Genomic DNA, 144,179 nt, shown 5'->3' on the forward strand with positions numbered 1-144,179 from the left:
GAAAGGTCTTTGGACCAGACAATATCTGAACAATACAAAATTGTCACCAAGTAAAAGAAAGGAAACAACGACCTAAAGTGGTCCTCTCCCTTTGATTGCCAACCTAAATCCCGTGCGTCGGTGACTTGTTCACCTCACACTAAACAAAAACAAAAAAGGAAAAAGTCAAAAACACTCAAAGCCAAAGTTCCCACCGAATAAACACCATTCCCAAGAAAAATTCCTATTGATCCATGATCACGCATGTAATCTTTCATTTGATAGGAAATGATTTGCAAGATCAAGTCATGGCATATCTATGGTTCGGAATTAGGACGAAACACTTACCTGTGTGAGATTAATACACTTTGAGTGATTTTCTTCTATTTTTGTTGAACCCAGTGTTTCCTCTAAATGGTCATTTAGAAACGAAATGCTAACATCCAAAATCTCATTTGTGGTTATGAGAAGATTTCATCAGCATACTCCCCTTCCCTGGTAGACACATTGTTTTTCATCCGAAAAGCATATGTTGCTCTGATTAGTTGGAAGTTTTCTCTCTTTACTAAAGCATGTTCACATTTTAGTGAAGAAAACACCGAGACTATTTTTAGTCTCACAAGTTATCCACAACTACGTAGGTCTGAGTTCCTCATTGAGGATACGTAGGAGCAAGAGCCTCGCTTTTGTCGGCCGCCCCACAATCTCTGTCATACTGACCTTGGAGTCATGCGACAAGCAGAAATACCCTAGCAGTTATCCGTATAAACTTTTTGCTATCTATAAGACTCAAAGCATGATAGCACGCAGAGACTAACGTCGTCTTCTGCGCCTTTTGTCATCCAGAGGCGACGGGCTCGATGACATGCGGGAACCATTTGGTCCCGCACTTCTTTTGCTGTCTATAAGACTCAAAGCATGATAGCACACAGAGACTAACGTCGTCTTCTACGCCTTTTGTCATCCAGAGGCGGCGGGCCCGATGACATGCAGGAACCATTTGGTCCCGCACTTTCTTTTGCTATCTATAAGACTCAAAGCATGATAGCACGCAGAGACTAACATCGTCTTCTGCGCCTTTTGTCATCCAGAGGCGGCGGGCCCAATGACATGCGGGAACTATTTGGTCCCGCACTTTTAAAAATACTTTTGCTATCTATAAGACTCAAAGCATGATAGCACGCAGAGACTAACGTCATCTTCTGCGCCTTTTTTCATCCAGAGGCGGCGGGCCCGATGACATGCGATTATCCGCACGCTCGATGACTGATAAACGCGCAGGGACAAATTCTGTGCCCTTTATCATTTAGGAGCAGCGAGTCGAGTGGTAAACACGCATAGACGAATTCTACGCCCTTTATCATTCAGGAACAACAAATTGGGTGGTAAACGCGCATAGACGAATTCTGCGCCCTTTGCCATTCAGATTTTGCAAATTGGGTGATAAACACGCATAGACGAATTCTATGCCCTTTATCATTCAGGAACAACAAGTTGGGTGGTAAACACGCAGAGACAGATTCTGCGCCCTTTATCATTCAGGAGCAGCGAGTCGAGTGGCAAACAAGCATAGACGAATTCTGCGTCCTTTGCCATTCAGAGGCGATCGTGTCCGGTGGCACACAGAGACAAATTATGGTCATTCTGTGTCTCGCCGCCCAGGCTCGATCGTGTCCAACAAAATGCAGAGACAAATTATGGTCATTCTGCGTCTTCTATCAACCAAGAGGAACAAATTCGACAGTATCAGGATGATGTGTCGGTACTGATCATTTTCAAATTTTTGCAGGTTCTGCTGGCAGGGAGGTTCACTGGCCGAATGGTGTTTCGCTCGAACGAAATTAGTGTCTTATCTTTACTTCCCTTTTATCTCCAATAAAAGACAAGTAAAGATGGGCAACTGTCATACCCTAATTTCGTCTGGGGACCATCCGTTTTTGGGATGCGACCCTCGTTTGACCACTTCGAGGTATTTGGCACCCATCATTAGGCAATTTGTGAAGTTTCGAGACATGCCGGAAGCCAAAAGAAAAGCGTTGTAGCACAATCCGTGAAGTTCCGTGACATGCCGAAAATTAAAAGGAAGTGTTAGTGCGCAATCCGTAAAGTTCTGTAACATTCCGGAAGGCAAAAAGGGATGATTACATAATCTGTAAGGTTCCGCAACAAACAAGTATCGTTACGAAATTCGTAAGTTTTCGTAACTTTACGGAAAAAGAATCACCAAAAAAAAGGCAGGGGGTGTATTTAGTAAAAATGGGGGTTCAAATAGCAACCAGGCCCACTTGGGCCATCCAGGATGTTCCTCCAGAAGGCGGTTGCTTCTAGAGGAAGCAACCTAGCTCGCCTAGGCGAGCTGGGTGGCAAGCATCTCCTTCCGTTTCCTATAAATAGGGGAAGGAGGGAAGAACAAAAATGTTCAACCCTCCTGGTATCTGAGATTCACTTAAAATTAGTGAGAAAAATTGTTTCCGTGAAGAAAATCCAAGCCGAGGTGCTTCCGTAACGTTTGCGTGGGTGATTTCGTGAAGATTTTCAACCGTTCTTCGACATTCTTCGTCGTTCTTCGGTCTTCAACCGGTAGGTTCCCGAAATCAAACTTTTCAATTCATTCCATGTACCCTTAGTGGTCCTCATTTGTTTCACGTGCTTTTATTTTCATTTCATTTACTTTTCGTAGCCCCTTTGACGTGCTTTAGTCATTTACTTAAGCCATTTTCTCCCCTAATCAAAAATAAAATAAATTTCCACCGATCATTTGAATTGTAACATCCGTTAATTTCTGTTAAAATGAAATCCGACCGTTCGATCATGCCGTAACCACGTTGGAAACCAAAAAGAGGTAAAATAATAATATAATAATCAAAACTATCTTTTAGTAAAATAAATCAAAAAAATCAATCGGACGTTTTTCTTTGGGATTTCTCTTTCTTTATCGAATCGACTAATAACCAAAGTGAAACTAAGGCTAAAATCAATTCATAAACCAAACTTTTGTCATCGCCTAAAAAAGCCATTTTCAAAGGTCCAACGCCTTGATATGGTCTTTTCCGCTTTTATTGGTTAAGTGTAGATTTCTAAAAAGCCTAAAATCAATATGTAACTTTGTTACCTCTTTCAAAAAAAAAGAAATCATTAATGATCCAATGCCTTAATGTTTTCTCACTTTTTAGAATCGAATGATTGTCTAATGGTCCAACGCCTTAAATGACCATTCATTAAAAAAAACATATCTTGCAAAAAAGGATAAAAAATAACCAAAACGCTTTGTTCACAAAAGAACTACGTAGGTCTGATTTCCTCATCACAATTGAGGAATACGTAGGAGCAAAGGGAAACACCCTTGTCGACCACAAAAAGATAAAAATATAAAAAGGCATAAAAAAGACATAAGTACGTAAAAAGGGAAAATAACATAAATTGAAGTCATATTTGCACATTTGATTAAAGGTTGTCGTCTCTTGTGACAGACGTGTGTGGTGCTAATACCTTCCCCGTGTGTAAATACAACTCCTGAACCTTTCACTTAAAGTTCGTAGATCACGTCTTTTCCGGTTTTTCCAACGTTTTCCTTAAATAAACGTTGGTGGCGACTCCGCACGTATTCCTTTCTTGGAGCACGCACCCGCGAGTCACGCGTCGCTCGCCCGCAAAAGGGTAAGTTGCGACAGAGTCATAGCAAAAATAACCAACAAAAAATTTGATAATGAGGCTCACTTGGCATAGGATGATGATTTGGGTTCAAATCCAGTTGTGTTTATGGTGACAACAAATTCTGATTTGGGAGAATTCTGAAACTTGGTACCTTGACTCAAGTTGCTCTAACCATATGATTAGTCATAGAGAATGGTTAACTGGCTTTGATGGTAATAAGAAGAGCAAGGTTAGATTCATAGACAACAGAACATTACCTGCTGAAGGAGTGAAGATCAGAAATTTGTAGTGATTTCTAATGTTCTATATGTGCCAAATATGAAGAGTAATCAGCTTAACATGGGACAGCTACTAGAAAAAGGCTTTACTATGCATATGCAGGATGATCTCTTGGAGGCACTTGACTCCAATCAAAGGAAGATCTTAAGGGTTTCCTTGGCAAAAAATAAGACCTTTCTTATTCAAATTAATGTTTTTGAAAATCAGTGTTTATCTACAAAAGTGGTTAATGAATCATGGCTATGGCACTTGAGATTTGGTCACTTGAATTTTAAGAGCCTAAGCTTGTTGAAGTCTAAATAGATGGTGACTAGACATTTTGTGATTCAAACTCCATAGAAGGTATATAGCAACTATTTAATTAAAAAACAACCTAAGAATTCATTTAGTTCATATATTTCGAGGAGAGCTACTGGTTTGTTTGGAGTAGTGCATTCAGATGTGTGTGGACCATTTATGGTTCCTTCTCTTGGTGGGAACAATATTTTGTTTCCTTTGTAGATGAATTTAGCAGAATGTTGTGGATCTTTCTTATCAAGTCCAAGTCAAAAAAATTTTCAATCTTTAAGAATTTTAGGTTACTTGTTGAAAAGCAATCTGAAAAAACATATTAAGATACTTAGGACTGATGGTGGAGTTGAGTTGAGTATACCTTTAAAGAGTTTGAAGATTATTGCAAAGGATTTGGCATTCAACATGAAGTGATATTAATATGTTTGGTGGCAGGACCCCCCGAATTAGGAAGTTCTTGTAGGGGGTCATCTAGTTTGGTTCCTCCTCTTCTCCGGCCATAATTTCATCAGCATCTATGGTGGGAGTTTGGAGCATCTCCTGGATGATTGTCTTGAGGTGCCTGACCTTCTTGGTGCTAGCCAGCTTGGAGAGCAAGTCTTCTTGGGTATTGCTTTCCCTTGGGATATAGTATATTTTGAAACATTTGAAACTATCAATGAGAGACTTTGCTATGTGATAGTACTTGAGCAGCACTGTTTCCTTAGTTTGGTATGTGTTGGCAACTTGTCCTTGGACAAGCTGTGAGTCTGTGTAGCATCGTAGTCTCTTGGCTCCAACTTCCCTTGCTAGCTTCAGACCTACAATGAGCGCCTCGTACTTTGCCTGATTGTTTGAGGCTCTGAAGTTGAGCTTGAAGGCTTGCTCCATAGTGATATTGTTAGGGCCTTTGAGGATGATCCTTGCCTTGCTTCCTTTTACATTAGACACACCATCAACGTAAAGGGTCCACCAGTCTAGGGTGATTGTATCATTTCCAGCAAATTCTTCCAGAAAGTCAACCATGAATTGGGTCTTCGTAAGGCCATGTGGTTCATAATTAATGTCGAACTCTGATAATTCGACAGATCAGGCTACCATCCTTCTTGCAAGTTCAGGCTTTCTCAAGACCTGCTTGATAGGGTAGTTCGTCTTGACTACCACTTGATGATTCTGGAAGTAGGGCCTAAGTCGTCGTGCCGAGGTGATGAGTGCTAGCGCTTCTCAGTGTCTGGAGCATGTGACTGGTAAAGTAGATATAAAGCTAGTGCTTCCCTTCCTCTTGTACGAGGGCTAAGCTGATAGCTTCGTCGGCTACTAAGAGATATAGGAGCAGGGGTGCTACTGGCCTGGGTCGACTCAAAATTGGCGGTGTGACTATGGTTTTCTTGAAAGCCAAGAAGGCTTGTTCATAAGTCTCGTCCCATGAAAAAGGGCTCAATTTTCTTGAGCAGTTTGTGAAATGGCTTTGCTTTTTCGGCGAGCTTTAGAAAGAACCTGGATAGGGATGCTAGCCTACCATTGAGCTTCTAGACTTCTCGAATGTTGATGGGGTTGTGCATCTCCAGTATAGTAGTGCATTTGTTGAGGTTGGCTTCAATCCCCTGGTGTGTGATCATGAAGTCGAGGAACTTGTCGCCGCCTACCCTGAAAGTACATTTTTTAGGGTTGAGGCGCATGTTGTATTTGCGTAGTTCCCCGAATACTTCTTTCAGGTTTGTCACAAATTGGGGTATGCTTTGAGACTTAACAACCATGTCATCCATATATACCTTGACATTTCGTCCGATCTGTTGTTTGAAGACTCGGTCCATTGGTCATTGGAATGTCGCGCTTGCATTTTTTAGGCCGAATGGTATGACCTTGTAACAAAAGTTGACATTTTTAGTTATGAATTTCATTTTCTCCTCATCTAGAGGATGCATTCTAATCTAGTTGTATCCGAAGTAGGCATCCAAGAAGGTTAGCACCTGGAATTCGGACGCTTCATCGACCAACCTATTGATGCTGGGGAGAGGGTACACGTCTTTGGGGTATGCCCTGTTCAGATTAGTGTAGTCGGTGCACATTCGCCATTTGCCGTTGGCCTTTTTGACCATGACGGCATTGGCAAGCCAAGTACAAAACCTGACCTCTCTAATGAAGTTTGCATGGAGAAGCTTGTCGACTTCTTCTTTGACGGCTTTACGTCGCTCTTCTCCTATCTTCATTTTCTTCTGTGATATAGGTTTGGCCTGGGGGAAGATGCATATTATGCCAAGAAGGATCCCCGGCATGTCAGATGGCTGCCAAGCAAATAAATCTGTGTTTCTGCGTAGCACGTCGGCGATGCACCGATGCTCATGACTAGTAAGGTCCCTACTAAGCCGCATGCACTGCCCCGATTTAGGTATGAGTTGCATCTAGACAAGCTCTTCGATAGGTTTTGAGCCTCTTTCAGAGGTATCGTCTTGCGAAACTATGTCAAATTCACTACCCAGGTTGGATTCATAGATGGTCAGGGTTTGGATTTGAGACCCTTCTTCCTCTGTCATGACTTGAGTGCCTTCAACTGTTGTGGGGTGAGGCATGGCAGGCTCCCGGATAGGAGAATGTGGTGCAACCTTTAGACTTTCCACATAGCACTATTGTGCTTGCTTTTGGTTAACCTTAACGGTTACAATCTCCCCTGTCAGTATAAGGAATTTCATTGTTATATGGGACGTGGAGACTATGGCTCCAAGCTCGTTGAGTATCTTCCTACTGATTAAGGAAAAGTATAATGTGTTTGCGTCAACCAATAGATATCTGATGGTGAATCTCCTGGAGAGCTTGCCCTGACCGAAGGTGGTCATCAAGTCCACATATCCTTTGGTCTCTACTCTCTCGCTTGCAAAGTCGAGAAGTGAACCAGCATGGAGGTGGACTGTATTGGGTGAGACCTTAAATCTCTGGAAGGTTTTCCAGTATAGGACATCAGCGGAACTGCCCCGGTAGATGAGGACCTTGGACACCCTAAAGTTCGTTATGCTGATGGAGAAAACCACGAGGTCATCTTGGTTGACGAGGTTGATGCCCTTGAAGTCCCTGTCCGTAAAGGTGATAGGAGGTAGACTTCGTTATTGGGGTGCATCGACAAAATTAATGTTGATGTCTCGGATGGCGTGTAGGTGCCATTTTTGGGACTAGCTGGACTATCCTCCATAGGAAAAGCCGCCAACGATGGTGTTTATTACACCTCTAATATGCTCGACAGGTTCCAGATCTGGTGGAGGTTGTTGCTCATGCCATTGTTGTTGGTGTCTTTGTCTGCCTCAGTCTTCTGCTCTTCTTCTGTCTGCTTACTGGTTCCTATGTTGCTCCTCTTGATGTCCTCTGGGTCTTGGTCCTGCTTGGTGGTTGTCTAGTCTCTTAACAAACTAGGCTAAGTACCCAAACTGTATAAGTTTTTCTATCTTGTCCTTTAGGACCCAACAGTCTTCGGTGTTGTGACCAATACCGCGGTGATATGTACAATATTTGGTTGCATCTAACCCCGGCCTGGGAGGTTTTGTCTAGGGTAGCCGGATGGATACCTCTAGGTTGAATGCTTCTTCGAGAATCATAGTGCGATTAGTCGTTACAGGTGTGTAACGCTCATATCTAGACTCTATGGAGAGAGGCTTGAAAAAAGATGATGGAACTCAATAAACCAAGAGGGGGGTGAATTGGTTTTCGAAAACACAATGTACTTTTAAAAATAGAGTTGCAGCAAAAAAAAAAAAACCTTTCTATGTGGATCGTATCACAAAACAAATATGAATCAAACGTAATCAATACTTAATCAATCCATCTTACACATGATCCTTCATTAACTTCTTTTCTTTCACAATCATAAAACTTGAATCTTTAAACCTTGATTAAAACTTGAATGAGTTGATTAAACCTTGAAAGAGAGAAAGATATGAGCAAGAGAAAAAGACACAATCTTTTATATTGATTCACTCTCTATTTCTAGATAAGTTAATCCAGTTATCTAAACCACAACCTGAATTAGATTTCTACTATGCATCAAGAATTCTTACAAGCAATCACAATCAATCTACAATTCCCACCCCAGAAAAAGAGACTAAGGCATCCAAGACTAGGACCTGTGAATATAAGTCTAAGAGAACCCTACTCTTAGCCTAAACTACAAAACCATATTCTAGCATAATGTAAGAAATTCATGCATAAACACAAGACCGTGTAAAAACCATACACATGAAAAAATCAAGTATGAGAGATACAACTTGACCAATCTTTCCACAAAAACCTTGTTGGATTAAGAAGTTAATCTTCTTCTACTCAAAAGGCACAACTCACTTTCAAGAAAAGATCTTCCAAATCAAAAGATTAAGAATTTGTGATTTACTATAAAGCTTTTTTTGTCTCTTCTCTTATTCACTAATGCTAGCATGAAATCTTTCTCATTCTGAGGCTAAGTAATTTTCAAGATGTATTGAGTATTCTCTAATGATCTCTTGATTTGTAGATGCGAACACAAGTTGGTTATTTATAGAGAAAATAGTTATAATCGCTTGCAATCAATTAAATCTAGAAGGTAATCGATTAAATTATCCAAGTAATCGATTAAAGTGTCCATCCAACATCTAGAAAAATACTCAAGAATAATGTAATTGATTAAAGTGTTCTTATTCACCTTTGAACACTTGAACGAGAAAGAAGTAATCAATTAATCTACTTGGTAATCGATTAAAGCACAGACTCCTGAAAAATTAGTCATTGTCTCAAACAAAAATGTAATCAATTAAAATACCACTATAATCGATTAAACTGATATGAGACTTAACTCTTTAAGCTTCAAATAACTCATTGTAATCGATTAAAACAGAGAATTTTTGTCTCTAAAGAAATTTTTCTCAGATAGAAAATTTTCTTCACTCAGACTATGAGGATGCACAATGCAACACAAATATCAAATGTACTAAAATGCAACAATCAAGTTAACAACCAATACAAATGCCACTCAAAGGAGTTGGGCATGTAAAAGCCAAAACTTCTTCTAAAACTTCTTCAAATTTTTCTTTGAGCTTCAAGTTTTAGCCTTAGGTTGTTCCAAGTTGGTGCTTCCATTATCTTTAACAAGGTTGGCGATTATCAGGCTTGTGCCTCTTATCCGAGATGCGTAAGTTGGCCTTGGTGTGTGCTTCTCGCTTCTGTCTAGCTTGACAAACTTCATTCCAGAATCGGGACATTCTTCCATCTGGATATAGCCCTTAACTTGCTCGCGTAGCTCGTCCATGCTATTGGGTGGTTTTTGGATCTGGATGATGGTGCACCCAAATCTATCCATGAATTTTCTAAGGGTCTCGTCGTCTACTTGTCGTAGACTAGCTAAGGCAACCGAGGTCATGCGATGAGACCTGCTAGTGGTGTACTGCGCACTGAATTGTTTGACGAGGGTGTCAAAGCTGTCTATGAACCTAAGTGAAAGTCCATCATGCCAGGTCAATGCTTCCCCCTTAAGGGATGTAGGGAAGACATGATATAAGATCGCATCATTATTGGTGTAGAGGTTCCCCTATGTCGCAACCTACCCTTCGGCGGGAGGACGACGCGGGGCTCACGGGTGCGTCTTCCAAGGGAGGAAGGCCCACGGAGTCGCCACCAACATTTATTTGAGGGAAACGTTGGAAAAAACCAAATGTGTGGTCTACAAACTTTAAGTATGAAAGGTTCGGGAGTTGTTTTTATGCACGGGGAAGGTATCAGTACCCCACGCGTCTGTCACAAGGGACGACAACCTTTAATCAATGTGCAATATCATGTCTTGAATTTGTTTTATTTTCCCTTTTTATGTTTTTATGGTTTTCTATGGATCTTTTTTGTATTTTTTATCTTTTTGTGATCGACAAGGGTATTTCCCTTGCTCCTACATAAAATGATCTATGGATCTTTTTATATTTTAACCAAACAAAATTCGTTTAAGGCGTTGGACCATTAAATGATCTTTTGATTTTTGGAAAGGATAGAAACGTTAAGACGTTGGACCATTAACGATCTCTTGGTTTTTGAAAGGAGAAAAATATAAGGTGTTGAACCATTAACGATCTCTTGGTTTTTGAAAGGAGAGAAACGTTAAGACGTTGGACTATTAAGGATCTCTCGGGGTGGTCGACAAAAGCGGGGCTTTTGCTCCTACGTATCCTCAATTGTGATGAGAAACTCAGACCTACGTAGCTCTTGCAAAAGCGGTATAAAGTTAATTTTATGCTTTGAATGGTCCATTTTAACCAATAAAAGCAAAGAGGTCCGTTTTAAGGTGTTGGACCTTAAAACGTTTTTGAGTGACTTTTGCGGACAAAGCTTGGTTTGTGAGTTGATTTTAGTCTTAGTTTCACTTTGATTATTAATCAATTCATTCAAGAAAACTATCTAAGAAAAACGTCTGATTGATTTTTTTGATTATTTTATTATTATTATTTTTCAAGATATTTTGATTATTTTATTATTATTTTTCCTTTTTTTATTTAACCAAGGTTACAGTGTGAACAATCAGTTAGTTTTTGCTTTAACAGTGATTAAATGACATTACAACACAAATGATCGGTTGAAATTCATTTTATCATTTATTAGGCGAGATAACGACTTAAACGATCGGTTAAAGCTCGTTAAAAATGGAAGAAAAGAAAACCGAAAGTGAACGAAATGAAGATGAAAGCCAATAAAACAAGAAATGAATTGAAAGTTCTGGATTCGAAAACTTACCGGTTGAAGACCGAAGAACACACGAAGAATGGATGAAGAACGGTGAAAAATCTTCACGGATTGGCTCGCAGAAACGTCTCGAAAGCGTTACGGAAGCACCTCGGCTTGGATTTTTCTCCTTCTCTCTCTTCTCTCACTAATTTTAAGTGAATTACAATGCATAAAAATGCTGAACGAAATTCCTCAACCCCTCTTCCCCTATTTATTAGAGAAAAAAGGGAGGTGGTTGCCGCCCAACTTGCCCAGGCAAGCCCAGCTCGCCCAGGCGAGCAGGGTTGCTTCCACCTGAAGCAATCCCCTTTTCTCCAGAACAATCAAGAAGGGCCCAAGTGGGCCATATTTTTATTTACACCCCCAATTTACTAAATACACCCCATTTTCATGTTTTTGGGTTACGCAATGATACTTGCTTTCCTTTTGAAACATTGTGAAACTTCATGAATTACTCAACGATGCTTGCCTTCCCCTTCCGGAATGTTGCAAAACTTTATGGATTACGCAACAAAGCTTGTTTGGACTTCCAGAATGTTGCGAAACTTTACGGATTACGCAACAATGTTTGCTTTGACTTCCGGAGTGTTGCGAAACTTTATGGATTATGAAACAAAGCTCACTTTGACTTCCGGAGTGTTGTGAAACTTTATGGATTACGCAACAAATCTACTTTCGACTTCAAGAGAGACCACACAAAGTTCGCAAGCCGACCGCCAGTGTCCCTGGACGAAATTAGGGTATGACAGTTGTCCCTCTTTACTTATCTTTTATTGGAGATAAAAGGGAAGTAAAGATAAGACACTAATTTCGTTCGAGCCGAACCTCACCTGACCGACCACTAGCCCAACCCGCGAAACCTATCAATCAGAAAGAGCAAAAAGGTAGCAGGAACATTAGTACAAACCTCAGTGTCGTGGAAGCAGTAAAACCGGATGGCCAAGACGTCCCCGCATGCTATCGAACTTAATCATCTCTGGTTAACAGAGAAGAGCCTCGCACGTCATCGGACCTGAACGTCTCTGGATGACCAAGGTAAATCTGCAAAAATCTTCAAAATGATTAGAAATGAGCAACCATCATCATCCTAGATATCATCGGACTTGTTCGTCTTCGGATGATAAAAGGGACTTCGACAGTCTTTAGACAGGAAGGGTGCGAGCGACTGTAACGACCCACCTCGTCGCTACGGTATCCACACTCTAATATTCGATAATTTCAATTTTTATAAAAAGAACTCCCTTAATTTTTGCTTATGAAAATAAAAGTGATTTTGTCACAACATAAATTCATCCAACAACACGCCATTACTTAAGTGAATATGCATAATTACATAGAAACAATAATTCGGTACATGTCATACACATAACGAAAATTAAATCGGTTCATAGATATAATTAAAACCCTAGTTTTACATCTTTAACTCAACAAAATAAAACTTAAAAACCAACTACGGAGGAGTTGATTACAAAACACAACTCTCTCCCAAAATAACGCCAACGTCATCACGTCGGCTCGGCGGCTCCTAACCAGGATCTTACTCCCTGCACCCTGCCACTGTCATTCTGCTCCCACGAACAAGGTTCGTGATCATCACAGGTATCAACCACACGATACAAAATTGCAAAGGTGAGTTCATTATAAAAAGAACCAATACCAATTCCAAATAACCAAAATTAGCAAGGAACATAGGCAAACATGATGAGCATACACAACAATCATTATTCATCACTCATATCCAACAAGTATCCATCATCCACATCCAACAATTACTCATCATCCATCCATGGACCCAATCAAGACTACACAGAATGATGCATGCACCTGACTCAACACTCAGATGCAATGTAGTATGTACCAACAACAACCAAATCTCAGGAAATAGCCTAAGCGAGTCCAAATGGCACTCTCACTTAGGGAATTGTGCTGAGTTTGTCGAGACTACCCAATTGTGCACGTAGCAACCCCCCTTCCATAGGTGATCAGCCTGGGAGCCCAAAGGTGTTCCCTACTAGGTGACAGCCCCCTAGTACAAAGTACACTTGGCCACAGTTACTCTATTTCCTGTATCGTATGAGCTATGATCACAGCCAAAAGTAAGTGCCAAAGACCATGGACCAATTAAAGCACCTAAGCATCCCCTATGAAATGCTTAGATTCTCTAACCACGCTAGTTACCCACGTCTGGGCCATCCGAAAAGGTCAGTGCACTCTACCCCCCATGACATACACTCCATACGACGTATGATCGTGGCCAAAAGCTAGTGCCAAAGACCCTGGAAGGTCAGTGCACAGTGCCCCCCATGAACATACACAACATCCAATGTATGAGCGTGGCCAAAGACCCTGGAAGGTCAGTGCACAGTGCCCCCCACGAACATACACAACATGCACATGCCAATGCATTTCCAACATCAATCAACATTCCATTTCCATGTCATTCACAACATAAATATCATCTCGTCTCAACGACGTTCTCAACAACAACAACAACCTCATTTCATATTCACATATTCATCAATAATAACAATTCATGTTGACATGGTCTTTATTAACAGCGTCATCTCAAATCAATATCATCATAATTATGATTATCATCACATATCAATTAAAATCCTCAATAGCAACATCAACAACAAATCGCATTTCGCACACACACACACACACACACACACACACACACACACACACACACACACACACACACATATATATATATCTTTCATGCCTGAGATTCACACTCACGGTCTTCAAACAACATAATTCAAACAAACCAGCATGCATATCAATAACAATTTTATCGCATCCCATTAGTTAAAAACATAATTTTCTTGAAAGAAAAATCAGCATGCCACAGGGATAGGCAGTTATCCTCATAGCTAGGTTCCTTGACCCTAACTATGGTGTTAAAATGGTAAATTTTATAATAAACTCCCCTCACCTATTGTCAGCTACCCGCAGTTTCCTCGTCACATCACTTGGAGATGTCTTTTTCTTTTCCGCTCGTCGATTCCACGCAATCCTCTACCATACCAAAACGAAGGAGACTTAATATGGATTTTAGAAAACAAAGCTAATAACAGTGCTCTGGGTCAAACACCCACATCACTACATGAAAGAGCTGAGAGCATTTCGGGTTTTACAAAGGAACATCATTTGGAAATTCCGACCACGCCAATGTGACCAGGGTTCAGTGTAGGTTACGAAAATAACATGAATTTCATGAAAAAATAACGTTTACAAAGTCTCTTTCTCTAGGGTTTTTTAGAGGAAACGTAAAACATGCAATGGTGGTTCCAAAGTCAGAAAAGATGCAAAGACAAGCTGAAACTAACAAGAAACAAGCGTAGAACCATGGTTACCTCGAAAGAAAATGAAAGGTTAGATTAGGGTTTCGTTCTCTACCGAAACCGCAAGCCAAGTTGGAAGATTTCGCTTCAGTTGAAGGGTTCCTCTCGGTGTGGGTCTCAACAGATAACAATGGCGGTTTGCGGTGGCTAATGATGGCTATGGGTGATGGAGAAAGTGCTTGGGACGTTAGAAATGACATTGGAAGAAAGAAAGGAGAAGAAATGGCATTTTTCCTAAACTACACGAAAGCAAAGGCTGAAATGCTTAAATGAGAAATGTTCTCGGGAACGGAAGCTTCGCGCACACTCCAGACATCTTCTCAAAGATCCCAACGGTCAGATCATGGACAAGTATCTTTTGAAGCTGCAGACCAAATTTCGAGAAGATCTAACGGTTAAAGAAGGCTGTACAACGTTTTTACTGAGGAAGCTCATGTAGCTTCCTCAAGAAGCTTCATTAAGAGGCTTCCTCAAGAAGCTTCCTCGTGGCTTCTTTGAGAAGCTTTCTCAAGAGGCTTCTTTGAGAAGCTAGATCCTTATCTACCCACACCCCTCTATTAACTAAATTAACCTCCTGGAAAATAATTACGGATAAAAATAACGCAACAAATAATCAAACATCAAACATAATTACAAATAATATATAGATATATATATATCAGGGTGTTACAGCAACCATATGTTGCCTCCGTGTGCCATCGAACTTGTTGTCTCTGGATGACAAAGGTGCAGATAACCATGAGGTATCTCCATATGCTATCAGACCCTCAAGCCACAACAGCAGAAGTGAGACTTTTTCACCGTCTCGGCCGGAATACGCTGACATCTTCGGGAAGGGTGCAAATGATCACACTAGTCTCTGCGTGTCAACGGGCTCGTTGGCCTCTAGTTGACGAAAGGTGCGAATAAGCATAAGGTATCTCCGCATGCTATCGGACCCTCGAGTCGTGATAGCAGAAGTGAGACCTTTTTTGCAGTCTCGACCAGAAGACGCTGACATTTTCGGGAAGGGTGCAAATGACCACATTGTTCTCTACGTGTCAACGGACTCACTTGCCTCTAGTTGATGAATACAGACAACCGTATGTTGCCTCCGCGTGCTACCGAACTTGAATGCCCTCGGATAGCTAAGGCAAGACCTTTTGGCGGTCTCGGTCGATAGACATTGAGCCTTCGACGAAGGAAAGCAGATGACCATATTGGTCTCCGCGTGCCATCTGGCTCTCTTGGCCTTAGCTGACGAAAGGTGCGAGTAACCATAAGGTATCTCCGCATGTCAACAGACTTGACGTCTCTGGATGACAAAGGTGAAACTAAATTAGTCTCGGTGTCCCTTCACTAAAATGCGGACATGCTTTAGCAAAGAGAACAAACTTCCAACCGATCAGAGCAACATACATTTCGAAGAAAAACAATGTGTCTATTGGGGAAGGAAGCACACTGATAGAATTTTCTCATAACCGCAAATGAGATTTAGGGTGTTTGTGTTTCACTCATAAGTGATCATTTGGAGGAAACACTAGGTCCAACAAAAAATAGAAGAAAATCACTCAAAGTGCATAAACCTCACACAGGCAAGTGTTTCATCCTAATTCCGAACCATGGATATGTCATGAATTGATTTTGCAAATCATTTCCTATCAAATCAAAGATTACATGCGTGATCATGGAATAATAGGACCTTTGTAGGGAAACTGTGTTTAGTGGGAAACTTAGCTTTGAGCATTTTGGCCTTTTCTTTTTTCTGTTTCTGTTTAGCGCAGGGCGAGAAAGTCGCCAGCGCATAGTATTTTGTGTTGGCAATCAAAGGGAGAGGGCCACTTTAAGTCGTGGTTTCCTTTCTTTTGTCATTTGTTCGTAACAATTCCATATTGTTCGAATATTGCCTGGTTTGAAAACCTTTATGTATATCTCTTTTCTCTTATTTTGATCTTTGATCGGAGATTTCCTTTTTTCTTTTGTTTTTCTTCCGATCTTTGATCGGGAACATTTTCTTTTGTTTTTCTTCTGATCTTTGACCGAGAACTTTTTTTTTGCAGCACACTGGTAGCTTAACATTGAACGGATCTTCTCTCTTGGGGACATCCTTTCATTCCTCCTCCTCGGGGGCCAGGGCAAAAGTTCCCATCTCGGGTCAAAGCTGGTCGACGGGTTCTGGGACTTTGGCTTTATGGAATAGCCGAACATGACGTATGTCAGGGTATGGGCTTGGCCAGCGGTTTAGGGATAAGGGGATGTCCCATATCATCTCCATGACACGCACGCAACAATGACGATTTAGAATTTCATGCAAAACTGGTCATGCATGCACCCATGTGGACACTCAAGCATCAAATTTTGTGGTCATGTGACACTAGGGCTCATGATTCATATTTCCTATTCACTTCAACCCATTGTCTCCAAAATATGCTCCATTATGAATTCATGCATTTACCCAAGTCCGTTTTGGGTTTTGAGGAAAAACACACAGTATCCACCCTTCGGGTGTACACATTTTTTTCATCAAAATCTGCTCATATTCTAAATGGCAAGTTTACTTCCTTTTAAAAGCGTGTTGGCTTTTTAATTAACCAATTTTATTTTTCTTTTTATCCATTTTTTTTAACAAAAGAGTAAAAACAACATGCACCCCAGACATAGTTGATATTCGCAATCACATATTTTGAAAAGTCGTGCGAACAAGGGTACGCAAGGCCTACCTACGTCAAATCACAATGTTAAAGTAACTAAAAAAACAAAACCGCAATGATAAGTCACAATGAAAAAATGACAAAACAAATGACAACAGCAATATCAGATCACAATGGAAATAAACACAATAACTGAAAGCAGTAATGTCAGATGAGTAGAAATCACAAATCTGGCGACCTCAATCGTGTGGCTCTGCTCCCTCCTAGGAAATCGAGCAGGTCGATCATATCCTCGTCCATATGGGGTTCATCTGCATCATCGAGGATCCTGTAGGCCCCTCCCCTGTCTGGGCATCGGGCCAATCTCCGGGCCATGCGACCTCAGTCCCGAACTGCTCCGGGGTAGGGCATACAAAAGGGGTGGAACCCTGCCCCTGTTGGCTGAGGCTGAACCGGTAGAGACACTCATGTAACTGCACCTGTCCATGGTGGTTGGCTACCTGCTGGCGAACCACATGTTGTAGATACTGCTCCACGCTCAGTGGTCCAGCCGAATCGGCCTGCCGAGGTGGTGGCGGTGCACCCGTGGCCTGCTGTGCGTCACCTTGCACCTGCCTAGGTGTGCAGTACTTCTCGATGAAGGATCAGGTGATCGGCAGCCGGATTACCTTGTTGGGGGTGACATGCACTCCGTAGAGCTGGTAGAGGCCCGTGATCAAAGCCTGAAACCCCAGGGCCCTATTGAACTTCTTCGGGTCCAAAGGGTGCCTAGTAGGCGCCATCCCTGCAAACAAATAAATGGCGTCAGCAATTACCTGGGCCACGTGAACGCTCATCCGTCTTAGGATGGCATACACCAACTAGCACTTAGGCAGAGGGAGATCGGAGTTGTGGTCGCTAGGCAAGACGTTGTTGAACAGCAGCATCATCCATATATGGGTCAAGGTAGTCATGCTGGTGCGCATGATCCTCACCTGCCTCCCAGCAGCGGTCCGGGTGAAATCCTACCCTGGTATCCACAGCAGCTAGGCGATGACCTCCTCATCGAAGTCGTCTACCTGGTTCCTCCTCTGGCTGAACTCACACTGCTGGTCTTTCTCCAAAATCAGTGGGTTGCCCAAGAACTGGCTGAGGGCATCTGCATCAAAGGGAATCCAGTGACCACTCACCCACGAGCGCATGTCCCGAACTCCCTCCTCATTGGGCCAGGCATTGGCATAGAATTCTATGACTATCTTCGGGTCAAATTTAGCCATATGGGTCACTAGTGGTTCCCAACGCCTGCGAGCTATCTCTTCCTGGAAGTCAGGGTACTCATCCTCCCTGAGTTGGACATGCCTCTCCCTATGGAACGACCATCCCTTGATGGCCTCAAAGCGCTGCTGGTGCTCAGCACTCCAGAATCGACGACTGTCAAACTCTATGATGGCGCTAGAGCCTTCTCCAGGGGCGTCCCTCCTAGAAAACAAACATTCGGGAAGTTAGCTTACAAAGAATTGCCCTCTTATAAGCAAGACCAAGCACGAATGGCATACAACTTCTCTGAACATGCAAACGTCAATGTAAATTTGGGCAAACTCACACTTGCATATTTAAGCATCTTGGCTACCTAAAAAATGCGTACGTGCTTATTCAAGTATTTTGCTTATTTAAGTATTTTCGCTACCTAACATGCAATATATACATCTCATGAGGCCTTCTCGCTACCTAACAAGCAATATATACACATTCAATTATAAGAAAATATTTTACTATCCACATGATTAACAAAGGCATTTTTGTCACCTACATTAACTGAATCAACGAGGCATTTTGCCTACTTATCAAGCAATATATATACATTCAATTATTTTCAAAGAAGGTATTTTTGGCTACCCACATAAATTAGTAAATTAACAAAGGCATTTGCTACCTAAATTAATTAGGGAATTAACAAAGGCATTTTTGCTGCCTAAGTTAAGTGAGGCACTTTGCTACCTAACGTACTTTGAGGCATTTTTGCTACCTAAGGTACCTTGAGGCATTTTTGCTACCTAAACCTGCATCTACGAGTGCATGGCGGACAAAATTTTCCAACTTCTGGGTGCAAGCCCAACACCATGGTGCTGCCTAAGGCTAATTGTTTTGGCCAAACGGTAAGCCTCTCCTAATGAGCACCCACTTTGCGTTCTCTTGAGTCCAAAAACAAGCTTTGGTCCTTAGGCCTAAGTGTATCACTCTAGTCGTTATGGGAACTACCTACATGCTCCAACATGGCCCTCATTCACGTACCAAGTGGTTTCATAGGCCATTTCTCACCAAATCATGCGCAAATGCCATTGAGGCATTTCACCGAGCACTTGGTGGGCGCATGTTTAGGCACAAATAGCAGGGGGGTAAGGGCAATGTGGCATGCCCGATCATTTCAGAATACATCTTAGGCCTAAGGCCATTGCCTATAACCCTTCAACTCAACAAAAACAAACAAATATTCAAAGATAACTTGCTCATATTTTTTACCAAATACATGTAACTTGGAGCACCAAAAAAGCATCAATGGAAAGCTAGAGAGCCCAAGAATGGGGTACTTACTTGTTGGGGATGAATAATAATGCAAAATGTAATAAAAAATGAGGAGAAATGGTGACCTAAGGCTGGAAATCCAAGGAATCCCGTGAGCCTACGTTTTTTTTAATGAGGGGAGGAAGTTTTGGGTGAAAAACTCACCCTTTCCCTCTCCTTTTAACCTTTCTCGAGCAGGGGGTGCTCGCCCAGGCGAGCTAACCCACCCCCCCCCCCCCCCCTGTTTTTTTTGCAAGATTCCTTGCAAATAAAATTGTGTTCCCTATGGGTTGGTGAGCTCTGGGGAAAAGAAAACAAATATGTAGCAATTCTCCTAAATACCCCAAGTGTTTAGGCATAGTATCGCTTGACGACATTGGGGTTTACGGGTGAAGGCAATTCCTCGTCATCCATGTTGGTGAGCACAAAGGCTCCTCCGGAGAAGGCTTTCTTTACGATGAAAGGCCCTTCATAGTTTGGGGCCCACTTTCCCCTATTGTCTCTTAGGGCTTGGGAGACTTTCTTCAGCACCAGGTCCCCTTCGCTGAATTTGCGCGGGTATACCTTCTTGTTGGCTCATAGCGGCCAGACACTTGTCTTCTATGAGATTGAGCTGATCGAAACGCGCTTGGGCCCACTCCGATTTTTTTAATCTAGACTCCGCCAAGATTCTCAATGAAGGGACTTCCACCTCAAATGGTAGCACGACCTCCATTCCGTAAACCAACAAAAACAGTGTTGCCCCAGTTGACGTTCGCACCGAGGTTCGGTAGCCATGCAGCGCAAAATGGAGCACTTCATGCCAATCTTTGTATGACACGGTCATTTTCTAAATGACCTTCTTGATATTTTTGTTGACTGCCTCTACCGCTCCATTCATCTTGGGTCTGTAAGGCGTGGAATTGTGGTGTTAGATCTTGAATTCCTCGCGCATTTCCTCCATCATTTTGTTATTCAAATTGGTGTCGTTGTTTGTGATAATCTTCCTTAGGAACCCATATCGGCAGATTAGCTCCCTTTTGATGAACCTGACCACTACACTCCTCGTGACACTAGCATATGAGGCAGCTTTGACCCACTTGGTAAAGAAGTCGATCGCAACCAAGATGAAGTGATGTCCATTTGCAGCTTTGGGCTCAATGGCCCTGATCACATTTATCCCCCACATGGAGAAGGACCATGGCACTGCCAATACATTCAATGGCAGGGGCAAAGCATTGACATTGTCTGCAAATGTCTGACATTTGTGACACTTCCTTACATGGAGGCAACAATTGTTCTCCATGGTGAGCCAATAATAGCCCGCCCTCAGGATCTTCCTAGCCATGGCATGCCTGCTAGCATGCGTCCCGAAGGAACCCTCGTGGACCTCCACCAGCATGCCTTCATCTTCCTTAGCATCCACGCATCGGAGTAAAACCATGTCATGGTTTCTCTTGTATAGTATACTTCCGCTTAAGAAGAAACCGGCCGCCAATCTCCTTAACGTTCTCGTCATTGTTGGAAACCTCCGGTGGGTATTCGTTGCTTTCGACGTATCGCTTGATGTCGAAATTCCAAGGCTTGTCGTCCTGCTCCTCTTCTATCAAACAGTAATGTGCAGGCTTGCCGCGACATCTAAACTTAATGTACGGCAAGTCTATGTGCGATGTCAGCTGGAACATGTATGCTAAAGTGGAAAGCGCATCGGCCATTTGATTTTCCTCTCGGGGGACATGGTGGAAAGAGACCTCATCAAAGAACTCAACCAACTTCTTGATATAAGCCTGGTAGGGTACCAACTTATGGTCCCTAGTTTCCCACTCTCCTCTCAGCTAGTGAATAACCAGTGTCGAGTCTCCGTACACCTTGAGCAACTTGACGTTGAAGTCAATTGTTGCCTGGATACCAAGGGCGCACGCTTCGTATCCAGCCATGTTGTTGGTACAGTCGAAACCAATTCTGGCCGTGAAAGGTATGCATTGATTGTTCGGAGAGACCAACGCCGCCCCAACGCCATTTGTCCATGTCCTTGTCTAGCTTTTCTTCAAATAAGGTCATGATGTCTTCATCCGGGAACTCGGGATGCATGGGCTGATAATCATTGAGAGGTTGCTCAGCCAAATAGTTCGTCAAGGCACTTCCCTTTATCGCCTTTTGGGTGACGTAGACTATGTAGAATTCGGATAGTAAAACCTACCACCGAGCGATCTGCCCTATGAGAGCGGGCTTCTCGAAGATGTACTTGACTGGGTCCATCTTGGATACCAACTAGGTGGTATGGCTCAGCATGTACTATCTTAAATAGTGGGACGGCCACACCAAGGCGCAGCATGTCCTTTCCAGCAAGGAGTAGTTCATTTCACAGGTCGTGAACTTCTTACTTAAGTAGTAGACGACCCGCTCTCTTTTTTCAGACTCGTCATGCTGCCCCAGCATGCACCCCATCGACTCATCCAAAACTGTCATGTACAGGATGAGAGGTCTCCCGGGCACCGGGGGCATAAGTACTGGAGGGTTCATAAGGCGTTGTTTGATCCTTCCAAATGCCTCTTGGCAGTCATAGTTCCAATGATATGAAGAGCGGTTTTTGCGTAAGAGCTTGAAGAGCGGCTCACAGGTAGCTGTGAGCTGCGATATGAACCTTGCAATGTAGTTCAAACGCCCCAGGAAACCTCAGACTTGCTTCTCGGTACGGGGCTCTGGCATCTCGAGGATGGCTTTTACCTTTTCGGTGTCAACCTCTATTCCTTTCTGACTTACGACGAAGCCCAACAGTTTCCCCGACTTGACCCCGAAGGTGCACTTAGCGGGGTTTATCCTCAATTGATACTTCCTGAGACTCTCGAACAACCTCTGCAAGTTGACAAGGTGTTCTTCCTCAGTTTTAGACTTGGCGATCATGTCATTCACGTAGACTTCGATTTCTCTGTGCATCATGTCATGGAACAAAGCCACCATAGCCCATTGATAGGTTGCCCCGACGTTCTTGAGCCCAAAGGACATCACCTTATAGCAAAACGTCCCCCACAGGGTGATGAACATGGTCTTATCCATGTTCTCTTGTGCCATCTTTATTTGATTGTAACCCAAGAACCCATCCATGAAGGAAAACAAAGTGAAATTAATTGTGTTGTCCACAAGGACATCGATGTGTGGCAGAGGGAAATTGTCCTTGGGACTAGCTCGGTTTAGGTCCCGATAGTCGACACACATTCGTACCTTCCCATCTTTCTTAGGGACTGGCACAATGTTGGCCACCCACTCAGGGTATCGAGCCACTGCCAAGAAGCCGACATCGAACTGCTTTTTTACTTCCTCTTTGATCTTCAACGACATTTCGGGTCTCATTCTCCTTAGCTTTTGTTTCACCGGGGAACAACTAGAGTTCAAAGGCAACCTATGCTGCACAATATCGTGGCTTAAACCAGGAATGTCTTGGTATGACCAAGCGAAGACGTCTTAGTAGTCCCGTAGTAGAGCCACTAATTCTTCACGGATAGGTGTAGTCATACCCGTTCCCACCTTTACTTCCTTCCTTTCATTATCGGCATCCAAGTCTACGAGCTATGTCTCTTCTTGGTGCGGTTTCATCTCTCGGTTTTCCTGAGCAATTATCCTCTCTAGCTCTAGGGGAAGCTCTATATCTTCGTCTTCTTCATCCTCCATTTGGCTCGTTTCTTGCTCAAAATCAATGGCCGGGTCCCCGGTATTAGTACCTTCACGGGACTCGTCGTCGAATCTTCATCGTTCAAACGCAACAAATAAACATGCAAATGAATGAGAATGGGTGGAGGCACAAGAACAGATGAAGAAAAGTCTTTATATTATAATCTTCAAGAACAAAAGACATAATGCATTAACAAAAGGAAACCCTAAAGCCTAGGCCCAACCATAGGGTTTAAAGCTAAAAATTTAAATGTGCTTGCCATATAAACTTCAGGTCGTTCCTCCACCCGCCAGTTCCCTAGCTAGAAACCGGGAGGGCATGGTTGCACCAAGTTTGACCGCCTCGGGGAGTCTTCGCCGCCTATCGCGGCGACTTGCCCTTCGTGCCTTAAACCCACACTCACGAAGCTTCTACTGATGTGGCATGATAGGACCTCTTTGGCTTATGGTCTTGGCCACAGGCCTTGGCCTTTGTTCCTCATTTTCGAGATGTTTTTCCTTACGTCAGCCTGTGTAGGCTTATAGCCTAACCCAAATTTCCCGCGATTTCCTTTGACGTCTACTAGGCCGGCCATACCGTCATTATTCTTGCCCAAACCCATTCTGGGCTCATAGCCGTGCCCCAACATCACTCGGGCCACCATCATTGCCGCGTTAGACATGCGGGGCTGCCATGGAGGGATTCTATGGAGGAGTTGCTTACCACCTCAAAGGATTGGAAAGTCGTTTCCAAAGACTCTTTTGCAGCTTCCACATACGGCGTAGAGGAAGAAAAACTCACCAGAACATCCTTTTCGCCCGATACAATGACCAAATGCCCTTCCACCATAAATTTCAACTTTTGGTGGAATGTGGAGGGGATGACTCCCCCTGAGTGGATCCATGGACGCCCCATCAAGCAGCTATAGGTCGGGTTGATGTCCATCACTTGGAAAGTAACTCGACAAGTATGAGGCCCTATTTGTACTGGGAGGTCGTCTCTCCCCTTACCTCTCGGCGGCTGCCATCGAAGGCCCAGACCACCATGGAACTCGGCCTCATGTGGGTGGCGTTGAACGGAAACTTCTCCAACGTGCTCTTGGGCATCACATTCATGCTTGAGCAGTTTTCGATGAGTACCTTAGCCATAATGTGTTCCATGCATTTGACCGACATATGCAGAGCCCTATTATGCCCTTTCCTCTCAGTGGGAATTTCCTCCTTGGTGAAGGTGAGGTAGTTGTTGGTCGTGATGTTATTGATTATCCCCTCAAAGCCTTCCATGGAGATGTCTTGGGCTACGTAAGCTTCATTCAAAACCTTCACCAACAATGCTCGATGAGGCTCAGAGCTCGTAAGCAACTCCAGAAGGGAGACCCTAGCCAGGGTCTTGTTGAGTTGTTCAATGATCTTGAATTTGCTTTGTTGGATAATGCAAAGGAACTCGCTGGCCTCCTCCAACAATACCTCTTTCTTGTTGAGGCCCTCTTTTCCCTCAACGAACCTCCCTGTCGGAACATCCCTGTCCGGTGTGGGGATCACTTTGATGTTTTGTCCTTTGATCACCTTCGCTTTCCCTTTACAGTTCATGGGTTACACTGGCAGGTCGGGGGGTGCGAACACGCAACCGCTGCGGGTTATGCCGCTTAAGCCGGTGATGTTGGTTACTTTGGCCGATAGTGAGCCGATGCCGGTAGTTTCCTCCTTCCTGTCACCTGGAGGGGCGTACCTCCATAGGACTGTGCGGCTGTTTTTGTAAGGGAAAGGAAAAGGTCTAATGCCCGATACCGCCGAGGGGCCTTGGGGCCTTTGGGGAGCAGTGCCCCTGGTAAAGTGTATCACTAAGGGTTTAGGTTTCCTATGACTTTCCTTATCTGCTGACTGCATGCAGATATGTTGTTCCCTTTCCTCCTCGTTGCTGACTTCAAGCCGGCCTTGATCTATCATTTGTTGTAATAAATCCCCTACCGCTGAACATGTTTCCATATCGTGCGGCATTCTTGGATGCATTAAAAAGGAATCCTTCTTAAGCCCACCGCGAGGGATTACGCCCACATCTTGTAAGGCTTCATAGATAAACCTTCTAGGGGTCATCACATCATTCAAATGTTTGGGCCTGTTTTTATATTGGGTCCGTCCTCTTGGAACGTTAACCATCTAGCCTTTATTAAACTTTGGACCTTGTATTTCAAAGCCATGCACTGTTCGACTGAGTGCCCCGGGGTTCCCCCATGGTATGCACAGGTCGCACTGGGGTTATACCATTTTGGGAAAGGGGACTGGTAGATCTTCCCTGGAGTCACTACTACCAATTGGTTGGCAATGAGAGACGGCAAGAGGTCCCCATACGTCATTGGGATCGAGGTGAATTCTAGAGCCTTCCTCGGTGGAGGATTCCTTGCTGTGTCGGAGCCTATCCCAAGGTGGGCATTTCCGGCCTGGCGAGGCTGAGCTGGAGCCGAAGCCTGTGGAGGCCCCTTCTATGTTGATGCGGGCGCCCTTGGTTGGGCGGGCGCTGTGTTGGAAGAGCCTCCTGATGCAATCCTACCCCGCAAGGACATTGGATAGAAAACTCCAAGTATATTGGGCCAGAGATGCAAGAGAAGGCCCTAGGGTTCTTATGAGCCTTAGGGTAGATTTCGGGCCCATGGGCTAAGTACGAGCCCACTTATCTTTGTAAATATTAGATTAAGGTTTCATTATTTTTGGGCCTTGTATTTAGGACTCCATAATGTAGGTAGGGTACCTTAGAAATATAGGATTTTTCAGCCATTGTATTTTAGGGCACTTAGACTAGTTTTTGTATTAGGGGTAGTTTTGTAATTTCACATGCACTAAGTGGATATTTGATGTGTGTGGTTGGAAATAAATTTAATTGAATTGGTAGAATCCCAATCCAATTAAATTTTAGAGGGGGAGGTGAGCATTTGCTTACTACACCCCATTGCCACATCATATAGTCACACTTTCTGCATGTCCTTCATGCTTTTCATGCCTCATGACACCTAAGCACACTTAGTGGAGAATCTTGGAATTGATCTTGGATTAGTGGGCTAAACCATAACTAAAATTCACTAATCATAATTAGTGAAATTTTGGCTCCAAAGTTTGGCTCCACAAATTCAATTTCAAATTCAAGTGAAATTTGAATTTCCCTCCAATTTGAATTTGCATTTTTTTCAACTTTGATCATTTGAATATTAAACTTCATATTTCAAAGCTCATTTAGAGCACAAAATTTCGTGCTCTTCTCTTCCTCTCCCTTCATTCATCTCCTTCTTCCTCCAAGCTCTTATCCATGGCCTCCTATGGTGGTGAGCTTCTTCTAGACTCATCTTCTCCATGAAGTGGCATCTCCTCTCTCTCTTCCTTCTCCATTCCGCTGCCATTCATCTTCCAAGAAGCAAAGGAATCCATTGATGAAGAAGATCCTAGGCCTACAAGCTCCAATGGAGCTTACATCACCTCCGGCGTAGGCCGAAAAGCTCGGGTGATGTTATGCATATTGGTAGGTACTGTGGGAGGTTTGCTGTGGCTTGGGCCACGTGGGCGTTGAAGTGATGGCGTGGGCATCTCCCTCCTTCTTCTTTGCTCCAGCTACTCTAGTCCTCCTATTGCTCGTACCGGCGGGGGAGACGTAATCAAATTTCCCCCTCTTCAAACCCACTTTGATCCTTTTCTCCAGCGAATACCAAGTCCGCGAAGCTGGAGGGCATGTAACCCACTAACTTCTCACAGTAGAACACGGTAGGGTATCCACTATCATTGTAATCATTTCCCTCTCGACCATGGGAGGGGCCACTTGTGCTGCTAGATCTCTCCAACGTTGAGCATACTCTTTGAAAGACTCATGCTCTCGCTTACTCATGTTATGCAGCTGGGTTCGGTTGGGAGCCATATCGGTGTTGTACTGATATTACCTAATGAAGGCAGTAATCAGATCCTTCCAAATGTGGATGCGGGAAGCTTCTAGGTTAGTGTACCAGATGACTGCTGCCCCAGCCAAACTATCTTGAAAGAAGTGCATTAATAACTTCTCGTCCCTGGAATATGCACCAATCTTCCGACAGTACATTTTTAAGTGATTTTTAGGACAAGTCGTCCCTTTGTACCTATCGAAATTAGGTACTTTGAACTTCGGGGGAATGATGATGTCCGGCACCAGGCACAAATCGGTCATGTCCGCAAAAGGATAATCGAAGAATCCTTCGATGGCCCTCAATCTCTCTTCGATGAGATCGAGTTTTTCCTTTCCCTCCGCTGCCGGAGGCGGCCCTCCCATGGATAGAAGTATTGGCTGCATTGGGTGAGGCTGAAGTACTCCCGTGATGTTGGGTTGAGGTAGAGTGTTGGGCGTTGGCCCCTCGGTGGGAAAAGGGGGGTAGGAGTCGACATCCCCATGAGTGCGCTCTCGAGGATCCTCGTGGGCACCATCGGGATGTCGAGGAGGCTGCCCTTCGAGGGTGAGAAGAGTAACATGACCCATGTCATCGTGCGTGGTCAGTGGTGTGTAGTTGGGCGGTAAACCGTAGGGGTAAGCACCTCGGTTGTACCCCAAATGGGGGCTGTTGGCATGCCCCAATGTGTTTCTCCCTTGTCCCAAAATGTCTAGAATGGGATGATGTGTCGCGGTCGAGAGAACTGGGTTTGCTTCGGCGGCTGTGCTGACGGCGGTAGCTGTGGCCATGTTACTCTCCATTAGCCATTTCATTTCCAGCATGGCTTCCATCATAGAAGCCATTTGATCTTTTAAAGCCGACATGTCGGCTTTCATCTTTTCCTGTACCTCCTCTAAGTCACCCATCGTTCTAGACTTGGATCGGGTGCGATAGGGATGCCTTGGGGCCCGCTTAATTATGATGCCTTCCCTAAAGAGACAAAATGTGAGGAGTATGTAACAAGGAATTTAAACATGAATGCATGCCAGAGATAAAATGTCGAAGCATTTGATTCACACTGGCCTTTTGGAGCAAACTCATGGGATAAACTCATTTTATTCAAAAAGTTATAACTAGTCAAGATCTAAGTGACAATAGAAACTCCCTAACGGTTCCTAATTATATGGGTCATCAAGTCTATCATATGCTGACAATAGCTGAGGAGCCCATGGATTTCCTCGGGGGTAGAGTATACGTCCGTCATTGCTTTGGCCTTTGCCAATAATCGGGGAAGATCTTGACTCCCGTTCAAAGTAAGGGCGAATCGGTCCATCCACATCATTGCTTCTCGGTGTAATGAGTCAATCACCCTTCCCCTTGCCTCATTTTTTGCGTACACTTGGGCGTACTCATCCGCCACCTTATGCTCGTGGGTCGTGGCCAAATCCAATTCTTCTTTGTACTTACTGATGATGGCCAACATGTTTGCTTCGATCTCGCTCAGCCGTTGAGACAAGCTCATTTTGGACCTCAGACAAGTCTTCAGTTCATCCTTCAGAATCATGTCTTCTATTCATGACTGGTCCCTTTCCTCTCTTTAGAGTTTAAGTTCGCTGTTACTGCCCCACAGATCCCCTCGGAACTTGTTCCGGTCGTGTTCTTCCTTGCGAGTCCTTTTGGTCTCTTGCTCCAAGGCCTTGGCGGTGGCTATATTGACGTCTCTCAGCTCGACGTTCTCTTTTTGGATCCTAACGGCTGTTGACTTGAACTTTTCCTTGACCGCTTGGGCTTTCTCAAGCTCCGTTTTGAGGGCTTGCACCTCTTCGCTTTCTTACGGGGCTTCAGGCTCCTCTTCCTTAGCAGCTCTAAGCTTTGGGAGCCAATCCAGACCTTGTGCGTAGGCTTTCAACCACCTATGGTAGTCGCTGATGGCCCCGTTGCTACTTACCCTAAGTTCTTTGTCCTTCTTTTGCACCATCTCCCATGCCCTGCGAACTCCTTTAACCACCTCCACGTTGGGGCTATTGAAACCTCGTGCAATAAAAGGTGTGAGGCCTTCCTCTAACGATGCTCCCCTCATGGGGTAGCAAAGTTGTCTTATGGCGAGGACGGGATTATAATTAATGCAACCTCTCATCCCCATCAAGGGAACGTTTGGAAATCCTCCGCATGAGAAAAGAATCTCGGTTCTTCCTTCCTTCCATCGAGGGAACCAATTGACGGACGCTCCTTCTTTGCTTGCTAAGAGTCAGTCCCAGCTTGCCTCTCTCTTCTCGACGCACGAGCGGTGACCTTTTAGAGGGCAAACGTGTCTTCCCCCTTGGCGGAAAAGGTGTGAGACCAACCACACGTAGAGGGCCGGTGTGTAGCAAGCAATCCTTGCGCTACTCTTCTCACATCTATGATCGAATGTGTCGTATAAGTCGGCTAAGATAGTGACGATCGGGCTTTCCCTGCTATCGTAAAAGGCAAGGAAAGCGTCAATCGCCGCTAGGTCCACTAATCCATCCACATTTGGAAAGAGGACAACTCCGAAGATCAAGAGTGCCAGGACATCAATGAAAGGAGCCCATTCGTCTTGACTCGCCAAGGCTCTTGCCTTTTCTTCCAAACACTTCCTTGGTACTCCAACCACTCCATTTTCGATTTGGTTCCCTAATTCCTGCGCCGAGATTTTGACTATTTTGGCAATTCTATCCAAGAAGGGATAGAACCCCGAGAAGAGATATGGTTTCCTTCCTCCCAATGGGCATCCCAAGATCTCTTCAAATTCTTCTATTGTGGGCACTAACAGGAAGTCCCCAAAGGTGAAGCACCTCTAGGGCTGGTCATAATAATGGGCGAGGGAGGCAATGGCCTCCATGAAGACCTCCGCCGTAGTTAGGTCCTAGATCTTACCATAGGCTTTGCGGAAAGCTTGCCGTTGGAGTTGACCCATCAACTGTCCTAATTCTCTCAGACTAGCGACTCATAGGCTCTTGATCTTGACTTGATAGAACCTCTTTTTAAGCAAAGGCATCTAACTTGATCCCATGTTTTACTAGAGTGGGAAAAAAAGTCTTGTTTGAATCAATACTTCGACATCTACCATGGGTGAAATGGATGAATGCATGAAGAAATGCTTATGTGATGCATGATACAGACGCATTTTACAGACATGAGAGCCCGGAAGATTATCTCTTCTTAATTACAACATTTGGCAGCACAGTGCCCCACGCATGTACTTAAGAAGGTGACACGAACCTTCCGGCTTCTCGTGATAAATGAACGGACCAAAATACAATGCAAGTGCGATGACGTGACGCAGACGCGCGAAAGCACAACAAGGGGATGTACACAGTATGGCAATATCCATAAATAATCATACAGCAAAAGGCGTACATGACATTTAGGTTATATGCATGGCAGTGTCTAGAAGGCACACAACGTGTTCGCTTCGTGCCCCTATTTTAGGGACCTAATTTAGAGGAACTAAAAGGCTTTTAGTGATAATTCCCAAGGTGGCCATATCTCTCTTGATGTTTTCTAGAGGTATCATCCCCTTCAAAAAACATATTGCAACAGTAGGAACTACCAACAACAATATGTCATCAAAGAGAAAAACTCTAGATGAGGGTTCCTGTTATCAAGCAAGTCGGAGACCCAGGATGACCACAGATTCATCTCCACTCCTTATGTTCCCATGGACCTGGGTATAGGGCCCCTTTTCAACTCACTGTGTGTGCAAAAAGGTGTTGGTGTTATGTGCATCAAATGAATACATATTTATCTCATGCATACATTAAAACACGCTTACAACATCGAAGAAGTTTATACAAGAACATAAAGGAAAAAAGGAAACCCATGAAAGGGAAAACACAAATTTTGCACAAAAGATTAATAGGTCTAACTCTCTAAAACAGTCCCCAGTGGAGTCGTCAACTGTCGCAACCTACCCTTCGGCGGGAGGGCAACGCAGGGCTCACGGGTGCGTCTTCCAAGGGAGGAAGGCGCGCGGAGTCGCCACTAACGTTTATTCGAGGAAAACGTCGAAAAAACCAAATGTGTGGTCTACGAACTTTAAGTGTGAAAGGTTTAGGAGTTTCTTTTCCACACGGGGAAGATATTAGCACCCCACGCATCCGTCACAAGGGACGACAGCTTTTAATCAATGTGCAATATCATGTCTTGAATTTGTTTTATTTTCCCTTTTTATGTTTTTATGGTTTTCTATGGGCCTTTTTTGTATTTTTTATCTTTTTGTGGTCGACAAGGGTGTTTCCCTTGCTCCTATGTATTCCTCAATTGCGATGAGGAAATCAGACCTACGTAATTCTTTAAGAACTAAACGTTGGTTAAGTTATTTTTATCTTTTTTTGAAAGATATATTTTAACCCAACAAAAGTCGTTTAAGGCGTTGGACCATTAAACATTCTTTTGATTTGAACCTCGCAGGTAGGCAAGCTAGGTTGCTTCCACCTAAAGCAATCCCAAGTGGCCAGATTGCTATTTACACCCCCCAGTTTACTAAATATGCCCTATTTTCATGTTTTTGGGCTGAATTCTTTTTGAAACGTTGCAAAACTTTACGGATTATGCAACAATACTTTCTTTCCTTCCGAAATGTTGCAAAAATTCATGGATTACTCAACGATGCTTTCCTTCCCTTTCCAGAATGTTGTGAAACTTTACGAATTATGCAACAAAGCTTGTTTGGACTTCTAGAATGTTGCGAAACTTTACAGATTACGCAACAATGCTTGCTTTGACTTCTGGAGTATTGCGAAACTTTACGGATTATGCAACAAAGCTCGCTTTGACTTCCAAAATGTTGTGAAAGTTTAAGGATTACGCAACAAATCTTATTTTGACTTTCAGAGAGACCACACAAAGTTCGCAAGCCGGACGCCAGTGTCCCTGGACGAAATTAGGGTTTGACAGCCTGTGTCAGGAAGGCATCCAAATGCTTGTCTGGATCTGTTGTCCCATCGTGGCTCGAGGTTAAGTGGTGGAACCCCAAGGGTATGTCTGCCTCCATAATGCGGTCAACAAAAGGATGCCGACGGATAATCCATGTTGGGCGGTGCATGTGGGAGAGACTCAAATCATCTGCAATGTTGTCTGTGCGTCGGGGGTGTGATTCCCCTTGCGTGCGTTCAGGCAAGATGTAGGCGAATTGCTCATCGTCGGGGGTGTGATTCCCCTATTCTAGCTATTCATGGTCAGCCTTTAGCTTTGTCAACTCTTCGTTGTGGCATCGCTCCATCTCCGCGATGCAGTTTTGGAGTTGTTATAGAGTGTTTGTGTCTGTGTCTGTCATAGCTGCTAGACAAGGATGGAAGTTTGTGAGGGGGGTCTCACATCTGAGGTCAGATCAAGTACTAACCATGGATGAATGTGAAAGATTGGCGAGAGGCCATGGGGTATGTTTTAATTTTACAGTTGAACAACATTACTCGTATTAGAAAATTCAATTTATACCTTACACTTGTTTTGTTTATAGATTTGCTTCTTTTTTTACCAAACATAACCACATCTTGGAATTTATGTGTATTAGATTATGTCTGTCATTGTATAATAATGATATATATTTTAAATTATATCTTAAGATTGTTTATACTGAATTATGAAAAATATGTTATATATTTAAAATTTTAGACAAATTAATATCTATGCTTCTAAATATGTTAGAAGTTTATTAAACTCTAAATCTTAATTATTTATATTTTTAATATAGATTGGGTCATCAAATCAATTAGTAACTCGTGATCCCTAAACAAGTAAATTGTTACCCTCATCGAATATGATTACGATAACATCAGCTAAAATAGATAAATAATAAACAAGCATATGATTCAACGTATATTAGTATGTTAATTTAGGGAAAATAATTTATTAAAATAAAAACAAAGAGTTTAATTTTAATAATGCTTAATCTTACACTATTAACCAATTAAAAATATACTCATAAAAGGTACAATTGACATAATCAAAACTTTTAATATTTGTTTGAAAAAATAATTTTGGGGTCATTATACTTTCGATCAAGCGTGGTCTTAGTCCACAGACTTTCAAATAGATACCTTCATGTTGCATAGTAAGTGTCACGACCCACTCTTGGGACATGACCGGCGCACTGACTATGACTTCCCTAGTCTGGCCAGCCTACCCTATACAACATAACCTGTAAAAGAACACAATATATATATGTATCTAGACAAATCCATATGCCTATATCTCATCTCATCCATTTAATAACAAAGTTGATTATAAATACTAATCATCAAGTGTCTCAAAATATCATCAGTACATCTTCATCAAGTCTATAAGAGAGAATCATTTAAATTTCAAAATAAAGGAATTCTCTCTAACTATTACTACCTTGGCCCCTATAGCTGCATTATACTAGAGTTACAAATAAATATCCACCAGACGCAATGGGGACCTACCAAAAAGATAATCAAATTCCTGGGTGTGCCAGCAAATCCCAGGAAATCAGTTACTCCACTATTGTATATCTAAGAAAAAGAAATAAAATGGGGTGTAAGTCACAAGGACTTAGTGAAAGCATAATATACAAAGCGGACATGAAAGAGAGCACCATTTAGCCCGAGTCTTTCCATCCCAAGAAATGTTATAATGACATTAAATAAATAATGAACAAAAATACACTTGCTTTTAGAATTCAATGTACGCAAAGAATATAAATTTCAAAACTTCTTATAACCTGGTATCCAAAGTAATTACTTTAAAATCAAACAATCATTCTACTATGTGCACATAGACCACATTATCTCTCCGTTTTGGTGAACGGTAATTATATAACTACGGCATTTAGCTCGTTAAGGTAAATTTATCTCTTCGTTGCAGCAAACGGAACATATAAATATACTATGAGTAATTGACTCATAGGCTACATTATCTCTTCGTAAACGGTAATATAATTTTACTATGAGAATTCAACTCATAGGCTACATTATCTCTTCGTTGTAGCAAACGGCAATATAATTCATGAACTCACCATAAATTAAATTAAACAAATAGTTCAACATTCATCCTTATATATATTATTAAAATCTCAATATAAATTTCAAAGCTCACCAAAGATATATATATTCTGATGTATACTTGCTTCTCGAAAAAAAAAAAGGAAAACACTACGTATTTCCTTGGTTTTTCTATTTGATCTCTTTAAGGTAAATGTTTATGACCCATTGTGTGATGGTGACCAGGGTGCGTAAGGGAAACTCCTTACGCACCGTGCGCAAGTTTTGGTAAAAAAAAATGTATGACGTCCGTCCAATTTTAAAATTAAAAAATTAAACGGTTAAGATCGATTAAGATATGATGAAATTGTTTACACCAGATCTTTTTTCTCTCTCCTCCAAGCTTCTCCCTCCTTTGGTCTCCAACCACCCTTCTCTCTCCTCCGAGCTTCTCCCTCCTTTGGTCATCAGCTACGAGGGCCACCACGGCATCTCCGGCGGCGAACGCCGCCTGTTAGTGCTTAGCTCTACTGAGTTTTAAAAGATTGGCTAAGATTTTGTTAAAACATAAGCACTTAGACAATGAAGGAAAGCTGGAGTTGCTGCACATGATGTCCAACGTTATGTAAAGGAATAAGATCGGGCTGCACAATGCACAAGGCAAGATAAAATGTCAAATGAAGAATTGAAGCTGCAGGATCCACGATGTCGGATACAATGTCCAGGACATCCTGCCCGAGAATACTGGAGTTGCTGTACAATGCAAGATAAAAGTCAAGTGAAGAAGTGAAGCTGCAGGATCCACGATGTCGGATACGATGTCCTGACATCCGGCCCGATAATACTGGACATATAAATCTGTTATATCTTTAACAGATTATTGTGCAGTTAGCAAGAGATAAGAAGATCTATCTTTAGGAACGAATTAAAAGATAATTAAAGTTCGAATTACAAACTAGAAGAGTTCGTTCAGGGATTAAAGATTAAAGATTAAAGATAAAAACTAAAAGATCAAACTGCATCTTTTAGATCTTTAAGTGCAGATTTTTTCAGAAGAATGATAGATCTCATCCAGCACAAGTAGTTGCAGCCCAGAAACGCTCACTGCTATATAAACACGAAGGCTGCACGAGTTCTGTACCAAGTCCGGGATTGAAGAGTTATTTTGTGAGTTTTGGGACTTGAGTGTTTTGTGAGCCACCTTGATGTTACTCAAACATCAAGTGTTGGACCTGAGTGTGTAGAGTTGATCTCTTGTGTGTAGAGTTGATCTCTAGTGTGTGGAGTTGATCTCTATTGTTCAGAGAGCAATCTCTGGTGTGTCTTTGATTTGTTTGTAAACACGGGAGTGTGATTGAGAGGGAGTGAGCGGGGTTCTCATATCTAAGAGTGGCTCTTAGGTAGAGATTGCACGGGTAGTGGTTAGGTGAGAAGGTTGTAAACAGTGGCTGTTAGACCTTGAACTAACACTATTTTAGTGGATTTCCTCCCTGGCTTGGTAGCCCCCAGATGTAGGTGAGGTTGCACCGAACTGGGTTAACAATTCTCTTGTGTTATTTACTTGTTTAAACTGTACACACTGTCAAATATAATATGCATGTTCTGAAGCGTGATGTCGTGACATCCTGTACGACATCTGTCCCCAGTATCAGAATTTCACCGCCGCATCTCCATCGGCACCGACATCATCCACTACCCCATCATGCGCTTCCTCGATGAACCAACCTCCGGCCTCGACTCCACCAGCGCCTTCATGGTCGTCAAAGTGACCGGCGTCGTCATTGCCAACGAGGTAACATGCTCAGAGGAGAGAGAAAAAAGAAGAAAAAATCCATGGAGCGATGATGTTGTTCTTCTATGGAGCGGATTCTCAAATCCATGGAGCAGGCTCATATTATTAAGCCAAAGCCTCTCAGATCCGCAGTGGCAGCGTGACGAAAATGAAGTCCTCAAGTCGTCCCTTCACGATCGGATTGGTGTCAGCGTGGTACTCCTCCAACATTGAGGTACTGCTCCTCAACAAGTACCTTCTCAGCAACTATGGCTTCAAGTATCCTATTTTCCTCCATGTGCCACATGACCGCCTGCTCCCTCTTTAGCTATGTTGTCATCGCCTAGCTCAAGATGGTCCCCATGCAGACCATTTGCTACCGCCTCCAGTTCCTCAAGATCACTGCCCTCAGTCTCGTCTTCTGTGTCTCCGTCGTTTTTGGCAATGTCTCCCTCCGCTAACTTCTGGTGTCTTTCAACCAGGCCATTGACGCCAGCACCCCCTTCTTCACCGTTGTCTTCGCTTACATCATGACATTCAAGCGCGAGGCCTAGCTCACCTATCTCACCCTCGTCACCGGCGTCGTCATTGCCAGTGGGGTAACATGCTCGGAGGAGAGAAAAAAAATCTCATATTTTTTTATTTTATCCGGTGTAATATTTCCATCGTATCTTAATCGATCTTAACCGTTTGATTTTCTAATTTTAAAATCGGACGGACACGACACATTCTTTTTTTTCACCGAAACTTACCCATGGTGCATAAGGAGTTTCGCTTACGCACCCTAGAATTCGCCATGTTTTATCCCCATACTTTAAAAATAGGTGGATTTATTTCATGCGTACTAACGGGGTTAGTTCCATTTCTACCATCATCATTTGTGGTGGTCAAAATACAAGTTGTGACAGTCTAAAACTCCAAAAATTGTATTCAAAATTTGTTTAAAAACCCCTTGGGTTGGGTCCATGAGGCATCTTCTTACAGCTGATGCTTCTGGCACTATATGTTTTCCTTTTTTTTCTGTTCCCTCTTTCAAATGAAAAAAAAAATACACTTTAATAGGGAAAATAGTCAAAGTCAATGTTATGAAAAAAAATTATTTCCAAACGAAGCATCGACATCCCGACTACTTCACGTCACCAAACTACACATATGGGGCATTTGAAAAAGTATATTATTATAATCAAATTATTTAACAAATTTCACTATCAAATCCACTACGGATGAACTATCAACACATTGTATATGATCGAAAAATTGGTATAATGATAAAAAAAATATAAAACAAAATCAACACATTGTATCCAAGAAAATAAATAATACAAAACTAGAAATGATAACAACAGCAACAATTTTTTTTTGTTACTCTTTTTTATTTGATGAAAAATTCTCGTAAATTTTACTAACCATACTATTTAATCTTACCTCTCATTAATTCGGTGAGTCTCTTTCCGAAAGAGAAAACATGAAATGATGGAAAAAGGAAAGTGGGCACCGGAATGAGTTCCATAAGAAAATGGACATCTTTGGTATAAAGTTCAATAGAAATTAAGATTCTTAACAGCTTGATGCAAGTCTTCAATCAAAAGGGTTAGGATCCTTGGCAATGGAGAACTTGTTCGTTCGTATTTCTTCAATGTGCTCCTTTAGTATCCCCCATTTCCTTATGTATTTGATCACTTCTCAAAAACAGACACCACCACATACTCACAACATTAGGGGAAAATGGTGAAAAAGAGTGAATTTAATAAGAGTGTTTAGGCATATGAAAGATAATTGAGTTCTTCGTTTATATACCTGCTCAATAAAAGTTCATAAAACTACTTCCTACCAAAGTATTGTACTAGGATCTTTTCAATTTCCTAGGCCTTTTCTACTTTCGAATTGGAAGATAGAGCATGAGGAACTAGGCCTTTTCTTTAATTGTCTAACGCGCTTCGGCGCTGTTGAATTATTCACGAAGAATAAAAGAGAACCAATCTCAATTTTATCAATAAAGCATAAACTTTTTATTCATATAGAAGGAATTACAATTATAGAATTTCTAAATCAAAATTGAAATAAATCAAAGATAAAAACCTAAAATATCTAATCAAGTCAATTATCTTCTCAAATTTGAATTACAATATATACAACCCTTTAAATCAAATTTGAAATAAACCCAAAGATGAGATCTTAGAAAATCTAATCAAATCTTTTAAATCTAATATAAAAAATTAACCAGGTATCTGAAGCTTTTATTAGACATCCAACTAATGCTCTCCCACCACTAGATGCCATTTAATCAAATTTAAATTCAACTCAAAAATTTAAATTCTAGTTCAAATATGAAATGTAAATTTAAATATAAATTTGAAATTCAAATTCAAATCTTTGGATCATTCTTCCTCTCAACAGGGGGAGGGAGTCATCAACATGGTTTTCTTTCTATATAAGAGCTTTGTGTGTACCAGAAGAACAAAATGAGTGAAAACTAACATGTTGGCTTAACATGCATCCAACATCCCATGTGATGGGCTTAACATTCCACCCCATGATGTTTATAATGGGTGCAACCGCTTAAGCTATAGATGTGGCTATGAGAATCTTGAAGGGAATAAAGATGCACCCTTACTTATGAAATAATGGTAAGCATTGGAAAATAGACTTTTAATATGGTTGTTTTTGACTTTCAACATTGGTTTTTAATTAAGGTTGAAACCGCTGACGTTAACATTATCGATGTTAACATCAGCGATTTTTCAAAAATCGATGTTAACATATACTACACAACATCAATTTTTAAGAAAACCGATGTCCTATAGTAAGAAATATTAAAAAAAACAAAATTACAAAAATAATATCGATTTTGATCAAAACCGATGTTGTAAGGTGAATAACAACATCAATTCTAAAAAAACTTATGTTGAATTGTGTATTCTGAATCACTTTCTAGATCGATTATGAAAAAAACGATGTAGAAATTATCTTTACAACATTGGTTTTGACAAAACCGATGTTCTAAGGGCATTTTCTACATCAGTTCTAGACCAACCAATGTTGTTTTTTATAACTTGTTTTAATATTTTCTGTTTTTACAATAAATCAACCAAAATCAATTTATAAAAATATAATTTTAAATTATAATATTTTAAAATATTATTTTCATTACAATATCACATTACTTATAATCTCATAATATTAATCTAGAAATAAATTTAAATGATAGTTTTCAAACTCTAAGAAATAAATGTAAGAGGTTTTGAAATAAAGACTCACGGATTTGGAATTCCAAATCTTAGTGAAGTTGTCCAAATCCCAAATATTAATTTCGACGTCTTTCCTACAGATAAAATACTTATTCATTATTTTTCAGCTCGAACATATTTATAGATAGATTATATGTTAGTGAGGCTCATAGATAGCCATCCAATTATATGTCACCTCCTCCTTCTAAAATGGACAGTCCACCACCACAATTTTTGTGCCAAACCACATCACTCCTTTTTTTTATAAGCCAAAGATTTCATCAAAGAGTCCAAGGTAAGCACAAGATGTGTCCTTGGAAGCAGAGAAATTTCATTGGACAAGGTTTTTCTTAAAATGGTCACATGGATCGTGTGACAAATGACAATTAAATAGCATGTGGGATTAATAAATAGTTTAGGACAAGCATACTTACTCCAATCACTACATGGTCACCCACGACATTTATGGTTGACAAAATGCCTCTGTACCAAAATGAGTACATAGCACCAAGAATTAAACCCAAAAAAATGAGAATAACAACAGCTTCTATATAGTATTTATTTATTATATCCCAGAAATTATTACTCTCACAAACATGACTACCAGTTTAACTTTCTTAGTCATTCTAAGATCATTTAGATTTCAGCTCTCGTAATTTAGATGTAGTATAGTAATTATATACAAGTCCTAGATTCAAATTCATGTCAAATTCTATAAATCTTTTCATATATACTTTACTTTTATTTTAGAAAAAATCAACAACAAAATCATTTCTCCTACAATGCTACATGGATCAAGCAAAGCCATTGTATACTACCAAAGAGACTGAATCCTAGGTGAAGCTGCAAGCACAAAGTTGCTTGAACATGTTAAGGCTTTCACCACCATCCCCTCCTTTTGCCTTTTCTCGCCTGTCATTTATTAGGGTAGTTAGTAAAAAGGAATTGGTTGGCTTCAGTGGCCGGAAAAGTCATGAACTGAACCCCAGAATGGTGGGAAAGACCATATATTTTCAATTTGCATAACCAAAAAAAAATGGCCCAAATTTGAGAGATCAAAATCAATTTTAGAACTAAAAAAAAACTAAAAAAAGATATCAACTATACTCTTTTATTTACATCATTCTAAGCTTTGGGAATTAAAGCATCTAAATTATTAAGAAAAGTAAATTTGTTATTTGATTCCATAAATTACATTTAATTAAAATAAATTTTATTTAAAATATGAATATAACATTGAAAAATGAAAACTCTCAATCTTATAATAAAAATAAAAAATCTTATGTTTACCTTAATTATTTTTAATAAAATAAAGAAATTAGGTTGGACTAAATTAGGTTGGCACAAACCCTCTCAATAACTTTGTTTTCTTCATAGTGTGATTATTATTATTTTTTTTAATACAAAGAGATAAAGGCCAAAAGACTAAACAAAACTAAATCCTACTAAACATCACCCCTCCCATATTAGCTAGGAGGTGCATTGTTAACTCCAAAGGAGGCACCTGCAGAAGATCCCAATCGCTTGAAGAAGTAGCTCCCAGCTTAGCTAAAACATCAGCATAGGCATTCCCTTCGTGAAGAAAATGCTTCACCTAACACACCCCATCTCTCTTCATCAGGGCCTTAATCATCATGAGTTCATTGCTATAGGCACGATACAGTTGAACCTCATGATTCACCAGCTGCACTAGATGGAGTGAGTTCAAATGACACGAAATCCACCTAGGCCTTTCTCCCAGCAAAGCTCCATCCCTCGGAACAAGGCCATCATCTCCACATATAAAATGCCATTTCTTCCTGGCTTACCATGAAAACCCCATAAAAAAGGTACCTTCATCATTCTCTAAATAACTTGTGCATGCACACACAAAAACAAACAATGCAACATAGTTTCATTATGGGAATTTGTTCTTGATGTTAAGGGCAAAATACTTTCCTGATGGGAATTTGTTCTTGACGTGGAATGCGATCATGAAAGCTATGAACATCTCCAATATGGGTTCAAAATGAAGTTGGGCAATGGTGATTCTGACTTTTGGTATGATTCTTGGTTCACAAAGAAACCTTTGGTGATGCATGTCCCATGGATTGACATCCCCATTGTAGGAGTTAGGGTAAGGGACTTATGGAGGAATGGAAGTTGCACTACTAGAAAAAAGGCATTTTACGACACTAGTTTTACAACGGTTATACAAAGACCGATGTAGTAAGTAAAGCGGTGACATTTTTGTAAATAATTCTAACTTTTTAAAGGCAGTTTCCTCACAAACGACTTTAAATATGCTTTACAACATCATTTTTTCAAAACCGTCTTTGAAAACATTGTGTTTCCACTTTCTGTTGCTGACATGGCACGTTTAATTGGGCGAGAGCTTGGACAACCCTAGATAAATAAAAAAAAAAAGATTGTGAGATTCTCATTGTTGTTCACTCTTCCCTCGCAGAGCTATAAGTGTGTGTGACCGTCAAGAGGCTACGGAACAAGATTGTGGGGTTCTCTGTCAACACCTTTCCCTCCCAGTTCCCTCCACCATCCCCATGTTGTCGCCATTGCTGTCTCACCATCGTGTGCTCCTCCTTCCGCCGCCGCAGTCAAAGCTGCAGACGTCACAACAAATTATCTCTTCCCACCACCACCTCCACCTCCTCATTTGAACCAAAGCTCAAAGTCGTTATCGACCTCACTCCCCTAACCGCTTTTCAATATGAACTTCGACAGTTCCTATCTTCCGACAAAGACACTTACCGAGATTTGCAAACCTTGGTCACTCTCGACCACAATCGGAGGTTTGTCGTTTCATGCGCCCTTCCACCTTGCATTTCCTCGGAACTTCAGCGACTTTGACCTTCCTCGCCTTTTCTGTTTTCACGGTTTTGGCTTAATTGATTTCTAGGTTTTCGTTTTGGCATCATAACGCGTCTAGCCATAAGCTTGTTGTGGTGCGGAGGGACCGAAGTCTCGGCGGAAAAGAGGTGGTTGTTGCGTGGGGTCAGAGAAGTGACACGAATCCGTTATCAGCGCTGGTTCAGGACTCCGTGAAGCACTCCGCGAAGAATAAGGTGGTTCCGTTCCAAAGGAAATTGCCCAAATGGTGGCCAACTGTAATCAATTCCAACGCTTCTATTTTTTACGCCAATGAACAGGAGGAATACAAGAGGGAGGCTTATGGAGTGGTTCGAGGTTTGTTTTTTCTTTCCTCAGTTACATTTAGTTTACTATCCTTTTCCAAAGAGAGATGGTTATTTGTGGCTGAGAATTTGAGAACGTCATCTCTCTTTCTAGGTTCGCGTCATTTGATTCGTTAGTATACTTATTGTTACGAATGAAGTTCCACAATCACCATTAACAGAAACACAAACAGAGCAGGCAACAGAGCAGCTATTAACAGAGAAGAACCAGAGGCAGAGGAGAAGGGTGACCAAATCACAGTACCTGAAGGACTTTATTGTGTAAAGGGAAAAGGAAGCTGACGTGGCTTAGAGTGGCCCATTATGGAATTACCCACGAGCTTTACAATTCTGTTAGGATGGAATCTTCTTGAATCTTTTAAAGCTTTTTTTCTGTTAGGCCCTAGCACCAGAATTTTTCAATTCAGTTAGTATCAATTCACAAGAATACTATATAAAGCAATTACCATGTAATGAAAGAGGGCAGAATGAATAAAACTCATCTTCTCTATCTTGCTTCTGGAGAGTCCTAGCTCTCGAATTCTAGGAAATTGCAGATTAGGGATTTCGGCCATAACAACTTTGGTGCCTTCATTGAGAGTGTTGTCCATGGCCGAATCCACACGATCCAAGTCCAATATGGAACGAATCGAGAAAGCCATTGCTAAATTAGCCTCCAACCACCTTCACGATCCCAATAAGCTTGACGATTTCCTTAACTGGGTTTCCGCCATTGAAGCCAACCAACACAACACCCCTTCTCATTCATCTTCTTCAGCTAACCCGACCCCTTCTCACACCACAAATCCCTTACCACGCATGAAATTGGATGTCCCTCGCTTCGATGGGTCTGACCCCTCGGGATGGATGTTCAAAATAAACCAGTTCTTCGCTTACCATTCAACCCCTGAGCCCGATCGTCTCACCATTGTTGCCTTTGCCATGGAGGGTCCCGCCCTCGCATGGTTCCAATGGATGTCGCGGAGCGGGCAAATTTCCTCTTGGTTGGGGTTCTTGCAAGCCCTCGAAGGACGATTTGCTACTTCACAATATGAAGATCCCACAGGGATCCTCTCCAAGCTCACCCAAACCGGTACGGTCACAGCCTACTTATCTCAATTTGAGACTCTGGCGAACAGAACCATAGGGCTTCCGAATTCCTTTCTGCTCAGCTGCTTTATCTCGGGATTGATGCCGGAGATACGCCGTGAGGTGCAGGTTTCACAACCCCTCACCCTAACGCATGTCGCGGCCCTGGCTCATCTTTATGAGGAAAAATTGACGGACCAACACAACTCTAACCGCGGAAGGTTCAATGCCCCAGCCCCACCTCGGTCGACACTCGTGCCATCCACGTTTGTCGCGCCACCAATGGTCCCTGCTCTTCTGCCACCCTCAGCAAAACCTCCACCTCCTCCACTCAAACGCCTCTCCCCGGAAGAAATGGCAATACACCGGGAAAAGGGGTTGTGCTTCAATTGCGAAGAGAAGTTCTCTCAAGGGCATAGATGCTCCTCCAAGTTCTTCCTTCTCATCGCTGAAGCTGACGATGTAGCCATAAGCTTGAACCCTATTGAAGACGAAGCTACTAATACTGACCCTGACCTGCTCCAGGCCCAAATAAGCTTTTATGCTTTATCGGGTCATCTGGCCCTAGAGACCCTGCGAATGGTGGGCCAGGTCGCCAATCAACCTGTGGTCGTGCTAATCGACAGTCGGAGCACACACAATTTCGTGCAAACCCGTCTCGTCCGTCCATTGGGTCTCATGGCACAGCCCACTCAGCCACTTCGTGTGGTGGTCGGAAATGGCAACGAGGTGCTCTGCCAGCAACTTTGCGCATGAGTCACGATTACAATTAAGAAACAGGACTTCACCATGGACCTTCACGCATTGCCATTATGCGGTGCCGACATTGTCCTCGGCGTTCAATGGCTCAAGTCACTAGGTCCGGTCTTGACAGACTATAATGATCTCACCATGAAGTCCGTCTCGAATAGGCACATGGTGGAACTAAAAGGCGATACATATGATACCCTGCAATCAATAACACCCCCACAGCTCCAGTGTATGATTCGAACTGCTAGTGCCAATGTTTATTTCCATATTAGCTTAATTCCACCTGAGCTTCCTTTAACCCAAACATCCTACCCCGAAATTGATACCTTGCTTGGTACCTTCTCCACTATCTTTTAAACACCAACCACCTTACCCCCTCACATTCCACCAATCATTCAATCCATTTGCTTCCTCAGTCGAAACCCGTGAATGTACGACCCTATAGATATCCATATTTCCAGAAATGCGAGATTGAGGCCCAAGTCGAAACCATGCTACAATAGGGAATCATTAGACTCAGCACGAGCCCTTTCTCCTCCCCTGTTCTGCTTGTCAAGAAACGCGATGGTTCATGGCGTTTTTGTGTTGATTATAGGGCTCTGAATGCTATCACCGTCAAGGAACGGTTTCCGATTCCAACTATCGATGAATTGCTGGATGAATTAGGCGGCGCATGTTGATTCTCGAAGTTAGACTTATTGCATGGGTATCATCAGATACTAATGAAGGAGGAAGATGTGGGAAAGACCGCCTTCAGGACTCACAAAGGCTACTTTGAGTTTCGCGTTATGCCATTTGGGCTCTGCAACACGCCCTCATCATTTCAGGCGACTATGAACAATATCTTTGGGCCATATCTACGCAAATTTATCATCGTATTCTTTGATGATATTTTAATATATAGTAGAACCTTTCAGGAGCACTTGAGTTACTTGGAACAAGCCTTTTAGATTCTACTTGCCGGAAAATTCTTTCTCAAATTATCCAAGTGTACCTTCGCGCAGAAGCAAGTGGAGTATCTAGGCCATTTGGTCTCGTAGTTTGGTGTTCAACCAGTCTCGACGAAGGTGGAAGCAATCCAACAATGGCCAGTACCTTCCTCGACCAGAGCCTTAAGGGGCTTTCTCGGTTTATTAGGTTTCTATCGAAGATTCATTAAGGGGTATGCTTCAATTGCAGCACCTCTAACTCAGCTCCTGGCCAGAGACAAGTTTTGCTGGTCCCCGAAAGCCCAAGCAGCTTTTGACAAGCTCAAGGAAGTCATCTGTAGCGCCCTAGTCTTGCGGTTGCCGGACTTTTCCCTGCCATTCGTGGTGGAAATGGACGCATTGGGAATAGGAATGGGGGCTATTCTTTCTCAACAGAATCACCCCATTGCCTTTTTCAATAAAGCTTTTTGCCCGAAATTGCTCCACACTTCGACCTACGTTCGTGAGCTCGCCGCCATAACCTCAGCCGTGAAGAAGTGGCGCCAGTATTTACTGGGCCACCAATTCATTATACTCACAGACCATCGAAGTTTAAAGGAACTAATGTCGCAAGTAGTTCAAACTTTAGAGCAGAAGCTTTACTTGGTGCGATTATTGGGTTATGACTACAAAATCCAATATCGCTTCGGCAAGCCCAATGCGGCGACGAATGCTTTGTCTCGCATTCCCGACACTGCTTCAGGGCACTTATTTCTGCTAACGACACCAAATTTTGTGTTTTTGCAGGAACATAAGAAACAACTCAGTCAGCACCCAGAGTTCCTCACCCTCCGAGCTACGATTGAACAGGAACCTGATAAACACCCTGATAGCGTCATTGTTAAGGATTGGATCATGCAAAAGGGGCGTATCTAGCTCCCAAAGAAATTCTGCTTCATTGCACCTCTCCTGCATGAATTCCATTCAACCCCAACGGGAGGACATATGGGTATCACGAAAACATTGGCACTCTTCAGTGATAACTTCACGTGGACAGGGATGAAGGAAGATGTTCGTAACTTTGTTCTCGCCTACAATGATTGTCAACAAACTAAGAGTGATCATCGGAAGTCACCAGGATTACTATGCCCTCTTCCGGTGCCGGCACGACCGTGGGAAGACTTATCGTTGGATTTCGTCAGAGGATTGCTGGCCTTCAAGGGTCATACGGTGGTGTTGGTCATCATGGATAGGTTCTCTAAAGGAATCCATTTGGGTTCACTCCCTTCACACCACACAGCGTTCAATGTTGCTCATCTTTTTATGGAAATCGTGGGGAAACTTCATGGGATGCCTCACAGCCTAGTTTCCGATCGAGACCCGTTATTCCTCAGTCGCTTCTGGCAGGAGTTGTTCAGACTAAGTGGCACGAAACTCCGCATGAGTTTGGCCTATCACCCGCAGTCTGATGGGCAAACTGAGGTGATGAACAGGGTGGTGGAGCAATACCTTCGAGCGTTCGTGCACTCCCGGCCGGCGACATGTAGAAGGTATCTCATGTGGGCCGAATGGTCCTACAATACGTCCATTCATTTAGGAATGCAGATGACTCCATATGAGGTGACCTTTGGCAAGCCACCCCCATCCATTCCCCAATATATTTATGGAAGTTCCAGTGTGGACGCGGTGGACGAATTCCTGAGTAATCGCAAGGAAATGTTTGCGAGCCTCAGGAAGAAGCTGCTCAAGGCACAAGACACCATGAAACACTTTGCAGACCATAACAGACGTGATGTTGAGTTTAAAGTGGATGACTGGGTATTCGTCAAACTTAGGCCACGTCGACAAGTGTCAGTAACGGGGGATTCTCATCCTAAGTTGACCAAGAGATTCTTTGGTCCATTTCAGATTACACAGAGGGTAGGTCCTGTAGCTTATCAACTTCAACTCCCTCCGCACTCGCGCATGCACCCTGTGTTTCATTTCTCTCTTCTCAAACCATGCCATAATCCTTCTGATACCGGAGACACTGCTGACCTACCACCATCTTCTATTGATAATGACCCTCTTATTTCTCCACTTGTCATCCTCAACACCAAATGGGATACAGAAACGGATCCTCCAAGGCTGAGGGTATTGGTCCAGTGGAAAGGCTTACATCCAGATGATGCTACGTGGGAATCTTGGGATGAACTCAAAGCAGAGTATCACCTTGAGGACAAGGTGCTTTTCGAAGCACAGGGGAATGTTACGAATGAAGTTCCACAATCACCATTAACAGAAACACAAACAGAGCAGCTATTAACAGAGAAGAACCAGAGGCAGAGGAAAAGGGTGACCAAACCACAGTACCTGAAGGACTTTATTGTCTAAAGGGAAAAGGAAGCTGACGTGGCTTAGAATGGCCCATTATGGATTTACCCACGAGCTTTACAATTCTGTTAGGATGGAATCTTCTTGAATCTTTTAAAGCTTTTTTTCTGTTAGGCCCTAGCACCAGAATTTGTCAATTCTGTTAGTATCAATTCACAAGAATACTATATAAAGCAATTACCATGTAATGAAAGAGGGCAGAATGAATAAAACTCATCTTCTCTATCTTGTTTCTGGAGAGTCCTAGCTCTCGAATTCTAGGAAATTGCAGATTTCGGCCATAACACTTATACTGACAAAAAATAAAATTATGACAAGATGATGAAAGAGTAATGCGGGGAAAGGGGGCACTATGCTAATTAACAGGTTGGTGAATGTTTTATGGTTTCTTGAGATAGCATATTAATGTTAGTACTTGGAGAGAGATATCACTCTTGATGTTTGATTTCAACTGATATGGAGAATATAGTAAATTATTAATTATTTGATTTCGTGTTTTATTTATATTACATTTTAAATATTTGATGGGTTGTTGCCACATCTTTATTCTTCCATCCACCCATTGCTTGGTGAAATCTGGAAGCGAGTTACTTTGACAAGTCATGAAAGGGAATTTAACACTTCTTGTTTTTACTAAAAACAACTTTTAGCTAAATATTTTTCTGGTTCTGATAGTGGTCTTTTTGCAGAATGACATTGCTTTTGGAGCCACCAGGTTCTGGAAAGACCACTTTGCTGTTATGGCGAAGAGCATTATTTGGCGAAGAGCATTATTTAAATTTATGTTTATGTTATATGGTTCTAATAATGGATTTTAGAGATTATATATAGTTGATCGTTATTTATGGTTTTGTAGGAGAGTTTCTACTTGAAGAGGCAAGAACAAAGGAATGTCCACGTCGACGAGTGCAGAAGCAAAATGAGTCCATTTTTGGTATATGCACAAATTGTTACTTTTTTTAAAATAAAATAAAATAGTGCACTTATTAGCAAAAACTCTAGGCATATTCACTAGAGTAGAGATCACTTAACCTTTTTGTCCCTTTAGAAGCATTGAAGATCTAATATTATTATTATATAAACAATACATATAAAACATTTGTTTTGCATTATTTTTTAAAAGTTTATATACAGGTTAATAACTTTACCAATTAATTAAATGTTGGTTGAGTTTGGACTAGAGTTCAGCATGCACTATAGTGGAGAGAGCTAACTTTGGAAAAGATTATTGGGCCGCTGTAATGCCCCACCAAAGCTAGTTTCTTTGAGTAACATCAGAATGAGTGTTTAGGCTTTGAGCTCTCATCATTGTGTTTCATTAGTTGAGCAGAGCAGGGCACATACATGTCAATATGGTGTTGCATTGATTGTCAATATAATTGACGTAAAAAAAAAGAAAATAATATATGTAATAGATATTTGATGTGATAAAAAAGAGGGTTAATTAACATATATAAAGCATGTTAATTGAATGTCTAAAATATTTAAATGTTAGTTTAATTAATATAATATTATTTTAATAATGATTTGAAAATACTCTATTATATACAATGTTAATCAAAGAATATTGAGGGTACTAATTAAAGTAATTAAAAATAAATAAATTTATTTTTATTAGATAACTAATTAGGAGAAAACTGTTAATATTATTGAGGAAATTTGAGTTTGGATTATAATAATTAATTAAAAATTAGTTTAAAATATTATATACTTGATTAACTAAAGAAAAAAGTATAATGGTCGTCCCATTAATCTTAACCAGCTTTGTTGAGGATAGGCTAGCTACCTTAAAAAATGTCATCAAAGAGCTTGAGTTAGACCAATGGAATTTGTATCTAGGTAGTCCTTTGTACCTGTTTATGATTTCTGCATCATCCCTCATTTTGTCCCAGTTCCCATGTTGTTATTATTGTGTTTGTTTCCCTAATGTTTAGTATAATTGATAAGGTTGATTGGTTGGATCAGGTAATTGGGGTTACAACACCTAGAAAGAAAGAGAGGAAGCTGCTACTATCCCCATAATTCATGTTCTTGAGCTCTCCGACTTCAGCAAGAAGTTGAAATAGAGGAAATGAAAATTGGTGAAATTCTTGGGAAGTGTCTAACAAATTTGTTACCAATGTTCATAGTCAAAAGGTTCCTTTAGGTATAAGTACATCTGCAAAATCAACTATTTGTAAAACCAAGTAGTATATTCTGCTTCTCATTCTCTCATAAGCTGAAAATTTTGAAAACTAAATACTGTTAAAATATGGTCTATGAAGGGTGATATATTTAGTTTTATGGTTGTTGCACCGATGTTATCTGACTATGATTTATTTTACTGTTTATGTATTTTGCTAATTCTTGTTCAACTAGTAAAATTAGAAAAAATAGGTTATGAATTGAGCTTAAATTTGTTAACTTTTGCAGTGGCATTAGTGAAGGTTGGTGAATATACTAAATTCTAAACTATTGTTGTGTAGTTGTACAAAGATAGATAACAATGAAGAATGAACAATCTGATTCATTTTTTTTTTTTGGTCTGATTCTCTGGCAGCTTATTTGTCTAGCTACTTTTCTCAAGGTTTCGGAGAGTGATAGCTTTGATCCGTATCAGGTATGTCTCTGAATTACTTATATGCATATACCATTCATGCGAGACACTGTATGGTCCTAAATGATAGAAAGGTTAATTTTCCAGAGTACTTGGTATTGTTGTGACTTATACGCACATACAAACTACTGCTAAATTTGCAAGATGGGCATTTTCTGCTTTCAAATAAGATTATTTAGACATCATATGTCTCTTGATATAATGAATTTCCTTATTCAACTTATTGTTATCTTAGATAATTTATAATATCTCTTGTGAAATCTTTGATGTATTGTTTGTTTGTTATCAAAATTAAGAAAGTTCACGTTGAAGACGGGATAAAAGACTGTCCATACACTGAACCACAGTACATCTGTGAGGGGCTCCTAATGTTTGTTTCTGCTGAAGTACTTTTCAGCTTTAATGGTATTATGTCTCACCCAGCAAAATTAAGAAATATGATAAAACTTACCATCAGGAACATATAGCTTAGCTTAGCCAACAAAGAGCATGCGATTATTAGTCAAATGTGATAATATTTTTCAATATAATATTTTAATCTGTCAATTTCTGAAGTGTCTTTAGATGCTATACCACAATAATGATCTTGTTGTTTTTTTTTCATTAAAATTCAGTTATTGATATACTTCTATGATACATTGGAGCAATTGATTTTTAGATTCTATATCAAAATTCACTAAACCATTCAAAAAAAATAAACTGAATATTTATTTAAAATACCACAATAATGATCTTGTTGTTTTTTTCATTAAAATTCAGTTAAAAATATTTATTTATTATGAATTTTAATTATAATATAATTTATATATTTAAAAGTATTTATTTATTATAAATTTTAGGTATATATGTTAAACCTTTATTTTGTGCAAGTTACAAGCTTAAATACTAGTGTGTGTGTACAATGCCCCTTCGTTTTATATTTTGGACATAAGCTATGTCCTGGGGTGTCCGATTAGAGTTGTTGCTTTATAGGCAGAAATTTTAGACACCATGTTCAATTCTAGGCTTAGACTAGCCTCATCATCTACATACTGAAAACATGTCAACCCTGTTACTTTTGGATTGAAATCTTAAAAATATCTAGGAGTATAGTAAATACCCAAGTGTTATTTTTAGTTGTTTTTTAGTCTAAAATCTGATTACACGTTTCTGTATAGGCTCTTCACAACTGTCAGACATTCTCTGGGGTTGACATATGACGTGTCATTTGAATTAAACTTGTTTGATAGGCTTAAACTAGGATGGTATATGATCTCTGTGACATCAACTCCAAGCAAGGTGTGAGCTTCATTCTAGTAACATTCACTCTTATTTTTGCTGCTAGTTTTCTTCTGTTCAAAAGCTTCACGTCAAATTGATTTGCAGGTCCACAAAGCTGTTGATGCATGCAAGAATGTTCTTAGAGGACTGCATAGCAACAAAATTACTGAGAGGGAGTTGGATAGGGTTAGTTATTGAAATGCTCAACTTGTCTCAACTTATTTTTACATTACAATTTAGTGAGCAGCACTTTTAGACAGTTTTTCTGCTAAACGTATATAGTATTCGTGTTCAAATTTGATTAATTTTATTCTTTTGTTCTCTCTTCGTATGAACAATTTAGTTTAGTAATTACTAGTTAGTTTGTAGAAATATTTTTTAATGAAATGACCATGCCACCAATTTTTATGTCATCATAATTCTTGCTTCCAAAAAGCAAAAAAATTAAAAATAATTAATAATTATACATCAGTTTAGGCCACATTCGATGTAGAATGTCTAGCATTCTACATCGGTTATTAGAACGACCGATGTTGAATGCTTCATCGTGGGGTAGGAATCTACGACGGTTCAGGACACACCCAATGTAGAATGATGACTTTCTACATCGGTTGTCCTAATAACTAATGTAGAATGTCAAAATTCAACATCGATCGCTCAACCGTTGTTGTGTTTCAACAACTCCAGGCTACAACGACGCGTGATAACCAATGTAGAAAGGCGCTGATAACCGATGTAGAAAGTCTATTTTCTAGTAGTGTTGGAACCTGAACTCCCTACAAACAATGATGTCTATTGAGGTAAGTCAGTTCATTTAGGAGGTGACTCCCGTGTTTGTTAAGGACATGCCTAACTTATGAGTCTGGAGTCATAGCGTGGAGGGAGCCTACTTATATAAGAGTGCCTATGATTCCTTCAAGAAGTTGAGGTGGAGGATGATACCAATTGGTTTCTGGAGTGCTTATGTGCACAGTCATCAAGCATGTAGGTTTGGATATATATATCTCAACCTAGTTCCAGGTCAAATTTTAACATATTTCAATTTTGCAAGAACGGAAAATAAATCAAAAATTTTATAGGGACAAACAGATTCTGAACATTTTCATATTTATAAGGATGTAACATATCACTTATGGCTAATTTTCTTACCACTTTTGGTAGGAAATTAAAATGCAAAATCGTCCATACATGATACGTGGTATAAAGTGATCAACCAAAAGCCCCTCTTTATTCCTCTAAAAATGACTTAAACCCTTTTTACCGTAAAAGGTACCCCTCTGAAACCACTTTTTAAAACCATGGTTTTGCCTCTCTTAATCCCTCTATAATGGACATCTTCCTGGCAGAAATAAGAGCTTTTCTACCTCCCTTAGCTGCTAATTTTCATTGTGGTTGGATCACCCTTCCATAGTTGGAGTTTTCATCACCTTGAAGCTTTTCTTGCAAGAAAACCACCCCAAACAAGGGAATCTTACCGTCTATGTTTAGTTGTTAGAATATATATATATATATATATATATATATATATATATATATATATATATATATATATATATATATATATATATATATATATTACTTGGAATGTGTAGAAAAATGTGATAGATAAATATTGATATCTCAAAATGCATGGAACTTTGGGTTTTTAAACTGAGTGAGTATGATGAAAAATGAAAGCTTGACATGATTCTCTATTGTTGGGATGATTTTGATGTTGGGAATACATTTTATATGCATGTATGAGGATGATCTGGGTTGTTTGGTATGTTAAAGATGTTGTTTATGTTATAATATTTGAAAAACACATAATCTAACTGAGATCTTGTTGAAAGGCCGGCCAAGTGCAAACTAGGTTGACATCTAGTTTAATATTAATATGGTAATAAATTAATAAGGTAAACATAGAACACAAATATAAAATGTGTCTTCATACATCCTTAAATCATTATTATTAACAAAGTACAAACAAAATAAGAAGCAGCGTTACTCCATCTTCTCTTTTCCTCTATATCATATTGGCAATCCAGCGAGAAAGCGTTTGTAAAAGTCCAATGCCTCTCGTGGTTTATATTCCGGAACAGTATGCCCAGATCCCTGTACCAAATTTAATCATATAGTATCAACACCAACTCAATCAACAATATAATTATAAGGTAATTTAAAGGTTGTCCTTAAAGTCGCACAACTACTTAAAAAGGTCACATGACTGATGGTTTTTTTTTTTTGGCAAAGAATTGATGTGTTTTAATGAATCCTATGTTTATTACTTAATGAGATCTATATAAATTCCACCCAATCATGAGTTGTTAAGAAATTTGTATATATACACACTTACAATAAATAGTAAGAATTAAAATTGATGGTCAAAATTAAAATACACACATAATGTATGACCTATCCAAATCCAAAACAACCAGAATAGATGGTCAACATTAAAATTGAATAAAACTTTTAATATTGATCATCTAGGTATAGCTGTATGGTTAAAATTTATTGTTCTTGTGATAATAAGTGAGAACAATTCTCACTTGATATATCCTCCATAAGGAAGAACATCAGGTAAGAGGTGACATAGGTCATCTGGACCATAAGAATGAATGGTCAATGTTACCTCTTTTTACCTCTAATTCTCTTATTTGATATGCTATATGTATATACAAACCTTTACGGTCAGAAAAGTAAGATTTTTGTCGTATCCTTGTGTATACCTGCAACAGATAAAGATTAACAATTAAATTTCAAGTCAATAAAAGATTGGTCTTTATTACAATTTACATTGTAAAAAAACATTTATGGGACATATTTTGGTAACAGCTTGCAATCTTGAAGTTAAAACTCCTATTCCCAAGAAGGATCAATACTAGAACACATGTATCTTTATAGATCAAATACCAGAAAATGTGTTCTGCTAGCATGCATCATAATACAAGGTGTAGATAGTTAACGAAAATTTTGACTTATAAACTACTTCAGAAACAACTAAAGGCTTTCAAACAAGATCCTTCCAAATTAACTCTCTTTAAAAAAATTTAAGATTCGCTAAGTAGGGATAAGATAACAGGGAAATGGAAATAGAAAGTACCCAGCAACTTGACCATTGGATGACCAAGGCCTCCATTCATCAACAATCTTGTATCCAACTGATCTCGTCCACACTTGACTCCCCGTGTATGGAACACACATGTCATGATCGCCGCTGCCAGAAACATGAAACATTTTTAGTTTTCTATCATTTAAAACTAGAAGAGAGGATGCATTACCTGAAGCAATTATCAAAGATAACAGAGACAATAAGAAGCCATGCAAAGAACTATTAAATCTTATCAAATTAAGAAAATAGTTACTAGCAATGTCATTATGTAGTCATAGTCAGTCAGTCTCGTAACGTTTGAGAGCCTTTCAGTTTTATTGACATGTCTTTTGTAGTTTTCTTTCTACCTTTTCAGACCCTATTTTCTCAAAATGGAAGAAATATAACAAAATATTAGTATAATACTACCCTTTAATGCATTTCTCTTTCTACATTTTCAAACCCTTAAATACACTTGAATCCTGCACTTTTGCAATGGCAATGAAATCCAAAATGTTAAAGAATCTGACAAAGTACTTTTGACATAGTCGATGGCACAAACCTAAATTTTTCATGTATAGATGAATCAAAAGACAAGAGAGGAAAACAATTAATGGAACAAACATATAGCATGGTGAAACAACATAGAAGCAAACCGGCTGAAAGATTCCAATTGATTAAATAATAAATAAATAGTGATTTAACACTCTCCTGTAGCTATGTTAAAACATGTTCACATTTGTATTTTTTTCAGTATTCACCATTGGCAGAAAACATCAAGAACAATTGCATCAATTGAAAAATTGGTAAATCTGCATTCTTAAATAAAAAGAAAAGGTGAAAAATTATCCCACTTTTCTTTCTGTTTCAATACAATCAACTAGAACAGTGAATTGCACCTAAATGTATTGCAATAAAATATTTTTGGTTACCAAAAGTATAAGAAACTGCTATATGGAAATTCACCTGAATATAAGTGCACGATAACCTTTGGAAGTTAAGTTCTTGTGGTACTTGATCATGCTCCCAGCATCATGATCGAAGTAAATTCTGTCAGTGCATAAATCCCAACTACTGACCACACTTTTCTGTTTCATCAGAAAGATCACAATTTAGTGTTTTTATATCCAAAGTACAGGAATCTTACTAGAAACCTTACCTGTGCAGTATGAATTGCTGTCCTGACTGCTTCATTGTTTAACCATGAATTTGCAACCTCATCGTCCTACAGATAATATTACATCCAGTTACTTGTCGAACATCCAATGAAAAGGTAATACAATAATATCAACAATAAAAATGATGACAGTTATAACATGAATATAGAAGCCCAGCAACATTTTGATCAAAGTAGATATGATAGAATAAGACAGACTGAAGAAAATATTGTCCCTTCAATTGGGAAATATTTGTCACAAAAGCTAGTTCTTCTAAACTAAAGTATAATAAATGGCAAGAATCAAATTCATATAATAACTTCAATTTAATGTTAGTAGGCAATGAACTAGAACTTAAAATCCCTCAACAATAAGGACTTTTAAAGCACTGTTATTAGAAGCTAAAGCATAGTTTTCTGAGGATACAATTTTGAGCCATTAGCTTCAGGCATATTATTTTATTTGTTAGATATCTTTCAAATATCGTGGTTATTTCTGATCCGAATTGAGAAACAAGCACTATTTCAAATATATTAGGTTTAGAACAAGATAGAAAGTGTAGCATCCTAATTTTTGTAAACTAGATTAAAAATGATTGTTATTTATAAATAAATAGGATTTTTAAAAAATGATGAGATTTTATAAATAAATAAATAAGGAGATATAATTATTAATTAAAATAATGATTTGAGAGAAAATAAAAAGGGTATTTTATTTATTTTTTTGATAGAAAATAAAATAAAGTTTGTTTTTATAAAATAATAAATAATAAATAAATAAATAGAGTAAATAATAGGTCGTAAATGCCCCTAACTATAAATAGCAACATGCTAGGTCCGTTTTTAGACTGACTCCTCAGCCTCCTCTGCCTCATAATTTCGTTTTTTTTTTCTCTTCTCCCAAAACCCTCTCTTTTTCCCGCAGGCCACCTAACCTTTTTCAGAAAAATGACGATCTCAGACTCATTCACCGTTGGATCATCATGAAATTTGAGCACCACGTTCGCAACCCAATTCCAAGCATTCCCACCGTTGGGAATTTCGATATTATGTCCGAGCTAAGTGAAATACCCCTCGCATTGTAGCATTTTCCTTTCCCGCAAAAACCCAGAGCTTTCTCAGTAAAACTACGATCCCTGTTTCGTTAACCGTTGGATTTTCATGAAATTTGGATATGTTGTTAGAAATTCAATCCTCACGCTTTCACCGTTGGGATTTGCAAGATAATATTTGTGGAGGGAGAAAAATAAATCACATGAAGACATGTGGAGGCTTCAATCCCTTCTCTGTCTCTTTGACGTTTGGGAACTCTATCGGAGCAGTTAGAGGAAAAAAAATTGGAGGAATCTCAGGGAACCGCTAGAGATGCTGATATCGCTGGCAGAAGATAGGTGAGTCTGCTTAAAGATAAGGGATGGGTTATTCACAATTGGGAACTAGTGAGAACATGTGTAGGGATCCTTAGAGATATCAATTGGAATGGATTTTGGGGTGTTTTTGCAATTTCATTTTATCCTTATGATTATTACAGTGAATTATATATGTTTGACAGACCAATTGTTGTGAAATTGATATGCTATTGTGTTGAGCGTGAACCCTATAAATTGAGTACTTTTTCTAATTAATATGAATTGATGAAATAAAGTAAGGAGAAATTTAGAGAGAGATATTGATTTTGTATTTTCTCTTTTTCTTGTTGTTTAGGTTTTTATATATAATTTAAAAAATTAATATCATAATTGAAACTGACCAAAGTGTTCATATAATTATTTAGAATTTGTGCATTGAAAGCTTACTTTGAAATTTGTGATTTAATATGATGTATGCTAGTTTATATATATAGAAGTAGTTATTTACATTAATAATTTATGTAAGTAATATTGTAGAGTGTTATAGTATGATTCCAAAAATTATTAAGTGTTGGAGTTTGAGAATATTATGGTTAAATTTCATGAACATGTGTATGTTGTACCTTATGAATATCATTGGGAATGTTATGAGATGTTTGATGTGATGTTATGAGATGTTAAAGTGTGAACATGATATTCGATTGTAAATAAGTGAATGTGTTTAACACTTGATGTTACATTAATTATATCGTGAGCTATGAATTATACAATAACCCGACCAGTGTTTATGCGCAATGTTAAAGAGAAAGTGTAGGTTCCTAGTTTGGAACCAGTGTTAAATCGTAGCGCAATTGTGTTAAACATGTTTGAAACATGAGTGTGAGGTCGTGGTATTGTATAATTCATGAGCAGTGCTTATAAATGAAATATGTGATGAATTGTGGAATAATATGTTGCTTTGAGATTATAATATTGTTATTGAGATTGAGTAAAAGTGTAAAGTAAAACAGGTGTTGAATTGTGAGATACGTGAAAATATGTGATGGTGGATTGTGACATTATGAGATGTGAAATTGTGAATGAGTTTTGGTTGTGAATAAGTGTGTGATTAACTCTTGATGTGACATTATTTGTGTAAGCTGTGAATTGTACAATAACCCGACCAGTGTTATTCTGAGAAAAGTGTAAATGCACAGTGTTAAAGAGAAAGTGTAGGTTCCTATTTAGGAACCAGTGTTAAATTGTAGCGCAATATGTTGTACGTGTTTAAGACACGAGTGTGAGGTTGTGAGTATTGTATAATTCACTAGCAGTGTTTGTGTGCTAAAATGATTTTAGGGGTTGGACTTGAATCAGGAGGGAGAAGCCCTAACGGACTATTCAGAGTGTAGGCCTTGGGGGTCACCGGATTTGAGTGCTCCTTTAAGCCTATGCTGATCCCATATGGTTGGAGCATTCTCGCAAAACATTGTAACCCTGACTGGTCTCCCTATGATCTTACTTAGTGAGAGTGACCTGACAAATCCATTGTGTGGTGTGTCTTGTTATGTACTCCTAAGCGCCCCAGGGTGGTTTTTCACTGACATGGTACCACATTGCATATAGGCTTGAGGCTTAGCATAACTGTCTCATGTGCTTGCTAATTGTTCATTATGAAATTGATGTGTTATTATGTCTTGATCGGAGTGTGTGATTCTTGTGTATTGCGATTGATGATTGAAAGGTGTGATTGATGATTGAAAAGTGAATTTTGAATGACAAAGTGATGAAATAATGTGAGATATGCTAAGTAAATTGTATTTGGCTACTATATGTTGTTTTGTTTCTCTCTAGTAGTTAGGAATGTGATAACTCACTCCCAATTTGTTGTTTGTGTTTGGATCATGTGTTGATCTTGAACCTTGTGTTCGGGGGAGCAGACGACTAAGTGAAGTGCTTAAAGGAACCTTGTATTGAAGGACGTCGGGACACAATGCTCTGATAGGATGTGACAGTGGGGCATAAGTTTTATATTAATTGCATAATGTTAGTCTATTTTATTTTATCTCACTGATTTAACAAAATATTTTTGTAAATTTTGACGGCCTTGTTTCGAGCCGAATATATTTTTAATAAGTTTTAATTGATAATAGTGAAGTGAATGTGAACCTTTTACCCGTGTGAATTTGGTTACCGATATTTTTTATATATTTTAATTATTTATATGTCGGGGTAGAGGGTGTCACAGAAAACATATTCTCTTTTTCAGAACTATTTTCATCACTTTCAAATTTAGCCGTCAGCATTTGTTGTTTTACTCAACATGAAATAATTACAAGTTCTCTTTCGTTTTTGGCAATAAGGAATCAATAGTTATGAGGTGTATACAAGTAGACATTAACTTTATGCAATAACCAAGCAATTAAAACCAATAGATAGCTAGGAAGTAGATTTTAAATGGTAAAAATAGATTGATTAGATAGTAGTGATGCAACATACCGTGCATGGTGGAGCAGATTTACTATTCATCAGTTGTGGCCAAGTTGGTACAATTCCATCTCTCACAGGAGCTCTTAGGGGCCAAGCACGACCGAACATTCTTTTCCTCACAGGAAAAGGTCTTTCGGTCTCACCCAACTTCCGGAAGGTAGATGGCATCCTAATATAGGATTCTGTAATCTTCTCTGCTTCTGTGCCGTGATAGCATGGTTCTAGAATGTTATATATGTTTATCTCATCAACCAACTAAAAAACAGCAAGAATCATCAATTAGTTCCAAATTCACTTAAGCACATTTGTTGCCAGTAATGTTATAGTTAAATCACCTCATCAACTTTTGAAAGCTTGCTAGAACAATTAGCACTTGTTGGATCATAAAAATTCCCATTGCACTCACGGTTAACCTCCTGCAGCAGCAAGTATCACTGATTACATGAAACATATTTAGAAGAAAACAAAGCATAGCATGCTTTCAAACAAAAAACACTCAAGTTAAAAACAAAAATAAAGTTCCAGACTTGCTCTTAAATAGTGCATATTGCTTTTATACTAAAAAATATAATACATATGGTCAAATGTAGGAATGTTTCCTTAATTGCAATCACCCATAACCCGTCTTAATTGCTGTCTTTTTGGTTTGCATTCATTGCAGTCTCCAGTACCTTCATTGTGCTGGCCGGGTGGGAGGGAGTGTGCTTAGTCCCACATTGTCAAGTGGTTCCTAAGTAATGCTTATAAGGCTAGGGCAGTTTTCACCTTACAAGTTGGATTTTGGGTGTTAAGTTAGACTCTAAGTTCAAATTCTAAGATGGTATCAAATAGTATCCTAAACTCATTGTCGGAAAGCCACTTTAATTGCAATAATTCCTAATCAGCCTCAATTACACCTTCTTTGGTCTGCCTTCTTTGCAATCTCCAGCACCTTCATTGTGTTGGGTGTGTGTGTGGTGGGGGGAGTGTTTAGTCCCATGTTGTCAAGTCATATTGCCTAAGTAGTGCTTATAAGACTTGGACAATCCTCTCTTTACATGTTAATTTTGTGTCCTAAGCCCAAATTCTAAGATTGTATTATAATCAGAAATTTCATCCAAAAAAACATTAGTGGTTCTATTTCTATGACCCATCTAAATTGGCAGATTGCCTCATTATAACATAAATAATGCTAGAAAGAAAATAAGTTGTTTCAAGTTAAGTATTACCTCTGGTCCTTTTTATAACAAACAAGTTATAGTGTAAAATACATTATCACTGGTTTCTTATAAAAAGGACTAGAAGTAGTACATATCAAATCAATCTCTGAATAAGACAACTACAATCAGAGAAAATGAAAATTAGATTATCGGCAAAAGCGCAAAATATGACTAAAAAACTTTAAAATGATCTGGATACAGCAGAAAGTGAAAACTATTTTACATATTTTATAAAACAAAGACCAAGCAATTAATTTGGTGGTCTATTAAGATGATGAAATAATGATGAGTCACTGGGTGACCTTCTATAATGAGGGGTTAATTTTCACCTCAAACAGTTCATCTGGGATAAGTCCCATCCCATGTACAAATGGAACAAGAGCATTGCCATCAATTTGTTCATCTGTGACACCATTTCCAACCATGTAACCCTGCACACAATGACCATCAGATTGCAGCCACAGGTTTGAAAACATAAACTGATAACTTAAAGTTAAACATAAAGACCTTGAAATTCAGTTTGGGCTCCACCCCGGCATCAATTCCTGTGGAAGATCATGAAACTGCATCATATTTCTGATTCTAACATTCAACACTTTAAGTACACAACTTACTACTACCTTTCACTACTTCAGAAGCGAGAGTAGGCACATAAACTCCTGCATATGACTCTCCAGCAATGAAGAACGGGTTGGAAAGGAACTCGGGGTATAGTTCAAACCACTGATTTGTTAAAACAAAAAAAAAAGGTAGATATGTAAGAACTTTGAGCAGAACACAAACTTCTTGAATCAAATATTTTCTCAAAATCTCCCAGTTCTTTCCTTAATTACCTTAAGGAGAAAGGCATGAGAATCAGTGGCAGTCTTTATGTCTCCAGTTATGTAATCAGTTTTATTCTCTGAGTATGAAAACCCCACACCAGCAGGAGAATCCAAATATATAACACTGGAAACCTATAATGCAAAACAGAATCACATACAAATTGATCGCAAGAAAACAAAACCAATGATTGATTGATGAATTACACGGACACTCAACCCAAAACATAACTATAACACAAGAAACCATCCTTCCCCTTCTAAATTCAACAGTTTAAAAAGTTGACCTTTGACCAGCTGTATGGATTGAGGTGCAGTGTGGGAAGACCCCCCCTTGTCTTTGCTGCCTCAAAATTAAAAGGACCTGAAACACATCAATATCCACATGATTTATAAATTAAACTCAGGGTCAACAAATGCTACAATCAGAATCATTTTCAGCTGAAAGTCTATTAGAACAGTCATCAAATCTACTTAGAAGGTATATTGAGAACAAGATAGTCATTAAAAAAACACTTTTTTTTGTTATCTACAGGTATCCTCTTTCAAATACAATACTGTTAGAGGCACAATCAGACACTAAATGTTGATACGCTCTCTTAGTAGGGATTCAAACCTTGGTTTGCCACATTTTGGGAACTAACCCCTTTCACTATTTCGTTAGGAGAAATTATTAGGTGATACTGCACCATTACCTGTTTATGGTCCCAACTAATGTCCATATAACACATTCAAATTTTACAATTTATGAGACGAATTAATAACACTAGATTATGTGTCATGCAAAGATTAGCAAGGACCACCAGGATCACTTAATAATTTATCCTTCCGCTATATCCAACACCTTTTGGTATTAAGAAAACAATATAGACTGAGCAATTGCAAACCATTTGTGATTCACAATTCCTAATGTTTATGCTAAAATATATCGAAAGAACAGAAAGGGTAGGGTTCAAAGTGACCAATTAATTACCATGCTCATATATGAATCCATCGAAGCTAGAGCAGCCAGGTCCCCCATTAAGCCACAGAACCACAGGGTCCTCGGAAGGTTTACCCTCTGATTCAACAAAATAGTAGTACAAGTTCCTCCCATGACTCTTATCCACCGTCACATACCTTCAACAACCCAAAATAATGCAACTTCACTAAATTTCTCAAAGGGAAAACAGTTCAATAAACACAAAAAAAAAAAAGTACCCAGCATAGTGCTTGGAAGGTAGAGTGCCACTGAAGCCAGGAATCTGTGTCACAATGGCACTTTCAGGTGCTGACTGTATTGGCACAAAGCGCAGGAAAATGTGAAGTAAGATCAAACACAAGCACATAACGCAACATGACTTGACCATCCTGTTAGTTAGATCAAAGAAAAAATAAAAAATCTTTATCAAAAGCAACAAAGATTAAAGCCCGACTTATAGAAGAAAATATTATACTATATGAAACAGTGATGGGTCCACAAGTGTATATTTTCTTGTTGCAAGTTGCAACTCGTGTTACACTTTAGTTAACTTTGAAGCAAAGAGACAAGACACGAGTTAAATTACTGAGAAAATGAATAGGAGAGAGAAGAGAGATGACCCAATAGGAGTAAATGCTTAACTGAACTCTGAAGATAAGAAAAGTGGCGTTTTTGGAATGGTTAATGATGTTGGAGTCTAAGGTTGTTAAGCATAATGTTTGAGTTACAGGGCTGTGCCACTGAAGGTTCCATGAAGGCCCAATAGTTGTTAGAAACGTGCTACGATAATTGTTTGCGTTGCTACATACAGAAAACGCCTTATTTTATCAAGCATTGGATCAAGGGAAATAGTTAAAGAAATAAGATTTAATTACTCACTTATATTTATACAGATTTTACCTTTTAATTCTTATATTTAAAAATTATCCTTTTTAATTCCCATGCATACTATTTTTAATTCCTTTTAGTGTCCATGTAAATTTAAAAGGTAAAGACTTAATTTTAAGGGATTAAAAATGACATATATAAGTATTAAAATGGATTAAAAAAAATGTGTAGGGAATAAAATAAATAATTTTTAGGTAATAAAAATTAAAAGATAAAGTTTGTATAACTATAAAGACTAAAGTGAAATTTTTAAAAATATATATAATATGTTTTTTCTCGAAAATATATCCTTCTTTAGAGGGATATTTTGGGCACCTTAAAAAATAGCATCATATTTATGTTACAAATGTACTTTAATTGTTATATTTAATAAAAACATTTATTTGATTCCTTAATCAATTCCTTAAAAAATTAGTAAAAGTATTATTTTATTTTACTTGTTATAATTGTTAATGTGACTATCTAATACATTTTTCCATGGTATTCTTTATTGTCAATTGAAATTTATTATAATCCATGAAATTATTTGGAAGGTTTTAACGAGATGTGCAAAATAAAATTTAATGACTAGTTAAAATAATAATAGTTATTAATTGAAATTGATTATAATCCATAAATTTATTAATAGTTATAATTAGATAGGGAAATGCATTTTCTCACTAATTAGTGGTAGATTAAAATCCTCATAATTACATTAAGTTCAAAAAATCATTTTATTAAATTCTCTCATAATCAATAATGAATATGCATTCCATTAAAATTTGAAAAGGGAAATATTTTCTTGCTATTTAGCAAGGAAAATAGATCTTCTTAGTAATGAAATTTACATCATTTTAATTGTGATGTTTTCTACTATTTGGTAGCAGGTTTTAAAATTTTGTGATAGATCAAATTCTTCACAAGGTTTTAATATCCCTGTCATTTTATTAAATTGAAATATGCATGGAAAGGAGTCAAGCAAGTTCATTAGAGATTACAGTTCAGAAGCTGAGAAAACTTTGTGGGTCGAGTACATGTGTATGCTAGACTAATTAAATTGTTGAGGAATTAAGAGGAAACTTTTTTTATTAAAATACGTAAAATATATTTTAATAATATATAATTTTCACATTAATTTTTTTTTCTTTTGATTCTTTAACCAGTGTCATAACCAGTGTCATACCTTGAGACTTAAGGACACCGATCAGTTACAAAATCCTGCAGTGGAGTAGAAACTACGCAGAAGCCTATCACTCTTAATTAGTTATTGTTTTATCGAAAGCTTTTCCAAAATTGACTCTAAAACTTTAGTCGTCGTCCACTGCAGCTATAACACGCATATCCACGTTGAAAATAATGTTGCCGTTATGGATCAGCTTCTATGTAGCATCTCAATATATGGTCCACTTGTCTTTGCGATTGTTATTTTGGGTCTTTCTCTGTTGTTTATATTTCGCATTGATAAAAAAATGTAAAAGCGTGACAAACTACTATTTTAGTCTAAAGTTGAAAAAGAATGGCCTAATTATTAAAATGGTGTCTTTCACTATTTAAAATGTTCAATGAATGAATTACCTCTCTATATTTTTTACACTCCAATCAAGTTCCCTTTTTTTTTCAAAAATGCCTGGTTAGTAGGTCCTTTTCGTCCAATTGTGATTATAAATTCTTACAGATTTTATTTACAAACAATGACGATTTTAATGACGATTTTAATGACACTATATTCCGTAAATAAAATCACTATTCGGCATTTTGACCTAATTGGATTAGTTTTATAAACTAATTTTTAAAATAAGTCTGTTTCAAAACTATTTTCAAGCTGAGTCTCTTTTTTTACGTAACCCCAACCTATCCCGCCAGCATGCATGATGGTATGAGTGGTGTGGCGACACGTGGATGATGCCGCCAGGAGGAATGGCGAGACAGGTGTCACATGGATGCCGCTAGTCGTAGCAGCGAGACACGGGCTGACCTGGACACTGTCTCACCAGTGCCAATGGCGAGATAGCTGAGGTGCAGGCTAGCTAGCTATGGCGCAGGAGGTGCAGCTTTTTCTTGGTGCAGTGCAGTATCTCGCTAGGTGCAATGGCGAGATAAGCTTGTGCAGCGTTATAAAATGTTTCCCTAAACCAAACATGTCACACCTTCATCTCATCTCTTCATCCTTCGTGTTGTGCCTGTGTTGTTGGTTGTGGTTGTTATTGTTCTCCATCTTCCATTCTTTCATTGTGTCAAACTAGGTAAGTTAATTAATATTTTTTACGTTTATTTATTTAGTAATTATTTTAGATATTAATATTATTTATGTTAGGTATTATAAGTTTGTATGATAAATTAATTTTACTTTTTATGTTAATATTATTTGTTAGTTTTAGTTGGAGGTTAGCTTTAGTTATAATTTTTTATGGTACTTAGTTTTAGTTTGGGGTATCCTAATTTTTTAGTTTTGTATGTTAGTTTTAATACGTTAGTTTTACAAATGATAGTTTTATATTAGGTTAGTTTTAGTTTTAGGTAGTTTAAGTTGTTAGTTTTACTTGTAGGTATCCTAAGTTTTTAGTTTTGTATGTTAGTTTTAGTTTTTGTTTTGTAAATTACAGTAGTTTTAATTTTAGGTATTTGAAGTTGTTAGTTTTAGTTGTAGGCATTTTAAGTTGTTAGTTTTAGTTTTAGGTATTTTAAGTTGTTAGTTTTGTATGTTAAATTAGTTTTAGTTTTAGTTTTAGGTATTGCAAGTTAATATTGATACGTTAATTTAGTTTGTAATAATTTTTTATATGTTGTTTTAATTTTTGGTGACAAATATATATATTCTGTTATTTATTTAAATTTGTGTTTGCAAGTAAATTAATTTATTTGTTAAAACTATTTAAATTTTGTTATTTGTATAACATATTTTTTTATTGAAATATATGAATTGAAAAATATATAATCTGTTATTTATTTAAAGTTGTGTTTGTATGTATTTTAATTTATTTGTAGAATATATTTAAAGTTTGATATTTGTAGTATATATTTTATTAGTGAACAATATTTATTGTGTTAATTTTTAATTTGTAGTATATATTTAGTGTTAATTTTTAATTTGTAGTATATATTTTTTATTGAAAAATATTTATTAGTGAAAAATATATTTTTATTTGTAGTATATAAATTTTACTTTATTCTTTACATATTAATTTTTGTTACGTATTGTGTTACATTATTTAATTTCTATATATAATTAATTAAGTTTTTATAAATGTAGTTAATTTTTTTTATTTTATGAACAAATAATGTAAAAAAAAATTGTGAATTTATTGTATTATATTTTATTTTGCAGTATCAATGACATCTTCGTCGTCATGTTCATCAAATATACAAATTAAGTCTGGCCCGATTGACGGTGATGTATTATGGATGCAACCTAAGCATGTTTCTGAACATGTTTGGAATGAAGAAGAAGACCGAAAATTACACATCAGACGAGTTGTCCCCACGTATCAAGGGGAAGAAGAAATACCAAAGGAAATTATTCCTCTACTTCGGCAATCTGGTTTTTAATGTATAATGAAGATGGGCTACCTAAAAATAAATGCGTCATTAATTACTGCCTTGATTAAAAGATGGAGGCCTGAAACACATACGTTTCACATGAGGTGCGGAGAGTGTACGATTACTCTTCAAGATGTCTATATTATTAGGTCTGCGTGTTGATGGGGCACCATTAATTGGTCAAACTAATCTTGATTGGGTTGAATTATGTGAAGAATTGTTGGGAGTTAGACCACAGGAAGGTGAACTTCAAGGCAGTGTGGTTAAATTAAGTTGGTTGGCTCACCATTTTTCACAAATAAATAACCATAACAGTAACGTAGAACACCTACAAAGGTTTACCCGTGTATGGATCCTTAGATTCATAGGAGGTGTCCTATTTGTTGACAAAAGCAGCAACAAAGTTTCCCTAAGGTACCTGCAATTTTTACGTGACTTTGAACAGTGCAGCACGTATGCATGGGGACCTGTTGTGCTTGCTTTTTTATATAGAGAGATGTGCAGCGCCACCGATTACAAAATTAAATCAATCGGAGGTATGAGCATCTTAATCCAAATGTGGGCATGGGAACGATGCACGACTTTGACTCCAAAAAGGACTCCTCCTGTAATAGAAGATAAACCACTCGGACACAGGTTAGTTGCTTAAAAAATAAGATTTCATTTGAAAATAATTAATAATGTAACGCATTTCCACTAATGATTTCATATTTTATTGTAGGTGGCTGCGACGTGGAAATCAGCATATTGGTAATGATGATCTGATAGTTTTTCGTAGCAAATTGGATATCATGAAACGACATTAGGTAAGAAGATCGTAATGTATTCGTTAAATAATAAATAAAATGTCATGTTTAAGTGAAAATTAACAATTATGTTATTGTATACAATTTCTGTGGAAGCCTTACACAGCAACTGTTATATCAGCGTTGCCTCCAATTTGTTTGGTTGGTAGTGCAACGTGGTGCGCGGTGGTGCCACTCATTTGTTTCCATGTTGTTGAGTGGCACCTACCCGATAGAGTGTTGCGACAAGTGTCCTTCGCAACCACTGAATATCCATGGCCTAACGTTGAAAGGCAAACAAGATGAAAATTATTTCCAACTGTTGGCCCCAATGATTAGTCAATGGAACAATCGAGCTGAGTTTAGGGTCGACGTTTATCCTCGACAGGAGGGCCTATTGAGTTTTAACTCCGACTACATGATCTGGTATAGGCGAAAAACGAATATGTTTGTCGATCCAAAGAATGCAAACACAACTACATTGGTATTTATTTCTTTTTCAATATTTAACTTCAAATTATTTTTTAAAGCACAACATTAATTTCCTGACCCTAATATGTGCAGGGTGAAGTTGCGGAGACATTACAGTATATGGTGTCACCACAAGGGAGGAACACATGGACATTTGATGATCACGTGCCTTATGTAGAGAAGATAACGATTTTATCCGAAGAGCAAGAGAGGATCACTAAGCCTGTGGCACATGGTTCAGCATCAGAGCATCGATTTCCATGACAAGAGTTTCACATGCTTCAGTCAAGTGTTGAAACTCGGGGTTTTGACAAACAAATGGAGGCTGTTGAAGCGCAAGAATTTTCCCAACAAATGGAGGAGCGTGGCCATGGAATGTATTACACGCCACCAACATTTTCTCAGTATCCTTCATAGATGTATCAATATCCTTTTGAAGGTCATCACACTGATATGTCTGCAAGCGAACATTCGTTCGGTGGTGTTGCGGAAACACATCCTCATTTTTTATGGCCGACTATGATCCCTTCACAGCAACATGATGCCCCAATGGCAACACCTAACGCCCCATTAGCTTCACAATGGAATGTACCCCGAGCAATACATGATATGGGTGACTTATTAGGTGTTGATTTGCATCACGAGTTTTCTGCTGAGGTTGAGCAAGTAGAAGCGGGGAGACATCACGCAGAAGCAATCCTGATCGTCAAGCGCGAAGATGGGATCGACCATGTGGCACATCCTCACGTCATCATAGACATCATAATGAATGATTTTCATGTCTCTATTTAACTTTGTTGTTGTATGTTTGTCATTTGAATTTGACACTTAATGTATCGTATCTCATTTATTAAGGCTTACTAATGGATACATTTTATGTCGTGCATGAAACTATAATAATAAAAAAAGTCTAAAAAAAACTATAATAACGAAAATAACTAATGGTACTAACTAACGATGAACACCAATGTCATATGTGCATTGTGATCTAGATACTGCATTAGGGTATAGGGTTTAGGGGTTATGGTTTAGAGTTATGGGTTAGGGTTATGGTTTAACTGAGTAGGGTTTAGGGTTAGGGTTTAGGGCTTATAGTTTACGGCTTAGGGTTTAGGGTTTATGTTTTAGGGTTTATGGTTTATGGTTTATGGTTTATGGTTTAGGGTTTAGGGTTTATGGTTAGGGTTTAAGGGTTTACATTTTAGGGGTTATGGGTTAGGTTTTATGATTTATGTTGTATGGGTTAGGTTTAGGGTTTAGGGTTAGGGTTTAGTGCGTAGGGCTTAGGGTTAAACTACACAGGCCATTAAGAGACTGCTACATTCCAAAATAAGTAATGTTAACAAAATAACTAAACTACACAAACCAAAATAATTAATGTTTCTAACGAACGATTTCAGTGAACCCCACAAAGTAAATACATTGAAGACAACTTAAACCAATACAATTCACTCGTGTAACATACATAAACCAATTAAATGAAAAACTCCCACGGTCAGATTGCATTGGACATCAACGCTTGTTATGCCCTTCTGCTTCACATCTACTAAATTTTTGTCGATGCTCAGATGGTTCGACCCAATCCATCTCATTCCTTATCCTTGTTGATTTTGGCCGACCTTTCGCACGAATTGTAGTTGGGTCAGGGATAAGTGTCCATGCGTCATTAGAAGGAGGAATAGCTGCTTCATTCCCAAGAGGCCACTATTGTGAGGAGTAAGCTTTTAAGATGTGCTCATTTGTGTAAACAACATCTATATATTGGTAGTAGTTCATGCTCACGTAACCACAAGCTATAATAATGTGTAAACATGGATAGTGAAGCGCAGAATACTTTCCGCATTGACAATAATGACTATTCAAGTTAACTGCCCACTTTTGTCCGCCACGTTGCGTTATAGGATTGAAGGTCTCCTCTACTTCAAACCTTGTCGAGTGGATATCATACACGCGAACGATGTGCGAACAAGCTTGTTCTTGATTTTGTTTAAGTTCTTTAACAATCTTAGAACAATATACTTGTCCTTCATTTAACTGTCTTAGGGCTTGGCGACCACAATCAACAAAGTACTTTTGACACCTACTATATGTTGATTTGACCAACACTATTATGGGTATGTTGCGACAATCCTTCAATACCTTATTTATACATTATGAGAGGTTCGTTGTCATGTGGTCATATCGGCGTCCTTCTATATCATAAGCCATGGTCCATTTTTCCTTTGAAATGCGATCAATCCATGTTGTTATGGCTGGACTCAGTTGACGGAATTTTACTAAATTTTAATCAAAAATATGCTTGCAAGGAGTGTAGCCTGCATGAAATTAGTTAGCAACAATAATTTTAAGTATACATGAAACTTAAATTAACGTGACCATGATAAATGAAATCTTACCCAATTTCTTCAACATTTCTTTTTGTTTGGCATTATTTAATTTGCGATTAAAATTGTTTGCTATGTGTCGGACGCAGTAAACATGATAACCGTGGGGAGGTTGCCAACCAAGTGTTTCGTTAGCCACAACAGACTTTATACTCGTGTGACGATTAAATATGAGACAAATACCATTTTTATCTATGACGTGTTCATGCAAGTGTGCCAAAAACCATGACCACGTTGTTAACGTCTCACCTTCGACCACGGCGAATGCTAGAGGAAGGACACCACCATTTCCATCTTGTGATATGGTCATTAAAAGGGTCCCCCGGTATTTTCCGTACAAATGTGTGTTGTCAACTTGTATGATTGGCTTACAAAACTTGAAAGCCTCCTTACATTGACCAAAAGTCCAAAACACTCTATGAAACTGACAGTGTTTGCGACTAACCATGTTCCCAACAATAAAATCGTCATGTAGTATTTGAAAATATGATCCAGGAGAATGATTTTGCATGTGTGTTAGCCACGACGAAAGTTTCACATATGACTCTTCCCAATCGCCATATTCAAGTGCAATGGCTTTTTGCTTCGCCAACCAAGCTTTTTTGTACGATACCTTGTAGGCAAATTCACTATTAATTCTCTCTTGAATCAAAGAAACTTTTATTGATGGATCTTCTCTGATTATGCTTGTTAATAGAATAACAAAATTAAAATGACAATTAATGCAAAATAGCATAATATGAACATAAAATATGTACCTATTACATAAGTGGCAATTAAATCTGAATCAAGCTTCTCGTGATCTTGTGTCATGGTCATATTGAGACATGTGTGTGGTCCACCCCCATTGTGTGACTTTCCATGAATCAGTTTTTTTAGATAAAATTTCCCTCATATAGAACGGGCAAGGACACTCTACGCTTTTATTCAAGCAACAAACAATATACTTGTTCAATTTGCTTTCAACAACTTTGAAAGTTTGATGCACCTTCATAACATATTGTTTCAGTGCATTTTTTACCGCATCTTTAGTATCAAAATCCATGTCAACATATAATTCTTGTCCAACATTAAAACTTGATGGCATCTCCAAACCACAAATGTCTTCCTCATCAGGATGACTCCATTTGATATTGTTACAATGCAAAGCATCATTCCAAAATGGATTTTCAATTCGTTGTACACCTAATAGTTAAAAAAAAATCAAATCATACTTATTTAACATTAAATACAATTGACATCAAATGATAAATGTATTCACCTATTTTTTTATTTAATAAATTATACCTTCTGTTGGGTGAACAATTCTTACTGGTTGAATCATGTCAGTGACTTCATTGTCAGTATCAGATATACCGTCAACACTATCATCTTCGTCTAAAGACTCTTCAACGTATGAGTTAGACACAAGATAATCATCATCATCTTCATCACCATGTAAGTTGCTCACATTTGTTGGCGGTTGCGCCTCATTATTAGATAAATTATTTTCGCATGATTTAAGAGAATTTGCAGAATGAAACATAGAACCACCAGCCACATCCTTTTCTATGTACAATTCCAAAATTGACATTTGATTTTGTTGTTGAAAACTTTCGAGCATGGTTTCAACATCTTCGTCATCACAAATTTGCAAAGCAACATATTTTTCAAAATCTAAAAATCTACAACTGATAGCAGAAATAATTTCATTATCTTCTAACTTTACCTTATCTCCAATTTTTTTCAAAGCATTGAAACTAATTCCACGTTTAATCTGAATCGCTTTTTTACTGCCTTCAAAGATTACACCATCAGTCTCTTCGTATACCCTTCCATTGAAATACAAGATTGTTATAACCGAATTCATCATATACCTACAAAAACAATATTATAAATAATTAATCATAACAATAATAAATTGAAATTAAAATAATATAATAACAAAAAACGTCTTTACTGAAACTTCAAATTAAAACTTTATTCTAACAAAAAATTATTTACTTCAAATAAATATCATGTCAGAAATTTAAAAAACTTGTACGCTTTCAAAGTAGAAATTTTAAAGACACATCAAACCATTAACAACGTTGCTATTATAAATAATTAATTTTAAAAATAATAACTTCAAAATAAATAAATCTAATTAAAAATACTACACTCAGGCTTCAGATTATAAATTTATTGTAACAAAAAATTAATTATATGATGCACAAACTTAAAAAACTTGTACGCTTTGAAACTACAAATTTTAAAGGCAGAATATGAAACTTTCAAACTACACATTTTAGTTGCTATTATAAATAATTAATGTTAACATTAATAACATCAAACTAAACAAATTTAATTAAAAAAATACTCAAAACTCAAATTTTATTTCAAACTAAAAATAAAAAAAACAATGCCAAAAAAATTAATAAATAAAATTAATGTCAGTTGAAACTCAAAATAATTACTTTAAATAAATAAAAACAATACCAGAGAAGAAAAATATTACTGATTGATTCAGAGACGAACTTTAAAAATACAAACACTCAACACTCAATACTCAATACTAAGAAATTTTAAAGTCAAAGCTTTCTCAGAAATTTTTAAATCAAAACCGTGAACGCTCAACACTCAATACTCAATACTCAGAAATTTTAAAGCCAAAGCTTTCTCATAAATTTTTAAACCGAAAATGCAGCTATATATGCACACCTATATCGCCAATACCATTGGCGGATATAAGCTCGTCTCGCAAGCAGTGTTGGCGAGACCATCCTACTCCTACCTGCACCGCTACTCCCTGCACTGCTACTCTGAAGCAGTCTGAAGCATAGCCTGCCTCACCTGTCCCGTCAAGCATGTTGCTCAAGCCAAGTCGCCAGTGAGAGTGGCAAGAACTTGCCACACCAAACTCGCCAGCTCCATTGGCGGTATCCACACCGAACTCGCCAGCTCCATTAACGGTATCAAGTCATGAGTCAAGGGCTTGTGTATCTCGCCATTCATGTTGGCGATACACTTGCATAGCTACGTAAAAAAGAGACCCAACTTGAAAATAGTTTTGTAACAGACCTATTTTGGAAATTAGTTTGTAAAACTAACCCAATTAGGTTAAAATGCCATCACTATTCACAACCTAACCCATTAGTTTCAATTGGACAGAAAGTTAATCTTTTCCATCAAATACTCTTTCATATACACAAACAACCAAACCTCTAATCACATTTAGGTGATATACCATGCCATATTTGTACACCTCAAAAATAAATTCAAGTGTTGTTCTGTGTACAACACTCACACTCTTATTAAAATATTGGTACTCACGGCAACTCTTTATTTCATCCAATAATTATATTTCGTGATATAGATGTCCAATTAGTAACATGGATGATAGATAGCGTACGACTATAAAATCTTGTTCACCAATTAAAAAAAACACATGATCCAAAATCTTATTTTACTCAACTAGGATTCCGTTGAGTAAATAAAAAATTAAGGCATGGCATAAATAACAAAATCTTAACAGTTTTCCAATATAGAAGATGACAATTTTGTTAATATTATAATTCAATATTGATTTAACAATTTTATTAACAGTACGAAAAACTTGTGCCTCTGCTAATAAATTCGTGAACAGTTTTCAAATATAGAAGATGACAATTTTGTTAATATTATAATTCAATATTGATTTAACGATTTTATTAACAGTACGAAAAACTTGTGCCTCTGCTAATAAATTCGAGAATTAACAGTTTCATAATGCAGTGACTGTTTAAGAATGTACCAGGACTTTTAAGGGGGAAAACAAGAAAAAACATAAGAAAACCAGAACCCAACAGAATCACAACAAAAGACAAACAAGCAGGCAGTTTTCCCAATAAAATAACTAAAACAACTAGTTTTTGTTCACACTAATCACCGAATAGATAAAATGAAGAGTAGAATATATTGTCACAAATAGCGACAAACTACATAGTACATACTCAAAATGGTACAAAATTCAAGCAGGCAAAATACACTACCAAAACTATCATGAGGGTTAAACTTCACCATATGTGTGAGAGCAGCTGGCCTATGCAGTGGCAGCTTGTTTAGCAGCACTGGAAAGCTTGGATCTCCTCTTTGCCAAACTCTCACTACGGCGTTCCCTCTGCTCCTTCAATCTGGAGGCAAGAAGTTTCTGATACTCCGCTGCCTCAGATTTTGCCTTTGCGATTCTCTTCTTCTTATCAGCAATTCTTGCCCGCTTCCTTTGCAGTGTCAGTGGAGTGACGAGTCGCTGAATCTTTGGAGCTTTGCTTACCTTTTTCCCTGCAACCAAAAATCCATTACTGAGACTAGAATTCATAATATGAACTGATCCGATTTTAATTGGATATTGAAGAGGAAACATCACATATATTGATTAAAGCAACTCTTCAATTCAAATGGATTTTGGTTGTAATTCGAACTGTCATAAATATCCATGTTTTTGCTTTTAAATTTGAAATGACAGGAGGCTGTTTCTTAACAACATCATATAAACTGTTGCTTCCCAAGGAATGAAGTCTCAAGCAACATAATTATCATTTTTTTATGACAGTAATAACTTCTAATACACCCAAAGACAGAAGAAACATTCCCGAAAACACATTACATGTCCAGGTCTTTTCTGATGCATGGATACAAAAAACAAATCACTAATGCAAATGTATCCCAGACGAAAAAATAAATTACCTCTGAATGTTATCACTATCAAACTTTGGAACTAGATAAAAACTAGCTTATAGGCAAGATGATTATGACAATAAAACAAAAAGACCTAGACAGCTGAGTTACAGACAGGTTACAAAATATGAATGGGCTACACTAAACTTCAACTCATTTTCTCATTATAAAATATCCACCTCCCCCTTATCTATTTGATGGCAGGTTGGGTACATCAAATGACAAAACCAAAAGGCAAATATACTAGCACAATGAAACTTTACCAACTTTTGTTGTGAAGGTTCGACGGTATGTGTTGACATACTTCCTCACATCATCTTCCTTAGACAGGTTGAACAACTTACGGATTTTGGATGCTCTCTTTGGACCCCTCATTCTTGGCTTTTCAACATCAGTCAGTCTTGGTAAATCACTTTCGCCCTTCTTCACAATTACCAGGTTCAGAACAGAGAGATCTGGGCTGACAATGCACCCGCGAACAAATTTCCTCCTTCGCTCTCCGTTGCGCCTTCCGTATCCACGGAAGCAAGGAGTTCCTGTTAACACAATCAATGCAAAGAGAATTAAAAATATCCCTCAAGACCATCTTCAAAAGGAATAAAGTCATAGCATAAAGAGACATGCATCTGCCATAAAAAGTCACATATATCATATCATTTAAAAGAATTAAGCAACAAGTTCTTAAACAAAGGCACTGCAAATATTATGGATGACAACTAGAAAATTTACATAGCCACTTCTAATGCACAAAAAGAGGGTTGAACAAATGCTGCAGATGATGACACATTATAATATGTTAAATGATCACAAATTAAAAAATTGAAGCTTCATTACAGTTCTACCTCTGTGGAGCAAAAGATGAACACAGCCAGGTGTTAGCACTCCCTGCTTCATTGGAAATCCTTGTTTGTCACAACCACCAGTGATTTTGAAGACATATCCTTTAAATTCCTATTAGTAGCATAATTTTAAAGTTGACAAGATCAATAATTATCAATGCTCCTCAAAAGATATTGAAACAAGTATTTGAAGGTTTTGATCTACAGAGCATACCTCACCCAGAGCATCTATGTTGACCTCTTGTGAAATCCTCTTGTCCCAAAATGCCCGTCTGCAATTTCACATAACAGGAAAAATAAGTCACAGCCTAATAATTACTGCATGAAACAGAAACAACGAGGTTGTATAACAGAAAAATTAAACTCCTATAAATATCAAGTCTGCTTTCATTTTCATTTCAGCACTAAAGCTTGACTGGTACTTAAACCAACAAAAAATATAGCAGTTAGTCCAACGCTTCTCTTTGAAAGGTAATACAGGTAAGAGTTCAGGCGAGGGTAACATAGTGAAACCAATACGGTGAGCAGGATGCATGCTGCAGAAAGCAATTAGGGTGTTTCTAATAATCACAGTTGAGGATGAGGACAGTCAGAGTAAACTTGAGGTCCAAGGACAGGGATGCATGCATCAGCAATCCCTTTTCCTGATGTTCAATTCCCTTTTCAGATTTGGACAAAATGAAGATGCAGCTCCCTATGTGCTTTCAGTACTGTTCTCCAATTAGAATCAGAGTTTCACCTTAATAAACCTATACTGACTTTTAATGCAAACCTTTTATTAAAAAAATAACCAAAGTTAAACTCTAATACTAATTGGCTAACAGCAACAAGAGCACATAACGAACCACATCAAAGTGTGTGTTTGGAACCGCAGTGGACCATGTTGAAAAAAACATGGTAGCCTTAAAGCTACTCTCTGGTGTGGTGGGAAATCATGGTGGGACACCATGGTTTTTGATTCCTTACCTCCAATCCAAACACACTGTAAAAGTATACCCTTCCTTTTTTCTTTCTGTGTGTATCAAATTCATCAGCAGAAAGGAAACCCAGTTCAAGGATGTCCCATTAAACCCATTTCCGCTTCAACATTTTTCTTAAGTTTCTAAGATACAATCAATGCTGCGAATAGCTAGAAGAAAACTCATCACAAAACAGTTACATAAGCATTTATCGATAGAAAGCTACCCCAGCTAACTATCTACAGAAAACAACTCTTAACAAACTTGTAATTGAACATAATAACTTGCTAACTGAAATTACCATCCAAATGCAGCATTTAACATGAAGAAACACAACAATTGAAAAACCAAATTGAAGACAAAAAAATTGGAGAAATTACAGCTTCTGATCATCATCGATCTCGAGCTTCTTCTGGCAGCCAGTGGTTGGATTTGCAATGTTGAACTACACAAAATAAAATTGCAGAAATTGAGAACCCAACAAAACAAGAATTAATCGAAGCGATACGATAAAAAGAAAAATTACGGTTTGGGAATGAAACCTTCATGGTGTAGTCTCTTCCAAAGAGAAGAACGAAGGAACGAACGATGCCTCTATTGAGAGCTTCAACAATTGGAACGTGAGCTAGAAATGAACTAGGGTTTTACCCTGCTTTGCGTGGATTTTGGGCCCCAGAAATGGGCTTCACGATCCCAAATCAGTTTTCTAAAGGAAATTAAGAGTATTGCTAGATGCACCACTATATTGCTTGTGCATCCAGCAATAAATGGGTATTCCGAAAATACCCCTACCTGCTTTCTTCTTCCTTAAGTTTATTTTTTTACTGGGACACATTCATTCATTCATTTTCTTGGTTTCTTCTGGTTTTTTCATTGTCGTGAGAGAGGTGCATTATGTCGCTTCGGTTGAGGTGAAAATGTTACGGAGGTATGTCGGTAAGTGGTGGTTGGTTTGCTTGTGAACGGAGGTACATCACCTTACTTTTTATTTATTTTCTGCATAAAATATGAATTAAAGAATCTGTAAGTTATATAAAACTTAAGGATTCATTAATTCGTAAGTTTTATAACAAATCCGTCATGACGGATTAACCAATCCATATAAATTATACGGATTATTCAATCCGTATAATTTATATGGATTGGTTAATCTGTATGACAAATTGGTTAGTCTGTATGAGTTATACATATTTATAATATTATTTATAATTAAAAGAAATATATTTTTTTAATTTTATTAAATTATAAATATATTAATATGATTGTTATAAAAAAATTAATGTGTAAGAAAAAATTATTTGTTTACTTGAAATGTAATTAGTATTATTATTTTAAATATTTTCAAATAAGTGTACTTTGAAAGTTAATTTGTTAGTATTTGTTTTTACATTTTGGAAATGATATTAATTGTAAAATAATTTACACTTATAATTTTTGTATAATTTATTTGAGTTGTTGTGGTCTAAAATTGATTATTTTTTGTGATTATAATTTCATGAATTAGAATTAAGTTAAATAGTATAATTTATTTTAGTACATATGGTTAGGTTATAATTTTTTATGTATTATATGGTTATCAATTTTAAGTAGAAAAATTTTATGTTATTGGTTTTTAATATATAGGGTTATCAATTTTAATGTTTTATAATATTATATCCAGTAAAAAATTATCTAGGGTTTTGTGTGATAGTATATGTATGGTGCGATTAGGGTTTGTTTGTTTGTGATTGAAATTTTTGAATGTCTTATTAAGATGGATGAATATCAATGGATGTGTGACAGTATAATGTCTAAAGAAGTTAATATGAATGAACAAAATGAAGACGAAGCTAGTGTGAATGAAGAATATGTTGATTGTTTTTATGCGTTCAATACTTCGTAGGTATTAATATGATTTATTGTTATTAAAGTAATTAAATGAATGTCCCTTTGAAGACTAAACTTGTGTGGATTGTATTGTAGGTGTTTCCTACCCAAGATGATGTTCTGCATTGGGTTCAATTTGTTGCTTATGAAATTGGATTTGTGGCGGTAATGACACAAACACTGGTATAAGAGGAAAGACTTCATTTGTCTTAAGTGGATGTGAAAGGAGTGGTCAATATAGGTCTAGGAAGAAAAATTTTGTTAGAAGAGATACTGACAGTAGGAAATGTAGGTGTCCCTTTAAGTTTCGTGGGAAACCCTCGGTTGGAGGCCAATGATGGATTATGTGAGTCACAATCATGAAATGGCAAAGTTATTAGTTGGACATCCATACGCTAGTCAATTGACTAAGGATGAAAAGATAATTATTGTTGATATGACCAAGTCAATGGTGAAACCAAGAAATATTCTACTAACGCTAAAGGAGCACAATGTCAATCGTTATACAACAATCAAACAAATATACAATGCAAGAAGTGCATATCATTCTTCCATAAGAGGTAGTGATACTAAAATGCAACAACTAATGAAGCTTCTTAAATATGATCAGTATATTCATTGGCTTAGATTAAAGTAGAGGGTCGTGTACAGCTATTTTGGGGCATAAGACGAAAATGTTAAAGGGGTCTTTTTTTGCAAGAATTTTAAAGAGATTTAATATATTAAATTTAAATTTCTTATTATTATATTTTTTTATTCTATATTTATCAAAAATTTAATATGTAAATATTTAGAATATTTTATTTTAGTATATAAAAAGACAAATTTAATTAATCTAGTTTAGTTTAAATTTGTTCAATAATAATTATATTTACAAGTTCTATTAATAACATTTTAGAAACGATGGATATTTAAAAAAAATATTTTAATATAATGTAATATTTTAACTATAGTATAATTTTTTAAGTATGAAATTTTGAAATATCTTTATTTTTAAAAATGAATCAAGAGTTTTTCAATTTATTCTCATCTAATTTTTTTAATTTTTAGAAATCAAATAAAAAATTGAACATGATTTCATATTTGAAAATGTATTTAAATTGACTTTCAATTAAACATGTACATTTAAATACAGAATGATTGATACAAATAGAATTTTTGTTAAATGTATGATCTTGACATCGACATTTGCACCAAATATTTTTTTTTCACATATATCAATTATAGATTCATTCATTAAATTTAAACTCTATATTAATTTCAATAATATATTTGTAGAGAGAAAAGAGGTAGGATGCAAAATAGATATAAAATAATTTGCTTAATTTTTTTAAATAAATAAGAAAATTATACTTAAATTATTTATAATAATACTTACATCTATATTTAATATTTGTGGTCTTATTAATAAAAATAATACCAAATAATATATCATACTATAACTTAAGTTATCATTTAATAATTAAAATTAATGGTAAATATTTTTTTGAAAAATGCATAAAAATATTGAGGTCCTAAAAAATTGGGGGCCTAAGGTCGTTGCCTTAGTGGCCTAGTGGCTTACATGACCCTGCATTAAAGGATAAAGATATTGTACGTGATATCTTTTGGTGTCATCCTGATGTCGTGAAGTTATGTAATACCTGTAATTTAGTATTTTTGATAGATAGTACCTACAAAACAAATAGGTATAGGTTTTCGTTACTTGACTTTGTTGGTGTGAGACTAACGGGGATGACAATCTTTGTTGCTTTTGTCTATTTGGAGGGAGGACATCTAAATAATGTGGTATGGGCTCTAGAACGATTTCAAGGTCTTTTTCTAAAGCGTGATGTCCTCCCTGGAGTTATTGTTACCGGCAGAGACCTAACATTGATGAATGCAGTGAAAACTGTATTCTCCGAGTGTACCAACTTGTTGTGCAGGTTTCATATTGACAAGAATGTCAAGGAAATATGTAAATCCCTGGTTGGTCAAAAACATCCATGGGATTATGTGATGGATGCTTGGGAGAGTTTGGTTGATTGTCCTTCCAAGGATCAGTTTGATGATTGTCTTAAGAAGTTTGAAATTGTTTGTTTATCATAGTCAATGTTTGTTGACTATGTCAACCGAACATGGATAATTCCCCACAAAGAAAATTTTGTTAAAGCCTAGACGAATAAGGATGTACTTAGGAAACACAACAACAAACAGATATGAAAATTGTCATTTTTTTATTAGGAAAAATTTGTTAAAGCCTGGATGAATAAGGATGCACTTAGGAAACAGAACAATAAACAGGTATGAAATTTGTCATTTTTTATTAGGGTTTAGTATAAAAAATACTAGTATTTGTTTATTGTTTTTTGTGTATTTCATATGTAGGGTTGAGTATGCTCATTGAGCTTTAAAAAGACTATTACATAATAGCCTTAGAGACCTATGTAGTGTTTGGGAAGCCATGAACAACATGATCACGCTGCAACACATTGAAATTAAGGCATCTTTTGAGACAAGTACACATGTGGTTGGACATGTTTTTAAAGTTACCTTATACAAGAGACTACTTGGCATGATATCAACGTATGATTTAAATCAGATTGCTGTTGAGTTTGAGCGTATACATTATGCTGACAAAAACCCTTCTTGTTGTGGATGTGTCATGAGAACTACTCACGGTCTTTCATGTGCATGTGAGCTATCCAAATATATTGTTGGTACCATACCACTTGAGACAATCCATATGCTTTGGTGAAGGCTAAGTTTTTTAAACCAAGGGTTATCTGAGCCCCAAGTGACCATAATCGAAGAGATGGAAACCATATCCAAGCGATTTGAATAGCTTGATGTTTGTGGCAAAGTTATTCTAAAGATTAAACTCTGGGAAATTATCTACCCTGATCTAAACTCTATGTGTCCTCCTCTAGAAAAGGTCAACATCAAAGATAAACAAAGTGTGATCCGCCTTACTGGGAGTATATTGATGCTTTACATTCTTCAATCAAACTTAGTGCATCATCATCTGACCAAGCAATTCCAAGAAAGACTATGCTGATGTGGATCAATTTCATTTGTGTATTCATGATTTCATTCAAAACATTGTCAATGTCAAAGCTAATGATAATTGTGGACATCGTACAATTATTGTCTTATTAGGTATGGGTGAAGATTCGTGGTCTTTAGTGTGCAACCATTTGCTTAAAGAATTTGCCAAATGGTTTGATGAGTATATCAACCTCTTTGGTGGCATAGACATATTTGAGGAATTAAAGCGGTCCCTATTTGTTGATGGATTATCCATGGTATGTAATTTATGTTATTTTTATTTATTTGAAATTTAGTTTAAATAAATGTAATCATAACTATAACATACAAGTTATCATTGATAAGTGGATGAATATAACCGACATGGGATATGTCATTGCATCAAGGTATAATGCCATCCTTGTTTTTCTGTCTCTCCAACAAAGCATGATGTTTTTTCCTCTTAGAAGTCAACCACCAACAGATTCTTTTATGCATCACTTAATATGTATCAGTCATGTGTATGACAATCCTTTTTTTCAGGTAAATGCATCATAATCCTGTTTTTCAATTTATGAAATTAATTATGTTATAATAATTTAAAATTATTTGTGCCTATGTGACAATTTTTTTTAAGAGATTGTTGTCCCTTACCGCCTCTAGCTTTGTTATGGTCTAGACATTGTCATCCTCAGACAAAACAGTGACCAACTCCATATATTAGTAGAATGCGGCAATACAAAAATTTGATGATGTTGAAAACATACTATGTTGATTTAAGTGAAGAGTGAAGATTTAGCTACTTATGTAATTGTCATGTACTACAATAATATACAACTAAACTAGAAATTCATATAATTATGTATTATACTTTACATTCAAACAGTTTAGGGTTACTATAATACCTAGGGTTTAGTGTTACGCGCGTTATTAGGGTTAACTGTCACATGAAAACCAATGTTTGGTGGTATGCCACCAATTAGGGTTGAGTGATACATAAAAAAGAGGGGTTTTACTAACTAGGGTTTAGTGTTACGTCACTAGTTACAGTTTAGGGTTAATTTGAAACTTATTAAAAAATTTGTTACGTGTGGAATAGGGTTTATGGTTTAATTCACGACCTATGATAGAAGCAGTTCGATAGTAATATAAAAAAGATTTCAAATAAAATTGGTAAAATAAAAATGTTGTCAAATAAAATAAATTGATAAACATTGTCTACACATTTCCTAAAAAATTGTAAATGTCTTCATGCGTCTTCCATGTGTCGCCTTCCTTGCGACCGCTCATATACATTGTGATCTGCAATCACACCTCTAGTAATCCTTAGGCAGTTCCATGACATTGTATGTTTGTGTGCCTTCAGTCACTATCCTTAGGTTGAGCAACCGTTACAACCTTTCATCTATTGCTTGGCACGCCTCCTATGATATTCACAACAACATATAAGGTTTATACATATTTCATGTTTAAATAAAATGAAATTCAGAGTAAGATGAATATATATGTTACCACTACATGTCGAGACTGCTCCACACGAGAAGGTGCATGTGTAGGTGCTTCCAAAATAATTGATGCCGCCATTGGGTACTGAGGAATATCTTGTTCCACATATGTGTCATCTAGCACGATAGGTGGATGTTTGACTGGACAAGTGAATTTACAGAGATAATGGAAAATGTCAAATGGATTGCTTGAGTACTAGACATAGGCATGTGAAGTGATCAAATCAGTATAAATCGAGTTTGCATTTCTCTCATCCATTATCTCATTTATGTTATTGCAATCAATTTCGTCTTGCATGTTTAAAGAACATTATTAAATTGATTGTCGCTTCTTGTTCTGCATTTTAAGCCTATCATTTTGAAGGGGGTTAAAAGTTTGTTAGTGGGAAATTTTGAAACTTAATTCACCCCCCCTTCTTAAGTTATTGAGATCATTTGTCTAACATTTAAAAATAGTGATTTGGAAGACAAATGCTCATACATAATGCAGTGCAATATTTTGGTTGCCTAGAATTTCATAAAGTTCCTCAACTCGAACCAATCATGTGTTATTAGTCGCTTCTCCAAGTCATCATTTTAGGTTACTATATGTCTGTTATTCTTTGCGTCAATCAAAATCCAACTTTGCTGAAGCTCAACAAAAAACTTTATAACAAAAGAATTTGTAACACATCAAAGGGCTTTGACCAAAAATGCATGCAAAAGATCAATATTCACAACTAAATTTTTAAAAGTGTATAAAATTAGCATGTGTAAGCAAACTTGTGTAAATGTTTTACTTGATGTTCCACATGAATAGTTCTAATAATCCCTTTCCCTTCCATTGTCATGATGTTGTTCTACCGATCCTTGATGGCATGTACAGGTTTTGAGCCCAAATCGTGGAGAAAAAGAATTTTGGTAGAGTGAAGGAAACTAAAAAGAAGTAATTTGGCTTCTACAATGTTGAACCCTTACGAAAGACACCATATAAAGCTGCTATGAAGTGACATTAGGTAGACCTAACGAAAGTTGGAGAGACAAATAGTCTTGGTTCGATTATTGTTATTATTTAGGATTAGGATTAGTAAATTATAGTATTTAATATTGTAAGTCTCTTAAGTTATCCCAACTTAAATAGTGGTTCATTACATACAAAAGTCTTTCAAGTTATACCCTAGTCTGTTATCCTTTTTTGTTTGTATAAATAAAGTCAGTTATTTAATAAAATGGTTGATGAAACTAAATTTTTGGATATTAAAATTTGTGGTTTAGGTTCAACTCATTATGTTTTCAACTTTTTAAATTTATAGTTGAAAGATAAATGATTTTTAGAAATGGTCCCAAAATATCGAGTCTACATATAACGATAGTAAGCTCTATTTTTACTGAAATACTCATTAACACTACCTTAATAGTATGAGATGACATTAAAGTAGAAGCATACATAAAGATAAAATTGTTTAACATCATTAAAACTTATATAAACTTGGTCAATTATTCAAAACATCCAAAAAGAAAACTATAAACTAAGTTTACCACCAAAATGGAAGTGTTAAAACCTATCATGTCTACCAATTTTAGGCTTTTTCAATCTTGATGTTTTTCCTTAGGTACTTTAATGGCATCTTAGGTTCTACCTTTTCCTTTTTTGTTAAGTTTCTCTTTGTTGTTTTAGTCCTACCTAATTGACACTAAAAGATAAAACAATTATACATTTTATAATTAACTTTCAAAACATAAAAGTTCCTTACATCCTTTGATGGAGATGGTTGTTGTGCACACTAATTTGTGAATCAAAATACTAATTTGGGTCTTCAGTAAAAATTCTTGTCACATCTATCATTTCATTGAATGAATTCTTAGCATGAGATGAATCTTTTGCTTGACAGTTCTAAGGAGTTAATTCTTCTAACTCCTTTAGTTTGTCAAATTTGACTATGTTATTACTTTGAGAGTCATTTTCTATTGTAGAATAAAAAAATTCATTAATAAATGCTATGAAAATGAATGAAATGAGTAATTAGATAATGTATCAAAACAAACTACTTTTAACTATTCAATTTCGACTAATCTTTATGTATTACTTGCCAAGTGGACTAGAAGAATCACTAATCAGTGCTCCACTTAAAAGAGTAAACTCCTTGTAGATTGAATTATCATTCATTTCCTTATTAGAAATGAAAATGTTAGGTAATGAATTTCGCAATTTTGTTGTCCTAGTTAAAAAGGTAATACTTACAATCTTCTTTAATTTCTAAGTCATTTCCACCTCAGTGTAACCTTTCTTAACTTTGAATGATTGATCAAAGCTTTTGTGGACAACATTCTTGTTATCCACTTTGAAAATGAAACTTTTGTCCTTCAAATCAAAGATATCCTTAGGTAGCATGCCAGGTAAAGCACTCGACTAAAAAAATACAAAAAATCAATAGTAAATGATTTCAAAAATAAGCTTTTAAATAAAATTTATACAATATATATATATATATATATATATATATATATATATATATATATATATATATATATATATATATATATATATATATATATACACACACACACACACATATTAACCCTTTCTTGCTTGTTACACATATCTAAGCATGCAAACTCCAACAAATTCGTAGCCTCAGTCTCAAATATTACAAACGTTGTAGAATCATTGTTATCGATCACACACAACTTGATACGACATCTATCTAAAAATGGAGAACTCAATTTCAAAATCAACACCAATAATTCAAGATCATTAATTACATTTGGCAAATAAAAATATCATTTTATTTATAATGAATATACTTATTACCTAGGACCAACCTTCCTAACATGCCTATTACACTTATCACAAAACCATATTTTTTTTCTTTAGGATACACTACCTTATTATTTTTTACACAAGAAATATAAAACCAATCTTCATCTTCTATGATGTGCTTGTCAAATTAATATACTAGAAAATCATAATTTGTATGGTATAAAACAATGTATTTTAAATTAAGCACTTTGTAAATAGCCTTATGTAGAAAACTAAAGGCAATGAGCTTACCTCCTTGCAATACTTTAATTGGGCTAGTTTTTTTTTTACATGTTGTGTCTGAAAAATTGACTACAACACTTTCCCTAGTTCTAGAAGTCAAATGGCTCAATGGCTAGTATGGAGATTCCATAATCTCATCCATCTTTATCTGAATAACACAAACAATTGACAATAATGTCATTAATGTATGGAAACTCTTGGTTGATTGTTAATGAATTTCCTAAAATGGTACAATGGTAATTATAAAACACTATATTTCTTCTTCTTAAATTGAACAACCTCCTCACTATCTGGATTATACAAAACCCTTGCACAACTATAGCAATTTTGAACATTATATGTATTTTCATGCAAACACAAATGCTAATTAATGGTTTTTTTTTCTAACAATTAAGAAACAACAAAGTATTTTTTGTTAAAAACATTGTAGGTATCGGCTTCATACTCTTAAACATTTTCACTTTTGGAAACTAAACAAAAATAATTGCATTAATTGGATCTCTAGCAACTAGAAATGAGTTAAGTTGAGCAACATAATTCCCAAACTGAGTGAACTCCAACTTAAACCTATGTGAAACAACTATCTAGTAAAATGCAAAAAAAAAAGAGGTCTTATGTAGTTAAATATGTTAGGTCAACTTGAGGACTACAAAATCTATGAGAGTAAAATTCCCATATTTTGTGATAACAAATTTGTCATTAGTTATTCTACAGCAAAACATATAGAAATTGAACATCATTTTATAAGAGACCACGTTCAAAATGAGAAAATGAATCTACAGTTTGTACCCACTAATGATCAACTTGCTGACATTTTAACAAAATCCCTTACTCAAGAAAGGTTGATTTTGTAAGAAATCAACTTGGAATGGTTTTTATGGATGAATGATTTAACATCTATATGTCATCCCCTGTTAACATCTAGATGAATGGTTTTTATTGATGAATGAGAATATGGATCTACATTTGATCTTTCATTATCCATTCTTTGCTAAGAAAAAGTTACTATGTACTTAAGTTTTATTGTTTATCCATTTGTTGAGTGTTATTGAATCATTGTATTCATTCAAACTTTCATTTCTGAAAGTCAAGAGTGACTTAGTGTTAAACATTACTTGGGTGTTCTTATATTTAGAGGGAGTCTAAGAAGGACCAAAAGTGACTAGAAGAATACTTGTATAGTTAGGAGTGGCTGAACAAAATACTTGTTTTGTAATCAAGATTTTGATTAGTGAGACCCTTTACAATTGCATGAAGGAGAACTGGACGTAACTTTGTTTAAGTGAATCAGTATAAACCAAGTGTTTCTACATCTCTCTTTAGTGGTTTTAAAGTATTCTCGTAGCTTTCTCTATCATTTCTTTTTGAGTGATTATTAGAAAACCTTTTTGAATACTTTGCTTTGCATATTTATGGGATTATCTTTAATTAACACGCTATTTAACCCCTCTTCTAGTGTGACTATTGTTATTTTAAAATAATGTGTGCATAATACTATGTACAGTCCAACTTATGTAAAAAGTGAAATTATGAAAGTAATACCTATTAGTTTCCATATGTATAACCTTCATTATACTTTTTTTGCCATTTTTATCCAGGCCTTTCTTAGTTCCAACAGTAGAAAGCAATACCATGATGTGAGTCAAATTAAACATGATGGCCACAATTATACAAAACTAACTACAAAATGAGACATTGAAATATAAAATGATAAGATTATTAAGAAAGTCATACTTACCCACTAAATAGTCAGTGTCAAAACCATCTTTAACAATATCAAAATTTGGCACAACATGACTATATGAATTAGTAGACACTTTGTCATTTGACACCAGCAAAATCTTACTCCCAAATTGGAAAGTCAACTTATAAACATGTCGAGAGGTTATGTATTCTCCAATGTTTTCAGCAATGTGCATATAATTAAAGGAGTATACAGAACCCTCTTTAATTTGGTTTTGAAACTTATACACCAAAGACTTCTTTACATAAGCATGCATTCAATCTCCCTACAAATAAGAAACTTGTTTGGTTAAAAGGCCGATGAAAGTTGTAATTGTTGCAAACACATTAAAGTGTTCATCTTACTGTGATAAACACTACGTACCTTGCTATCCAGGAGTACCAATTCCAAAGACAATGCAATTTTTTCTTGGCTAAGTTAGATGTAACACCCCAAATTTTTGACCCAATAAGTAGATACATAAGTGTTTTGGTTAGGATTTAATTGAACTTTAATCGCATGTGGGTTGAATAATTAAATATAGTCAATGATTAAATGAATTGTCTATAGTATTTTATTTAATTATTTTATTCGTGGAGTTGTCTGTATTTAAATTTAAATTCTAATGTTGGTATGTAATTAATTTCCTAAATTCTCTCCTGATTAAATTATTTGTAAAGTTTTATTTAAATATTAATTTCAATGTGTTAATTAAATTTTTTACATGTTGATTTAATTTACTTGAGTCCTAAGTTTGTCTAATAATTTAGTACTCAGAAAAATGATCGGAAGATGCTTTGAATGAAATAGAAACCTAGTAAGTGAAGTCACTTTGAGAGTTGAAAACGACTAAGCTTTTTGCCTTGCGACTTGCCACTTTCTCTCTAGATAAGGTCAGGTGATCCCTTTATGTCTCATTCTCAACCCTAAACCAATAAATAATTTCCACAGATAAAATTTAAATTAACCAACTAGCATAGATTTATATTTTACTAGTTTCATAAAATTTAATTTAATTGCGCTACAATTACACTATGTAAATACTTAGCCCCTAAAACCCTCCTAAGCATGACACCTAACCTCTAACCCACCCTAACTTTGTGACACCTACCCCACCACCTCCCTTCTTAACCAACCCCAACACACCACATCACCCTAACCCTACTCACTACACACACACACACACCACCCAAAACTCCTATCTCTCTCTCTCTCACACACACACACAACACCACTCAAAGGGGGAAAAGGAGTTGGAAAAATGAAAGAGTGGGAGTCCATGAGAGAGAAAGAATAAGAAAAAGAAAACAAGTTCTTTTGTCTATCATTATTAGAGCTTCGTGCATGCAAGCTTAGCCCTCACCATCTTCATCTCCTCTCTTAATTTTTTCTCATTGGGAACCAAGATTCAGATAAAGACGCTTCTTCCTTGTGAACTCAACCCCAAGGTTTCCTTTGAGAGGAAGTAGTCATGGCTGGACTTGTGCCTCCATTTACTTTACTTGCACAAGAATCAATTATGAAGAGAAAATGAATTTTTAGGAAAATCCTACATGTGAAATCTATTTGTATATCTTATGGCATTTATCTTTTTGTTGATTTTATTCTCTAAATTTTTTTGGGGGAAGTCCAATTACAAAGGAGACTGCCTAAATTTTATTAAGTTTTAAAACCAAGCCTTTCAAGGTATTTTCAAGATTTTTCCAAGAGAGCCAGTGGCTAAAATTATGATTTCTCTGGAACAACCTCCACTATCTCAAGTTTTTCTTAAAATCTGTCTGTTGGTTTTTTGTGATTTTTGTATTGAATTAAACTAAACACAAAATGTAACAACTTCTCTATTGCAGCCTTTGTGATATATGTCCATTTTGAGGCTCATCTGTGACATGCAAAATGGTTTTCCTATTGAGCATTTTGAGTCTGACAGCGTGTAGTTTTTCTCAATTCTATATTTTTGTGGTGATCACATTGAAAAGGTGTTTAATGATCATAAAACTAGAGATAAAAATATTTGTAACCATGTATATTAGAACAATTATAGAGGTTACATTCAAATTTTAAAAGCCATGCAAGATAGAGTAGTTGTTGGAATGACTTTTTTTGAAGTTTTAGGAAAAAAGGATAGAAAGAAAAATATAATGGGAATGGCACAAAGAAAGTTTTGGTTCAATTTTTACCTTTTTGAAAAAATATATTTGTGTTAGATTTAAACTGGAAAAAGTACCATCCATTTTGGATTTGGAAAGTGGGAGAAAATTGTACATCTTTGAAATGTATCAAGACTAGTAACAACATTGTCTTGTTGCCTTGTGGAATTTCTAGGTATTTTTGTAAATTTTTTCTAATGCATTGGGATACCTTGTTAGAAAACCGAGAAAATTATATTCAAGTGCATGTAAAAATTTTATGTTTATAAAATTGTTAGCTAATTTTAAGTGTGCTCTATTTCTGTTCTAGTTTCAATGACTTACAGTTTTGGTGACTTGTGCTTTGTTTGCGATAAATTGTTTATTTTGGTTAGGTGTGATTTGTTGTGATTATTTGTTGATATATGCTTTTATGCTCTGTATGAAATGATTGGAAGACATAAGAAGTGTAAATTTGGGGAAATTATTATTGTTGTGTGTGCTATTTTAATTGGAGAGCAAGAGGTATGACCTTGGGCACTGGAATGTATGCGACTATTGTGTGTGACCTGGTTGATTTACAACCATGGTCGAAAATTAAATTGCTTTCTAGATGGCATTGTGTGGTAGTTACAAGGACCCAAAACATGAGTCCTAATGTTGAATAGAACTATATTCTAGTAGGCATTGTATGCCTTGAAAGATGTGCATTGTTGTGTGATAAGTCCATAGTGATTCAAGCACGAGGACCAGTGTGACTAGAATCCTTTTCTAGTGAGAATAATGCGCTTGAGAGATGTGCAAGCAAGTGTAAATACGTGGTGGACCGGAAAATGTGCAGCTTGAAGAGAGTCGTGTGAGGCATTTCATCTGTGTCAATGATTGATGAAAGCAAAGGTTGAATGGAAATGCACCTAGAGTGATGAACAATATATAGGTCCTCAAAACTATATGATTATGGAGCAAGTTCATGCACCAATTTGTCATTGTGTAGTACCAAAAGCAGTGGAACCCCATTGTGAAAGAAAGATTGCTCTGAATATGGAGGTTCACTTAGGAAACCATCCTTGTTGTTGTAGGATAACCATAGCTAGTACCTGGGAAATTATTGTAGGACATGAATTGTCCTTAGGGGTGAGATCTCGAGTTGTGATTGACGTCACCAAGCCACCTCGGTAACCCTAACTGGCTATGATCAATTTTCAGTTGGTGGAGTCTGCCATTGTATCATGGTAAAAGGTGTACTCCCAATAGTCATCCAAAATCTTTATGTGTAAGACCACCAAGTTCTGGGAGTTCTAGTGCCAGTTGACTAGTAAGAAATACATGTTGAGATAGTAAAAGAAACACTTTAGTATGTGAATGAGATCTGGTAGATAACCACATCGTCGTGGTTGTTAGTTTGTGTGTGACTTGTTAAAAAAGTCTTTATGTGTTTGGTTGATGAAGTAGGAAGACTCACCCTTACATTTTCTTTTTAGGGTCAAATGGCAACACAAATTGAGATCATGGAGATATTGACTTCTTCACCTTCGACATCCTTGTTTTCACTACATTGAGTTGATGTTCAATTGACGTGTAAGATTGGGTTTAGAGATGACTACTTTGAGTCTAGGATCAACATGTTTTTTAGACCATAAATATCTTTTGATTACATTTTTTTATTCATTTTTGAATGTAAGGTTTTAGGTAAGATGATATTACACGTTCCTTTGCGCAAATTTAAATAATATGTTTTAGTTACTACGTGGTATCAACTTAGAAACCAACTAATAAAAAGTCTTAAAAATTTATCTAAAAATCCAATCTACCTTTTCTTAATTTATAGTTTTCGAGCAATTAAAATGAGAGTAACACATTTTATTAATTAAACTAAGTTTAAAAATATTGGTTATATGTAAATCCGAATTGAGCGTGTTACATCAGAAACCCCTTATAGATGAACTACCATTGCAACCACATTCCAAGTATCTTTCTTAGGATTAATTTCAACAATGGAAACAATTTTGCAAGCCATTATGAATAGGTTGCAACAAAACAATCACTACTCATTAGATTCATTTCTCATTGACTCTGAAGTTAGAATGTGAGAAGTAATTTATGGTGCCCAACTCCTTTTATGCACGCCCTCACTAATATATGGCGCTTGAATTTTAAATTTCAAATTTAAAACTCCAAATTTTGACCTCCAATTCTACTAATCATCTAAAACAGGTCCATAACTTAAGTAGGAAAAAATGCTTAAGAGTTTCTCAGATGGTTGTATGAATGCTACTTCTTGCCCAAAAGGAAAGTCCCACTCAAAATTTGAATGTCATTTTCCATGTGGAGGCTTATAGGGAGTAGAGACCCATCACACAAGTTTCATGTTTTTAGCAAAAAAGTTGCTTTTGACCTGGGAGAGTCTCTGTATTGCTTTTTTTGTTCCTTGTCGTTGTGACCAGAGAGAACTCGATTGACATGTATTGTAAGAAAGCATTGGGTTTAGCTGGGTAGTGAAGCCACATGGGGTTGGACCTGTTGTGTGAGAAAGCCCAAGACTTGAGGTGGCCCAAGTTCATTTAAGCAACGTTCACCAAATAAGGTATGCTTTTGAAAGGGTTCATTTTGTAGAGTGTGCTAAGAGACAAACATGTGTAAAAATGAACCCCAAAATTGAGTCTTAGGTGTTAATAAATAAAGATTAATTTAAGTGTAACACAACTATGATATAGACATGGACAAATAATATGAAGAACACATTACTACAAGCACATGTTTATATCTATTAACAAATATATTATAAAGATTGTATTTCAAGAGATGCATATTAGCATACATTTTTCAATTTATTATATTTGATGATAAATATGAAAACATGTAGTTTATTATATATATATATATATATATATTGTTTTTTTTTAAATTTTAGATTGTTTCTTTTCAAGTAGTAACATTGTTGAAGCAAAACCCTTTAAGAGAGAAATGTCTTAATGACAACGAACTTTTAAGAAGTAGACTTTAGGTCTGTTAGACTTTTCTTACTAATAGTTTTGCCTTTTCTTACTAATGGTTTTGCCTGGAAGCGCTTTACATAGGACTTATCAAGAAGCATGGAGAAAAGGTGTGAAACATTAGCCTATGACCTTGGTTTCCCAAATCTAAAGCTTGTCCAACTTCAAGAGCAAGCAACCAAAGCAAAAGGACAATCATGAGTTTTATGTCAAAGTGTAGATATAAGAAGTTGAATATGAATGGAAGCATGATTCTCAAGGTAGTTTAAATCAAGGGGTAGACATATGAAGTTACACATAACATAAAGATCATCAGAAGATGCATTGTTGAAGACAACAGTGAAGACATACGTGTCTACACACATAGTCGAGAAGCACACATCAAGACTTGTAAAGATCTGTGCCATGTATCAACATACTGATGCACTATCTTGATGAAGCTCTCTTGACCACAATGTGCTAGTGTGTGGGTCAAGTAGCAATTACTACTGAGGTTTTGAAGCTTGGATAGACTTTTCGAAAGAATACTTGGGTAGATAGATCATAAGGGCTTAGAAAATACTGGTGTGAAGCTTGAAAAGGTTTTTTGAAAGAATAATTAGGGGAGCATGTTGAGGCTTAAAGAATACTAAGGTGTATGAGCTTGTGGAGGCTTCAAAAAAGAAAGAATACCATAGTTGATGCTTGTGTTAGAAAGGCTAAAGATCCAGGGATTGTATGTATCTACGTGGAGTGAACCAAGATAATTCTTATCGTGCTTTATCCTCATTAGTGCTTTTGATTTGTGTGTTTCTAAATTATTACCTTGAGCAACTCCATTTTTAATGTTATATCTTTGATTTAAGATCTTGTTCAAACTATTTTATGTGATCAAAAGTAAACACCTACTCATTGCTTTGAACTAACAAAAACAAATTTCTACCTACTTGAATAAGATATTTTATGGGTAGCTTCTCAAGAGAATATGACAATATCTTTGTTATGTTTTTTATTATAAAATTATTTTATACAAAGACCATCAAATATTAAAAAACAATGTCCGGCATTTCTTAAATAATAGTAGAAACTAAAATAAAAATTTGTCTATATGAGATAGACTTATATAAAAATTTATAATTTTTTGAAGAAATTAAGTATATTTGTGAAAACTGTTTTCCTTTCCATTTCAGCTTTTAACCCACTTAATTGTTTATAGAAAAAAATAAGATGTTTGGGAATCCTAATTTAAATTTGAAAAAAAATTCTGAAAAAAACTATTTTTATAATCTATAACTATATATAAAGGAAATAAAATATACATATTTTATTCCTATATAACTATGTTTATAAGTTATCATTTTTTTTATAATTATCTTTACAAATCATTCGGTATCTCCTATTATCTTTCTTTATGTAAAAAAAAAAAAACATAAAAGTAAAGTTATGCATAAAATGTCTATTTTTCACTAGTTGATTATTACATTAATCGATTATTCATATAATCAAATATTAAACAACATTAATTGATTTAGATATAATCAAATATTAAACATAGAATGGTTTGCTTCTAAAAATCATAGTACAATTTTTCTTCTTCTTTACTTCAACTTAATTTCAAACTTGTCTCCCCTCTCCCCAAACACCAAACACCAAACATGACATAAAAAGTTAAGGTCAAAATGGTTTCTGATTTAAACTCTTCCCATTTATCCAGCGTAATCCATGACTGCAATTTCTCTGTATACAAAATTCAAAATACCGGAGGGAAGAAAGAAAGCTCGAATATAAAAAAAAGGAAGCCCTTAACTGAACTCAACTCAACATAACACTTTTTTTTTCTCTGATCTCTTCGCTCTCTCCGATCTGCAATCTCTCTTCCATAATGAACCAAACCGTCGTCACCAACTTCGAAAAGCCAATAGGCTGTTACTCTCCATCGGTTCAAGTACCTCTCTTTCTCTACTCACTTTTCCGATATTTAATTGCTTTCATTTCAATTTTCGTACCTAATTTGACTTGAATTCACAGTGTTAGAAATAAGCATTGTTCAATCCACTACTTTACTCATTTTTTTCTGTGTTTGTGTGTGTGTTCTCTCTCAGTTTTGGTGATTCATTGCGAATTACCGTATAGGTTTTGGCTCTAGTTGTTTGATTTTGTTCTCTGGGAATGTGTTTATTGCTTGAATTGGTTGTGTATTTCTTGTTGTTAATTGCGGTAATTGGCTTTTGCTGCATACAATTTTGTCCTAATGTGAGGGAAAAGTTAAACCAAACAAATAAATAACAAATTTCTAGTTTTTTTTTTTTTTAAAAATAAGAAATATGTGTCGCAGTGCTAGGAATTCAGAGAATTTTAGTTTTGTTTTGCCGAATGATGGAGTTTTGTCGATTATTCTTTTCTTTTCTATTTTTTTGGTGGTAATTAAGACTGCTAGAGAAGCTATTGGAAAAGAATTACCAAAGGTTTTGTTCTGCATTTGTGGCTTATTTAATGTTAGTCTGGATAAGTTTATTTTGTGTTCTTAAAAGCTTATGATGAAAATGATGAGTGAAAGTTTGATTGAGAAGCTATTTTTGTGTAGAAATTAAGCAAAGCCTGATTTGACTTGGTACAGTTCTAGAATTTGATTTTTAAGTGTTGATTTTTGTGTATGCATTTATGTGTATGATTATATGTGTTTGTGTATTCTGCTTCGTGATTGTTTCTGCTTTGAAGTACTGTTATTATCTGCATTCATTGTCAGCTTAGGGTTTCAAGCTTTAGAAGTTTCAGTCATTTGTTTGTTTTCTCCTGAAATGTAGGAGCTTATTGTTATTGACGATGTGCTCTCAAGCATGACTGGCATTGAAGGGCGTTACATCTTAATCAAAGCAGTTCGTGGAAAGAATGATGATATTGCTTTCCTGGTTGACCCATCTATGGATTTGGCCCTGCAGGTGAGATTTTTCATAATGTTTATGACTATATTTTGAGCTGCAATTATGAAACAGTATGACTTTAGATTATGAACTATGTAATGACATTGTTTTTTTTTTTTGATAAGCAATGAATTTTATTAATAGTGAACATGCTTGCTTTGAGTACAAGGGGTTCCCATTACATAATTTCTTATCTGCATAATGTATAACCGCATTATGAATTCTAATTTTCATATATGCATTCTAGATTCACGTTGAATGATAGAATTTGTGTAACTGTGCCTGAGACAGTTTTTATGCTGCAGGAGTTGGCAAAACGGATATTCCCACTTTGCAAGAGCTTTCTGTTGATCAGCCAGTTTGTGGAGTCAAGGTCTCAGTTCCAGAGTGGCCTGGTTAATCATGCCTTTTCTGCTGCACTGAGGGCACTTCTTCTCGTAGGTTTTCCTGAATAGTGAGTCAGTTGGTCTTACATTCTGCATGAAATGGTTGTTTGTTTCTTTATGTATATGTATTCACTTTTGTATCTGGAAACAGCCAATTGAGCTATGTTTTGAATATTTATTGTATTGTGGTGTCTGTTTCTGTAAGGTCTGAGCATTTTCATCCAACATTTAGATTGAGGTGACCAGGAGATATAAGGTTGTCTTGGTGGTGAAGGGAGAAGGGGAGGGGGGTGAGGTCGTGGGTTCGAATCCCCCGCTAACAAAAACTAACAAACTAGCAATGAACATTTGCCTATAAAAAAATTAGATTGAGGTGTCAATAGGACACATTTAATCATTTATGTTTGAAATTCAACAAATGATTACAAAAAAAGGCGTCTCAATGCATGAGGCTCCCACTCCTAACTAGTGGAGTCTGGAAAGGGTAGATGTACTCAGCCTTATTCCTGCATGGGGCAAGGACATGAGGTTGCTTCCTAAATTTGAATCCCTGACCTTTAGGTCACAAGGCAACAACCTTAATGTTGAGATCCCACATCAACTAGATATATGACCAATGTAGTCCTTACCTTACAAGTTGGATTTTTGGGGTTGAGTTAAGCCCTAAGCCCAAAATCTAATATTATTAGAGCCTTTCCTGGATCTTTTTTTGGGCAACCTGTATTTGTCTTCACCCTAAATGTCAATTCCTAGGCGTGAGGGGGTGCTGTTATTGAGCCACCTGCATTTGTCCACGCTCCAGATGTTTAGTTCTAGGCATGAGTGTGTGTGTTGAGACCTTACATCGACTAGACATATGACAATTTTAGTCCTTAATCCTTATAAGGCTTGGGTAGTCCTCACCTTATAAGCCAGTTTTGTGGGGTTGAGTTAGACCTTAAGCCAAATAATAAGACTTACCGTTGCACCAATGTATGCACCAAATTTTTGGGAGACGACATGATTCTCCTCACTGGGCTGTCGGATGAAAAGGTGCAGGAGATTATCACGACGGAGACCACCACCGGAAATACTCTCTTCTACTCCCTGGAGAAGTGGAGACCCGGATGTCGGGCTAAAAATCGGATTGTCTGGCTCCAGTTGTGGGGTTTTCCAATAGAGGCGTGGGAGCTGAAGCACCTTAAGACTGCTGTCTCCATCGTCGGCGACGTCATCGAACCTGATGATGACACTGAAGATCGCCGCCGGCTTGATAGAGCTCGTTTGTTGATTCAAACTCCCCTCCCGCCGGCGATTCGGAAAGAGGTTAAGGTCTGTGTGGATGGCATCATGCATAACGTGTGGATGGTGGAGGAAGTAGGGGGTGAAGGCAGCTCGAATCCGAGAAGACCGTCCCTGTCCGACACTTGGTCGGAGGAGGTCACGTCGGAGGAAGGTGAACTGGAGGACGACGTAGATGAGGACGGTGACTCGCGCTTCTCTTTTACGCCGGAGCTGACGTCACGGAAGCCAATCCCAGGCTCGATCCACTGGTTAGACGACAAAACCAGTGGTCACGGCAGTGCCACCGCGCACCAGCTTACACCGCTGGGTATTAACCAACCTGATCATGCATGGACTGATGGACCAGAGGATATACCCAATAATCCTCAAAGCCCCAAATCAGCAAAGGTTGACTCTGTAACTAGAAGGGAAGAAAAGGCAGAGGGAAGTTGTTGCACAACAGGGGAAATATTGGTCAACGAGAAAGCTGCTTTTCAGGAGCATGAAGATGATATCGTGGGAATTAATTTGAATTGCGACGCAGGAGGCTCAGAGGCTCAGGTCACTTATGGGGAAATCTTGGGAGACATAAGGCATACTCATTTTCCTTCAACGTTGCTTTCCCCGCAGAACCAAAGTTGCATTGGGCCAAACTGCAGTTTGGGCCCAACTCGGGAACAATTTGAGAGCAAAAAGGATGGACCCCTACCTATAGTCCACATACCCAAAGTAAAATCAGATATGCACCCCAAAGTTTACGTTAGACAAAAATTTTCCAAAGCTAAAGCCCACATTTTGGAACCTGTTGAAGAGGAGCCACAGATAATTAAAGGAGATAATGGAGTGGAAACCATGAGTATAACTCAAGACAAAGGCCCACAACAGAGCAAGACTGATCCAGGGAGGGGTATAAAAAGCAAAATTCAGTGTAATTCAGACGTGCTGGACGAAGCTCATCAGCAATGGAATCTCGGGACAATTCTAGGCCTTGAGGCTGCCACAGATCAATCTATTCATATCCAAAACTTTGCCAACATGGAAGTCCGTGATAGGGAGGAAGCAATGAAGATGGGTAATAGAAAAACTGCTGATGAATATCCTCTCTTATAATATTAGAGGGATGGGTAGAGGCATCAAATGGGCCTCTATTAGGAACCTAGTGGGTAGGCATAAGGTTGATCTTCTCTGCTTGCAAGAGACAAAGAGGGAGCTATTTGATAGGGCCTCTTGCCAAGCTTTGTGGGGTGATTCAGACCTTGCTTGGGAGTGCCTGCCTGCTATGAATGCTGCTGGGGGTCTGCTATGCGTTTGGAATAATTGTAATTTTCAGGTTGATCTTAGAGTGTCTGAAAAGGGTTTCATTATGCTGGGAGGGGTTTGGATTCCCGACATGCAAAGGATAGTCGTGGTCAATATGTATGCTCCCTGTGATATTGTGGGTAAAAGGCAACTATGGCAGGATTTGATCAGTAGGAAGTTGCAATCCCAAGACCCGTGCTGGTGTCTAGTTGGGGATTTTAATTGCATCAGGCACCCCTCTGAGAGAATGGGGAGCAATCGTGGTAATTCAGCGCTTTCTATTATATCTGAATTTAATGACTGGCTCGCTGCCATGGAGGTTGAGGATATTCCTTGTGTGGGCAAGCCCTTCACTTGGGTTAGGCCTAATGGGTCATGCAAAAGCAAACTGGACAGAGTTGTAGTCTTTGATGGATGGACTTCAAAATGGCCAGACAGCTCTCAACATAACCTCGAAAGGAATTATTCTGATCATTGCCTTATCATTATGAAATCTAAGAGTATTGATTGGGGCCCTAAACCTTTTAAGGTTTTTGACGGCTGGCTTAATAATAAGGATTATCACAAGGTGGTGAATGAATGCTGGATTCAGAATCAGCCCCTGGGGTGGGGGGGATTTGCTCTAAAATGTAAGCTTAAGATTCTCAAACAAAGGCTGAAGAGCTGGAGCAAAGACAATGTTGGTGACTTGTGTCTTAAGATCGATCAGCTTCAGAAGCAGATGAATGAGTTGGAGAATTCCCTGCCTCATCAACCTTCTGACCAGCAAGTCCTCCAGCTGAAGCAAATGCAAGCTGAGTTATGGGAAAAAGGTAATCTGCAGGAATCTTTTGTTAGGCAGAAATCTAGAAGTAAATGGATTAAGGAGGGGGATAACAACAGCTCCTATTTCCATAAAATCATCAACTTCAGTAGGAGGAGAAACACCTTGAAGGGCTTGATGTTGGAGGGTAATTGGGTAGAAAATCCTGAACTGGTCAAGGCTGAAGTTCTGCAGCACTTCCAGAACAGATTTTGTGAACCTCACCTAAACAGACCCAATTTGGATGAAGTTCACTTTAATGTTTTGTCTCCTACCCAGAGGGACATGTTGGTACAGCCTTTTCATGAAGAAGAGATTAAATGTGCTGTGTGGGATTGTGGAAGCGATAAAAGCCCGGGGCCGGACGGGTTTAACTTTAGATTTATCAAACACTTTTGGAAGGTGTTAAAACCTGATTTCTTAAGGTTTATCTCAGAATTCTATGTGAATGCCTCATTCCCCAAGGGCAGTAACTCTTCTTTCATTGCACTCATCCCTAAGCTAATGGATCCACAGTCTATTAGTGACTTTAGACCTATTTCCCTCATAGGTTGTGTCTACAAAATCATAGCTAAACTGCTAGCCAATAGGATGAGATCTGTCTTACCCCTCCTCATTGATGAAAGGCAGTCAGCCTTTGTAAAAGATAGACAGCTTCTTCATGGGGTTCTGGTTGCTAACGAGGTAGTGGAGGAGGCAAGGAGGTCCAACAGGCATTGTATGGTATTTAAAGTAGACTTTGAAAAGGCCTATGATTCTGTGTCATGGCCTTTCCTTTTCTATATGTTGAGAAGAATGGGCTTTCATGAGAAATGGGTTAGCTGGATTAAGGGATGCATCACCTCAGCCTCTGTGTCAATACTTGTCAATGGCAGCCCAACCCCTGAGTTTAAGCCCCAAAGAGGGTTGAGACAAGGGGATCCTTTGGCCCCACTTCTATTTGATGTGGTTGCTGAAGGGCTGACAGGTCTCATGAGGGAAGCAATTAGCAAAAACTGCTTCCAAAGTTTTCTGGTGGGAGAAAAAAAGGAGCCTGTCAACATTCTCCAATATGCAGATGACACCATTTTTTTTGGAGAAGCCTCTATGGACAATGTCAAAACTGTGAAGACCATGCTAAGATGCTTTGAGATGGTTTCTGGTCTGCGCATAAACTTTGCCAAAAGTCAATTTGGAGCTATAGGGAAATCTGAGGACTGGTGCACATCTGCTGCTGCATGTTTAAACTGTGCTATGCTCAACTTTCCTTTCTGCTATTTAGGGATTCCAATTGGAGTCAACCCGAGAAGAGTGGAGGTGTGGGAACCAGTTATCAGAAAATTTGAAGCTAGACTCAGTAAATGGAAACAGAGAAGCATCTCTATGGCTGGCAGAATTACCCTAATAAATGCTGTCTTAACAGCACTGCCTATGTTTTACTTGTCTTTTTTCAGGGCCCCTACAGCAGTGATCAATAGGTTAACTGCAATTCAAAGGAAATTTCTTTGGGGTGGTAGCTGTGAAGGAAAGAAGATAGCTTGGATACCTTGGAGTAAAGTGTGTGCTCCTAGAGCTAAGGGAGGCTTGGGAATTAAAGATATTAAGGCACTTAATAATGCTTTGCTAATTAAATGGAAATGGTTGATGTTTCACCAATCAGACCAGCTTTGGAGTAGGATTCTGTTTTCTAAGTATAATGGATGGAGAGGTTTGGACCAGCGACCATCAAAGAAATACTTCTCTCAATGATGGTCTGATTTAAGGATTGTTAATCAGCATCCGCTCATGGAGGATGTCTCCAAGCAGTTTTCTTGGAAGGTGGGTAGGGGAGATCAAGCTCTTTTTTGGGAAGACCCTTGGGCTGATGGCGGGGTACCGTTTAAAGACCAATTTCCACAACTATACCAAATATCTTCTCAAAGACTACACTCTGTAGAAGATATGGGGTACTTTGCTGAGCATGGGTGGGAATGGAAATTCTCTTGGAGACGCAATCTATTTGATAGTGAGATGGGGGTAGCTTCAACTTTCCTAGAGACTATTGCAGCTATCAGAATTCGTGGTAATTTGAAAGACACCTGGCTGTGGGGAGCTGAACCTAATGGCATCTTCTCTACCAAATCAGCCTATAACCTTCTTAAAGCAGACCAGCTCTTGGAAGATCAAGATTCGGGTTTTCATCAGCTTTGGGATCTTAAAGTTCCCCCCAAGGTTCTGTCCTTTGCTTGGAGGATGCTCTGGAACAGACTCCCTACTAAGGATAATCTCTCTAGGAGACAAATTCAGCTTGACAATGACCTATGCCCTCTATGCCAAACTCAACCTGAAAATGCATCCCACTTGTTCTTCACCCGTGACAAGGTGCTGCCACTGTGGTGGGAATTCTTCACTTGGGTTAAGGAAGACACAGTTCTCCATAATAATCCCATGGTTAATTTTCTTCAGCACTCAACTACAACTGGAGGGAAGGACATTAATAGAAGAAGGAAGATTTGGTGGCTGGCTGCTACTAAGTCAATTTGGCAATCCAGAAATGACTTGGTGTTTTGCAATCAGGCGTTTGATATTCATAAGTTGGTTGATAATTCGATTTTTCTCACTTGGACTTGGCTCAAGGGGTGGGAAAAGGATTTCTGTGCTCCTTTTCACCAATGGTCTTCAACAATGTCCTTAGCTTTTGTTTAAGTTTGCTCTGTAGGGAGGGGTTTGTGGGGTTCCCCGTGAGGGGATTATGTATTTTGTATCTTTTCAGGAGATATTTCTCCTGTGTTATTTGCAGTACCACTGGTACTCTTATCTATTAATATAATTATATTCTTGGCGGTTCAAAAAAAAAAAAAAAAAACCGTTGCACCAAGGCCTGCCCTCCCAATAAAGGATCTCACAATAACCAAAATGAATGTCAGTTATGCTTGACCAAAGCAAAGTATTGGAAATGATTGCCTGTTCCTCATTACAAAACAAAAATAGTAAGATGAAATTGATTAACAAGCAAAAGGGAAATAGTCAAAACTAAAAAATGGGGGTGGGTTGAGTAGACTAGCGACCAGATGGCAGTTAATGGTTATTGGTTACCATAAATTATTTTGTTAGGAAGCAGTCAAACTGGGCCATAAAATTCTATTGTAAAACTGTTATCGTGTCTGATGGGCTAACTTGTCTTGCTTAAGGTAAACCTATATGTAGTAACCCTCAGGTGGATTCTGTTGAATACCACAATGTTCTGTATTCTTGTGCCTTTTGTGTTGGAATTTCATGCTGTAGCTTTGTGATGATTATCTGACATACAAATGACTAGAATGAGCAAGCTAAATTGATTGTACTAGACAACAATTAGTAACATAAAGTAACAATATTGATGTTTCCCTCTGTTGCGGATCTTCACATATCATATTGCTTTGATCAAAATACAATATTTGAATAAGAACCTACTTTTATCATCATGGGGTTATCTCTACCAGGATTACCAGGCTATGGTGTCACAGCTCGAACACCAATTCCGCCTTGGAAGGCTTTCTCTTCAAGGATTGTGGTTCTATTGTCAGGTATGGATTTGTCTTGACTTTCGAGTTAAATGTAAATATTTGCCAATTGCTTTCTAATGGTGCTTTAAATGATATTTTTCAGCCCATGATGAGGTCAATGCAGGCATTATCCACTGTCATACAAAAGGCTTCAGTCAACAATATTTCTGGTTCTGCTGTTCTTAACTTACTGCAGAGCCAGGTATCAAATTCCCTTGCAATTGCTACCATTCTCTGTATATGTCAACACTTCATTTAGTTTCATGAGTCAGTGTTTTAAGCACTTAACTCTCTCCACTGTGGGTTCTGTTGTATCTAGGCAAAAGCTATGGCTGGAGACAATGCTGTCAGGATGATGCTGGAGAAAATGACCCAATGTGCAAGTAGTGCTTACATGAGCATACTTGAAAGGTGGCTCCTTGCTCTTCATCCTTGACTAGCAAATATATAGGTTGTTTTCTTTAATTACAAATTATAAATTCTGATTATGTATTTATAATTTTACTTGTATCATTTTTCACAAATGATACACGTAAAATTATATATATATATACATACATATATATATATATATATATAGAGAGAGAGAGAGAGAGAGAGAGAGAGAGAGAGATATTCATCAATAGGTTGTTTTCTTTAAATACATGTGTGCACACACACACACATATTCCCCTTTTCTTAATCAAATTAGTCTGGCACCAATCTTTCATGGAAACACACCATCCATTGTTTCATCTCGGCATGTTTGGATGTTAAAAGGGAATGGAGGATGTTGAAGGAAGGAAATGGAAAGGAAGAGAATTGGGGTGGGTGGAGGTTAAGTAATTATTCTCTTTTCTTTTGTTTGGAATTTGGATGTTTAAAATCACCCAAAACTAGAGGAATATTTTTGGCATAGGAGTGGAAGATCATTTGAAAATTGTTCATTTTCTTTCTACTCTTCCATAGATAAAATCCTTATATCATAGGTGTTGGATATCCTTGTATTTTATCTATATTAGGTAGCTTTGTTAGTAAGCTTGTTTAGAAGGGCAGCAGTGAGTTGTCACTATCACTGCCCTTCTCTCTCCATCTTGTACTCTATATATATGTCTTTTTTGAAATGAATAAAGCTGTGAGAGAAAGGAGGGAATTTCTCCTTCAGTTTCAAGTTTGTACCAAAGCAGGTTCCGATCGTCGTCCTCCGCCGCCGTCCGCCGTCGCGCCGCCGCCGTCATCTCCGACAGATTTTTCCGGCGAGACCAAGGTTCGGATCGCCTCGAAAAGCGCGATCCACCCTTGGAACTTGCGCCGCCGTCGGACGCCCCACGCGCCGCTTCTTTGTTGCGCGTTTTCCGGCGCGTGCAGCTCACGCGCCGCCGTCCCGGCGTTGGAAGCTGCCCCTTCCGGTCTTGGCAGCTTCGTCGTCGCCTCCTGGGTGCGTTTCAGGCCTCACCTCCTTCTTTCGGCAAGCCGTTTGGTCAGCTCTTATGTGTTTTCCTCTCTTGTGTGTTAGGGTTTGCTGTTTGGCTCTTAAATGGCCTCCTCTGGACCTGGTTTTTCATTCTCCGGGACCCCAACCATCACCACTGCAAAGCTGAACTGGAAAAACTACCCTTCGTGGTCTGCTTCCGTGGAGTTGTGGTTCCTTGGTCAAGGACACCATGACCACTTGGAGAAAACCTCAGATTCTGTTTCAGATGATAAAAGACCTGAATGGGAGAAGCTTGATTATCAACTGTGTGCCGTGTTATGGCAATCAATTGAGCCGGATATCTTGGAAATCCTTCGATCATTTAAATCATGTCGTTCCTTTTGGAAGAAAGCCCAAGAAATCTTTGCCAATGATATCCAAAGTTTGTTTGATGCAACCATGAAAGTTACAGTCCTCAAGCAAACCAGTCATGACATGATCACTCATGTGGGTAAGGCTCGAGCAGCCGTGGAAGAACTGAGAAAGTTACTTGTAGCTGATTCATTAGAAGAAGTGAATAGGAAACTTGACAAGTTCTACATGGTTCTTATTTTGAGAAGCTTGCATTCAGACTTTGATCATGTGTGTGATCAAGTACTTGTTGGAGACCAGATTCCATCGATGGATTCCCTCATCACTAGGCTTCTCCGCGTGCCTCATTTATTGAAGGATGAGAATCCTACTGATGGAGTGGAGACGTCAGCCATGGTTGCGTCTCGAGGAAGAGGAAGTAGCCGCAACAACAGAGGAGGTCGCAGTGGAAGGGGTGGACGTCCTCATTGCACTTATTGCAAGAGGATGGGTCACACCCAAGAGAATTGTTATTCGTTGCATGGGTTTCCCGACAAGGTTGCACAAGTCTCTCGTTCAGAGAAAGCAAAGTCTAGATTTTCTGATGAGGAGTATCAGGAGTATTTGAAGCTTAAATCCGAAAAACCCAGCAACCAAGCTCAATCCTAATCTGTACCATGTGTTTCAACAGCCTGTATCTCTCAAATCCTCCTTTTCATTCTTCTCTTTTCCGAAAATTCCTCACCACGTTACTGTAGCCAATGGTTCCAAGGTTGTGTCTCAAGGAAGTGGTCAAGTTTCATTATCTCCTTCTCTGAAATTGAATTCTGTGTTATTCATTCCTCAGTGTCCCTATAATCTAATTTCATTAAGTCAGTTAATGCGTTCGTTAAATTGTTCAGTAACCTTTACAGCTAATTCGTTTGTTATTCAGGAACATGGGACGGGGCGACTGATTGGAGAAGGACATGAATCACGAGGACTTTACTACTTGGAATCCAGCCCACCTGGGGTTTGTTTTGCAATCTCAAAGCCCAAACTTTTGCATGATCGTCTAGGTCACCCAAGTTTACCAAAACTGAAGATGATGGTTCCTAGTCTCAAGAATCTTCGAGTCTTAGATTGTGAGTCTTGTCAACTAGGAAAACATGTCAGGTCGTCATTTCCTCAAACTGTACAAAGATATAACTCGGCTTTCTCTACCATTCATTCTGACATTTGGGGATCAAGTCGTGTTACATCTTTTGGTTTTCGATATTTTGTAACCTTCATTGATGAATTCTCCAGATGTACTTGGATTTATTTAATGAAAGACAGATCTGAACTTTTGCCTATATTCGTGTCTTTTTATCATGAGATTGAGAATCAATTTGGAAAAACAATTAAAATTTTCAGGAGTGACAATGCTAAAGAATATTTCTCTCATGATCTTTCTTCTTTTTTGTCTTCCAAGGGTATTTTACATCAGTCTACATGTCCTCACACACCACAACAAAATGGCATAGCAGAAAGGAAGAATCGTCATCTTCTTGAAACTGCACGCTCCCTAATGTTAAATTCAAATGTTCCTACACATTATTGGGGAGATGCAGTGCTTACTGCTTGTTTCCTAATCAATAGGATGCCCTCTTCTTCTCTTGAAAACCAAATCCCTCACTCAATCGTCTTCCCTCATGATCCACTATTTCATGTCTCTCCTAAAGTGTTTGGTTGTACTTGTTTTGTCCATGATTTGTCTCCTGGTTTAGACAAACTCTTTGCTAGGTCAGTTAAATGCGTCTTCTTGGGTTATTCTCGTCTTCAAAAAGGTTACAAATGTTATTCTCCAACCCTGAGAAGATATTACATGTCTACAGATGTAACCTTCTTTGAAGACACACCATTCTTCTCACCTTCCGAAGACCATTCTTCATCTCTTCAGGAAGTTCTCCTTATTCCTTCTCCTTATCCTCTAGATGACTCCGGCCAAAATGTCATTGTTGGTCCCTCTTCCTCACCGGATTCACTTGAAGTTGTATCTTCACCTTTGATTACAGATCAACCCAGGACAACGCAGATTGGATTTCCAGTACCTGAAGCTTCTCCCCGTGGTTCTCGTTCTTCTTCAGCCAGTCCTCCACTCATGGCTCCTTCCACCTCTTCTCATTCTGACACACATTGGCCCATTGCCATCAGGAAAGGTATTCGCTCTACTCGTAATCCTCATCCTATTTATAATTTCTTAAGTTACCATCGTTTGTCTCCTTCTTATAGTTCCTTTGTTTTCTCATTGGCCTCCATTACTATTCCTTCCACTGTCCGTGAGGCACTTGATCATCCTGGCTGGAGACAGGCTATGGTTGATGGGATGCAGACTCTTGAAGATAATGGTACTTGGGAGCTTGTTCCTCTTCCTCCTGGTAAGACCACTGTGGGTTGTAGATGGGTCTACACTGTTAAAGTTGGGCCCAATGGTAAGGTTGAGCGGCTTAAGGCTCGCTTGGTGGCTAAGGGCTACACACAGGTATATGGCATTGATTACTGTGACACTTTCTCTCCTGTCGCCAAACTCATCACTGTTCGTCTGTTTCTTGCTATGGCTGCTATCTGTCACTAGTCCCTCCATCAACTTGATATTAAGAATGTCTTTCTCCATGGTGATCTTGAGGAGGATATTTATATGGAGCAACCTCCTGGGTTTGTTGCTCAGGGGGAGTATGGTCTTGTTTGTAAGCTTCACCGATCTCTCTATGGGTTGAAGCAATCTCCTCGCGCTTGGTTTGGTAAATTTAGTCATGTTGTCCGCATGTTTGGACTGAAACGAAGTGAAGTTGATCATTCTGTATTTTATTGTCATACATCCCCTGAAAAATGTGTTTATCTAATTGTCTATGTTGATGATATAGTGATTACAAGGAATGATACTACTAAGATCACCCAGCTAAAAGAGCACTTATTCAGTCATTTTCAGATCAAAGATTTGGGTCCTTTGAAGTATTTCCTTGGTATTGAAGTAGCTCAATCAGGAGATGGTGTTGTGATCTCTCAGAGAAAGTATGCTCTTGACATTTTAGAAGAAACAGGTATGCAGAATTGTAGACCTGTTGAAAGTCCTATGGATCCAAACCTGAAGTTCATGGCAGATCAAAGTGATGTTTATCCTGATCCCGAGAGATATCGGAGGCTTGTGGGAAAACTCATTTACCTTACCATTACCAGACCTGATATCTCCTTTGCTGTGGGAGTGGTTAGCCAGTTTATGCAGAATCCTCATTTGGACCATTGGAATGCTGTCATGCATATTCTGAGATATGTTAAAAAAGCTCCTGGTCAAGGGTTATTGTATGAAGACAAGGGTAATACACAACTATCGGGATATTGTGATGCTGATTGGGCTGGTTGTCCCATGGATAGAAGGTCTACATCAGGCTATTGTGTCTTCATTGGAGGAAATCTTATTTCTTGGAAAAGCAAGAAACAGACAGTTGTCGCTCGGTCCAGTGCAGAAGCTGAATATCGATCTATGACTATGGTTACTTGTGAGCTCATGTGGATTAAACAGTTTCTGCAGGAATTGAGGTTTTGTGAAGAGCTGCCAATGAAGTTGTATTGTGATAATCAGGCTGCTCTTCATATTGCCTCAAACCCAGTTTTTCATGAAAGGACTAAGCACATAGAGATTGATTGTCATTTCATTCGAGAGAAGTTTCTGTCCAAGGAGATTGTCACTGAGTTCATTGGTTCTAATGATCAGCCAGCAGATATTTTGACTAAGTCCTTAAGAGGACCTAAAATTCAGATTGTATGTTCCAAGCTTGATGCATATGATTTATATGCTCCAGCTTGAGGCGGAGTGTTGGATATCCTTGTATTTTATCTATATTAGGTAGCTTTGTTAGTAAGCTTGTTCAGAAGGGCAGCAGTGAGTTGTCACTGTCATTGCCCTTCTCTCTCCATCTTGTACTCTATATATATGTCTTTTTTGAAATGAATAAAGCTGTGAGAGAAAGGAGAGAATTTCTCCTTCAGTTTCAAGTATACGAAAGGAACCCTTCTTGTAGACTTACGTTTGATGCTCACACAAAGCCTTCACTATGTTCAATTGTCTAATCCATTTCCCATTCCCTCACTTGGTCATATGACCCGTTGTCTAAAAATTGAAGAATATTTAACTAAGTAACCTTGACATGATCATTAATATGTAGAAAAGCCATACACCTAGTCAAGTTAATGTTCAATTTTTTGTGGTGACTATGGCTACATAATATCCAAGCTACCTTTTCAAATGCTTTATGATGTATTGTTTGTCTTGACTAATCATAGTGGTAGCTTGGTTACTTCTGATGTCCGAGGCATCTGAAAAGATGTGAACAATGTGTTAAATCTTGTTTTCTGACAACAAATTCTCTGCTTGTGTTTTTGCAACGACTTGTCCGTTTTATTTGTTCTATTGGTCAATTATCCTAAATTCCTAATTTATGTTATGAATGTGATGTAGGCTTTTCTTTTTTCTATATTAGTTGGTTGATCTATGAACATCAGTTGGCATGGATGTTTAAAGAAGGCCTTTGATGCCATAAAAAAATATTTAGCACTTTCGCAAAAAATTTACCATTGTCTTGTGTGCTCTTGTTATTAAGCTTTATTTGACTCTGTTTAGCATTTCACTTTCTTGTTTATTTGGGAATTGAACACGAAGATGGGTTTACGAAGGTATTATAGATGATCCTTATGGTGAATTTTTCATCGCAGAGGACAAATCTCTTCAAAAGGTAGTCAAAATCTTTAATCATTTATAACAGCCCATAGTATCAAAACTTGTTTTTCATACAGTCTCAGTTTAAAATTCTCTACAGGAGAGTCTCACCCAAGATTATGAAGCTAAGTATTGGCGACAACGATACAGCCTCAAAGATGGAATTCCTAGTTTCCTTGAAAATATTGCGGGGACAATTTTGACAACTGGAAAATATCTAAATGTCATGAGAGAATGCGGGCATAATGTTCAGGTTTGTTACTGTTATGTTTGTACTTTGTAAGTACTATATGAAATAAATTTTTGTTTTCCTCAACCCTTAAGATTCTAAGTTGCTTATTAAATATTTTATTGTGGTAAAAGGGATTGCTTCACTAAATGTAATTACCTGTTACTTTAGGTACCTCCATCAGAAAATTCAAAACTCATGAGTTTTGGCTCAAATCATCATTATCTTGAATGTATTAAGGCTGCTTATAACTTTGCAAGCGGTGAACTCTTGAATCTCATTAAGGAAAAGGTTAGTCTGAATATAGATAAGGTGATAAGTTTCTCGGCTTATATTCTAATACTTTTGCAATAGTTATTGCTAAAAAATCCAAGTTCTGACGGTAAATTATATTTTTGTTTAGTATGATCTAACGGGAAGGCTGCGTTCTATAAAACACTACCTTCTTCTTGATCAGGTATGATCATGATCATCTTTATTAATTTCAGAGACACTAATTAGCTATGCTGGCAAAACAATAGTGATATTGGTGTTTTTTAATTTTATTTTTAGTTGATATATTTTCCCTGTTAAAAGTTTGTGTAGTTTTGTGTATTGTAGCTGTTGTAGTTCAGCTTTATTGAGGGGCAGCTGTATTGTGTCAGTGTAAATAGCTGTCTCCCTTCCTTTTGTACTCTATATATATGTTTAATATCAAGCAATAATTGTGTAGTGAGTGTGTGAGATTTCACACAAAATTCAAACTTTAAGTTGGTATCAGAGCGGGTAACTGTTCTGATCACTGTCCGCCACCGGCTGCTGCCGTCTCCGGCCACCATTTCCTCCGGCGAATCCAGGGTTGGGTGGACCTTGAGGAGCGTGACTCACCTCTGCAAGTTGCGTGGCCAGAATCTCAGCCACGCGCCGCCACCAGTTTGCGCCAGTTCTGACGCTTGAAGTCCATGCGCCACCCTCCGGCCACCGGAAGCTTGCCAGACCAATTTCAAACGCCTCACTGTGTTCTTCTGGGCCCGTTTCAGCCCTTGCTCTCCAACCCGTGCATCCTCTTCTTCTACTCCGTTAGGGTTTCTTTTTCTTTTGGTCAAAAATGACTTCTTCCGGCCCTGTGTTCTCCTTCTCTGGAACCCCCATCATCACTATTGCAAAACTTAACTGGAAGAACTACTTGTCTTGGTCTGCTTCAGTGGAGTTGTGGTTTCTTGGCCAATGATATCATGACCACTTGGAAAAGGGAGTTGGTGCTGTCCCAAACGACAAGAAATCTAAGTGGGAAAAACTTGATTTTCAACTGTGTGCTGTGCTATGACAATCTGTTGCGCTGGATGTTTTGGAAATCCTTAAGAGATATTTGCCAATGATATTCAAAGTCTGTTTGATGCAACCCAGAAAGTTGCTGCTCTCAAACAAACCAGCCATGATATGATTGCACATATAGGTAAAGCTCGAGTGGCAGTGGAAGAGTTGAAAAGGTTTCTTGTGGCTTATTCGTTAGAGGAAGTAAACAGGAAGCTGTACAAGTTTTACATGGTTCTTGTTTTGAGAAGCCTACATTCAGATTTTGATCATGTGCGTGATCAAGTTTTTGCTGATGACCAAGTTCCATCAATGGACTCTCTCATTACTAGACTTCTTCGTGTGCCCCATGTGTTGAAAGATGAAAACTTAGCTAAAGTCGTGGAAACGTCAGCCATGGTTGCACCTCGTGGAAGAGGAGGAGGTCGTAACAATAGAGGAGGCCGCAGTGGAAGGAGTGGATGTCCTCAATACACCTATTGCAAGAGGATGAGTCACACTCAAGAAAACTGTTACTCCTTACATGACTTTTCTGACAAAGTAGCACATGTATCTAAATCAGATAAATCAGAGTCTAAGTTCTTTGATGATTTGGATAGAAGTATGGTACTTGATAGAACATTATGGCGGAAGTTGATCCATGTAGCTGACCCCACCTAGTGGGATAAGGCGTTGTTGTTGTTGTTGTAAGTTCTTTGATGAGGAGTACCAAGAATATTTGTGGCTCAAATTTGAAAAATTCAGCAACCAAGCACAATCCTCCTCTGTACCATGTGTTTCAACAACATGTATCTCTCAATCTATGGAAGGTCCTGGTCCTTGGATACTTGATTCAGGTGTCTCTGATCATATCTTTGGTAACAAATCATCTTTTTCATCCATCTCTTTTCCAAAAATTCCTCACTTTGTTACTATAGCTAATGGTTCCAAAGTTGCTTCTCAAGGAATTGTTCAAGTTTCTTTGTCTCCTTCATTAAAGTTGAACTCTGTATTATTTATTTCTCTTTGTCCCTACAACCTAATCTCATTAAGTCAGTTGACTCGTTCGTTAAATTGCTCAGTAACCTTTAATGCTAATTCTTTTGTTATTCAGGAACACGGTACGGGTCGTTTGATTGGAGAAGGACGTGAATCATGAGGACTTTACTACTTAGAATCCAGCTTTCCTGTGTTCTGTTTTGCAACTTCAAAACCCAAGCTTTTGCATGATCGTCTGGGTCACCCAAATCTACCAAAATTGAAAATGATGGTTCCTAGTTTTAAGAATCTTCAAGTCTTAGAATGTGAGTCTTGTCAACTAGGAAAACATGTTAGGTCATCGTTTCCTCAAACTGCACAAAGATGTAACTCGGCTTTCTCTACCATTCATTTTGATATTTGGGGACCAAGTCGTGTCACATCTTTTGGTTTTAGATATTTTGTAACCTTTATTGATGAATTCTCCAGATGTACTTGGGTTTATTTAATGAAAGACAGATCTGAACTTTTGTCTATATTTATGTCTTTCTTTAATGAGATTGAGAATCAATTTGGAAAAACTATTAAGATTTTTAGAAGTGATAATGCTAAAGAGTATTTCTCTCATGATCTATCCTCCTTTTTATCCTCAGAAGGTATTTTACATCAGTCTACATGTCCTCATATACCACAACAAAATGGCATAGCAGAGAGGAAGAATCGTCATCTCCTTGAAACTGCACGTTTCCTAATGTTAAAATCCAATATTCCTATGCACCATTGGGGAGATGCAGTTCTTACTGCTTGTTTCTTAATAAACAGGATGCCTTCTTCTTCTCTTGAAAACCAAATCCTTCATTCAATTATTTTTCCTCATGATCCATTATTTCATGTTTCTCCTAAAGTGTTTGGTTGTATTTGTTTTGTCCATGATCTCTCTCCTAGTTTAGATAAACTCTCTGCTAAGGCCATTAAATGTGTCTTTTTGGGTTATTCTCGTCTTCAAAAGGGTTACAAGTGTTACTCTCCAACTACAAGACGATACTATATGTCTGCTGATGTGACTTTTTTTGAGGACACACCTTTCTTCTTGCCCTCCATGGACTATCCTTCTTCCCTCTAGCAAGTCCTTCTAGTTCCATCTCCTTGTCCACTAGGTAATTCCAACCGAAATGTTAGTGGAGTCCCATCTCCTCCACCAAGTTCAACTGAAGTTGCTCCTCCACCTCTTATTACATATCAACGCAGGACATGACAAGTTGATTCTACAGTGCCTGAGTCCTCTCCTCGTGATTCTCATCCTCCTCCAATAGATCCTCAAACCATGGATCCTTCCACTTCCACTTCTTCTCATCACTCTGATTCAGATTGGCCTATTGCCATCAAGAAAGGTACTCAATTTACTCGTAATCTTCATCCTATTTATAATTTCTTGAGTTATCATTGTTTGTCTCCTTCATATTTTTCCTTTGTTTTCTCATTGTCTTCTCTTACTGTTCCTACCAATATTCATGAGGCACTTGATCATCCTGGATGGCAACAGGCCATGATTGATGAAATGCAGGCTCTTGAAAATAATGGTACTTGGGAACTTGTTCCTCTTCCTCCTGACAAGAAAACTGTTGGCTGTAGATGGGTCTATACTATTAAGGTCGGGCCCAATGGTGAGGTTGATCGGCTTAAGGCTCGGTTAGTAGCTAAAGGATACACTCATATCTATGACCTTGATTATTGTGATACTTTTTCTCCTGTAGCTAAAATCACCACTGTTCGACTGTTTCTTGCTATGGTTGCCATGCGTCAAAAATGCTTTTCTTCATGGTGATCTTGAGGAGGAAATTTATATGGAGCAACCCCCTGGATTTGTTGCTCAGGGGGAGTATGACCTTGTGTGCAAGCTACACCGATCTCTCTATGGGTTGAAGCAATCTCCTCGAGCTTGGTTTGGTAAATTTAGTCACATTGTACAACTTTTTGGGCTGAAACGAAGTGAAGTAGATCATTCTATTTTTTATTTTCATACATCCCCTGGAAAGTGTGTTTATCTAATGGTCTATGTTGATGATATAGTGATTACATGAAATGATGCTACTAAGATCGTCCAGCTAAAAGAGCACTTATTCAGCTATTTTCAGACCAAAGACCTGAAATATTTGAAGTACTTCCTTGGTATTGAGGTGGCTCAATCACAAGATGGTGTTGTGATCTCACAGAGGAAGTATGCTCTTGATATACTGGAGGAAACAGGCATGCAAAATTGTAGACCTGTTGATAATCCTATGGACCCAAATTTGAAGCTCATGGCAGATCAAAGTGAAGTTTACCTTGATCCCGAGAGATATAGGAGACTTGTGGAAAAACTCATTTATCTCACCATTACAAGACCTGATATTTCCTTTGCTGTTGGGGTGGTTAGCCAATTTATGCAAAATCCTCATGTTGATCATTGGAATGTTGTCATGCGTATTCTCAGATATGTAAAGAAAGCTCCAGGAATAGGATTGTTGTACGAAGACAAGAGTAACACTCAAGTCTCTGGATATTGTGATGCGGATTGGGCTGGTTGTCCCATGGATAGGAGATCTACCTCAAGATATTGTGTTTTTATTGGGGGAAATATTATCTCTTGGAAAAGGAAGAAACAAACTGTTGTTGCTCGATCCAGTGCAAAGGCTGAATATCGATCTATGACTATGGTTACATGCGAACTTATGTGGATTAAACATTTTCTTCAAGAGTTGAGATTTTGTGAAGTGGTGCAAATGAAGTTATACTGTGATAATCAGACAACTCTCCACATTGCCTCAAATCCAGTCTTCCATGAGAAGACTAAGCACATAGAGATTGATTATCATTTCATTCGAGAGAAACTATTGTCCAAGGAAATTATCATTGAGTTCATCAATTCTAATGACCAGCCAACAAATATTTTAACTAAGTCCGTAAGAAGAACTAGGATTCAGTCTATATGTTCCAAGCATGGTGCATATGATTTGTATGCTCCAGCTTGAGGGGGAGTGTTAAAAGTTTGTGTAGTTTTGTGTATTGTAGCTGTTGTAGTTCAGCTTATTGAGGGGCAGCTGTATTGTGTCAGTGTAAACAGCTGTCTCCCTTCCTTTTGTACTCTATATATATATGTTTAATAGAAAGCAATAATTGTGTGGTGAGTGTGTGAGATTTCACACAAAATTCAAACTTCAAGTACTAATAATTACAAAATGACATGCTTTCACTTATTTTTCTTCGCAAATTCTTGAATATATAAAAGTGACTTATTTTTGTAATTATTAACACGAAATATCAATAGAAAATGAAAAAAAAATAAAGCAAATCAAATGCACCCTAGGCATCACTGGGCTATTTGTATTTTTAATGCATAAGTTTTGAATAGAACAGAACGATTAACACAGTTCTAAATGCAGATGTAATGTTTGTTGCTTGTACTTGAGTTTTCTAAACAAATTATATTGCAGTAGAATTTTGCATCCTTGCTTTATGATCATGATTCATGAGGTTAATCATGAAATTCAGTAATTAGATGGATTTAAACTTTTGATGGAGATGTCGTTATGATTTGCTAATTTTTGTTGGCTAGAAGAAAATTGAGAGGGCTATAAGATGGAAAAGGAGGACTGTAGGAAACTAGGAACAAACTAGCTGGGTTAATCAAGAATCAAGCATATTTCTTTTGGCTTTTGACAGTACCTAAGGTTATCAGGTTGAATATCATATTCTTAGGGCTTTATGGAACCATTGAAGATGGTATTATGATTATGTTAGTCATAATTGTACAGATGCATATCAAAGACTGGTTTTCTTCTTCCTTGCAGAAACCAATTCCCAATGATAATGTACACCCTTTTTCTTGGCTTATACTCATTGTATTATAATATAATATTCATGATCACACAGGGTGATTTCTTAGTACATTTTATGGATATTGCACGAGATGAACTGGCTAAAAAGCCTGATGAAGTCTCAGTTGAGAAGCTGCAGGTATAGTAATGAAATATCCTTCAATTTACCCTAAATTTTTTTCTCCTAGTAAATTTGAATTGTCAATTGCCTATTTTAATTTTGAAAGGGACCTATATTATAATTATGTGCTTTTCCTTTTCTATTTTCTTGTTTTCCTCTCTGTTGTTTAGTCTCTTCTAGACCTTGCATTGCGTACTACAGCAGCTGCAGCAGATCCTTTTCACGAAGGCTTAACCTGTGTTGTGGCAAGTAACTAATTCAGCTTGTAAGAAACTCTCAGAGCTGTAAACTTCAGTATTCACACATGATGCGAACATTTCACTTTCAGGAAAGATGTTCTCTGCTTAGAAGGTTGGGCACATTTAATGATCTTGAAGTTACTCTGAGAAATTCTGGTGACAATGATCTGGAGGAGCCTGTTAGCATCACTAGCCTTGAAACATTTTCACTAAGTTACAAGGTCTTTCCTTCTCCATAAGTTTCTCAGAGTCCCTTGCATTTGCATCATTAATGCTCTATTTTTGGTTCTGGTTTCAGGTGCACTGGCCACTGTCTATAGTGTTATCACGTAAAGCCCTTACAAAGTACCAATTACTTTTTCGATTTCTTTTCCACTGCAAACATGTTGACCGTCAGTTATGTGGAGCATGGCAAGTACATCAAGTATGGCTATGAGTGCCGTTACTTTAGTTTACTTGGTCTGTTGTGTTCATCTCCTTTCATATCATTTTGGTTCTATATTGTAGGGAGTCCGTGCTCTCAATACAAGTGGAACTGCTATCTCCAGATCATCTCTTCTTTGCCGGAGCATGCTTAAATTTATTAATAGCCTTTTGCACTATCTGACATTTGAGGCAAGCTTTATTTTTCTTTGACGTTTGTAGAATTGGGTACAAGTGTGTAGCCTTTTCTTCTTTTCATAAATTTGGTGTCCAAACTGTGACTAGCAGTTAGGTTTGGTTTGTGACTATTTACCTTATTTTTTAGGTTATTGAACCCAATTGGCATCTGATGTATAACAGACTTCAGTCAGCAAATAGCATAGATGAAGTAAGTTATTGTGGTCTTACATCCTTTGTATATAAAAATAATGTGTATGCCTTTTTCTTTTTTGTGTTTTTTTGTCCAGCTGGGTGGGGTGGTGGATGCTTAAAGTCTGACATTTTCTATCTGAAACAGGTTATACAACATCATGATTTTTTCCTTGATAAGTGCTTGAGAGAGTGTTTACTTCTTTTACCTGAGCTGCTGAAGGTTAGTTTCCGAAAAGCAATGACAATTTCAATTTGTAATAAAAACTAAATAAAAGGTGTTTGTATTAATATTATAGTAATCTTACTACACTATAATTTTTAAATTCCAGGATACTTTGTTCACCAAAAAGCTTAAACTTCTAACCCGTCCTTTTTGATGTTGTATACAATAATACAAGCTATATTTAGCGCTCCATATACTACTACAAACATGTCTGGGAATGTAGATGGCAAATGATGGATGTCTATTAACATGAAACTTTTGGTTTGCTATTTTCCTTGTGATACATGTATGATAAACTCTTAATATAATAAATTTGCTATTTATAAGAATGTGGAATTTGATAAATTTAATCAGAAATATGTTTTCTTGATTATTTTATTTACATGATGAGGTGACTCTTTATTTTATAGTCATCCAGAGGAAGTACAGGTTGATATGTGCTATTTGTTAATTGGAAAGGTTTGTGATTTTTCATGATGGATTTTTCTCAAATGCAGAAGGTGGAGAGGCTTAAATCCATGTGCCTACAATATGCAGCAGCAACTCAGTGGCTTATATCATCTTCTATTGAATTACATAACCCAGAGGAACCTATTGATGATTCAAAAGGCTTGAATAAAGCCAAATGGAAATCAGGCCAGGTCCTGAAGTCAACCACCAGAAATATGGCAGTCACTGATTCTGTTCTGTAAGTCCAAAAACAATACATTTGCTATATGTATTATTTATTTTATACTAATTATTTCATGTCATGTGAAAATTCTGACCAAAATAAATGATTGCAGAAAATTTGAGAAAGAGTTTAATACTGAGCTTCAGAGTCTTGGATCAATCTTGAGTAATAATTCCCAGGCAGAGCCATATCTGTCTCATCTTGCACAATGGCTTCTTGGTGTCAAAAGTGAAAAGAATGGTTTATGATGGATTTTAACTTAAATTTAAGCAATTATGCAAAAGGTAATGTGATTTTCAAGTTATTGACATTCTCACAAGGTTGTGCTTGTACCGATGTTTGAGAATAACGTAGTTATTTTTAGTGTTTCCTGATATGTTTTTGCTAAAATTTGCTTAGAAATTCATGATTTGGCCTTCGAAGGCAACAATCATTTGATACAGTCTTGTCCTTTGCTTGGTAGATAAGATCTTACTAGGAACAAGACAGCACAAAAAAATTGTCTAGCGTTTGTTTTAAATAATAGTCAGAAGACAGCCCAAAACAAGAGGAGCAAGACAGACAATCTAAATATTTGGAACTAACTAAACCACGGGACAACTTTTTATCCAATGGCTAATAAACAGCAAAGTCCAAATTATCCTTCTCTCCCCTCTCTCTATCTTTCCCACGTTCACCTTCACCTTGATGTTCTGCGTTGTGCGTCCTCTCCGGTCTTCTCCCACTTCTGCATTGCTTCTTCTTTTTTTTTTTTTTCTTTTCAGGAATACACGAAAGGTCCAATTGACAAATACTAATGCCAATGAAAAAAGCCACCATCTGCACCAAAAGTTACATGTATCAAAATCGGTAAAACCTATCTTCACCTTCCACACGTGGCCACTTGTAGATCCCTAGTGATGAAATCAAAATTAATGCACATTTCCACAAATTTAAGTGAGAAATTTAATATGAATTTTACAAAAAAAAAAAAAAAAAACGACGGAAGATTGGGAAAAAGTACTAAGAGGTAGGTGTAGTTGATTGGGTGGATGAAAGGCAGTGAAGCGATTGGGGGAAATTGAACTTGTAGAGTAGAGCGAGAAAACAAGCGTGGAAGGATTGCGCTTGCGATTGGAATGCGTAATGTGAAAATTGAAAAAGGGTATTCACATAAATTTTAATAGAATCTTGAGAGAAGATATTTTGATACAGAAAAGAAAGAGGAAAGAAACTAGTTTCATTAACCCAAGTAACTTAAGAGTACAAAACTGTTTATACATACAAAGCTGTTAGTTAATACAGCTGTAATTAGTTGTCACTAACTAACTATCTTAATGAACTAACTCACTAAGACTTAAATAGGCTTAACTCCAAGACTGCAAATAACTACGGCTCTCTTATAATACTCCCGTGCCTCCTGCAAACTCAAGGTGGTTGACGCTTTGGAGGAGGCTAAGTACGTTGAGTTTGGAATGTGATGAACCATTAGTTGTTTTGCCAGCACTCCTTCTCGAACATAGAAAACATTAATCTCTATGTGCTTGGTTTGAGTACAAAGAACAGGATTATATGTTAGTGCTACAACACTTTGGATATCACAAAAAATGACTGGTACGGTGAAAGGAACTCCCAGTTTTGTGAGAAGTGTTTGAATTCATAAAGTTTTATGTGTAGCCTGAGTTAAGCTACGGTATTCTGCTCCAGTGCTTGACCTTGTCACAACTTGTTTTATGGACCACCAAGACACCAAATTAGGGCCCAAATAAATTGCCACTTGTGATGTTGATCTATGATCATCAACATCAAAGACCCAATCAACATAACAGAGAGCTCGAATGGAGAGAGGTCTTCCTGAAATTGTAGGTTTGAGATGAAGACCATGAGAAATGGACCCTTTGAGGTACCTTAGAATACGTTTAACTGCCACCCAATGAGTGTCTAAGGGATTAGAGATGAATTGACAAACTTTGTTGATCGTAAAGCTTATTTCAGGTCCAATAATTGTAGTGTACAACAAAGCCCCCACTACAGACTGATAGAGAGTAGGATATAAAAAGATATCTGCTCCAGACTTGGACAATTTATAGTTAGTAACCATAGGAGAAGATATGGGTTGTGCCTCTACCATTTAAGTTTTCTGTAAGAGGTCTCTGATATACTTACTTTGAGTAAGTAGTAAAGATTTATCAGAAAGAGTCTTGACCTCAATACCCTAAAAATAGTCAAGCTTTTCTAGTTGTTTTAATGAGAAAGTGGAGTTAAGTTTGGCAGTGACCAGTGAGATGTTGAATTAGTTGAGGTGAACTATAATGTCATCCACACATAAACCAAAAGATAAATTGTTTCAGATTGAGCTTTGTTGATAAACAAGGATGAATCACACTTGCTTGCTACAAAATCAAAATCCTTGAAAGTAGATTGCAATCTTTTAAACCACTACCTAGGGGCTTGTTTAAGATCCTACAAAGCTTTATTTAGCTTACAGAACAAAGATGAATCAGAGCTCTCGAATCCTAGAGGTTGAGTCATGTAAACTAACTCCTCAAGCAGTCTATTCAAGAAAGCATTATTAACATCTATTTGAAACAAATCCCAACGATGATTCAAAGCAGGAGAAATAATGAGTTTAATAGTTACTGGTTTGATGACAAAAGAAAATGTCTCATTAAAATAAAAACCTTGAACTTGATGAAACCCTTTGGTCACTAAACAAGCTTCATATTTATCAAGAGGCCCAACAACATTCTCTTTAACTCTGAAAACTCACTTGCACCCAATTGTTTTTCTATTTGATGGAAGAGGATCCAGATCCCAGGTCTAGTTTTGAGGTAATGCTAAATATTCTTGTTGCATGGCTTCCTTCTACTTAGGATAAGCTAAAGCCTATTTTACACCTTTTGGTTCACAATGAGTAAGTATAGAAGGATGAAGTCTAGGTTGATAGTTACCAGACTTTGACCTAGTCTGCATAGGATGAGCATTCACTATTCTAGGTGGTGAAGTAGTTTCAAAATTTTGAGGACTGGTTTTTGCAGTAGGTGCAGAGTGAACAATGGTTTGAACATGGCTAGAAGAAGAAGGTGGATCAATAGAAACATAACTGGACAAGGGTAGTGAGGAACAATAGAGGGTGATGATTGATCATCAATAGAAGCAACTAAATTTAGTTCAACAAAAGTGATGGGACTTGCTTTAATAAAAACATGATTGATAGGATTAATAGAAGAAGAAACCTGTGAAGGAACAACAATAGGTATGTGATTAAGTGAAACATGTGAAGAAGTAGATGCATAAATGGTTAAGGATTCAAACAACTCAGTGTAAAGAAATCTAAACTCATTAAAAATGACATATTTGTAAATGAACAACCTGCCAGAAGGAGAGACATTTGTAACCTATGGGAGGTTGAGTATCCCAAAAAGAGACACTCATGAGACCTGAAATCAAGCTTATGTTTATTATAGGGTCTGAGAAAGGGAGAACAGGAACAACCAAATGGTTTTAAAAATTGATAATCAAGTGAATTTTTTAAGAGAGTAGTATAAGGAACAAGAAAGTCAAGAGATGTTGTAGGTAATCTGTTTATGTTATAAACAACAATCGTAAAAGAAAAGTCCTGGAATTTTAGAGGTAGAGAGGCATGGTTCAGCAAAGTAAGTCCTAGTTCAATAATGTGTCTATGCTTCCTCTCCACCACACCATTTTGGTGATGAGTGTGAGGATAGATAAGTCTATGGTTAATACCAAGATTGGCTAAATAAGGAGCTAAGGGTCTAAATTCCCCTCCCCAGCCAGTTTGCAAACTTTTGATCTTTGTACTAAATTCAAGTTCAACCATAGCTTTGAATAGTTTTAAAACAGTGAATGTATCAAACTTGTTTTTAAGTAGATAGATCCAAGTGAATCTAGAACAAGCATTAATAAAGGTGACATAGTACAGTAAATCATTAGTTGAAGTAATATGAGATTGGACCCTAAAGGTCACTAAACACCAATTCCAAAGGAGCATTATAAAAAGTGCTAGATAATGAAACAGGAAGTCTCTGTGATTTTCCAACACAACATGAGAAACAAAACTCAACATTTTTATTAGGAATGATTATATTACAATGTTGAAGAACAAGCTTCATTACATGAAAGTTTGGATGACCAAGCCTAGCATGCCACAAGGAGCTAGTCTTGGTTCCTACATTTACATTGGAATGTGTAGAATAAAAAAATTATAGAATTAGAAACCAGTGTTATTAAAAAGCGGTTATGGCGGTGTCATGGCGGTATGGCGTCACAGATTTTTGAAAAAATGCCACCAAATAATGGTGGTGTTGCAGGTTGCGTATGGTGGCGCCATGGCGGCCACTATAGCCATGGTGGTCGTTGTGGAATTGCGATAATGGCAAAATAGCGCTTTTTTTTTAAATTTTGCACGACAGGTGTTGGGCTAACCCGACCCGAATTTCTCCTGCAAAAGGACAGCACATGACAGCGAACACGAACAGAACAAAATAGCAATCTCTAGCGTGACGAGCGACAGCGACAACGACGATGACGCACACGACACCTGCACACGACAGTCTCCAACATGATGACAGCAGTAGGTGAGCAGCACGATGCACCAGCGACAATCTAAAGCGCGTACAACACATGCGAGCATGATGCATGCGAGGATGACGCATGAGACACGACGCACATGACCGACGGATGGCGACTTCAGTGTTCTGGTGCTATTTTTTTCTGTTTGACACCCATTTTTTTATATTTGGAGCTGTTTTTTTTTCTATTTGACACCCATTTTTTTTTTTTTGTTCAGTCCTATTCTAAATGGTTGAACCATCATCCAATGCTGCAACTGTAACTGCAACAAGGAAAAATAAGACAGGCCCTGGTTGGAAATATTGTCATCCACTTGTGGATGGGGATACAAACACAATTGTTTGTAATTTTTGCGAAAAAATCACAAAGGGAGGAATAACCAGAGCCAAAGAACACTTGATTGGGAAGTCGGGTAACGTTGAATCTTGCCAGAAAACTCCACCAAATGTAGTCAAAGAGCTTAAGGAATATATGGCTAACAAAAAAAGTGGGACCACTTATAGTAGTTCTCGTAGTGGTAATGTGACAAATATAAGAGATTTTGAATTTGGTGAACCAATTGGATTTGATGGAAGTGAAGATGAGTTTGCAGACTCTTGTAATGCTACTACAAAGACAAAGTGTGGGACTAAAAAAGGACCAATGGACAGATTTTGTAAGAATCCAAAAAATGCAATCAATCGGAGAAAAATGGAGATGTTGAGGCGAACGAACATAACAGAGTCAATGGATAAGAATGAAGTATTGAAGGTGCATCAATATATTGCTTGCTTTTGGTACCAAGTAGGTTTGTCATTCAACCTCATTAAATTGAAAAGCTTTGAGAATATGGTTGCTACCATTGGTCAATATGGGCCACATTTGCCCATTCCAAGCTATCATGACATCAAAGTTCCACTTCTAAAGAAGGAAGTTGAATACACTGAAAATTTGATGAAAGACCACATGGAGCAATGGGTCAAGTATGGTTGTACTATTATGTTCGATGCATGGACTAATCAGAAACAAAAATGCATCATTAATTTTTTGATTAACTCTCAAGCTGGTACCGTGTTTGAAGTCTGTTGATGGCTCTAATTTTGTAAAGACAGGTGAAAAGCTTTTTGAGTTGCTTGATGCCATTGTGGAGGAAGTTGGAGAAGAGAACGTTGTTCAAGTTGCAACTGATAATGGGAGTACCAATGTTTTAGCGGGTAAGTTGTTGGAGGAGAAAATGAAACATATTTATTGGACTCCTTGTGCAACTCATTGAATTGATTTGATGCTTGAAGATATTGGGAAGCTTCCCTTGATAAGGAAGACAATTAGAAGGACAATTTATCTAGTTGGGTTTATCTATGCATATTCTGGTACCTTAAGCTTGTTGAGAAATTTTACAAACAAGAGGGAATTGGTGAGACATGCTATTACTAGATTTGCCACTTCTTATCTAACATTGGAAAGGCTCCACAAAGAGAAAGCCAATATTAGAAAGATGTTCACTTTTGATGAGTGGATCTTAAACAAGTTATCTAAGGAGCCTAAGGGGAAAGAAGCTGCAAAGGTAGTGCTCATGCCTTCTTTTTGGAATAGTGTGGTTTATATTCTTAAAGTCATGGCTCCACTTGTCAAAGTGCTTCGTCTTGTGGATGGTGAAAGGAAACTAGCCATGGGCTATATTTATGAAGCAATGGACAAGGCAAAAGAAACAATTATCAAGTCTTTCAACAACAATGAAAGCAAGTACAAAGATGTGTTTGCAATCATTGATAAAAGATGGAATTGTTAGCTTCATAGGCCATTGCATGCAGCTGCCCACTTCTTAAATCCAGAGTTCTTTTATGACATCATTGATTTGGAGTTTAATTTTGAGGTCACCAATGGTTTGAATGATTGCATTAAGAAATTGGTTCCACAATTTGATGTGCAATAGAAAATTTTGAGTTGCATCTTTACAAGATTGGTGTTGAACACTTTGGTTCTGACTTTGCAATGGCTCAAATGAAAACCCATTCTCCTAGTAAGAAACTTTTACCATATGACAAATACAAATACTATACTATTTTTTTTTATGTATTTATGTTATAATTCAGAATTCTAAGTTATGCTCTTGGTTGGTATTGCAGCATATTGGTGGCGAATGTTTGGGTCACAAACTCCAAATTTGCAGAAGCTAGCTATTAAAATTTTGAGTTTGACTTGCAGTGCTTTAGGATGTGAAAGAAATTGGAGTGTATTTGAGCAAGTATTTGTGACAGAACTCTAACTATGCTTTTTAATTTTAATTTAATTTTGATGGTCAAGTTTTATTTGGAGTGTATTTGAGATTGAGATCAACATTTATTTGTTATGTTGTAGATTCATTCCAAAAAAAGAAATAGGCTTGAGCACAAGAGGTTGCATGATTTGGTGTTTGTCAAATACAACCAACAATTGAAGCAAAGATATAATGCAAGAGATGAAATTGATGTGTGCAATGAATGGCTCGTGGGAGAGATGGATGAAGATGATGATAATGATGTTGGAAATGATTTGGTATTTGAAGATGCTGATGCACTAAATTGGGCAACTGTGTATGAGGCTTCGGGGGTTGGAGAGTGTAGGATGTATAATAGGCAGAAAAAAGGGAAAGAAATCAACCAACAAGTGTTGCTGCTGCTACCCACACTTCTAAAAAATGGGCAATGGTTGTTGGATCTTCATCAAGGAAGCAAAAAGTAGTCCAAGAAAATGATGAGGATCTAGAGTTTGAGGAGGATATTGAACTTTGTTGGATCGAGTGACCTCAGAATAATTAAGAAGGGGGGTTGAATTAATTATTCATAAACCTTTACTAATTAAAAAATTACTCTTCTAAGGCTTTTACTATGTTGTTAAGAGAATAAGGAGTAGAAGAGAAACTTAACCAAAAGTAAAAGCATAAATTAAAATGCACAGCGGAAAGTAAAAGAGTAGGGAAGAAGGAGACAAACACACAAGAGTTTTTATACTGGTTCGGCAACAACCCGTGCCTACATCCAGTCCCCAAGTGACCTACGGTCCTTGAGATTTTTTCAACCTTGTAAAAAACCTTTTACAAGCAAAGATCCACAAGGGATGTACCCTTCCTTGTTCTCTTTGAACCTAGTGGATGTACCCTCCACTAGAACTGATCCACAAGAGATGTACCCTCTCTTGTTCTTAGTCAAACCCAAGTAGATGTACCCTCTACTTGTACCACAAAGGATGTACCCTCCAATGTGTTAAGACAAAGATCTCAGGCTGTTAAACCTTTGATACTTTGTGAATGGGGATACAAAAGAATTCTCAGGCGGTTAGTCCTTTGAACACTTTTGTATTAGGAAAAGGGAAGAATCAAAAGAATTCTCAGACTGTGTCGTTTTGAATTCTCTGACAAGGGAGACACAAAAGAATTCATGCGGTTAGCCCTTTTTTCTTTTGGAAAAGGGATAAGAGAGACACAAAAAGAATTCAGGCGGTTAGTCCTTGGCGAATTCTTTTTGGCAAAGGGTGAAGAGAATGAAAAAGATGAATAGCACAAGTTTTCAAGGTTTGGAAAAACCAGAAAACTTTAGAAAGTTTTTGGTACAAAGAAGAAGAAGTTCAAAGAGATTCAAGGCTTGTAAATGATTGTAAGAGATTGATTGGAAAAGTATTCAAGATCATTTGAAATGCAAAACAAAGCCTTGCTTTTATAGACTCTTCATGTCTGGCCAAGAGGACCATTTAGAAGAGTTATAACTTTTAGAAAAACTTAAAACCAATTTGAAAAAGTCAAAAACCTTTTGAAGAGTTACATCTTTTGATTTATTCAGAAATAATCACTGGTAATCGATTACCAAATCAGTGTAATCGAATACACAAAGCTTTTATGTGAAAGGATGTGACTCTTTACATTTGAATTTGAATTTCAACGTTCAAAAGCACTGGTAATCGATTACCAAAACATTGTAATCGATTATAGCTTTTTGAAATCAATTGGAACATTGTAAATTCATTTGAAAACTTTTTCAAATCCATTTTGCTACTGGTAATCGATTACAACAATCTGGTAATCGATTACCAGAGAGTAAAAACTCTTTGGTAAACATGTTTTGAGAAAAATCCATGTGCTACTCAATTTTTGAGAAAACCTTTTCATACTTATCTTGATTAAGCCTTCTCTTGATTCTTGAATCTTGAGTCTTGAATCTTGATCTCTTGATTCTTGAAATCTTGATCTCTTGAATCTTGATTCTTGAAATCAACTTTCCTCTTGAATCTTGAAGTGTTCTTGATTCTATCTTGAATATCTTGAACTCATTCTTTGATTGACCTTTGAGCTTTTTGTCATCACCTTTGTCATCATCTTTTGTTATCATCTTTGTTATCATCAAAACATCTTTGAATCACTCTTGATTCATCATGAAGCTTTGCTTCTACAAACTTGAATCTAAAGAAGAAGAAATCATGGTTAATTTTGAGGCGTCTGATGGAGAAGAGGGGGAAGGAGATGCTCCACTACCTTATGATAACAACGAAGACGATTAGAGCCTCAACCTTTACTTTGCACTTTGCATTATGCTTTTATCCTTTTGTTATTTTGAACTCTTCGAGTTTATTTGGTGTTGGTACTTGGTTATTGTGGGAACTCATGAAACTTTTTTAGCTTATTTGAATGCAATCCATTGTTTTTTTAATTTTTTATTTATATTTGTTTTTTATCTATTTTTTTGTTAATATTTATATGTATATATATATTTTTTGTCCACCATGATGTCCGCCATTTTTCGCTACGCCATCCGCCATATTTTTGTGGTGGATTTTTGGCTTTTCGCCATGAGCCGCCATCCGCCATTAACAACATTGTTAGAAACATAACATGAAGCTAAAGTAGCTGAAGGATGTCATAGCTTGAGACTAGGAAAGGAATAAAGCCCATCAGGACCAACAGATCCTTGAAGAAGAGTTTCATTGGAAACCTGGGATTTGACAGCACAAAAATGAGGGTGAAACTCAAAATGCACCATTATCTTGAGCAAACTTGCTCACACTAATCATATTTTTAGTAATCGAAGGCACGTGTAAGAGTTGTTGATTAAGAGAAAAAGAGACTTTAGAATTATACGGAAAAGTAAAAGAGAAAGAACCACTGGATTTGATGTGCAGACCTTGACCATTATCAATGAAAATCTGGTCAGGTTCTTCAAATGATTCTAGCTGCTAAATATTTTGTGCTTCACTAGTGACATTGAAAGAGGCACAAATCCAAATTAGCTATAGTTGGTTGAGAAGAGTTGGTATTGTAAAACCTAATTTTCTTAAAATAAAATAAAAAGAATTTCATTTAAAAATAAATAGAGTTTTAGGAAAATAATGAGGTTTTTGTAATTAATTAAATAAGAAAAAATATTTTTACTAATGAAAATAATGATTTTGGGGTAAATAAAATAAATATATGTTCTTAGAAAATAAAAAAGATGTTTTATTTATTCATTTCATAGGGAGTAAAATTGAGTTTCTTTTTATAAAATAATAAAATAGAAAAAATAGAGTATATAATATGCTGAAAGTATCCAAGCTATAAATAGAGACATATTAGGTCAATTTTTACATTAATGTCGCTCCGTCTTTCTCTCAAATTTGTTTTCCTTTCTCCCTCTCCCAAGACCCTCTCCTTTTCCCGCATACATTCAAATCTGTCCTAGTAAAATTACGATCCAAGAATCATTAACCACTGGATTGTTGTAACATTTAAACAAGTTCAAAAATCATTTTTGCACATCCCCACTGTTGGAATTTGCGAAATAATGTTTGTGGTGAGAGCAATGTCCCTCGCATGAAGCTCTCTTTTTCCTGCATACACCAAAATCTATCTCAGTAAAACTACAATTTCAGACTCGTTAACCATTGGATCATCTTGAAATTTGTATACTAGGTTTGGAGCTGATTTTCACACATCTTCACCATTGGAATTTATGAAATAAAGTATGTGGAGGGAGAAATGATCCTCGCATGCAAACAATGGAATGAAGGCTCAAATTCATTCTCTTTCTCTCTATCGCTTGGGAACCCTAGGAGAACAACCAGAACAAAAATTTGAAGAATCTTAGGGAACCGCTAGAGATGCTACTACCACTACCAGACTACGCATGTGAATCCGCTTAGAGGTAAAGGATGGGTTTATCGCAATGGAGGATTTGAATGAACATGTGTATGGATCCTTAGAGGATTAAATTGGGGTTTATTTTGAGATGCTTATTGAATTATAATTCTTTCTTTTACTATTATAATTACGATATTGTTATGTTTGACGAGCAAATTGATGTAATGATGCGAATTGATTGATAAAATTGAGTGCTCTTGGTGTTTTCCTATTTTTGGCCTATGATTTTGATATGATTATGTAAAATTATTTGATGGATTTTACTCCCCATGTTGTGAGAAGTATTTTTGTATAAATATTTTGTATTATGGACAAGATTTACTAGATTAGCATGATAAATTGATATATTGAGATCATGAAATTGTGCGTAAGTAACAAATTGAATGTGATGAACTATGTGTAAGTGACAAGTTGAGTATGTGTTAAATTGTGAGATCACACATGTATATTGAGATGTTGTATGCATTGAGTTGTAAGCTATGAACTGTACACTCACACGATTGTAAGGCCCTTTAAGGGCGATGAGTAAATGCGCGACGAGTATTATGATGGGATCCACTGTGAAAACTCGACGAGTTTAATCACTTTGAGGCGCAATGAGTTAAAATTATTTTAAGAACAATTGAGGAGACGTGTGTTGTATATAGTTCATAGATAGAGTCTGCATGCTAAAATGTTTTCTAGGTTGGACCTGAATCAGGAGGGAGAGGCCCTGACGAACTCTTCGGAGCGTAGGCCTTAGGGGTAAATACACTCGGTTTGATTGTTCCTTGAAGCCTATGTTGATTCCATATGGTTAGAGTTTTCTCACAAACCAGAATGACCCTGACTAGTCTTCCTATGATTTCACCTAGTGAGAATGAATTGCTACGACATTGCATATAGGATTAAGTCTTAGTACATTTGTTGCATAATGCTTGTGTATTGATCAATATTGATTGGTTGAGTGATATTACATTTTGATCCTTGAGTATGTGAATGATGTGAAAATATATGAGACGTGTAGTGTTGAGATGTGATGTTACATAATAAGTGATGGAATGACATGAGCTATGTTAAAGTTAGCTGTATATCATTTACATGATATATATATATATATATATATATATATATATATATATATATATATATATATATATATATATATATATATATATTTGTGTGTGTGTGTGTGTGTGTGTGTGTGTGTGTGTGTGTGTGTGTGTGTGTGTGTGTGTGTGTGTTGTCCTGTTTTTCTCTATTAGTTAGGAATGTGATAACTCACTCCTTGTGTGTTTTTTGTGTTTGGATCTTGTGATGATCTCAAGCTTTGTATTCATGGGAGCAGATGGTTAGGTGGATGACTATGGAAAACGTTACGCTAGAGGCTGCTGGAACACAATACTCTAAATGGATGTGACATTGACACATGGATTTCTGTATTATCTGCATAATGTTTTGAACATGTTGTTTTATTATTCCGCTCTTTAACTTGTTTCCTTTTGTAAAAAAATGGATGACCTTGTTTTGGGCCAAAGCTGTGTTTCATACCCTTATTTGATAAGTTTGCAATTTGGTGATTAACACTAATGTGAACATTTTACCCATGCTACCAGATTGGCAAGTGTACCAATTTTATCACAAGTAGTAAAGATTAAAATGGAAGTCCAAGTGTCGAATCCACACGGACTTTGGTTGTACTTAAGTGATGCAAACCCAATTATTAAGCAACGAGAAGAAGTAGATAAAGAAAAGATAAAGATTTGGAAGTGTGAAATTTGGAGTAAGGCAAAGAAAAGAAGAAAGATATCAAGAAAAATAAATACTAGTTTACATGCGGAAAGATGAAGTCATAATGCAATAATGTTGGGGGCCTAGTATGCCAAAACTACTTATAATTTAATGTAGTAGATTTTCTCTAATTAATGAAATCCTTGTTTCCACCCGCATCTACTGAATTATCCTATCTCGGGTTTCCCGCACGAAGGACCTAGTTTATTTATCCTTTTTTTCCCAAATTTCTTTGCATAGATAATATAACAAACCACATTAAGATAAGAGATGCAAAAATTCTTAGGCAAAATAAATGTCAATCTATTTCTAGCAATGAATTTATTTAGATACCCTTCCCCAATTCTCTAGAAAATAATCATTCTTCTATGCATTACCATCTAAACATTATATGGGTGATCATGCCATAATAACATAAAAGCACAAAGAAGAATAATAGAAACATAATTGCATTAAATAGATAGTAGGGAAGAATTACATTACAAGAGTTCGGCCTCCTGGCTCCCAACAAAAAGGGGTTTGGCCTCTCATAGTCATTAGAGGCTTTACACTTCGGGAGCTAATGAAAGAAAGGGCTGGATGACTAATAGCAAGAAAAAGGGAAATGGATAAAAAAACAGAGAGGGGTTTCCCCTAAGGGATAGACTGAGGCTTTGGATAGCTCTAAGACTCCGTGTGTCTTTCCCTTCTACTTCTTCCTCCTTATATAGCCTTCAGGTAACTTAATTTTCACACTAAATTCGCTCTTAGCGTAAGCCGTTAAGCACACATTTGGGCTTCGCCGTGGGCTTTTTGCATCCTAAGCCAGTAGTGTGGGCTAAGCTTGGAGTACACACTAAGCTTGCAATGCGTGCGAAGCGAGCTGTTCAATTCTTCCAACTTATCTTCAAGGCCTTTTTTCCCAAGTTTTTGTATCAATTTTACCTCCAAAGCACTTGAAATCATCTTCTTTTGAATTCTACCAATCAAAAATTGAAAAGATGTTAATTTCTTCTTCATTTCCTTTAAAAAATAATAAAGTAAAGAAATTACACTCATTTATTAGCCAAAATTGACTATCAAATTAGCTCATATTTTGCACTTATCAACTCCCCCAAATTAAAACATTTGTTTTTCCTCAAGCAAAAGACAAGTTCTAAGTGTGCCAATACATGAGATAATCGCGAATCCTTTCAAACTTTTAATTGCCTGATTCTGAGCTCGCATTAGTCTTGATCTTGTGGACAAAGCATGAAGGAATACACATTGATGTAGCTCCATGTGGAGCTTGTAGGCCTTGGATCTTCTTCATCAATGGAGTCATTTGCTTCTTAAAGATCAATGGCAGCATAATGGAGAAGGAAGAAAGATGATTGGAGATGTCACTTCAAGGAGAAGATGAGTCAAGAACAAGCTCACCACCATAAGAAGCCATGGCTAAGAGCTTGAAGGTATGAGAAGATGAGTGGAGGGAGAAGGAGAGAAGGAGCATGGAATTTTATGCCTCAAATGAGGTCTGAACTTTGAAGTGTAATTCTCAAATGATGAAAGTTAAAAAAAAGCACATACAAGGACTCTATTTATAGCCTAAGTGTCACACATAATTGGTGGGAAATTTGAATTTCTATTCAAATTTCACTTGAATTTGAATTTGAAATTGTGGAGCCAAATTTGGAGCCAAAATTTCACTAATTATGATTAGTGAACTTTAGTTATGGTTCAGCTCACTAATCCAAGATCAAGTCCAAAATTCTCCACTAAGTGTGCTTAGGTGTCATGAGGTATGTAAAGCTTGAAGGACATGCACAAAGTGTGACTATATGATGTGACAATAGGGTGTAGCAAGCAAATACTCACCTCTCCCTTAGGATGATAAAAAATTTAATTGGATTGGGCTTCTCCCAATTCAATTAAATTTCTCTCCCAACACACACATCAAATAGTGCACTTAATGCATGTGAAATTACAAAACTACCCCTAATAGAACAACTAGTCTAGGTGCCTTAAAATACAAGAGCTGAAAAATCCTACATTACTAGGGTAGCCTCCCTACACTATGGAGCCTTAAATACAAGGCCCAAAAATAATGAAACTCTAATATAATATGTACAAAGATAAGTGAGCTCATACTTAACCCATGGGCCTAAAATCTACCCTAAGGCTCATGAGAACCCTAGGGCCTTCTCTTGCATCTCTGGCCCAATCTTCTTAGAGTCTCCTAGTCATGGCTCTGGTGATGGGCCCCTTCCTTGGGGGGATTGCATCACATATGGAGATTAAAAAGGTTAGCAAGTAAAAACTTCATCAAGGTAGACTTACCACACTTCATTCCTCACATGGCTAGTGTTTCTCTCAGCGCACAAATGTCTCGGCTTAGAATGTTTTCAAAATCAACAATTGAACCAATGTTCCAAACTTTGCACTTTTTCTCAGTTAAAGCAATCATACATACATATTGTGGATCACTAAGGGCTTTTTAGGCTTCTAAGTTGGCCGGGCTAACAAAGAACTCATGGTTTTTCTTGGGAAAACAAAGTTAAGTTATAAGAGAGCACCTACTTGATAACCCATGACTTGTATTTCAAAAGACCCAACTACCCTTTATTTCTAACAACACATAAAATTTATTTGGACTTAAGTTGCTATCAACTTTTTATTTGAGCTCAAGGCTTGCTTCTTTTTTTCATTTTTTTACAATAGAAATTGATTTGGTACTGTAGCAACTCATCATATTTTATCTTTGCGTGTGCTCTGTTGGTGATGTTCTTGAAACAATTTTTTTTTCACCCAACCAAAATTCCAACTCCCCCAAATTAAGGGTAAATTTTCCTTGACCTATGCTCTCCTACAACCTAAGATAAGGTGGTCATTAATTTCATTAGGCTCAGGAAAAAAAGAATTAATTGCATTAGGCTTAACATGGTGCAAGGGATTCATTCAAATAACAGGTTGGCTATTTGGCTAAGTGGCTAAGAAAAAAAAACAAGGCCTTTATCATTTCCACCTTATATATGTACCCAAACAGTCTAAGAATCATGCAAAATCAGGAAATTAAGAACAATCGCTCTCTCATAGTTACAAGGTCACACATTTCACCGAACATTTGTGAAGTGTTTGGCTTACCATACCATGATTTCCGTTCAGACATGCTAACCTATTTACTCTTGTGCTTTCGATTCATACTTCATCACTCATAATGACGCCTGCTCATTAGAAGAATCAAAACTATCACGTCAATACATAGTATCTCATGCATCAATTCACCCAAAACAAGTTGTGGCCAATTATTGATTTCATAGGACTCTATCATGTAGTTTTTTTTATTCAATAACTGAAATCAAATTAAAGAAAACTAAAGATATGAAAAATAAAGAAAAGAAAAAAAAATCCTGGTAAAAAACATGGGCCTCAATCCTGTATGGGCCCTGGATCCCAAGCTTTGTGAGCATCACTGATGTTCGCAACATAATCATCATAAACTTCAACATCTGTGGCATCATCATCAGCAACACCAAAGGTGTCATCCCCCTAATAGAAGGAAGTTGGACTCCTAGCCAAGCAACCTGGGCTAGGAATGCCTTTGGTGTCATCACCGATTGCTGGAGGGTGAGATGGTGGAGGCTCTGCATTAGTAGGTACTAGCCGTGGTGGAGACTATGCAGCATAGAGAGGAGTTGCTCCGGTTGAGAAAAAAAGCAAAGAATGGCCGGTAGGTGGAGGAGAGACGTCTGGAGGAGGGACCGCTGATGGAGGATCTGGTGGAATATCTTGAGTGGCTTGGGCCCTGACCTGTTTTGGCCCCAAGAAGACACTAGAAGAGTTCGTAGGATTCACAACTAACTTGGCTTCATCTTCTTTTAGAAACACAGAATTCAAGTGCCTCCCAACAAGGTTAGCATTTTGCTCATTTTCCTCCACCTTAAAACAAGTCTTGCTATTACTGGGATGCTCATTTGCCTCAAACAAGTTAAAGGTGACTTTTTAGTCCTCCATACTCATCTCCAAGTTTCCTTTCCCCATTCCACAACACACTTTGCAGTCAGCATGAATGGCCGCCCCAGAATCATGGGGATCTCAACATCTTCAATGTTCATGATTACAAAGTCCACCAGAAAAGTGAGTTGATTGACTTTGACCAGGACATCTTCTACCACTCTGAATGGTCTTGTGATGGAGCGGTCTACCAGCTGTAATGTCATTCTTGTAGGGTCAATCTTGAGGTTCCCTATTTTCCTTCACATAGAAAGCAACATCAAATTGATACTTGCTCCTAAGTCAATAAGAGCCTTACCTACGGATACACTCCTAATAGAGCATGGGATGGTGATGCTTCCCGGATCTTTGAACTTGGGAGGTAGTTTTTGGATTACTGCACTGCAATTGCCTCCCACCTCAATGGTTTTGTTGTTGATGTGCTTTCCCTTTTTTATGAGGACGTCCTTTAAGAACTTTATGTAAAGTGACATTTGTTGTAGGGTCTCTCCAAAAGGGATAGTAATCTCCAGCTGCTGGAATATGTGAAGGAACTGCTTGAAGTAGCGTTCCTTGTCCTTCCTTAATGGCACCAGAGGGTACGGTGCCTCCTTTGATGAGGCTGGTGGTATTTCTCTTTTGGTCTTGGTCTTAATGAGTTAGACCTCATCACCACTCTCCTTACTCTTATCTTTTTGTCCCTCTTCTTTCTTTTCTCCTTCCTCATCACGCACATCCTTCTCAATTCTCTTTTCCTTCTCAGCACTTTCCCTCCTAGTGAAAATTACCTTGCACTCCTCTTTGAGATTCATCTCAGTATTGGCCCCAAAGGTGCTAGTGGGTCTTTCAGCCATTTGTTTGGCTAATTATCCCACTTGTATCTCCAGGTTCTTGATGGATGACTCTGTGCTCCTATAGTTGGACATGGATATCTGCATGAATTGATTCAATGTCTCCTTAAGCTTGTTGGTCTTCTCATAAAGATCGACCTTTTGGTTGGAATTCTAGATAGGTTGACTTTTTTACTCCTTGTTGAACTGGTTCTCCGGATGATTCCTCCAGCTTGAGCCCAATGTGAAATTTCTCCCTTGGTTGAATCCCGGCGGTCCTCCTTGGTTGTAGCCTTGGAATCCGTGGTGATTCTAAGCTTCCATGTAGTTGACCTCGTTGGCTGCAACGTCTTGAACCATGCATGAGCCTGACTCATGAGCACCCCAACAAATGTTGCATCCTCCACTGTGCATGGTTGAAGGAGGTTGCACTGCATGTAGTTGTTGGGGAAGATTACTTAGAGTGGCTATAAGAGTCTCCAAGGTCTTGGTAAGGAGCTTGTTTTGAGCCAACACAACATCTTGAGAAGTGAGCTCAAGAAGACTTTTCTTTTTGGGTGTGTAGGCTCGATCACGGAGGATGGCATGATCATTGGCTACCATATTTTTTATCCGTTCCATGGCTTCTTCTGGAGTCTTCAACTTGATCTTCCCACCAGCTAAGGCATCGAGGAGCTGCTTGGAATAAGGTCGTAAGCCATTAATGAAGATGTTGAACTAGATTGGCTCACTAAACCATGAGTAGGAGTCTTTCGGAGTAACTCGTGGAAGTGGTCAAGGGCTTCACTCGACGATTTCCATCTTCCTCTCAGCGGTCTTGGACTTCAGGAAGTACTTCTTCAGGAACTTTTCCACTACCTCTTCTCATGTCTGCAAGTTATTCCCCATGAATAAGTGAAACCATCTTTTTGCTTCGCCGGCCAAGGAGAAAGAAAATAGGTTGAGGCAGACAACATCTTCTGGCACTCCTGCTATCTTCACTATGTTACAGATCTCAATGTATTTGGCCAAATGTGCGTACGGATCTTCACACGATTGGCCATGAAACAAATATCCCTGGATCAGCTGGATGAGAGAATGTGGATATGAAATATTGGCTGCCTGCACCTCCTATCTGGCTATGCTGCTAAAATATTGAGGTGTAGCAGAGCTAGAGTAATCCTTTAGCATCATCCTCTATGGACGATCGTCTGCCATGATGCATTCTTCCAAAGGAACAAGTTTGTTTCCTCGCATACACAAAAGAAACAACTACCGTGCAGGTTATCACATAATAAAAATTAAAACTAAAAATAATAATGTTTTTTAAGTAGAATAAAATAAGAGTGAATAAAGAAAAATTAAAAATGTTTTTTTTGAAAAATTAAATAAATAATAAAAAAATTAAAAGATATAACTGAATTTAAATAAAAAATAAAGAATGATTTCTCTCAAATTGGGATTTGTAACAACCAAGTATGAAAACCAAAATCTCCGGCAACGGCGCCAAAAACTTGTTACTAGATTGACAAGTGTACCAATTTTATCACAAGTAGTAAAAATTAAAATGGAAGTCCAAGTGTCGAATCTACAGGGACTTTGGTTGTACTTAAGTGATGCAAGCCCAATTATTAAGCAATAAGAAGAAGTAGAAGAAGAAAAGATAAAGAATTGGAAGTGTGAAATTTGGAGTAAGGCAAAGAAAAAAAGAAAGATAACAAGAAAAATAAATAATAGTTTAAATGCGAAAAGATGAAGTCAGAATGCAATAATGTTGGGGGTCTAGTAGGCCAAAACTACTTATAATGTTAGGGGTCTACGTAATAAGTGATGGAATGACATGAGCTGTGTTAAAGTTAGCTGTATTTCATTTACATGATATGTATATCTATGTTGTCCTATTTTTCTCTATTAGTTAGGAATGTGATAACTCACTCCCTATGTGTTGTTTGCGTTTGGATCTTGTGATGATCTCGAGCTTTGTGTTTGTGGGAGCAGATGATTAGGTGGATGATTTTGGAAAGCCTTATGCTAGAGGCTGCTGGAACACAATGCTCTAATAGGATGTGACATTGAGACATGGATTTCTGTAATATCTGCATAATGTTCTGAACATGTCATTTTATGTTATTCCGCTCTTTAACTTATTTCCTTTTTTAAAAAAAATGGATGACCTTGTTTTGGGCCAAAGCTGATGTAGCTCCATGTGGAGCTTGTAGGCCTTGGATCTTCTTCATCAATGGAGTCCTTTGCTTCTTGAATTTTAATGGCAACGGAATGGAGAAGAAGAAGAGTTGAGAGGAGATGCCACTTCAAGGAGAAGATAAGTCAAGAAGAAGCTTACCACCATAGGAAGCCATGGATAAGAGCTTGAAGGTAGGAGAAGATGAGTAGAGGGAGAAGGAGAGAATGAGCATGAAATTTTGTGCCTCAAAAGAGGTTTGAACTTTAAAGTGTAATTCTCAAATGATCAAAGTTGAAAAAATGCACACACATGACCTCTATTTATAGCCTAAGTGTCACACAAAATTGGAGGGAAATTTGAATTTCTATTCAAATTTGACTTAAATTTGAAATTGAATTTGTGGAGCCAAATTTTGGAGCCAAAATTTCACTAATTATGATTAGTGAAATTTATTTCCCAACACACACATCAAATATTCACTCGATGCATGTGAAATTACAAAACTACCCCTAATACAAAAACTAGTCTAGGTGCCCTAAAATACAAGGGCTGAAAAATCCTACATTTCAAGGGTGCCCTACCTACATTATGGAGCCCTAAATACAAGGCCAAAAGATAATGAAACTTTAATCTAATATGTACAAAGATAAGTGGACATATACTTAGCCCATGGGCCTGAAATCTACCATAAGGCTCATGAGAACCCTAGGGCCTTCTCTTGCATCTCTGGCCCAATCTACTTTGAGTCTTCTATACAATGCCCTTGTGGGATAGGATTGCATTAAGAGTTGTGTTTTATACCCTTATTTGATAAGTTTTTAATTTGGTGATTAACACTAATGTGAACCTTTTACCCATGTTACCAGATTGGCAAGTGTACCAATTTTATGACAAGCAGTAAAGATTAAAATGGAAGTCCAAGTGTCGAATCCACATGGACTTTGGTTGTACTTAAATGATGCAAACCCAATTATTAAGCAACGAGAAGAAGTAGAAGAAGAAAAGATAAAGAATTGGAAGTGTGAAATTTTGAGTAAGGCAAAGAAAAGAAGAAAGATAACAAGAAAAGTAAATAATAGTTTACATGCAGAAAGATGAAGTCATAATGCAATAATGTTGGGGGCCTAGTATGCCAAAACTACTTATAATTTAATGTAGTAGATTTTCTCTAATTAATGAAATCCTTGTTTCCACCCGTATCTACTGAATTATCCTATCTCTGGTTTCCCGCACGAAGGACCTAGTTTATTTATCCTTTTTTTCCCAAAATTTTTTTGCATAAATAATATAACAAACCACATTAAGATAAGAGATGCAAAAATTCTTAAGCAAAATAAATGTCAATGTATTTCTAGCAATGAATTTATTTAGATAACCATCCCTAATTCTCTAGAAAATAATCATTCTTCTATTCATTACCATCTAAACATTATATGGGTGGTCATGCCATAATAACAGAAAAAACATATAGAAGAATAATAGAAACATAATTGCATTAAATAGATAGTAGGGAAGAATTACATTACAAGAGTTTGGCCTCCAGGCTCCCAACAAAAAGGGGTTTGGCCTCTCATAGTCATTAGAGGCTTTACACTTCGGGAGCTAATGAAAGAAGGGGTTGGATGACTAATAGCAAGAAAAAGGGAAATGGATAAAAAACATAGAAGGGTTTTCCCTAAGGGATAGACTGAGGCTTTGGATAGCTATGAGACTTTGTGTGTCTTTCCCCTTTACTTCTTCCTCCTTATATAGCCTTCAGGTAACTAAATTTTCACGCTGAATTCGCTCTTAGCGCAAGCCGCTAAGCACACATTTGGGCTTCACTGTGGGGTTTTTGCATGCTAAGCTTGTAGTGTGAGCTAAGTTTGCATCGCACTAAGCCAGTAGTGTGGGCTAAGCCTGGAGTACACGCTAAGCCTGCAATGCATGCTAAGTGAGTTGTCCAATTCTTCCAACTTTTCTTGAAGGCCTTTTTTTCCAAGTTTTTGTATCAATTTTTCCTCCAAAGCACTTGAAATCATCTTCTTTTGAATTCTGCCAATAAAAAATTGTGAAGATGTTAATTTCTTCATTATTTCCTTAAATACAATAATAAAGTAAAGAAATTACACTCATTTATTAGCCAAAATTGAGTATCAAATTTACTTATATTTCACAGTTATCAACCCACGTGAGCTCCTTTAGGTTTGTTGAATAAAATAATTTTAATTAATTTTCTATTTTCATGTATGATATTACATAAATTTGTATGTAACACTATCAGAATTCGTATTAGCTGGTCGCGAATCATTCTATGTCCAACATTAGAAGGACGAGTGTTACCATAGGCATGTCCAGTGGAATTGGAGTTAGACTGCTGAGATGAATAATTCTGAGAATTTGGATTAGGATTCGAGGGATCATGCAAAGTGGGAGAATAACTTGGCTAATAGTATTTGTAATAGCAATAGTGGCAGTTAGAAGATGTGTGATTGTACTTCAAATAAAATGACATTGAAAGTCAACAAACCTTTCTTTGTGGTTGAGACCACCACCACCCTGATCACCGTGATTGAAATTACCTCCGTGACCAAAACCACCGCGAGAGTTAGACGAAAAATTCTCATAATTAGGTTGCAATGCTTTGTTTAGCACATTATAGCCATCAAATCCATATGCAAGCGAAAAGTTAAGATTAGTCTGTGTGTAGTTGATTGTCAATGAGTTAGAGAAACCATGCTTCTGAAACTTTTGAAGATGAGCTTCATGAGCTAATAACAACACTTCAACCGAAAGAGATTCAAACTTTCTTTCGATAAAAAAAGTCACAGAATGATAATCTTGAGGAAGACCTTCGAGGATCGCATTGATGAGCTCTTAAGGCAAGATCAAACTTCCAACAAAGGATAGAGAATCACACATAGCCTTGATTTTGAGAAGAAATTCACGCATAGGCTTGTCCACAAGCACTATCACATGTAGTTCGGTCTGCAATTGGCAAGCTCTTGCTCGTGTTTGTTTGTGAAAATGGTCATGGATTTTCTCCCAGACTTGATAAGACTGAATGCTTCCAAGCACTTGAAAAAGGATCAACTTCGAAAGAGTCAAAGCCATGTGAGTAGCACCCGATCCTACTACTCCAAGTCTTCATACGTAGGATTTTCACGTCCGGTTGCATAATCTTCATTAGAGAGGAACCTTGGAAGAATTATCGGATTTGCTACAAACCGTTGAAGACGATGAGATTTGATCCCCGGTTCCACTGGTTGATGCCACATCAAAAAATTGGAATCATTGAGTTTCTCAGCAATGGAGTTTGGAAATGTGGGAGAGAATGTGAACTAATTGTTCAAAGAAGCCATAGTCGATCACACTAGGCTCTAGATATCATAATAGAATCTTAAGAGAAGATATTTTGATAAAAGAAAAAGGAAACAAAGTTTAGTTTCATTAACCCAAATAACTCAAGAGTACAAAACTGTTTATATAGACAAAGCTGTTAATTATGACAACTGTAATTAGTTGTCATTAACTAACTAACTATCTTAGTGAACTAACCCACTTAAGACTTAACTAGACTGCAGTTGAATGACTGCAGCTCTCTTACAATACTCAATAAATTTCATATTATTATGTATGAGTTGTGCATGGTTCGTCAAACATGGTACACAATAAAAAGTTGTCCTCTAACATGAGCACTTGCCATGTACTGTTCTCTCTGTGTCGAACCCCAATGTGCATCAAACAGACCATTACATTACTGCTAGTCAAATAATGCCTCTTTAATTACAAAATTAAGTAAATTTGGTCACTTCTATAATTTTATTCTAATTGAAGCCTTCAAATTATTTTTATATCTACATATTTAGATGCTTATGATGGATTGGAGATATAAAAATTAGAAAGATCGTACAAAATGTGCTTATTAGAATTTGAAGTGCAAAAAATTTGAGTGAAATTTGATATTTTGGTATGCTATTAAGGTTGTGTTTGCAAAGAGAGAGATAAGTTACCAAAGATGGAAATGGGATAGAAACATTTGGTTAGTTAGTACAATTTTGGATATTAAACTTACAAATTTCTCTCTTTACGGTTGTAGTAAAATTGATTTTTTTTGCAAAAAAAAAAAAATCAATGTTTTGCCAAAAAAAAAATTAGATCCAAAAATCAATTTTCTTTGACACAAAAAATATTAATTCTCATGTATTCTCTTAAACCAAACAAAACAACATATCATTTTATTTCTATTTGATTTCTTCTTTTTCAAATTATCTCTCTTTTATTTCTATCTATCATATATTTTTCCTCTAAATCAAACCCAACCTAAAGTATTTTGTTCTACAAACTCTTTATGTAGAGAATGCTAACCTATACACGAATACGTCTAAGTAAGCAAAATGCCTTTTTAAATTACTTATTTTGTTAACAGAAAGAGTTTTACTCTATTAATAAACTAGTCGCCTATCTGTTTAAAACTTTCGTTGCATTTGGAATCCTATTATTCATAAAAAAAGTACAAGTATGCTTAAATCGTTTCTGGTTAATACTGAATGGTCAGTAGTTTTTTTTTTTTTTTTTTTTTTCCTTTCATAAGTGGACATGGAAAAAAGCACTTCACATAAGTGACGTTTCAAACTGGCAAAAAATAAAAATAAAACCCCCACTATTTACATAGTTGCTTGAACAAAATTTGCTTTGAAACCATTAAATTAACTAGTGTCATACATTGATCTTTTGATCAACTAAAAAGAGTGGTTATATATATATATAACGGTTTCACTCAAGGCATATATTTATATGTTCCCATTCTCATCTAGTGATGAATCAGAGGCAGAGTCATCTAGTGTTGAGTTTGATGTAGTCTCCAATTGACCCCCACTCTCGTTATCGGAAGTTCCCACTGTCCTTTCTTCATGAGGGTGTTTTAGGCACCAAGACATTATACTAGCTGTTAGTGTAAGGATCATTTTTGGATTCACCTGAAATTGTGTAACAGCATTGTCATAAAGTAAGCACTGCACACAAAAAGAACTTAATTGGAATGCATTAACAATGTAAATGTTTTTTTTAAGGTTTTTTATACTATTATCCAATCATGAATTGCCATATAAATAAGAGTTAAAATTTGATATAATGTCAATGGAAAGAATTTTAAAGTAATTATTATAAAAAGAAAAAACCATTTTATCATATATGACAATTTATGATGGGATAATAACGTAAACAAGCATTATAGGCATTTGAAAAGTAATTACAAAATATTGATTTTTAAAATAATTATTTTAAAACTCATATCTAGGATGCTTTTAATTGGTTGATATAGTATAAAAAAATGTTTACACTAACAGTGCATCAAAATCAAACTCAAATGAGAAAAAAAAGTCAAATCTAGTTAGAAATGACATGGACTAATATGCTATTTGACTATTTTTGAAGAAATTCCCTAAAAAGTGCGCGTGTATTAGGTTGAAGGTTCAAACCACAACTGAATGTTTCAGCAGTTTTAAATAATAATAATAATAATTTTTTTTTAACAAAGAAAAGCGCAATATTAGTATTGATTCCAAACTACCTCAGTGATGTCTTCAGGAAGCAGGAATATAGAACATCCAAGCTTTCTTGCAATACTGATAATGTAGGTGGCGTTCATCTTTTTCTCTTGGTCTGCAGGAAGCATGTAATACAAAAGTTATAGGAATGTAAACCAAGATAAAGGCAAAAGTGAGGAATGTCCCCACAAGGCCACAACAATTTTTTAGTTCATTCCATGTGGCAGACAGAGATAACCTCAGCTAGAGACAATTTCATGATTTACATTAATCAATCAAGTCAAGAACACGATATATTGCAGAAGACTAAAACAGCTTATTTTATCTGCCAATCAAACTTTTCCAATCTAGATGTGTGCCACTCAGTTACAGTAAATAATTCAAGGTTAAGTGTTGATCCACTCCTATATATTAAGTTAGATCATACAGTGGTTTTAATCATGAAGTATGACTGTAGGTTTGACAAGTGATGAAAGTTTTTCATATTTCAATAATTTCAGAAGCAGCCAATTCCTATCATCAAAAGTTGTTGATTGTCACAAAACATAAATTTCCCACATACCACCATTTCGCATTAAATTAGACAGACATGATATAAAGCCAATATTGCTTAAAGAATGTCATCAGAAAAACATCTAAAGCAATAAAAGAATCCAATGCAAGAAAAAGAGGTCATGCCTATAAAAGAAGCACAAGCAATTGGAATGTGTGGTTCGAAAACAAGCACAATATTGAAAGGGTAAAGAGAAAACATACAGGTTACTCCCTTTGTTACAAGACCCCAATTTACAGCTCTGGGTGTCACTGAACTTAGAAGCTCAAGGAAAAATATTCCATCTGATAAACTTTTATCCTGAAATTTGAAATTGTAATAATTTATTTAATAACTTATTCTGTAATCATTTAAAACCTGAACACATGCTACAAGTCAAACATGAAAAATGCAGCATAGATTATTTACCAGAAAAGAATTATACTGGGTAAACAAAATTATTCTGAACACTTGGCCAGGCTATCATGTGGATTTCAATATTTTGCAAGTCAATTAATCCAAGATATTTTAGATTATAGTATGGTGAAGGTTAAAAAAGCTACTTCTGGAATATTTAGATTCTGTTCAAGATTAACATTATCTAAAGGCAGTATTTTGAATTTCAATGTTCACTACAAAATACAGATAAAATCACATGCTTAAGCAATTTTTGTTTATTGCAATATGCTAAAGAAAATTGTTTTTGGCAATTTTACCAATCCTACTATTCTCAAGGTTTTTTTTGTGTGCCAAATTTACGTACACGAGAATGCTCCTCCACAAAGCAAGCATCAGATTCAAAATTTCACACTCAGCATCTACAAAATGCCTTGGCACAAATAATGGCTACATATTGGTCATTATGCTGCC

At 37.4% G+C, this 144,179-nt stretch overlaps 5 protein-coding genes and 1 pseudogene across 11 annotated transcripts in view; 3 read left to right on the forward strand and 3 right to left on the reverse strand.

Moving 5' to 3' along the window:
- Positions 1–40,899: 40,899 nt before the first annotated feature.
- LOC106796405 (uncharacterized) lies at positions 40,900–42,347 on the forward strand (annotated as a pseudogene).
- Positions 42,348–52,879: 10,532 nt separating this feature from the next.
- Positions 52,880–62,836, reverse strand: LOC100792057 (serine carboxypeptidase-like 20). Of its 4 annotated transcripts, none has more exons than XM_006599075.4 (15): positions 62,705–62,836; positions 62,302–62,451; positions 62,075–62,220; positions 61,389–61,465; positions 61,114–61,236; positions 60,901–61,003; positions 60,788–60,825; positions 60,610–60,711; positions 59,417–59,497; positions 59,091–59,336; positions 55,267–55,332; positions 55,074–55,195; positions 54,120–54,233; positions 53,700–53,745; positions 52,880–53,131 (listed from the first exon to the last, which is right to left on the reverse strand). In XM_006599075.4, exons 2-15 carry the CDS (start codon positions 62,448–62,450, stop codon positions 53,048–53,050), a joined length of 1,497 nt encoding a protein of 498 aa, XP_006599138.1. In that variant the 5' UTR covers position 62,451; positions 62,705–62,836; the 3' UTR covers positions 52,880–53,047. The 4 variants fall into 4 exon arrangements, with proteins under 4 accessions (XP_006599138.1, XP_006599137.1, XP_040866146.1 ...); XM_006599074.4 differs by having other exon boundaries at positions 62,683–62,769; XM_041010212.1 differs by having other exon boundaries at positions 62,649–62,746.
- An 11,309-nt stretch (positions 62,837–74,145) lies between these two features.
- LOC100792949 (40S ribosomal protein S6) lies at positions 74,146–77,126 on the reverse strand. The gene is made up of 6 exons (XM_003547713.2): positions 77,121–77,126; positions 76,959–77,023; positions 75,834–75,891; positions 75,623–75,731; positions 75,044–75,316; positions 74,146–74,384 (listed from the first exon to the last, which is right to left on the reverse strand). The coding sequence occupies exons 1-6, from the start codon at positions 77,124–77,126 to the stop codon at positions 74,146–74,148; spliced, it is 750 nt and encodes a 249-aa protein (XP_003547761.1).
- A 17,240-nt stretch (positions 77,127–94,366) lies between these two features.
- On the forward strand, positions 94,367–118,271 carry LOC100795585 (gamma-tubulin complex component 2). 2 transcript variants are annotated; one of them, XM_003548569.4, is made up of 19 exons: positions 94,367–94,743; positions 95,603–95,737; positions 96,025–96,156; positions 102,910–102,993; positions 103,076–103,174; positions 103,292–103,383; positions 109,395–109,467; positions 109,552–109,704; positions 109,852–109,971; positions 110,084–110,137; positions 115,843–115,926; positions 116,079–116,153; positions 116,237–116,368; positions 116,446–116,571; positions 116,655–116,762; positions 116,896–116,958; positions 117,088–117,162; positions 117,663–117,853; positions 117,951–118,271. In XM_003548569.4, exons 1-19 carry the CDS (start codon positions 94,681–94,683, stop codon positions 118,084–118,086), a joined length of 1,995 nt encoding a protein of 664 aa, XP_003548617.1. In that variant the 5' UTR covers positions 94,367–94,680; the 3' UTR covers positions 118,087–118,271. The 2 variants fall into 2 exon arrangements, with proteins under 2 accessions (XP_003548617.1, XP_006599140.1); XM_006599077.3 differs by lacking the exons at positions 94,367–94,743; positions 95,603–95,737 and having other exon boundaries at positions 96,037–96,173.
- Positions 118,272–122,638: 4,367 nt separating this feature from the next.
- On the forward strand, positions 122,639–125,110 carry LOC102670496 (uncharacterized). Its single transcript, XM_006599751.2, has 5 exons — positions 122,639–123,380; positions 123,502–123,603; positions 123,682–124,173; positions 124,516–124,634; positions 124,829–125,110. The coding sequence occupies exons 1-5, from the start codon at positions 122,639–122,641 to the stop codon at positions 125,108–125,110; spliced, it is 1,737 nt and encodes a 578-aa protein (XP_006599814.2).
- A 16,797-nt stretch (positions 125,111–141,907) lies between these two features.
- The window catches only part of LOC100793464 (fimbrin-2), an 8,309-nt gene continuing 6,037 nt past the window's right edge, over positions 141,908–144,179 (reverse strand). For all 3 annotated transcript variants that reach the window (XM_003547714.5, XM_014769240.3, XM_006599078.4), the window contains exons 13-15: positions 143,534–143,630; positions 142,801–142,892; positions 141,908–142,207 (exon numbers count right to left, since the gene is read on the reverse strand). In XM_003547714.5, the coding sequence (XP_003547762.1) occupies positions 142,022–142,207; positions 142,801–142,892; positions 143,534–143,630 (375 nt within the window). In that variant the 3' untranslated portion in view covers positions 141,908–142,021. The remainder of the gene's footprint in view (positions 142,208–142,800; positions 142,893–143,533; positions 143,631–144,179) is intronic.

The sequence above is a fragment of the Glycine max genome, chromosome 16 (genome assembly GCF_000004515.6).
Source record: "Glycine max cultivar Williams 82 chromosome 16, Glycine_max_v4.0, whole genome shotgun sequence".
Classification (NCBI taxonomy): domain Eukaryota; kingdom Viridiplantae; phylum Streptophyta; class Magnoliopsida; order Fabales; family Fabaceae; genus Glycine; species Glycine max.

What these genes read in the sequence shown, in the direction of transcription:
- LOC100792057 (XM_006599075.4), bottom strand. Translation starts at nt 62,450, where the DNA reads ATGGTCAAGTCATGTTGCGTTATGTGCTTGTGTTTGATCTTACTTCAC. An exon ending in CCTTCCAAGCACTATGCTGG is followed by an intron (nt 62,221 to 62,301) that starts GTACTTTTTTTT and finishes GGGTTGTTGAAG; the next exon opens with GTATGTGACGGTGGATAAGA. An exon ending in AGCTTTCAAAAGTTGATGAG is followed by an intron (nt 59,337 to 59,416) that starts GTGATTTAACTA and finishes GCTGTTTTTTAG; the next exon opens with TTGGTTGATGAGATAAACAT.
- LOC100792949 (XM_003547713.2), bottom strand. An exon ending in ACATAGATGCTCTGGGTGAG is followed by an intron (nt 75,732 to 75,833) that starts GTATGCTCTGTA and finishes TGCTACTAATAG; the next exon opens with GAATTTAAAGGATATGTCTT. An exon ending in TCATCTTTTGCTCCACAGAG is followed by an intron (nt 75,317 to 75,622) that starts GTAGAACTGTAA and finishes TTGTGTTAACAG; the next exon opens with GAACTCCTTGCTTCCGTGGA.
- LOC100795585 (XM_003548569.4), top strand. Translation starts at nt 94,681, where the DNA reads ATGAACCAAACCGTCGTCACCAACTTCGAAAAGCCAATAGGCTGTTAC. An exon ending in TACATGAGCATACTTGAAAG is followed by an intron (nt 103,384 to 109,394) that starts GTGGCTCCTTGC and finishes TTGAACACGAAG; the next exon opens with ATGGGTTTACGAAGGTATTA. An exon ending in CAGCAAATAGCATAGATGAA is followed by an intron (nt 116,959 to 117,087) that starts GTAAGTTATTGT and finishes TATCTGAAACAG; the next exon opens with GTTATACAACATCATGATTT.
- LOC102670496 (XM_006599751.2), top strand. Translation starts at nt 122,639, where the DNA reads ATGGTTGAACCATCATCCAATGCTGCAACTGTAACTGCAACAAGGAAA. An exon ending in GCAATGGGTCAAGTATGGTT is followed by an intron (nt 123,381 to 123,501) that starts GTACTATTATGT and finishes TTGTAAAGACAG; the next exon opens with GTGAAAAGCTTTTTGAGTTG. An exon ending in ATTGGAGTGTATTTGAGCAA is followed by an intron (nt 124,635 to 124,828) that starts GTATTTGTGACA and finishes CAACAATTGAAG; the next exon opens with CAAAGATATAATGCAAGAGA.